This window comes from Lichenostomus cassidix, chromosome 12, assembly GCF_008360975.1.
Source record: "Lichenostomus cassidix isolate B80296 chromosome 12, HeHo_3.0, whole genome shotgun sequence".
NCBI lineage: Eukaryota > Metazoa > Chordata > Aves > Passeriformes > Meliphagidae > Lichenostomus > Lichenostomus cassidix.
Window position 1 is genome coordinate 15821223 of NC_139493.1, and position 143468 is coordinate 15964690.

The 143468-nt window shown below is 41.7% G+C and overlaps 3 protein-coding genes across 16 annotated transcripts in view; 2 read left to right on the top strand and 1 right to left on the bottom strand.

Annotated features, from left to right (window-relative positions):
• Positions 1-3737, bottom strand: part of CISH (cytokine inducible SH2 containing protein) — a 9170-nt gene extending 5433 nt beyond the window's left edge. The window contains exon 1 of the mRNA XM_085072918.1: positions 2838-3737. Coding sequence (XP_084929044.1) covers positions 2838-2884 — 47 coding nt within the window. The 5' untranslated portion in view covers positions 2885-3737. The remainder of the gene's footprint in view (positions 1-2837) is intronic.
• A 7019-nt stretch (positions 3738-10756) lies between these two features.
• Positions 10757-62114, top strand: MAPKAPK3 (MAPK activated protein kinase 3). Of its 5 annotated transcripts, XR_014854781.1 has the most exons (12): positions 10757-10901; positions 11661-12010; positions 44156-44295; positions 45129-45193; positions 47296-47375; positions 48556-48679; positions 50133-50208; positions 50377-50501; positions 52353-52438; positions 55088-55168; positions 56591-57623; positions 59099-62114. XR_014854781.1 is itself a non-coding variant. In XM_085072919.1 (11 exons), exons 2-11 carry the CDS (start codon positions 11786-11788, stop codon positions 56747-56749), a joined length of 1161 nt encoding a protein of 386 aa, XP_084929045.1. In that variant the 5' UTR covers positions 10757-10901; positions 11661-11785; the 3' UTR covers positions 56750-58511. The 5 variants fall into 5 exon arrangements, 4 of the variants coding, with proteins under 4 accessions (XP_084929045.1, XP_084929047.1, XP_084929046.1 ...); XM_085072919.1 differs by lacking the exon at positions 59099-62114 and having other exon boundaries at positions 56591-58511; XM_085072921.1 differs by lacking the exon at positions 59099-62114 and having other exon boundaries at positions 10804-10897; positions 56591-58511.
• A 41839-nt stretch (positions 62115-103953) lies between these two features.
• DOCK3 (dedicator of cytokinesis 3) overlaps positions 103954-143468 on the top strand; it is a 184152-nt gene continuing 144637 nt past the window's right edge. For 6 of the 10 annotated variants that reach the window (XM_085072932.1, XM_085072929.1, XM_085072930.1 and 3 more), the window contains exons 1-5: positions 103954-104190; positions 123513-123596; positions 131728-131768; positions 133609-133664; positions 135921-136017. In XM_085072932.1, the coding sequence (XP_084929058.1) occupies positions 104154-104190; positions 123513-123596; positions 131728-131768; positions 133609-133664; positions 135921-136017 (315 nt within the window). In that variant the 5' untranslated portion in view covers positions 103954-104153. The remainder of the gene's footprint in view (positions 104191-123512; positions 123597-131727; positions 131769-133608; positions 133665-135920; positions 136018-143468) is intronic. The other 4 variants (XM_085072923.1, XM_085072924.1, XM_085072928.1 and 1 more) reach the window with 2 other exon arrangements.

The following is a 143468-nucleotide window of genomic DNA, read 5'->3' on the forward strand; positions in this document are numbered from 1 at the left end:
AGTTCTCTTTTAAATCCTCCCTGCGATACATTTATAGGTGTTGAGAGCTGCATTTTTCAAGATACTTGGATGTCCCCCTCTTAATGTCACAGCCTCCACAAATGCCCAGCTACCTGTCTTCTTGTGGAAAGGAGATTCCCAATTCTCCACTACACCCCCCCTCCCCCCTTTTTGCACAGGGAAGACCATAAACCAGCTCAGTTGCTTGGAGCATGGTGCAAATAACACCAAGGTCATGGATTTGATCTCCACACGGGTCGTTCAGAATTGGACTCGATCATCCTTGTGGGTCCCTTTCAGCTCAGAATATTCGGTGATTGTAATCCTTCCCTGTGCTGAGCCTAATTAACAACTGGTGCTGTGCAAACAGGATGTCCCAGGCCTACTGGCAGAGCACTGTCTCTCTTATACTGACTGTTGCCTGAGCTGAAATGACCGTGACTTGATATTAAAGCAAGTCAGTCTTGTACCATTCACTGCCCATTCACTCCCCGGAACTCAAATACTGCACTCCAAATGCCAAAACTCTCTGAACTTATTTTCTCCTAGAAAATTTTTCTGGCCTACCTTCAGGAAAGGTTTGGAACATGAAGAAAATTTTTCATGGCATAGAACTTTTCTCTTTTTATATATACTAACTTCGGAGAGGAAATTAGGAATTGGCTGAGAGACAGGGAAGGAAAGGAGAGACAGCAAAGCTACACAGGGAAATGTCTGCCACGAACTGGGAGAAAAGTTGTTACTTTCAAGGGCTCAACCAGTTCACAGTTTGGTCCTCCAAAAACCACATCAACCGTGTGAACTTGTCAGTAGGTTTGTTTTACAGAGCCCATGTGCTTGAGATGAGGTTTCCCACTGTAATCTTGCTCTGCTGCCTTACACTTTGTGCCACATGAGGCTGGAGGAGCCCAAACCCTGTGCAGGCACTGTGGGGTTCCATCCACTGCAGCCGGAGAAGGGCTGGGCTCACACATTTCCAATTTTCCTTCTATACATCAGCCTTATGCCACTCTCTGTCCCTACAAAACCACCCACTGCCACTGTAGACTCAAAGGAGCAGGGTGGAAGAGAGAATGATTAGAAATCCTGACAGACTGGGAGATGCTTGTGTCCTAAACAACTTTGTATATAGGTTGAAGAAAGAAGAGCTGCTGCTGGGAGCAAACAGAACAGCTCCAAGCACAGGAAAGGGAGAGCAGAGGGATCAGCAGGGAACATTTGCAAGAGGGTTAAGAAGAGTTTGCTGGGGTAAGGATGGGTTGAAAAAGGTTTGCTGACATGAAAAGGTCAGCCCTTTGGTGAGGCAAAGAAAGGATTTGCAAATAGTGTGTGTAAAAAAGAAAGTAGAGATGTGGAGGATCAGGACTGAATAGAGCAAAGTGTTGGTGCAACAGTTGTGGGGAGGAAACAAACAACCATATGAAATTTGGCATGTCTAGCTGGTAGTCTGGGTACACCCTCAAGAGAAACAGCAAATTAACTTCCCTGTGCTTTGGCAATTAGTGTTTCAGAAAGCCTTGGAATGACAAGAAGGTTCAGGAGAATCAGATGTGTCTGATACCATATAGTGTTGGCTTTGTAGTTACTGTGCTGAGTAGCTAAACTTTGTAATATCGTATGAACACTATAAAGAAAAGGTGTGCAGCTACTCTCCTTTCCATCAGCCACATCCCAACACTCCAGTGGGAACTTGGTCTGAATAGGAAGGAGAGTATGGAGTCCAGGATATGTGAAATCCTAAAGGACAATGAAAACCGGGCAAGAAATGGTCTTAAAAACAGACATTAAAACACATCGGGCTCCATAACAAGTTGTTGGCGGGTAAGGGAAGCAGTAGCTCTGGTATGTTGACCCTGGAGAAAAGCTTCAGATAAGAGTTTCCCAAAGGCCAAGCTGAAAACTGAATACCCTTTGCCATGGCTATAGGAACTGCAGCTGTAGAAAATAAGAGTGAAAACAAATGCCCTTGCATAGTAGGAAATTACTGGTAAGCACAAGCTCTCCTTGTCTGTGGAACAGATTTTGGGGGGGAAATGGCAGAAAAATCCCCATGCTTCAGTCATTGCAAGCAGACAAGGAAGACTTTCCTCAGAGGAAAATCCACTGAACACCAGAGTGATAGGAAATACTGACGTGATGGCTCAAGCTGAAACAAATGCTCACAATTTCCAAGTATGCAACATGTGTAAAAATACCAGGTGATTCCTGCACACCAGGTATTTTCTCAGTTGATGAACTGAGCTGGTCACAGGGACACTGAAGTGCCAACACATCAGTCTGATGCCAGAGAAGGCACTTGGATGTTACCTGTTCTCCTGTACTCTCATTCTACAGAATGCTGTGTATATGTACATACAATTAAACTTGCACAAAATTTAAATTTATTTAGCATAAATATCTCCTTAGAAATAGACCAAAGCACCTAGACTCCAGGGAAGTTTTTCCCTGTAAGCAGTTCGTTTTCACGAGGACTTTAGAGAACACCTATGGTGTTGGGTTGCTGTCCCTGCTGGTGCTACAATCCACCACACGGAACAACACACTCCAGGTTATTTTTATTCTCCCAAAGACCTCGAATACCGTGTAGTTTTCAGCAATAGAATGCACGGAAATCTGGAACACTTAAGAAATGGTTCCATGATTTTGGCCTTGCAATCTAAAACCCAGACGCATAGGACATACACACAGAGCTCAGCACTCGGCCAGCTGAAGTCATTCCCATTCCATTACAGTCACACATGGCATAACACACGAGCTGAAAAACTGTCCCAGAGAACCTTCCTAATTACAATTATGAAAACACAAAGCTTTTCACAGAAGACTGCGAAGTATCTTACCCCTGAACACAGAGGATCATGTCACTCCCGGACCAAGGGAAAAGCATTAAGTCTTCAAGAAGGTGGGAAATGCTTTCTCCTCTTCTTGCCTTCTTTGCTTCCCCGAAGCAGCGAGTTCAGCCTCTGGTTGGGCTTCACGATGAGAAGGCTGGCGAGTCGCAGCAAACCCCTTCTGCAGGTTGTTTCAGACGCAGGAAAAGCCAACCAGAAGGCGACCTGTCTGACGAAGACTTCAGCAACTTTGGTCAGGAAAATGTGAGCACTCTCAGTGCTGTAAAAAATATAATCTATTTTTGTTCTGCTTTTCAGAAAACAGCAGCAAAAAAAAAAAAGTTGAAAAAATAACCAGAGAAAAAGGAAATTACATATATTTAAAGAGGAACTAATCTTCCTTCAGAGCACTCTGAAATAGTAATAAATAGGTACCAATAAATAAGATCTCCCCGAGTGCTGCGGGAAGAACCGGAGCAGCGACCTGTCTTAGCGCTGGCTCCGGAGAAATGAAACTCCGTGGAAGAAAAAAAAAAAAGCAAACCTCCTTAGTAATCTTTTGTGTGTCCCTTTTAATCTGTTCCAGGAAGTGAGGGATTCCTGGAATCGTATTGTATTCGCATCAGTCTTCCTATATCAGCCACGAGGGGAGGGGGAGAAAAAAAAAAGCGAAGGTATAAATAGCTGTGCCCAGCGCGGCCGCGTCCATGCTGCCATGGCCGGGCTAGGGAGGGAAGGGAAGGGGAGCGGAGCGGAGCCCTCCCGGCGGGCAGGCAGGGGAGGGGAGGAGAAGGGAGGGGAGGGGAGCGGTGCGGGGCCGCCGCCGCGCGTGTTCGCGGAAACGCCTTTGATCCATTTCCAAGAACTTTCCAGGAACGCGGGGCTGGCGCGCCCGGCGCTGCCAATGGGCGCCGCCGCCGCATGCGCGGGACCCGCCCGGGGCGGGGCGGCAGCGCCCACCGCCTGCTGCCCGGGCTTGTGCGCAGCTCCCCGCCGTGCCCTGCTGTTCGCCACGGCTCCGTTTGATTTATTCGCAGTTATGAGCCATTTTCCTTCCAATTATTTTTATGCGTTTGTCGTTTTTCGCTCATTTTATGCGCGCACACACGCACGGCGGTTCAGCATCCTTCCCGAGCCGGCGGCGCCTCTCCGGGTCGCTTGAGCACCGGTGCAGCGGGTGCTCGGGGAGGGGCGAAGCCGTGGGGCTGGACGGGCAAACAGGGAATGGGGCAATTTCCAATGAAACCTGGGGAGTAGGAGGAGGGTGGTATGCTGCAGGGTCTGCTGCTCTGGGCAGCGATCGTGTGCCTGTCTTAAAAGGGTTGTCTTGGTCACCTGGGAATCCCCTGTGAATCAGGATCGCAACTCAGCAAAGTCTCCTGAAAAAGGCTATACCACTACGGTTTTGTCTTGCATTTAGAGATTATTGTCAAGTTAAAATTTGGCAACCCAGGAGGAAATATTTCGGTTTCTTTTAGGGTAATTGAACCTTTTATTTTTGAACATTTTTATAACAAAAGGTCGTTCTTTTCCTGCCACGACTTTCCACCTCTTCACATACCAGAGATAAGAGAGAATGAGAGTGGTCTGTCTGCCACCTCCATTAGAGTAGATTGAATACTTAAAAATATTAGTAATCATTGTGCCATTCAGATGTGGAAGGGGCCAGGAGCAGAGGGGAAGGCAGGATGCTGACAAGGGTGAGGTTAGAAGGGTGTTCCTGTGGGCATGAGCTTGAGAGCAAGCAGGCTGTGTTCGGCTCCTGACTCAGCCCTTCGCTCTCAGTTTCATTTGGCAGCTGCTCAGTCTCCTGCACACTTCCATCCGTTTTCTGTCCTGAATCAGGGGCAGTGCAGTAGTGAGTGCTGCTAATAATACCCAGCTATGCGAAAAGAGAGGTGCTGAGGGCCATCTCAGTATCCTGAGTGTCCATCCGTCTAATTGGTTGAGGGCCATGTAAAGGGGGTGGGAATGGCACCCTGCAGGCATTACTTGACCACTTTGCTTTTGAGCGTAAGACACACTTCAGCTCACACTTTCTCTGAATATGTGTAAATTCACAGGCGAGGGAAGGGGCTGACAGAGGAATTTCAATCCTCACCATTCCTGTGCACAGCAAGCACAACATTCAGACGACCATTCAGAGGCCCCTTTGTAGTCCTGGCTCAGGGTTGCAGAGGACACCTGCGTGCCTGTGCCCCTTCACATCTAAATCCGAGGTTGTTTCACCGTTCTGTCGGTGATGCAGCAGGAAGCAGCTCTTGTCTCCTGCTAACCACGGTGACCCTGCATATTTAATTTGTCGTCAGCCTCGGAGGGGATGCTGCCATCCCAGGAGCCCTGCAGCCCAGCGCTGGCAGTGAGGAGCTCTCTGCATCTTTGTTTCACTTAGAATTGGGCTCCATCTAGTGATCCTCGCCTGGAGGAGGCTTTTTGTGCAGGCTCTGTGCTGGGGGCTGAGCAGCCATTAGTGTCTCCGGTGCCGGGAAGCAAAGCTAAGACCTGTGTGAGAGGACATCCCCCGCAGAATCGCGGTCTGCGCTGGCACCTCTGTGCTGGGGAGGCAGCGGCCGCTCCCAGTTCACGTCCCGCTCTCCCGCAGTGGTTTTCCAGCCGCAGTCACCGGATCCGAGCCGCTCTTCTCACGGGTCCTGCAGGAGCCGGAGAGATGAGCATGGACTCGAAGTAGCTGATGTGTGTGAGCGTCAGTGAAAGGATCTGGCGTTTGCATTGGGAACTTCTTTAGGGGACCACCTCAGAAAATATTCAGGCTAATGCCTGGGCTGTTTTATCCACAAAATCAGTGATGGGTTTGAAGCCGGGAGCACTCAGCAGTGCTTCATCACTGTACATGAATGTTGTGCTCATTGGCACTCCTCGGATACACTGCAATGCCCCAAGAGGGTAACAGCACAGTGTGCCCGATGTGCCAGTGTCCCAGGCCTTGCACAGCCAATATAAATTGCTGCCATTCAGACAAATTAGTTGTTTAAACTCAATTTGTATTCATATAAATGGCTCTCCAGAGTTCAGTCTTGAAGAATTAGGACATTACAGAGGCAGTAGCAAGAAATATTGTTGAGTGGTATCATGGAGTGCTAGGCTTTAGCTATGAAGGGTATCAAAGAAAGCTCAAAGCTCGCAATAGAGTCATGGAAGTAAGAAAATACAGAAATCGTGAGGCAGTTAGTCCATCAGTAAAGTTCACCGACACAACAGCACCATCTGCTGCTAAATGTGTGCTTGGGAAGACCTGTGGCCGGAGTCCCTTAGCACTGCGGGTGTCACACAGCTTCTGCTGTGCATTTGGACATTCCTGTAATCTTGTAGAGCTGGTGTAAATGAAAAGTGACATCGAGAATCGTAACTCATGAGAGGGGTCTGTGTGCCTGGGGACTGGATTTACTTTCACCAGTAGCTTGAAGGACTGAAACTGAGTCACACCTTTGGCTACTGCCTGGCTCTTACCCTGTGTGTACTGTAAGGAATCGCATGGAGTGACCCAAGGTTAACAATGACATGAAGCTGTCCCTTGTTTAGAGGGGCCAGCTTGTTATTTGGGTAGGACACACCAGTTTCTGTAGTCAACAACAGGTAGTGAACTTACTGTTGTGGTTTTGGCTTCCCAACCTCGTGAAGAGCAATGGAAGAGTCTCCAGGGTGTGGGTGAGCTGTACCATGGATACAGGGATGTGTGAGCTGACTCCATGAGAAGCAGGATGCACAGAGAGGAATAGATTTCATTTCAAGCTGTGAAAAATACCCGGGGTTATTATAAGCAACTCAGCATATTTGTTATCCCAAGGCTTGCTGGCTTTTGGTCACCTAGAAGGTGATTGCAGTGTGGCATCTGTTAGGAGTTTTGCTGCTTGATTTGAATGCTGTGTCTCTGCAAAAATTGTATTCATGAGTGTCCTGGAAGGCCACCCCAGGACTACCAGGCAATGCTGTCATACCCATTAGTTGCAGGATGTTTCAATGAAAGAGATTAATTTCTTCTGCTCCACTGCAGCATAAAATGAAGCACTGTCTCCTGTAGATAGATTAGAAGGTTTTTTGTGCTTTTGATTTATGATTCTTCTGTGAAAAAATGTATCTTTTTTCTCCTCTCTGCTGAAATGGAAATGTCCAACTGGTATCTTTCTGACTCCCCCATCAATAAGCTGTGGAGGAACATCGATGGAGCCTCCCAAAACCTTCTCAATGACCAAGACAAGGTACCTGTAATAGGGTGCCTGAGGCCAGGTGAATAAAAGCAGCTTTTAAATCCTCATGTGTATTTCTGTAGGAAAATACCTGCTATGTGCTAATGTGGAGGAATTAATCTTGAGGAATGAAGTCAGGTATTAGGACAAGCTCTCCAGATGGTGAGAGTGGTGTTCTTGAAACCTCCCTTCCCTTAACTAGAAGCTGCTTCATAGCCAGGATTTTAATTCCTCCTGGAAACCATGTTATAATCCCACGTCAGGACAGAGAGTATTGAGGATAAAAGAGAAGTTGTTCTAGCAACAAAGCATCAGTAAAGATCATTGCCTATGAAAGAACTTTATAAACCTGGTTTTGTGTCAGCTGTGAGAGAAAAGAGCCAGGCTGTTTGCTGATGAGCTTTTTCAGTTTAATTTTTTTTTTCATTCCTTTTTGATAAGTCTGAGACAGACACCTCCAGAGCAGAGCCCAAATACAGGCAAAAACCCCATGCATATAGTTTGTATTTCAGACCCCTGTGTACATGACAGACTAAACTAAAGATCCTACAAGAGGCTGCTTTTGTTCTCCCTCATATCAAAATACTACTCTATAGAGCTGCCCTTTCTTTCTTTCAGTATCACAGATGCAGTTTCTGAAAAACTTCCTGGGGAATTTAATAAGGTTGTTGCAACCGCCCAACCAGACAAAGCCATGTCCTCACTTCAACCTGACAATACTGAGGATTTTCTCTTTGGTGACATCTATATAATGCATACCAGAGTGTGGATTTCTCATAACAGGAATAAAAAAAAATAGAGAGCAGAGGACACAGAGTTTCAGAAAAACAAGTCACTAGTTTTCAGCTAATAATTTCTTTATCATAGCTGATGGAATTTCCATGAGACATTGCTATCAAAGGGCTGACCTCCACACAAATCACTTTTGTATATCATTAAACTAAGATCCCCATAGCATTCAGGTATCACTCCTCAAAATATGCCATCCCTCAGAGAACATTTGATGATGACAGCTTTCCTAGCTCTCCAGATGACAGCAAACTCAGTTATTTAATTTCATTTTTATTAAGAAATGAGACATTTGAAAGGCTGAAATGTCTTTGATCCCAGTTATTTAATTGTTACAGCATGGCAAAGAGGCAGTGAAAATACCCAGTGGAATAGCCAAAATTGCCGTTCTCTGTTTAAACAGAGTAATGCTGTCTGTCTGTAAAGCAGGTATCTGTGATATCCAAGACATGTTAAAATCAGGGAGAATATATTCAAACTGTGTGCTGGCTAAAATAAGAAGCTTCACCAGGTTAAAACACTGATTAGAGGAAAGGGTCTGCTACCCCAGAGCTTACTGCAAGAACAGGGCCTTAGTATTTGCTGCTTTCTCCTAAAAGCTGTTTTTTATTTTGGGACAAAGCAGGCATAGCTGAATTACCAAATTCTCTTTTGAAATTTAAGTTGTTTTGTGCTGTTGCTGTTGGGGACTGCTGGTAAAAATAGGATTAATGTTTAATTTACAGTTTTAGGGATTTTTGTGAAGATGAAAGAACTTTTGCTGTAGTGGGCTCTTAGACTGTAATAGTACTGTTTTGGGGAGTTTTCTTAACTTCAAAAAGCTAACATCAATGAATAAATAAAAACATCTGTTTGAATGAAAAATGTCCCCCGGCTCAACAAACTGTAAGGGGCCTGTCAGTGTATTCTCCATCAGCATCTCCAGAGGATGCTAATGCAGCTCCACCTGCCACAAGCACAAAGAGAAGCTTCAGGAGCCATTTTATATTTTGGGGTCATCCTTTGTAGAGTGAGGCTGCTTGATACTTGGGCTGGTGCTGGAAAGGCTCTTTTAGGAGTTTATGGGAGTAAAAATTAGCAGTGGGTTGATGTAAGGCCTTATTAACCATGATTCACACTGGGTTTTAAAGGTGTTTGCCCTGTTTATTACAGGCTGCTGGTAAAATGATGAACTTTGCCAAGAGCATATCCAGACAATATCAGGTGGTGAACCCAAACAAGCTTTTCATCCCAGTGAGATGCCCAGTGACTTGAAAAATGTGTTTTGTATCCTCTCAATTTAACTTTTCTCAACAGGAGACTGTTCATAACTGAGACACGTAGAACCAACCGATTTCACACATCCGGTCTTATTCCCTCATTTTTCCTCCTTGCTTTCCATGCACAGCTTATTTTTTTAGAAACTCATTCTTGTAATAGTTAGAAAGAGTCATAGTTTCTTAATGAAATTCCTTACTTCTGACACACTGTAAAAAATAGCACCCCCTTAAGTAGACATCTGCTTGGAATTTTTGCACTGTTTAATATTTCCTAGAATAGAGTCATAAATCGCCTTCTGCCAGCTTCAATGTGCTAGTCAGTGTAACTCTTGCTTGCTTTGGGCAGCCATAGGCTTTAGGGTGAGAGTTACATGGAAAGATCCAAAGTGGGGCCAGGAATGGGAGCTACAGATGGGTGTAAGCAAGTATGTTTTTCAAATTAAAAAATTAAAAAAAGAGAGGGGAAAGATTTCTGAAGGGTCTGGCCCCCAGTGACTGAGCACTGAGGACCTATTGCAAAGAGAACGAAATTACCATAATTACCATCCAGGACAAACAGAACAGCAAATACAGGCAGAAGCCATGGGAAGGAAAATCAGAGCAAGTTGCTGACTGCAGAAACATGTTACTGGAGGTTTGCAACCTGGGAGCTCACAGTTACACATTTCTCTGAGACTACCACAGTGGGAGGTGATGCAAAGATTAAGAAGGCTGGCAGCTAAACCTGAAAACGTTGGAAATAGCTGTTTTCCTCAGGGATTTGATTAGCCCAGAATAGGTGAACTGAATCAGGGTTGTCGACAAGCCCCTCCAGCAGCTGAACTGCTGAAAGCCTGGAAGGGAAACCTGAGGCAGAATAGCTGTAGAGTCACATCACATGGTGATGTACTGCAGACCAGCATCCTGCTTAGTTGAACTACTTTTTATTCCTTGGAGAAAGGGCTCATTAGCCCTTTTAATTATTTTCCTAACCGCTAGAACTCCAGATGCCATTATGTTACGTAAAATGACAAATGTATTTTTAACTTGTAAAGCATGTGAACTTTAAGCTCCTTCCAGTGATAGGAATACAGCTCCATTTCGATGCATGACTCATCTTCACATGTAGGAAAAAAACCTCAGCATTTCACATCCCTGGAACCACACCGTGTGCACCAGTGATGAGCGGCAGTTGCTGTGGGAACCATCACTTTTAATATCCTGATTGTGCATCCGAAAGTGCCGAGAAGCACTGACCGTGGCTTTGGTCCCATTTAGTGACTGCGTGTAGTGAGAGCGCCCTTTGGCTAGCCGAGCGCCCGAAGGATCATTGCCCGCTATGGAGGCTCATCGCAGTAGCCTGTTCAGCTGAGGGTTCGGAGAGCCCGTGGCGATCCTTGCCCTGGCCAGAGCAGCCATCGGGGAAAGGCCGCTGGTGCCACCGCGCGGGCGCGCTGCGCTCCAGCCCGGAGCCAGAGCCGCCGCTGCAGCCTCATTTCCCGCCGCTATCAGGGCCCTTTACCCCAATAAATTAATATCGCGCTTAAGATCACCGCCCTGAATCACCTTACAATCACCGCGGGGGTTCTTCCCCACCAGGGTTGTTGAGGGGAAGCCGAGCAGTGGACCCTGCACGCGAGGCAGCCTCGCTGCCCGCTGGGCCCGGCGCAGTCCCGGCCGGCCGGCAGGGCTCGGGTCGCTCCCGCCGCCGGCAGCCCCGCGCGGCTCGGGGCGGGAAGGCGGCGCGCACCTGCCCGGGGCGGCGGGGCGGACCCAGGCAGAGCCCGCCTTCCCCGAGCCGCTCCGGGAAGCCTCGGCTGGGGCCGCGCCGCCACAGGCAGGTAATCGAGCTCCGGCGCGGAGCTGCCCCCGCCCGCCTCCCGCCGCCGCCACCCCCCGCTCTCCCGGCTTCGCCTCAGGGCTTTCCCGCCTTCCGCCGCCGCCTCAGCGCGGGGGGCTGCGGAGCGGAGCCTCTGCTCGTGCTAGCGGGGCTGCTGGCAGCGGGACCCGCCCCGGGGAGTCCCCTCAAGTCCGCAGCGGGACCCGCTCGGCTTCGGGAGCCACGCCATGACGTCTCCACGTACTGCAGTTTTTGGGGGGCTCGGTGGTCCCTGCCCCTCGCTTGTGGGCCGAGACAATTAAAGCTCTGTCCCGGGGTTCGGTGCCTGCTCAGGCTGGGCCGCCCTGGGGTTCAATCCAGGTATTCGTGGTTCTCTTGCGTAATTTGGGAGTGTCGGGATGAGGCAGGGGACCATTGTGAGGATTTCTACATGAAACATTGAGGCAACAAGTGGTTGATGCTGGTTTATAAGCTTGAACCTCTGTTCTGTGGTACAGAGTTTAGCTGCGGTGTTATTCCAAGGCTTAGCAGTTACTCAGTTACCTTTTGTTGCAGTAAAAGCAGTGATTTATACCGGCAGCCCGAGAGCTGTGTGTGCTGGAACTTGGGTCGGTAAGCCAAAGTGTGCTTACCTGAGGTGACCCTCCTCTTTTGTTCCCTTTGGCACCTGGTCATCTTGTTAAAAACACCAGAAAAGCGGTGAGGTGGGAGAACAGTTAATTGGCTTCAATTACTAACACTTGTTTACATTTTTACTCAGGACTTAATGGCGAGCAAATGGACTGTTTGAAGCACTGGGTTTGATTGCTTAAGAGAAGGGACTCTGCTGAGGATACCCCACAGGAACCTGTCGGGTATCTCTGTCATCCCACACTCTTCCCTGATATGGAACAAAGTGAAGGTGAACAGGAATCCCAGGCAGAGAGTCAAGTGGAGAGCAAGAGCAGCGTGAAATCCTTGCCTGGGGGAACGGCCCATGTCAAACTAGAGATAAAAAAACATGCAGTTACAGATGACTACAAACTCTCCAAACGGGTGCTAGGGTTAGGAATCAATGGCAAAGTACTGGAGTGTTTCAACAAGGAGACAGGCCAGAAATGTGCTTTGAAGGTATGTGCATTTTGTCTTCTTTTTCCTTGTTTATGGTTTGGAGGCTAGAGTTCACTCCCAGAACCCTGTAAAAGCTACTTGTTCTGTTGCTTACCTTTCACAAAGAGTGATGCATGAACAATCTGAGTATGTGGAAACGTTTGCCATTGCAACACTGGAGGCCTAGCTTGAGCCTTTTCCAGAATATTCTGTGCAGTTTCCAGAATAATGTGATCAGCTCTGAAATTCTCGTGTTCATATTTAAAAGACAAAAAAGCGGGGGAGAGAACCATGTCTTGGTGTGTTCTGGGAGAAAACTTGCTAGATTTTGAATGAATATATTATGCAATACTCATGAAGGAAACTATTTTGGATCTTGTGCAATGAATAGGCCTAAGCTGTGAAATACTTAAATGTTCATTGATCTTCAGTCTTTCCTCCATTTGAAGACTTTTCTTAAGGACCATTTCTAGTTGTTAATTTATTTTCCTACTTTATTTTTGCAATCCATTTACTGAAGGATATTTCCTGGGAAAGCACTGATTACACCAGTATGGCAAGTGAGTTTAGTAGATATTTATGGTGATAAGTACCACTTAAATAAATGGAGCAATAACCATTCATTAGAGAACGTAAAGCTTACTTGCCTTTTGTTCTGCAGCTTTTAGACTTGAAAATTTCCTTGATGCTCTTAAATCTCATCATTAGGAAAAAAAAAGCAGCCTAAATGAGAACCAGGATAGTTCAGTATGAGAAAACTAAAGCCAGCTGAAGTCGTTGTTATGAGAATTACTTAAGGATGTTACAGATTCCTTGCTGGTGTTAATCTGATTGGTTGGGATGTCCAGGAGGCTCTCAGGTATCCTTCCTTTTCTTAAACAGTCTCCATGTGTGCTGGGAGCAGAGTGCATCAGCCACTGGTCACCTGGAGGCTCTGCCAAGATCTGGAGATGGTCTCTACCAAACACAACTGCTGTCCCCACCAAAGTCTTTGCATTTTGATAGACCAGGCTGGAAATACCTGGCAGCCTTGGCTATTGAAAAAAAATTATAATAGAGGAACTAGAAAAGCTTATAATACACTAATATGCTGTTTAATTCTCATGTTTCCAACACTCTTCTGTACTTTATCACATACAATACTCTTGTATTAGCGTCACGTAGCTGACTCACAGAAGGTTATCATGGGGAAGCTGGAGGTTTTGACAAACAGACTGCAGGTACTGGGGTTTTGTACCCACTTAGGGGAGCGTCAAGTTTTTGCAACTATGAGGTGATCCATTAATCAGGTCCTTCTGGAGTGCTGGCAACATCAATTTCTAAACTTAACATACTGTGATGAAGATTAATAGTTAATGCTGAAGCTGATGTACTCTTTCTGAAGAGTTCAGTGGCTTTGTTGCTGGTTAGAGATCATTCATACTTCAAAGGGTTTGCAGTCATAAGGGCTGGAAGCATTTTAAAACAGAAGTTGCCATTCCAGAGGAAAATCCAGTGGCACCAAGTATGTTCCAGAGCAAATTTTGTAGCTCTGGAACCAAGTAGGAAATACATTCCAATGGTTGTTAGCATCTGGAAATTTTTTTATTGTAGCTCTCAGAGTTGGGTAGAGGGAGAAGAGAATGGAAATTGCTGTGCCCTGATAGAACGTATTCTGCTTGAGGGGTTGGAGGAATCTATGGTGGAGTCTCTAATGCCTGCTTCTGTTTAGCACTGATTGAGTTGGCTGACTTTTTTGGGAACTTTTAATACTTATTAAGGACCAAAGTTCCATGTCCCCTTCCCCAGTCGTGACAGGTTAGCAATGGCCAGTGTATCTCTGAACTTACCCTGTACATGTGTTTGTCATCCCCTTTCCCATCCAGCTCTGGAATTTGTGCACTTTCTTTCTGAAAGGGATACAATTATGGCAGCAATATTAAGATGTTTATGAGTTCTCTAGGGAGTTTGAATGGCAGATAATAGTTTGCTGCTTGCATGTGTGTATTTCTCATCGTTATGGGTTTAAGTGCTGAATAAAAAGTTAAACATGCAATTAAGTAAAACTGCCAGCAGCCCAGAGAGAATCCACTGCTCTCTGCAAAGATGGTCTGGTGAGAAGATTGCCCAACAAGGAGGGATAAAAACTCTGCTTGGTTAATTGGCAAGAATACAAAGATCTTTTTCCAGCCCTGAAGATATTTGCAAGGATGAAAATATACAGAGGAAGTTTTTCCTTTGTTTCTTGTGAAACCTGAACTGGGCCACACAAGTCCCAAACCTGCTCCAGATGACACTTCAGAGCAAATCATCCAGTCACAGCAGTTATGTAAAAGGGACAAGAAGCTTGGGAAAAAATATTCAGGAATATTTCAGCTTCAGAGCAGAATTCTCTGTGTAGGGACAACAGGGCCTTGCCACTGCTTGTTCTTCTCAGGTATGATGGCAGGGTTATCATTCACTTACAGGAATAGAAAGTGGAGGCTGATGAAGCTGTCACAGAACAAACCCAACTGGTATGACAGATAAAGAGAAATGGAAAGACTGAATTGCAAGTTGAACATGAAAAAAGGGATGCTGGGTGGATTTTTTTTTTTCTGGAGGTTGCTTGCACATATCCATTGAGATTTATGTGTATTTGTGGACAAATACTTCAGGCATGAGAGTGCTTGCTGTAACCTGCTCCTGGGAAAGGAAGAACATCACTCCTGCTGCTGAAAATAAAGTGTAATAGGCTGTTCCCCTTCACATCAAACTTGCCCATTAAAGCAGCTCCTGACTGGGCAGATGGCACTGCTTTCTGCCTCGGGTTTTCTTTTAAATGGGAACAGAGCCAGCACAGCCAGGATCCGGACAGAAATTACTCAATGGAAGGAATTTTAACAGAGGTACTCAAGGAGAAAGGGCTTGAACAGGCAAAAATATTCATCCCCAGAGCCATATGTCAGTCAAGCACTACATGCTGTAACTGGGAGGTCCCTGTTGTTGTTAGTCCATGTCCATAATTGGAACTGGTTAGAATTTCACTAATCATTTTAGAGTGGGAAAACACAGGATATCCTTTTGGAGGTACTGCAGGGCTTTGGTTATTTTCCTAAAATACTGTGTGGCTTAGTTTACTCTGCTTGGCATTGTGATTTGCTGCCCAGTTTTACAATGTGCTGTCAGCTTTGTTTCTTTTAAATTGAAATGCCACACGCATTGCTGTCCTGCTCCAGAAAATCTCATCTGGTTTCTCACTTAGACACATAATGACATTTTGGCTGAACAGCACTGTTTCCAAATAGTGAGAACACGGGGATTTAGAAAAGTAGAAGTATAAACAAAACTGCTGTGCAGGACTGTGGCCTTCTAGAAGGCAACTATGTTTTGGTCTCTGTCTCCCTTACAAATAGAAAGCCTTCTCAGATCTCTCTCCATAGTTGATCCAGAAATAGCTGTCAAGTGAAGTCTAGTCACTCTTCTATTTTTATCTCCTTTCTGCCAGCCTGCCCCCTTCTGTTTGCTTTACCTTTTGGGGCTAAAATTTAGCCTCCACTTCTTTGACACCAGCCTGAGTGTTCTCTACTGGTGTTTGCACTCCTCACTGTTTTTGGGGAGAGGAGGAGACTAAAATAGCTGATTACCTGTGAGGATAGATGTGAACTCCTGGGACTTGCCTTCCATTAAAAAAAACACCCCAACCTACAGTTCCTTGTTCTTTCTTTCCTTTTCCCTCACTTCTTCTTTGGCATAAATTCCTGCTAAGTGGTGTCAAAATAATACTTCAGTGTATTTGATGATCTTCTTTATTTTTGGGGAAGATGGTAGGAAGGGCTCAGAGTTGGGATTAAGAAGTAGTAAGAACAGAGAGAACAGTGGTAGAGAGCATTCTGGAGGATATTGGGGCTTCTCTGCGTCTGCAGCTTCAGGATTTTGGAGGATGTTTCAGGATGTTAGAACAGTGTTACATGCCATTGCCATACCATTTATCTTCACTAAACAGATGGTGCTTCTTTACTGAAGGAAAGGAAGGACAATTCAGGCATAGCCACAAAACAAAGACCCTTGGAACTTCAGGAAAGCCAAGTACATTGTTTATAAGTGCATTGGTACTTTTGAGATGAATAACTCCTGAGTAGCACTGAGCACGTGCCCTGTGTACTGCAGGTGCCTCCAGCCACCCAAGACTTCCAAGTCAAGGTGGAGTGTGTATGAATGGACCTATTACTTCATGGAATTGTTTAGGTTGGAAAAGACCTTAAAAATCATCAAGTCCAACCAATAACCCAGCACTGCCAAGTCCACCACTGAACTGTGTCTCCAAGTGCCACATTTACACGTGAACCTTATCCTCTAGGATAAAATAGTGAGTTAAGCACTAAGTAACCTGCCTCATGGCAAATGTGTTGTGCTGCTAAGTGCCAACAGAAAAGTGACTGTAACTTGCTGATTTGAGGACAAATAGGCAAAGCCCAAATGGTAAATAAAGCAAAAAGCAAACACAAGTTTGAGCACACTCCTTGCCTTTTAGGTTTAAAGAATGTTTAGTGAATGATAGAAATGATAATTGTAGAGTAGGAGTCTCTGCTGTTACGCATAAGAGTATTAGCACAACTTTCTTCTCAGAAGGAAAGAAAACTGGTAATGGAGAAAGAAATTTTTGCAACAAAAAAAAGTCCTTCCTAAAATGATTCTTGGGACCCACACATAGGACTATCTAGAGAATGTTGTTCTGCTTTTCCCTAGGTGAGTTGCTGTGGACAAAGCCGGGCATTCTGCCTCAATTTCATTTAGTCTTGAGCTATGTTTCTGCTTCTCACTCAGCTTTAATGTTTCTGATTACATTAAATAATCCTACATGACAAAAGCTAATAGTGGGATATTCTGTTTTCAGTTCATTTACCCTGAAGCCAGGTCATGCTTGCTCACAAACAGGAGACTGTACAGTCCAAAGTATTTGTTTTGCAAATTACCTAAATAGCTGGTGCTTGTAAAATACCCTGCTTGCTGCCTGAAATAAGATGATGACCAAGGAAAATGATGCAGGAGTGGAGAAAGCACTGCATACAGAGAAAGTGAAGGTTATTTTAGGCTGATGATTGCCTGTAGAATAGGAAATGGTAACAATCTTCTTAGATGCTGCAGGTTGCATTTTTAGGAGAGAATTGTGTCAGATTAGGAATGAAACATTTCAATATTTTTGCCATAAGGAAGAATAATGTTGTGCTAAGCTTAGAACTGTGATGAGAATTTGGGGAGCCAAGTGTAAAGGTTGAATAGGTTTTATCCAGGGTGAAGCAGCTCTTCTGGAATGATTGTGTTTCTGGAGGAAATTAACACTTTCTAGTGAAGTATTTTCTAGTTCCCTCTTACCTACCATGCTTCCTGCAGCCTATTTATCCTGGTTCACCTCCTGCTACAGTAAATTCGGTGTCAGTAACACAGCTTAGTCTGAGTAACAAAGTCCGGGAGCTGCGTTGTAGATCAAAGCTGGATGCAGTGTAGAATGAATATGAGTTCAGAAGAGTTCTAGTTAAATGGCAGCCCTGTCTACAGAGGAGTACCTAAAATATGGATAGCATCAGACTGGTCCTTGAATTTTATCCTTCAGTGCCAATCTTGGTGACTATTACGTAAATATGCATAAAATACCTAAAATAACTTCAGTCGATTAAAAAGTGGGTCGTTTCTACTGCTACAAGAATTGTTTTTAAACCAGTGAGTCATTCAAGACCAGAGACTTTGAGCACTTTGTATTTATTGGGGGCAGACTGGCACCTTTCAAAGTGTCAGTTGGACTAGTTAATTTTAAAAAAGGAGGGCTTATCAATTTACTTAGAAGATCTGACATTCTTGACTGGTCTTCTCTTTATTTGAAATACAGCAAATAGTTTTAAAAAAATATGAGCTTGGTCTGAAATAATGAAACTACCTGTAATAATTTTTTACTTTTTTCAATGGCAGCTCATTAAGCCAAAAAAGTATAAACAGAAAGGCAAATATATAAACCATCAAGTCATCTTGAAAAAGCAAAATTGCAGTTGATGCTACTTTGCACCTCCTGCGTTCTCCCTGAGTCTCTCGGCAAGCTGGCACAAGTTATACCCTGACTTGAGTGGTAACAGAGCTCGGCAAGATCAAGGCGTGTTGCCCCGCCTTGCCAGGTTCAAAGAGCTGATAACTGTTTCAGATAAATGTCTTATTGCAGCTGCGGGGAAGGTGCTGAAAGCAGAGCACGTGTGTGCCTCGGTCAGACGCCACTGATCGCCTGACACTCTCCTCGGACTAGAAGGCTCTTCTCTGTGTCTCCCCCTCTTCCCGTTAGACTACAAATCCTCCTGTTCCATTTAACCAAAGGAAAACCTCGCTGATTTGTGCTAGTGGGAGTCTCGTTACAGGTAACTGGATTTTGCAAATCAGCTTAAGTGCAAAGAAGCAATATGCAAGAATTCTGATTTACAACACAGGTGTACTTCAGCTGAATTTACTTATGGACATATCATATAGAGAGATGCCCAGATTGGAAGAACCTGGTAACATTTGGGAAGAATCAGGGCCACACCTGGATGTCACTGCTCACACACATCCCTGTTTCCTGAGTGTATTTATCTATTTTCCTTAGTCTATTTTTCTGTTTTCCTCTGTCTGTAGTTGCACCCTGTGTAAGAGTGACCAGGCCTGAGAATAAATGTCTTCTTGTTGACGTTTGTGCCAGTTCAGTTTCAGCAGAAAACACAGATTATGTTCATGCTGTGATAAATTCACAGGAAGCATAGGGAAGGGAGATGTCATCCTTACTGGGAGCAAGAGTCAATGTGAATTTGAGAAAGTTAATAGATTCATCTCTTGCCTATGAAGACTGTTCTGTTCTAATCCCTTCACTGCATACAGTGATTTCTCTTTTTCTTTAAAAAAAATGATACAATCATTGATTTATTTACACCATCATGCAGCATTTTGTATCCCTAAATGTTTTTGCAGTTGCTGTTTGCTTGACCCTGAAGAAGTTTCCATTTCCCATATGACGTGCATATGTTTGCCTGGTTTGGAGGTTTCCCATGATAAACGTGTCTTTAGAGCAGCAGACTTTAGGATGGTGTGTAATATGCTAGTAGCAGCAATATAGCTGTCTGTAGAACTGTCTTTTATGTCTTTGGGTCCAGCAGACTTGTGTGAATTCCGTGTGGCTCTTGCACTCTCAGAAGACACAGCAACACTGATGAGAAGTGGGCACGGCTGTGGCCAGTGCTGGAGATGGAAAGTAGAGGACCTGCTTAATTAATTGGAAAACTGTGAGAATGTCTCTCCATCATCATCAGTGAAAGCTGGTGGTGTGGTCTATGTGGATTAGGGTGTATAAACTGCAGGGATTGTGGTATTTTACACAGACTTCCTAAGTACTTAAGATGATTCAAAGCTCCGTAAATGAGATTAAGCTGTAACGCTGCAGCATTTTAATACCTCGGGAGTGAAGGGGGAGAGGACTCTTGCTCAGCATGTAAATCACGAGTGGCCTCCAAGTTCCTGAATCTTTGTGATACCTGGCATTTTGCACTGGAGCATTCATGGCCTGTATTAAAAGAAAACCCAAATATTAAACTTGTGTAAAAATCTCATTTTCCTCCAGAGAAGTTTGCTTGCTGAATTTATTTGAAAAAAGCCCCAAAACCAAACAAACCACCATGAGTGTGCCATCCTTATGAGTAATTTCAGATGATCTGGATAAGGAACCAGTCTTATTAAAGTTGCACTGTGCACAGATCTTAAGTCTTGCCAGTTCAAACTCTGGCTCTCCTCCACGGGCTTTTTCCCAGGATTTTTTTTCTTGAATACTTTCTTAAGGATGCTGGCATTCTAGGTAACAGGTCCTAACGAAGTTCCTAAGGTGTGAGTCAGGGAGGGCTGAGGACAGATTTATTAAGCCCGTTGTAAGGGGAGAAATCAGAAAAAAATGAATAATTTATGGTTTTTTTGGATAGCATTTCTGAGATATATAAACTATTTGAGAATGGCAGGGCGTGGAGCGCCTCGTGATCTCCATGGCCAGGACTTTGTTGTGTGCTGAGGTTTTGGCTGGGTGAGTGTTTTGCCCAGGTGTGAGTCAGGCTGGGCCTTGGGAAAGCCCTGCAGTGTTGATTTGTACTAGCCTTGGCTTCTATTGTACTGTGGGGTGGGGTTGGGTGTACTTTTGTTTTCAAAGGAGAGCAGTTAAAAACTGGATAGGGAGCAGCTGCCTCACACACCTGTGTTCTGTGTTGGGCTCCTGTGTAGTCTGTAGGCCTGAATCTACCATATATTTCAGGATAAAGCATCCTTAAAATCCATTTGCAGCACCACAAGGCCTGGCGTTTGCCAGTGTTCCCCTTGCCTGTTCTAACAGTGAGAAATACTCTCCATTACTTCCTTAATTTTTAATCAAAATTGTATTAATTTTTCGTGTAAAGGATTAATTTCTCTCAGGGCCTTATTCCATTTTCCCACATGTTGCTTTTAGTCAATGTGGCTTTGTCAGAAGCAGTCTGGTTTCCACAGCAACGAGTTGTTAGCACCAAAGATGTCAGAGCTCCAAGGTAGGGAGGGGAGGGGGCTGCATTTTCTGGCTCAGCTGCTGTGCCACCGTACCAGCCTTGCTGCAGCCACGCTACAGCACAACGTCCCCATTGTCTTCGTGAAGAGTAAAAGCCTTTCATTTTGTTCTACTCTTCCCCTTCCAATCAATTTACAGGCAAAATTTGACGGTTGGGAGGTAGATGGGGCTTGATGGTTCCTTGATGCTTTGAAGCTTCCTGTTCTTTCAGGCCCTCTCTCTGTTCTAAGGGCACTGCTGTGTCCTCTGCTTTTTAAAGAGTTTTTCTGTGGACAAAATAGCACTTTTGCATACATACAAACCCTGTTACAGTAAGTTTGTGATAAAGGAGAGCAGAGCACTATTCTTTCTGACCCATGTTCAATGTCTGCCTGTGAATGATAACACGAAAAATTGTCAGTCCTTTCACCTTGCCCAGTAATGTTAAACCTGCTCCAATTAAACTCGCTTGGTTGGGTTTTCCGAGGCACCCATTTCCTTAGGGTGGGAACTGAGCCTCACTGCTATTGACCTTGGAAAATTGCATTATTTAAAAGGATTTTCTGAAACACAGTTAACCTGTGTAATTCTTTGCCCCAGGAGCTGAGAGGTTGTGATGCTGTGAAGATCTTGAAAGAAAAAAGAGCTTCTCTGAGTATTTCAAATGTGATGAAACCCCCCTGTAGTTTTAATATACGGTACAAATTTGGCTGTGATCTTCTAGATCCTGTTGTTACAAATGATAAATACAAAACTGTCAGGATAAATAATGAAACTTTGAACTTCAGAAGGCATATTACTGCTTCTCTTGTGTTAAGTGTACTGGTGCTGCAGGGGTAAAATACCCTCCTGTCTAAGGAGAGGGAAGTGGAGCTTTGGCCTGAGCTCTGCTGATGGCTGTGCCTCTGGGTAATATCCATCCCTTGCACAATAGTTTCATCTAAGGGTGTGTCTTCCTGGGCAAGTTGTACTTGTCTAAACCTGGGTGTAAACGTAAGGTGAAATAGGTTTTTTTTGTGCATCAGCTATTCATATTTAGATACTTTTATTTTTCCTCTTGTGAAGGGTAGGGCAGGATGGCACTTTATGAGACTTGGTCCATGGAAATGAAAACTGTGAAATGTCATTGAAACTTCTTTCCACCTTTAATATGAACTAGGGTAAAACCCAAATGCTAAAGACAGTTAAAACCAGAAGCTGAAACTTTAGAGACATGGGTAGTTAATACTTAAAAGTGGCTTACATATACGATGAAATCATCCCCAATGCAGATATGGTTTTAATTCAATTTTTGGATGTTTGCTATTGAGTTTTAAAGGCTAAGCTTTATATCTGGAACTTGGAAAAGAATTGCAAGCCACTTTGGTAGCTGGTTGTATTCTTACTCTTTATTTCACTCACTTTCTTAACAAGTATCTGGCTCTGCATCGGAGTTCGTGGTGCACAAGTCGTGCTTACAAAGGGCAAAATATCTGCATAGCTGCCTTGTGTACTGGAATGAGGTAGTTTTCCAGATTCATCATGTTTAATTGGGTGGGTTCTCAGTTGATTTTTTTTTTTTTTTAATGTATGAAAACCTACAAAGTAGCATCTCCCAAGATTGCTGGCACCAGAGTTCAGGGAAGCAGCCTGCCAAAGAGAGAGTGGTGCATGAGGAAAGGTCAATTAATTTAGAAACAGTTCTAGGTCTGGTGGATTGGTATCAAGTGGAATTTTTCTCCAGTCTCTCAGCCCTGTAATAACTTTTTCCTGGTGCTGAGATGCTGTGGTTGAAGGCTTCTTGAAGGTGAAGGGAGAGAGAGTGACTTTAATGTCCAGCTGGATTTCAGAATCCCTGCTTTCCAGGGTGTCTCTGTTGTGGCAGGTGTAACTGCCTTGGCTTGGGCTGGGCCTCTGTGTCTGTTACTGTTGAAAAATGGGACAAGATGCTCAAGATCTGTAAAAATTGACCTCTTGCTGCATTAGGGAGGAGGAGAAAATAGCCGTGTACCTTATTGATAAAACACTTTACACAAGAGCTATTAGTTCTGTGTCTTCCCCACCTCTTTGCTGTCTGAATCACTGCTGTGGAGGTGTCAGGGAGGGTGAATGACTGCTGTGTTGTGTGTTTGTATAAGGAAAAAGTTCTCAAAACTGTTGGTTCAATAAAACATCTGATACAGTAATAATAATTTATTGTTAAATGGGTCTTGGTATTTGTGACAGTCATCATTTTTGGCAATATGAGCTAACTGTAAAACTGCTTGGGTTTAAAATCAAAGCAGGAGTTTGCCTCCATGGTACAAGACGGGAGCACATTGCACAGGAGGGCGGTTGTGGAGAAGGAGAATGGCTCGAGCCTGGGCAGTCAGTGAGAGAAAGGGCTGGGGGACAATGCTGTGGGTAGGGTGGAAAGCATCCATATCACTGCTCAGTGGGGAGCTCCTCACGTCTCCCTTCCCATCTATCCAAGCATCAAAGCTCAAGAGGAGATGGATGTTCTCAGGTGTTGTTTATATAAACCTTCTAAACTCGAACACCTGAGGCCACTCAGAGTGCTGTGACTGTATTGTGTGCTCAACAGCTGTTTGCTAACACAGTCATGTAAGTTCCAGATATTTCTTTATTTCTGCTTCTTGAGGATGCTGTGACTGGGCAGACTAAAATGGAAATTTTTCTTTTTTAAACTTGGTCTTCTGAATGGCATTTGAGCAAGTTAAAATAGGGATGGCTTGGTAGGGGAAGGTGTTATTAATATCACTAATTTCTCATGTGCACACCACTTACATCACCAAGCATTGCTCTGTTTTATATTAAAAATTAATAACATTAATGTGTCCCATCTTCCCTTGTTTTCCTGCTGCGCAGAGGATTACCAGGAGATTACTGCTTGTCATTGCCCCTGTATGTGCAAAAGAGCATTAAATGCTCTTTGGCTGAGATTAATGCTGTTAATATATTATTAATATAAATTAAGGTTCTGGTTTATGTTGCTTCTTACTACCCAAATGCTGCTCACCTTCTCTGAAGATCAGTATCCTTCAAAGGTCCTAAGTCTACCGGGGTTTTTTTCTTTGTTTGTTTGTGGGATTTTTTTGTTTTGTTTTGGGTTTTTTTTGTTGTTGATGTTTGGTTTTTTTGGGGTTTTTTTTGGCAAAAGAGCTCACCAGGATAGAACTCCCTCAGTTCCAACTTCTTAACTTGAAACTATTCAAAGGAGGAACAACTTTTCTAATGCAGTGACCCTACTGAGAAATTAGGCTGCACTGAGTTGTCTGTTCAAGCCTTCAAATGATACTTAAACTTTAATTAAAAAATAAATTAACTTTAATAAGATAATTTACACTTTCATACCACATTTAATCTAAATCTGCAAGTTATTCATCCAAATACCTTCTACCTGTGGACTGCAGCAATCTTTAGTTTCCTGTGCACATTTTGTTGCATGATAATACAGAAATCTTGACTGGTGCTTTGTATTTACACAGGGCACTCGGTGTCCCTGCTTCTAAACTTGTGGGGATTTTCAATTTTCTGTTTACTTTAAAAAAATGGGTAAATTATATTTATAAAGCACTTTCCTAACCAAATAAATAGAATGCTGTGCACGTTGTGAGCTGTTAGTGTGTGTTGGTCACTGATTGCTACAGCTGAGACATGAGGAGTGATGATCTCTCCCACTTTGGTGTGACCATTAATGGTCCAGAGCTGACAGCTTGTTTTGTAGGGAGTATTTCTAGGGAGCCCAAAATCAATATTCCTGGGACCTCTGACATTCTCCTCCTTGTTTGGGAGAACTTCATCTGCAAATACTCGTGGTTTTGGGCTTTCATTCAGTTTATTCCGTGCTTTTAACTTTTTTCTTCTGTGTAATCAGAGCAGAAGTTTATTCCCTTCTCTTCCACCCCCACCTTTTTCTGCTATTTATTCTCTGGAAGGATTACATTTTAACTACTAAATGTCAGTAAATGTCAACTTTTGCTTCCACCCCAAAACTTCAGGTTTTTTATTAAAAATTATATGAGGGGAAAATAATCTGAGACATCACTCTTCACATTTTTTCCCTTTTTCTTCCCTCGAATTAATTTAGCATTCAATAAATAGAAACTTCTTCTGGAGTATGATTAAATTTGCTGTTAATTTTTCCAACCTACTAAATTGGGTGTTTTCAGTATGTAATTTTTTAATAAGGCAGTGAAGAGGAGCAAAAGTAAAATTGCTTTAAAAGTAAAACAAGAATTGGCATTTAAACGTTTTCTGAGGCAAGGTAGTATCTCTGCTTTTTCTTTACAGTTGATATGCTCCCCATCTAGTGAGGTTTTTTCCCTAATTTTATTTTTACTAGTTATACAGAAACATGAGCTCTGGTGTATTATTTGCATGTTTCTTGTTTTCTAAAATCATGGAGCTTGTTAGCTCAAATAAAATACCTTGGTTTGCCCTTTTTTTCGTGTTTGTAGATACCTTTGTGTGAGAACATGAGAGCCAAAATTTGTATTATTTAAAGAAAGGGGAACAACTAAGCATTAATTACTGGGAAATGTAGCCCACTAGAGGCTTGTTAGTAACTGCAAATATACAACAAACCCAAACTTGTGGGATGAGTAACTGTTAGATGTCTTTCTGCCTTTTTCCTGAAAAGTCTGTTGGAGTTTGGTTTGAATTGGGAGTTCAGTTTTGAAGCTCTATTTGTTTGCTCACTGACTGTGAAAGTAGAAGTCAGTAAGCATTGCTATTTTCAGGGAATACTTCTGTACATTCTGTAAATCCAGGATATAGGAAAGGGTAGTCCCAAAGCAGATGGTGCTGCTGCCATTCAACCTAACTGTGCAGTCTTTGTGCATCTGACCCTCCAGTAACCCAACTTTCTCTCATTTCATACTGTCCCCTTGAGGTCTGTATTCCAACTTCAACATTTACATTTTCCCGTCTATCCACACAGGATTATATTTTACACCTTAAAATTTGCCAAACGTGAGTAGGAAAATTTGGATATATGAGGATTTTACTCAGCAGAATATGCCAAAGTTTACCTCGTTATTTTGTTCAAGTGCTCCCATGGAAGACTTGGAGGAGCTCTGAGGCATCTTTAGTCATTCTGCTGTTTGGCCAAAGTACTTTTTACATGCAGTTGTTACTTTTCTGTGCAGTTTCAGAAGGCTTGGGGAGCTGTGGGAAATGTTGCTGTGCTGTTTCCCTCTAGACTGTGCTGTGAGTTGTGTTGCTCTGGGCAGTGGCTGCTGCCTATGGAGCTGTTCTGGGGAAAGACCACAATCACTGCCCCACAACGACTCCATGCAAAGGACAGGCTTTGATCACATGATGAGAAGGAGTATTCTGTGTATCTGTTCCCCCAGTGCACGTGCTCTCCACTCAGGTCAGTCTTGCAGGATGGCACCTCCAGTACCACCTCCCAAATGGCTTCTCTGCTGAGGTGAGCCAGGTACAAGGCTGAGAGCAGCTGAGTTGATCAGGGTGATCTAGATGATGAAGATGTGCCCCAATCAGTCCCTCAGTGTGTTCCTTATCACGAGCAGCTGAGGACACTTGGTTTGTTAGCCTGGAGGAGACTGAGGTGAGACCACACTGGGGCCTTCAACATCCTCCTGAGGAGCAGCAGAGGGGAGGGTGCCAATCTGTGCTCTCTGTGACCAGGGACAGGACTGAAGGGAGCAACATGAAGGCAAGGGAGGTTTAGGCTGGATATAAAGAAAAGGTTCTTCCCCCAGAGAGTGATCAGGCACTGAACAGGCTCCCCAGGACTATGCTCATGGCTCCAAGGCTGCCAGAGCTCCAGGAGTGTTTGGACAACACTCTCAGGGATGCACGTTGTTGGGGTGTCTGTGCAGGGCCAGGTCAGTCTGTGCACACTCAGTGTCTCTTTTGGGTCCCTTCCCACTCAGGATACTCTATGATTCTATGAGGGCTGTAAACCAACATTGAATACAAGTGTTAGACTGCAGTCTGTAAAGTGAACTTACACCATCTCATTTAGTGAAGGCAGCAAGGAATTGTGTCTGCAGCTGGCTGATGGCTGATCCAGCTGTTAGCACTGCATGGCTCACAGGAGGTTTGGCTGCTCTGAGAGCTTCTTCTATGCACTGTGCATCATCTGCTTCCCCTTCCCTGACATTGCTGTTGAACTGGGGTCTCTACTGGAGCAAGAGACATAAGTATTATAAAAGCCATAGAATTGGCCAACTAGACTTCTTTAGTTTTATAACATTTATTAAAAATTCTCTTCTTAAAATATGATGTATTATTCATTGCCCCACAAGTCAGAAAGTGTGAAATAAATATCTTCCAACTTCACGTTAGAATAACACGTATTTTTAAAATATTAAAATAACACATATTTTACTGAGAGTTTGAAATGGGAGAAAGAGGCAGCAAAATACTTACCTATGGAGACTTTGTAAGACAAAAAAAGGTAAGGTACAAACCTGATCTGATATAACCCTGTAGAACTGAGGAAAATAAAACCAACTAATAAGTGTAGTGGGGCTGAAAGACATGGAGGTAATGACCCTTACTGAAAGAAGAGAGCAATCAGATAAATGAATCTGAGAAGTATTGATTTTATGATTTCAGTTAAAATAAAACAAAATCAGAGTGGTAGAAAATTACATGTTTTTTTAAAGGCTGAGTAGTGGCACAATTTTGTGTAATATAATGCTGAAATGGAGATAATTCCTAGTTTTGATTAATGGCTCAATCAGGCATTAATAAAGGTAGCAAGTCTTTTATTCAACTCTTTGGTTCTTTACTACACCAGGAAAGTTAGGCTTTATTTGAGCAAAGCAAATGAAGAAGTTGCAGTAAAAGATGCTGAGGGTTGTATTAAGTCATTGATTCCTCTGCTTTTGTAAATGATTTTCAAGCAGAAGTATGAGATGCAGATTAATACCAGTAAAGTCATCAATACAATATTAAAAAATTGAAACAAAGTGGAAGACGTGTGCTTCTCCAGAAGATGTGAGAAACAGGCAGAAGTAAAATGTTGAGCCTAATGCATGCAGATACTTGAGTTTATCCCTTGTGGGGATTAATTAATGACAGCACAGTGGCATTAAAGAAGTTAAAGAACTTTCTATGGAGACCTTCAGTTATATTTGGTGCATCAGGGTTGATCTGATTTGCTGCAATAGTGCTGGAACCACTTAATGTGTGGATGGAACTGCCATTTGCAGCCTGCAAATCTCAGCTTCAAGTGACAGATACTGCCTATCAAGGAAACATCAACCATCTGAATTGTTCCAAGCACAGATTATTCTGGATAAGGGCTGTTTGAAGGGAGAGCAGTGATGAAAGCTAAATAGATGTGGTTTGAAGACAGCATCAGGAAATGGCATCTCAGAATACTGATTACTTTCCTGATGTAATTAGCCTCTAGGGCAGTATCAGAGTTCATTGTGGAAAGAAACAAAAATAACCACCAAAGTCATTGTCCTTGCCCAGGCAAAATATCTGTAAGTTGAGAGTGGTTTATCTTGGTGAAGACATCAGATCTGTGGCTAATGTGATAAATCTTGTGTGAAAAGAAAAAAATAGATGTCAGGAGAAATTATGCCATTGTGAGGTCAGTGCTGTGAGTGCTCTTTCCAGGGAACTCCACTGTGCCTCTGGAAAGAGGCAGAATTGGGCTGGACAAAGCACTTTGCCTTCTGGTGGGGTTGCTTTGGTCTGCATGGCCTCTTGCATTTTAATATTCTGACAGACTTGAAGGATGGTTTTTCCTGTGCTGAACAGAAATAGTTTTGCAAGAGTTGTTTGGGCAGAAATTTTTCAACCTTTTCCAGTAATAAGACTAGAGGGAAAAGTTGTTTTGGCTGCGTAAAATACAAATCTAGTGTCCAGTGATTTGCCTGTTACTTGGATTTGAGGTTTATTGAGGGGTGAACTTTGTTCCAGGCGTGTCCTGACCTGTCACCCTTAAAATCATCCCAAGTTCAGCCAAGTTGCAAATCTATAATGATCAGTCTGCTCTCACATACACAAAGCTCCCTCATAAATAGCAGGTTTGGGTTGGTAAACTGAGCATTCAGATGTAGGAGATGTCAGGATCCATGCTGTGTTTATACTTCTATCTTGCTCTCAGTATTTTCTATCCCGTTGAAGGCTTTTTGAGTACACAGACAAAAATATTAGAGTGGTAAATTACTTATTTCAATAGCTGGTTTCGTTGTCATTTTTCAGTGTATGGATTTCTTTATTTCAGGTTAGCTTAGACATTAGCTACTATGAAAACAGGGTTTGAGTTTGTTTTTTCATTCCTTCCTGGTTGTGGTTTGAGGAGTTTTCACTCTAGTAGCTGCATCACTGTTATTTTCACACCGTGGCTTTAAGTTTGCATTGTCTCTACCTTGTGAATGTGGAGCAGACTAACAGGTTAAACTTGTAAAATTCCACTGAATTTTGTGAGCTCCATATGGAATATCTCGGATGAGGATGGCTTGTTTTTGGTTCCCCCCACAGTTACAGATTGCAGTTGAACTCAAGTCAAGCTTTTTAGACCCAAGCTGTGTCCCAGCTGGGAGTGCCCTGGCAAGTCAGACTGCAATCCAGGCTCTGAGAAATGAGGAATAGGCAATTAGATACTACCTGTGTGGTTCAGCTGACTTCCTGAGCATTGCATGAGACATCAGGAAGAGCAAGAGGAGAATCCGGATTTTTGAGAGTAGCGTTCAGCTGTGGTTAAACCACAAGACACTTCTTTCTTATCCTGCACTTTCCAGTGTCTGTGAAATGCAGAGGAGATGGGAGAGGATTCAGATGGCAGTTCCTGTCACTCTGCATCCCAGCTTGCATCCTGACTGCGTTCAGGCTGTACTCTGGTGTAAGGATGAGGTTACAGGGGGAGGAATAGTGTGTAATAATATGTTTAATACATACAAATGGAGTCGTATTCAAGTTACTCAAGCACCTGAATCCTGAACTCCACTAATGTTAGGCAATTTTAATCATATTATAAAATCAGTATTTTGCTTTTGGTAATTATCACAGAGGCCTGTTGTTACCAAGTAGAAGATAGACTAATGGTTCTTCTTTTTTCTGCAACGTTTTATTTATTATGTATTTATTGAAAGGGTATTAAATGGTTCAGAGAAAACAATTTAGAGAAACAGCAGAACTGATGGAATTGCTCAGTTCTGCTGTGTGCACAGAATTTATATTATTAGGATTTATTACAGTTTCTGTCATCTCTGTTGAAGATTGCCAAATAATTTATGCCAAAGCACCCCACTGCAGTAAAACGTGAGAAAGTGACATCCAGAGACAGTTTTTGTCCCAAAAGAAGTCTGTGACCCAGAAAAAGATCTGAGATTCTGAGTCCAGTCTCTTAATGGCAAGAACTTAGGCTCTTGACCATGCCATAGCAGTCCCTGGATTGCTTGTATGTAAACACATTATTCTGTCAGAAAAAGCCATGGTGAAATCTTGCTGGCAATTCCAGGGCCGTGAGCTGCAGGAAACTTGGAGTCAATGCCATGTGTAGAGAGTGTATCACCCAACAGCCTCCAAGGAGCACTGCTCACAAGTTCAGTGTTGCTCAGGTTATTGCTGATGCTGCCATCAGTCACTTCCAAAAAAGCCTCACTGTTCTTTTGTTTATCTGAAGCCTTTCCTGTGAAACCTGCAATCTGGGCCTTGTCTGCTTTACTGTTACTTCATTTATTTTTTTTAGTCAGGAACATGCAAAGGAGATGATTCAGTTTTTATTTTTCTTCATTTTTTTGTACAAAAGTTACCTCATGTGCCTAGACTGGATGAGAAGTTCAGGGTTTTGAGCTGCCAAAGCTTCTTTTACAGGTGTTTCTGTGTGTGCAGTAATCACAAGATGCACTGCAAATGACCCTGGTGGGAAAATAAAGTGTGTAGGCTGGGTTTGCCTTTCTGATTTTTATTGGCCTGGCATTAACAGCTCAACTAGGAGAAAGAATATTCATGTATCTGAAAAATTTAAACATTGCTTGAGTTTTGGAACCAGCAGCCCTGTATGCTCTGAGCAATGAAAAGGATCCTTATTTGGGGTATTGCAGAGAGATGGGAAGCTCCAGGGCTGGGACAGAGGGAGGGAGGGAGGATGTGGGATTGTGGATGTGATGCCTGATTTCTTCCATGTGTTAAATTGCTAGGGCTACCACAGTGAATTCTATACCAACTTTACCCAGATAATAAAAGCTTGGAAACAAGATGTCTGAGCTAAAGGTGCAATAAATAATAAATCCACACTGAACACAATAGATTATTGATAATGAGAAAAATCTATGGCAACAGTATTAACAGGCAAAGAGCATGGAGATGCTCCTTGAAGATAGGATGAGGAATGTGACTATTGACTGGGTGCCCTGGATTTTGGGACAGGCAAGAACAAATGTGTTTTGGAAGGTTTGCACAGTCAAAGGAGGTAATGTTATCAGATGTGGCCTAGATGAAATCTGGACTGAGAAATATTGCAAAAATGTACAACACTATAGACTATTTATAAATCTGTAATCTTTACATTTGACAGTATCTTTGCAGAATGCAACCTTTTAATTTCACCTCTAAAGAGCCAGAGAGCACTGGGATTTAAATATCTTTCTATTTTTCTCTTCTGCCAGATACTGTTTGGCTGTGTACCTTTTGCAAGGTATGTAAGACAACTGTGTGGCTGTATCCAGGCAAACAGAGTTATTGCACACATTGCAAAACAGCCAGGGGTTCAAGGCCAAGGCCTGCAGAGTTGAACAGAGCTCAAAGGTGGGGAGAATTTATTTACAAGCTTCCAAAACATGGACACTGTTCAGCTTCAAAAGTTGCAGCCAAACCTTTTTGGGGCAGAGCAGGAGGTGGGGACCATAGATTGTGATGAATGTTACGATTTCAAGTTTCCAGGTATGTCTAAAGGAGGATGGCAGGCTCTGTGGCTCACTTCAGTTGATTCACGTCCTTGGATTGGTTCATGTTTCATTTATAGCTTCTCTAAATAATTGCTTAATTTGGTTATGAAACTTTATAAGATTATTTTTTTGGTTTGTGGGTTTGGTGCTATTCTGGGGTAGCCAGAATTTGGGTCATGAAAAATAGGCACTTAGTCATTTGAGTTGAGCATCCAGACTTCAGTCCTATTCCTGCAGCCAAAACTTATTCCATCTTTCTCAACAGGCAAGATAATTTTTCTTTCTGATTCAGAGGCTGAATCACCCTTTATTAGAAATTGCCTTGGTAAGCATGTTACAGAGTTCTGAAGAGGCTTCGCTTTCACATTCCTATCCCAAGTTCCTGTGGTCTTTTCGCCGAAGGTTCCCTGGGATTCATGAGTGAAACAGGTATTTCTGTAACAGTCCTTTGGGAAATAGCAGTAGTATTTTTTCCAGTAGTTCTATAATCTAGAAATTAAATGCAGCTCTGGCCTGGCATCCCCCAAGACCCTGTGAGAGTCCTGTGTGCAGCTCTTTGGTTCTGCCACTCTCATGAAACTGTCGTAGGAGTGTCTTCTTCTATCAGGCTCTCTCCCCTGTAATGAATCCATGTATCCCTGAGGAGGTTTTCTTGCTAAGGCTCACCTTTTCTTTTGTTGTGTGATAATTGGTTTTGGAAATACCTCCCTTAAAACTGAGCAGGAAAGGGTATTGTGACTGGATGAAAACTTTATCAAATACAACAATTTATATTCCCCACACTTAGAAACACCCAGGAATTTTTAGAACTCCTCACGGAAAATGAGAATAGCCATACTCTTCCCAGAATAGACAGTGGTTGCCCCTCAAGGGGCTCTGAGGAATTCAGAGCTATGTCTCTGTTTTGCCAGCTTGTGTTTCAGGGGTGAAAACTGGGAGACACTGCACACTGCAGGCTTGCAAAGAGTTAGTTCTCTGTAAGAGCTGGAAGGAATCAGGTAGTGAAGACTGTGATCTAATTCAGGCAGAGCAAGGATCTAGAAGTAGACTTCTGCAGCCAGACTTCATAGGAATTAGGGTGTTGGTTATCTGATCTGTAGATCCAGGGTCTCTTGGAGTTTTCCATAGTAGTTTTGTCCTGGACCTATGAGTGCTTTTCTACCAATCTGCTGTATTTTTTCATGTGGAAACTTCTAGTTTTGACTAAAATAGTTCTAATCTTGCAGTTGGAAATACAGATAGTGATAGATAATTATGAGTTCTGGCAGAGCATCCCCCCCTCCATGTTCAAAATATCACAGCCTCTTAGTTTAGAATAGTCACTGCTAAGAAGAAACTGAGACTTCAGGAGTTTTGAGGTTTAATGCATTAAGGTTTGAAAAATGTCTCCAGATCCTGCAGTAGTTGGTATCATCATTTAGTATTAAGAAGTGTTTTGAAAGGGATCTCTTTTGATGACCTGGTTGAGCTCTCACTGCGTAGTTGTATGATGAGAACAATGTATCACTGTCCCGATGTTCTTTCCCTGGACCTTCAGGGATTCTCCTCCCTCACCCAAAACAGAGCACTTGCGAGTCAAGAAGCCTGTGGTGGCAGAGATGCTGGGATGCTCTTTGGAGCTGATCTCCTGCTGGCTGTGAGCAGCCCTTGTAACTCCCATTAGTGACTAATGGGGGGCAGGAGGTCAAAAGTGTGTCTGTGAATTTACAAATAACCCCCTCCCTTGGTTATCAAATGGTGAAGATGGATCAAGAGATGGTTTCTAAAGGTTTTCAAAGCAGCCCCTGCTTGGGAAAGTGCTATATGACTGGGTAAAAATAAAGCACTTTTGGTGATAGGAGGAGGATTAGCCCATGGGAGTTGAAATTACCACCACCTGACAGGGCTTGGAAAAAGTCCTGCATATTAAGCAGGTATCACCCAGATCTTCTAGGGTGTGGCATGATGTTCAAAATCTGCAAATTCGCCTTACCCTTCTGGTCTTCACCTGGGGATCTGTCTTTCCAACCAGAGGGAAGAGCGTGATGGCTGAGAGCCTTCTCCCCCTGCCACTGCCTGCTGGGAAGTGTTGGAGCCGCTCTGTGGAGGGACCAGCAGCTGCATGCTTGGCCAATCTGTTTCCCTGTTAACATGGCTTTAGTGCAGGGATGTTTTCCTGTTTCCCTGGTGTGTCACATCCAGGAGAATGATACTGGATGAACAGACATTGCTTCTGTGAAATCATCACCTCAGGAGTTCTCTCATGGGGCAGCTGTTTCCAGGGTGCTGTTAGTAATTGGACTCAAGCAGGTGGCTTCTGAGTCCGTTTTCTTGTTGCCCCAGCTTCCTCCCTCCCTCCTTCCCCTGCCTCAGCCCAGACTCTCTCAGACATGCAGACTTGTGGAAGTGAGCCAACATTGCAGTGTACCACAGGCAGCTACTGCTGCAGGGAGAGAAGGGGAGGGACAGTGCCTTGAGAAAGGGAAACGGATATGCTTCAGCTTGGAAAGATGAAAAGGATTTAATTCCTGGAATGATTTTTGTTTTTCATCAGTGCTTTTGCTACATCTCATTTTCCTGACCCCTGTGCAGTCATCTCAGCATGGTGCTGCTTTAGACGAGACATCAAAACATTAGACTTCCAAATATTCCCGAGATCGTCCTCTTCTTCCTTTTTCATGTACAGTCATGAGGCAGCCAACACAAGGCAGGGGGAGAGAGGAAATTATTCAGGAATGCTCTTGATTTTGGAAAAAAAAACCACCCTTCTATTTAAGCTGCTCTGTTCTACCTTTGTGGTATCTGACTGCTTCCTGTCAGCTGGTGGCAGGGAATGTGAGCCATTCCTCTCTAATCTCTGTCCAAAAAATGGAACATGGATTTTGGGGAGGGAGAGCCCTCTCCTCACACCTCTCACTCCACAGCATATCATGGTACAGAGAAGATCTTTAGAGTGAGGCAAGGTGGCTAAAAACTGAAATAAAGTGAACAGCAAAATGGAAAGAGGTTCCCTGCCCTCGGGATCACTGGGTAAATAAAGTTTGCTTGCCTGGAGTAGCTGGGAGCTGTGACTCACCAGGAGCAGTTCTCAACTGTTAAAGGAGTCTCCAGGGCTTGGGTGCTTGGACAGGCAGGGTAGGAGCCTGGATGGGCTGGGCAGATGCCAGATTTGGGTGAAGAAAGGTACCTGTGGTCAGGAGAGTGTGAAGGGGGTAGAAGGTAAATACCCCATACTAGAAGGATGGGATATTTACCTGGTATGGGGATCTTAATTAAAGATGGCTGTTGGGGTGTTTAAGGTTTCTGAAAGGAGCTGGGAAGGAGTGCGTAGCTGTTATGAACTGGCAGATCCCAGCTGCGTTCAAAGTGTTTTCCAGTGCTGGAGATATTAAAGAGCACTTAAGCAAGTAATGAGTTCTGTAAGGCATTAGCTACTCCAGGAGTTTGCTGTGGGTCTTGGGAGGAAAGTGGTGCTTCTGGTTGCTGGATTCTGCTGCTGTTGGGGCAAAGCAGAGCTGTAACCCAGGGTGGCTGAGCCACTGCACCCAGCAAAAGCTATCAATGAGAATTGTAACATAAATAACAGTTTTACTGCACTGTCACTTGCTTGTGTTGATTCCATCTGTTGAATTCCCCCTCCCCCCAGAGTATTTTTCTTTCCTTTCCTTGCCTTTCCTGTGTAATGGTTTACTTAGCTTTAGGACATACATTCAGACAAAATAAGGACAAGAAGTCTTGGGAGAACAATCTACTTTTTCTCTTAATGGCTTCCTTTGCATTTCTAGCTCTGCTGAACGCCGCATAGTTTTGTTTCTGTTCACAGTCACACTATTCTCTGTCATGTCTCTGCTGTACACAATAAGCAGTTCCAGGGATCTTTGTGCCTGGAGGACCATTAAGCTTCCATCCACAGAGCTATCTACTGAGTTGTGACTTAGAAACAGATACAGATCTTTGCTCGAAAATGCCAGCAGCAGAGCTTGCACAGACACGAGTGTGAAAACATATAGCAGTGATTTGAAGCACTAGAGAAATCTTAGAGATGTCCTTGCTGAAGGCTTTAGGGCTTTTGTTTTATTTTGCAGACAAGTCAAGTTGCCACAGGTGACAGCTTTTAGGGTTGAATGTTCCATGTTGCTCTGGCCAGAGTCACTCCAGTCAGACTCCCAAGAACTGGGTCAAATCTCAGTATCTCTGCTGTGAGAGATGTGAGGTAGAGTTGCTGTCAGTGCCACTGATGTTAGGGATTTAGCAAGTCTCCCCTTAAGGTATTGCTTAAACAAATTAGATGAGCCCCATGGAATGGGAGAAGGAAGATTTGAAAGTTCTTTGTTCTGGGTTCTTTGAATGATTCAGGAATGCTTGAGACAGGCGATGCAGCAGGAGAGAGACGCTGCTTGGTCATGCGACAGAATGCACAAATGTGGGTGTAGAGGAAAGAGATGTCAAGGAAGAACAGCTCTGTCTGAGAAAGAACTGGCCTGGGGTGGCACATTGCCAAGCTTTGCATGCATGGATGGCAACCTGAAATTCATCTGGAAGGGGATAGAAGTCAGCTAAAAGGGAGTTCAGGTGTGTGGGCAGTGGTATGACAGGAGAGTATCTTCGTTCTAAATTCTGCCAAGTGGTGGGGATGGGAAGAACAGGGCTGCAGGTATGGGGGGAAGCTCCTTAAGGTATCAACTGTCCAAAAACGGGGCTGGTGAAAAGAGAAAGGTGAAATGACAGACTCATGGCAAATGCCCACAGCAGGAATCCAGCAGGCACCCCGAAGAGCCTCTGTCAAAGCCTTCCTGGGGGCTCTTGAGTGATTTCATCTTCATGACTGTAGTCACATATGCAAGAAATACAGATAAAGGTTGGGGGATTGCTTGAGTTTCTCTTGGAGCTGCTGTTATCTGTGGTTAATGAGATTAAACATGTTCCTAGTTTCTGCATCTACCTTGTTTAGTATTATCACATCTGTGTTAATTTTGGTACTGTTGATTAGTGTGAAGGCTAGGAAAGAGAACATCAGACTTCGATCTTCTCTGTGCCTTCTGCCACATCCTGCTCCAGCAAAGCTGTGCCATAGCTTGCTAACCTTGATATCATTGTCCTGCTGTCCCACACAGCTGTAGAGTGATTTTCATGGCAGTTAGCACTGAAATGGTCATTGGAGCACTCAGAATAACATCTGCATTTGCTCTTTCCCCTTCTTGCTGTGGAAAATGTGTGTATAATGTAATGGCTGTTACTACTAGCTAGGTATGCTGTTGAGGAGTTTTGGTTTTTTGAAAGACAAAATTGTAGCAAAATATAACAAAAATGACATTATTGGGAGGAGGGGGGATTAGGGATGGTTAAAGTGTAACCTAGGAACTGTGACAGTCCATATTGGGAAGCGTGTCAGAGGGTCACATCTGGCAGACACACTTCCATCCCATTTCATTGCCATGAAAAGTGCTGGTATGTTTTTTGGAGGTATTTCTGCATCACAGTCATTGCACAAAAGAGCATCAGAGGTGAGGAAATACAACTGGCACTCCAGAAAATAGAGTTTTTGTGATGGTCACAGTTCTTGTGCAAATCTGTGTCTCAGTCTCAGACCTGCCCCAAGACAACTCTGACTCCTGGATGGGCAAGGACTCCATAGTCCTCACTGTGGGAAATGTCACTGTGGCAGGGTAGCAAAACTGTAGGCCATAGTGTACATCCCAAAGTTTTAAGTGAGCTTTAATTTGCATTGATTCAAAGCAGTAAGGTGTTGGACACCTAGAAGATCAAGATAGTAGTCCTGAATTTATTTTAGTGTTCTGTGAATAGCTAATGGGAAAACAAAGGGAAAGTTTGATGGGCTGGCGATGTGAGAAGTGCCATGGTATTTTGTACTGCTGGAATTTTCTTACACAGCAAGGTTTCACAAGCAGCATCCATTCATTTTGCTCAGCCAAGGATTGAGTTGTATAAATTACTGAAGCCAAGTCAGCTGACTCCTTTTTATCAGAATTTATGAACTCATGGCTGCCAGGAGTGAAGTTTGTGTTAAGGGCTTTTTTTTTTTTCTTTTTTTCTCCTTTTTTCTTTTCCCTTTCAAAGGCAAACCTCATATCAGACACTTGAGTGAAATTAGCAGGTAAGAAGTGTAATAATTTTCAGCTGTGATTTGAGATTTCCTTCTCTTCATTTTGGAAATTTAGGAAGGGTAAAAATAGTGGCAGAGCTAGAGATTATTTTATTTTATTTTAATCACAGATTAGAGTGTCTGGGTTTTGGAAAGGGCTTTATAGAAGGTCTCCCCAGCTGCTGAATGTTGAATGCAGGTGTTGAATGCAGTTGTCAGTGCTGGCTAAACAACATTCTATAGTAGAAATTATCATGAGGAGAAGGTAGAGAGAGGAGCTTATTTCTAGGCCTTCTTGTATAAACAAGTGTTTGAGGATGTTCTTGTCTGGTAGCAGCATGTTAGTAGCTGCTGGTGATTTATTTTCCTTTAAAATCCATTTGCAGTGTTTTGAATACAACAGAAGCCACATGCAGCTGTTTTGTAGTCTGTCACAGCTGAGAATAGCTGGAATCTTACAGTGCCAGTAGGAATTATTTTTTATCCACATAGCAGAACAAGCGCCATATTAAAATACAAAGTAATACTATGGTTTTAGCAAAATACATAGCATGTTTTTTTAAAATACATATACCCCATGGTATTGAATGTACAGTTGCATATGTTTGGCACTGCAGTTCAAATACTTTCATGTAAGATTATCAGAGTATCAGGAAAGTCACTTTTCGTTGTGGACATTTTTTGCTCATTTTTGTGCTTCCTTTTATGCCAACTTCACGTGTGCAGGGGGATACCTTCGAAATGTATCCTGGCCCCCAGCTTTGCCATTTCAGTTGCATTCACTGTATCTCCACTAACATTTATGAGCAAAGACAGCTGACCTTTGCAGAGTGAATGGCTAGTTGCATGTGTAATTAGAGCATTAACAGTGCTATGTCTCATTTATTTACCTCAGGTTGTAGAGTCATAGCAAGTGCCTGGTGGTGACTTGAGTACTGCTACAATAAATAAAATTCAGAAACCAGATCAAAGTTATTTTTGAGAGACCTGGTTGATTCACTGCAGGAGAGAGGCTTGGAGCAAAATATTATTTATGTGCTGTATGCTCTCTAGGGATAGAGAAGCAGGAGTGAGTGAAGTTCTTCAGCAGATTTGCTGTATGTCCAGTGCTCAAACTCTTAGAAAAAAAGTACATCTCTGTCTTAACCTGTTCTTTTTATCTTTGTTTGTTCTACTCTTTTTCCTGTTTTCCCTTTAAAACATGTGCTTAAGGAATTTGAAGCCATGTGTGTCAGCAGGAAGTTGGTTTCAGCATGGCTCTGACTCCACGTGCAGAGAATCCTCCCCGAGTCTTTTGCACTGTCACTTTGGCAAGGTCCCAAAGACCTGCTGTAGCTTTTGCCATTTCCAGGGATTAGCTGAGTAGAGACTGGAGGAGTGGAGGGCAGAGGTGGAAAGGGAAGGGTCTTTGGGTGCAGGCAGTACAACGCTGACACTCGGCAGGGTGAGCGAAAGGATTCCATACTACCTGCTGGAGTCTTGGAAAACTGTGCTACTCTACTGCTGTTCCTAGTACCAGCTTGGGGAAGCCCACCTTTGGACTGGCTGTCTGTCTGAGCTCCCATAGGGAGGCCAGGGAATGCCAGCTGTGGCAGCAGCTTGGACAGCTCTGCAGGAATCAAGATGAGAGTTTGTTTCAATGAAGCCTTCAAGCAGGTTTAATTTCAAACAGCCTAAGCTGGATTTGAAATAACAGCAGAAAAGTGAAAGGTTTACACATGACCCTCTACCAGTGCCTGCCCTGGTTTTATCCCTTAGCTGTAGACTGATGCTTTAGCACTAAATAATTCAAGCAGAAGTGCGTTGTGTTGTTTTCATTTTAAGAACAAAATCAGTGCTTTCTTGATTTGCAGGAGTGGATTCCCCACTTGCTGGGCTGCCATTGCAGACACACGTGTGGTTTGTGCTGCAGCTCGACTGACTGGCAGTGCTGATGCATGAGGAAGGAAAGAAACCTTGATCATTTCAATTCCTTGCGTGTTCTAACACAAAGGATGGCTTTATCCCTTATGAAGAGACCTGGAAACAGATAAAGATTGTTAACATTGAATTAATAGATGTAGTGGAAATAATCAGGATGTCATAAAAGACAAAATGTCCAAAGCCATACTGATAGCTCTTTTTTCGGTTTTTTTTTTTCCCTTTTCTTTTAGTAGCATAGGGGAGGGAGGGGATGAAAGAAACATTATCCAAGCCTCTTTTTGCCATCAACCCTCTTGAATAAAGAGCAACTGGAGGAACTGCTCTGCTGCAAATGGTGTCAGGTTCTGTGCATCAGCGTGAATTCAGTTCCCAAGGCTGATTTGTAGGATTCAGCATTTTTGCAACAGCCACACACAAAGAGGAAAGAAAGCAAAAGAAGCCACATTTAGCCCCTTAGACCTTTTATTTCCCAGCTAGAAACATAAATAAAGCTAGATATAAGTGCCTATATGTTAGTCTGGCATGCTGAGGACCCCTAGGACTGAAAGTTTCTGCAGGTTCCATTTCTGTTTTAATAATGGGAAGCCTTCCTGTGAGGAAAATTGCATAGAGATTATAAAACTGATTGTCTAGTGAAGCAGAGTTCAGATCCTGGAATTGGTGCAAGTAAGAAAGAGATGGTTGCAGTGTCAGATGCTGCTTTATTGTAGCACATGGAATAGATGAGAACTAAGCTTGTAACACCTCTAATCCAAGCACAGCACCTGTTTGGAACTAGGAAGAACTGCTGAAGTTTAAAATAAATAAAAAAGCATATGTGGAGGTCTTAATCTCCTATATAGGGAGCAGATAGCAAGTTTGACAGGAATCTGTGTAATCTGGCAGTGCATATTAAAGACAAAGTCACTGAGAAGTGGTTGTTTCCTGTCCTCAGCCTCTTCCCTACCCATGCCCATGGATATCTTCCCTCTCCATTGTTACAGTTTCAGAGTGCAGCAGATCACTTGCCACTCCCTGGAGTCCTGAGGTTATTTCCTGTATAGATCAGGCCATTAAGGTATGAGGGTTCCTGCTGTCCTTCCTTGTGTACACAGCACTGAATCGATGGAAAAGCTATTAGAAGATACTGTGACACTTTTTAGCTTTTTTTTCTCCTCTTTTTTTTTTTCTATCAAGAAATTCTGCACAGGGAGAAATTCCTCAGAACCAGCCTTACAAGCTGCAGTTTAGAATTTTTTTGGCAGGTACTCCCCAACCCCAGAGAGGCCAATGCCCCAGAATAAGAGTTCAAGACTCCCTGCACTGCCCAGGCCCTGAACTGGCAGCACATCCTGGAGTGTCTGCTGACATGTGCCCTGTTGTTGTCCAGGAACAGGCTGAGTACTCCCACTGTGCTGCTCTTTTCCCTCTTCAGCTTTTTCAGATATTGAGGAGAATTGTGTGAATCACATCCTGTACTTTCTTGCCTTCCATCACCCCTGGTTTTGGTGACCTCCCTGTTTCATCTGCTGCTTTTAGGCAGTGATTCAGTGATGCTGAGCTCCAGCAAAACTCCAGTTTTGTACTGTGCAGCTTCTGGTGCAAACTGTGTTGTCTGAGCACACACACACACAGGGATCCCCTCCCAGCTGTGCAAAGGCTGCTGTGCTTTGTGTCATCTGGTGTCAGGAGAAATGGGGAGATGGAGCAAGTCTCTTGGGGTTTGTGGAGTTTTCAAATTGGGGTGGTTCATGATCCTGCCCACTGATCTGAGCTGTGACTCAGCTGACCCCTGTGGGAACTTTAGGGCAACTTCTGTTCCCAAAGCTACTCTTCCCTCAAACTAGCAGCACTGGAAAACTAATTTGAAATTCTGGGTTTGTTCACAATTGCCTCTGGACTTTTCTACAGTATCAGGGAACCTGGTTGAAGTCTTATCAAAGCTATTGCAGCAACAGAAGCACAGTCACTCTTCGGGCTCAGGAAGATGGTGAAGTGTCCATTCTTTGCAAGTCTGTGAAATTTAACCATAAGTCTAAAATTTTAGTCTGCATTTCTAAATCATCACCTAAATTTTGCAGAAATTGGTGCTTTCAGCCCTGCTTGGCTTTCATTTTGCAAGTGTCTGTGTCTCTAAGATGTCTTAAAAGGTATAGTTCTGCCTTCCAGTTTTAGACATAAAAAGAAGATTTAATTTATTTTTGAAGTTCAGAAGGAGAAATCCAAAGGTTAACAGTTGGTTGGTATATCAGATGTTACTTGGTATGTGTATCTGCTCCTTATTTTTGAATTTCCTTTTCTCTGCTCCTCCAGGTGTCATCTTGACATGAGTACATTCAATCTTGGCACTAAGGAGTGTACTAAACTTACTTGAAGGGTGGAGAAAAGAAACTGCAGCATCCTTGTGTGCATTAGAATGCCTTGTAAAAGCTCTTCAGAGAGGGAGAATTCAGTTCTCTGAAACAATTTTCATAAGCACTTGGTACAAACATGAAAAGCAGCATCTCTGTGTGCACCATGCAAGCACAAGAGACTCAGATGATACTGCAGTTCCACTAGCAAAGAGGAATTTCTGATCAGTAGCACAGGATAGAGGAGAAGCTCTTTGAAGTGTCCTGCTCAGAAGTGGCATTAATCCAGCAATATCCAAGCAATAAACTCTGTAGGCCTGGTTAGTCCTGAGGGTGTTTGGGCTTTATTGTGGCACGTGTAATTTAATGAACTTCTGACGAGACCTCTAGGCAGCAGCCCAAACTTAGAAGAGCAGAGGGGAAAATGCTGATGGACAGTCCTACTGAGCTAGAACACAGAGGCTGTGAAGGAAAGGCTGCTGAATGGGCTGATGGCTGAAAGAAGTAAAGCAACCGCACTTGGACTCACTAGTGGGCTCTTTGTCCAAGTTGGAGCCATCTCTTTCTTTAGGAAGTTCTTTGTGTTGGGAATCAGGCCATAGGCAGACTGCAGCAGGAAGGAAGAGGCGGCCAGTGATCTCCCAGGGCTGTGCTCTGGGTGCAGAATGACAGCCGTGCAAGAAGTAGGTTGGCTGCGAGGGCAATGAACTTGGCCAGAAAGCTCCTCCAGCCCCTTGCTCTGCTGGAATCTGGTGCCCTGCTGGAGCTTTGGAGCCAAGCTGGGGGGCCTGCAGTGGTCACAGTGTGGGGCTCCTGCACACTGAGCTACAGAGCCAGCTGTCTTCCTCCAGCCCCACTTGGCCCCTCCTGCAGCCTCCCTGTGCTTCACAGAAAAACAAAAATGTGCACTCAGCAGAGGAGTAGTTGTCACCCTTTTCCCGTTCCCAGCTTGGAAGTGAAGCCATTTACTTTCTCTCCAGTTGTTCCTGAGCACTTCCCCAGGATTTTATGAAGTGCTACAGACCTTTCCTGCCACGTTACTCTGTCTGCTCTGCTGAAAGGGATGTTGAAGCAGCAAAGAGGTGTAAGATTTTCTTCCCGGTGATGGAAATTGCCTGTATTGAAGTCAATGCAGAAAACAGAATTTGCGCCTTCCTTCCTGTGACCTTTAAAAAATGTGTTTGCCTGTATCAAGGGTGCCTGTGACACCATTTGTGACTTAACTTGCCTGTTGGATGGAGACAATTTCATTTTCCTGCTCTGATTCATAGGTCCCTAATGACAGGTTACATGTTAATTCTTGTTTTCAGCAATTATGCAGTTGTGTTTTCACTGAGACCTGATAGCAAACATGATTGGAAAGAGCTTCAGGCTAAGGCCTAATAATGCAGCAATGATACTTTTTATTTGCCTGTCTGAAAACAGGTCCCCCACAGTTGTTGTAGGCCTCTTCTAATACAAATATATCAGAGGTGGTTGTTCTTTGCTTGTTTTTTATTCTGTTTCACTAGATTTAACAATGCTTTATATAGCACCAGTTTTGTTGCTGCTCCATCATCACCATGATTATTACTATAGGGCATAAAGTATCAAACTTGGATCACAGCTGTATTGTGCAGGAGCTGTATAAATGTGCAGTAAAGAGAGTCTCTGTCACAAAGTGTTAGTGGTGTCTGGAGAGACGAGGCAGAGAGGAGCAGGCACAATTCAGCAATGTGCCCCTACTGCACAAAAGCTCAGTTGTGGTGTCGGGTACAGAGCAGTGCTTCAGACAGGAAGGGACACACATCTCATGTAGAGGTTGCAGGATCAGGAAGGATGAGCTCTTACTGCCCTTCTAGAGGATCAGTGCCTTTAAAATAAATTGGCCTTGCATGTGATAGAGAAAAAAGTTCAAGTATCTAGATAGCTAAAGGTCCCCTTCTTACCCTGGTGGGCTCAGAAATGTGTGTAGCATTTAAGAATCACATTCAGAGTCACTGTAAAAGTCCATTGTTTCAAATCTCACTGAACTTAAAGGATTTGTACTGTACCCACCTTCTCCCAGCAGCTGGGGGCAGGTGGGACGGTTATTATCCTTAGCAGGGGAATTCTCATCTGTTTGAAAGTATTGCAAACAAGTAAGAAAAATTTGCTGTGTCCCATCCAGAAGTGGGTAAGATAAACCTGTCTCCATCTCACATTCAAAATCTCTCCTCAGTGCCACTCAAGGCCCTTCCAGTTCCAAGGGACTAATTGTTTCTCTATTCCTCAATCCAACAAGTTGGACAGCCCAGAGCAGGTGAAAATGTTGTGATGGATTGTCATCCTTTGGCTGGAGAAGGTGCTGAGAGTCACTTTCAATCATCTGGAGCTCATCTTTGAGCCCCAGTGCATGCTGGTGCCAGTTCAGAGCAGGACAATGGTGCCTCGCTGACTTTGCTCTCTCCTCTTTCTCCTCAGCTCCTGTATGACACTCCCAAAGCCCGGCAGGAAGTCGAGTACCACTGGCGAGCCTCGGGGTGTCCTCACATTGTCCACGTCCTGGATGTGTATGAGAACATCCATCATGGAAAGAGGTGCCTCCTCATCGTCATGGAATGGTAAGGAGCAGCAGCAGCCCCTCAGCAGGCACTGCCTCTTGAGGGGTGGAGGGAGTGGGAGAATGTTGGCTCAGGTGGCACTTGGGGGATTCCTCAGCAGCGCAGTTTTGGTTCGTACAGGAAATCTTTTGTTCCCGTTATGGAATGGCTAAGGAAATGTGCAGCTGCTCCAGCCATCTTGTGTGATGGAAGAATGAGGAACCTTAAACAGAAAATAAATTTTCAGTGTGGTCCATAACAATTGTCCTCATTAAAGTATTGACTGATTAATACACCCTTGCAAGATGTCTTTACAAATATGTTCTGCTGTGGTTGTGATTGGCTTCCAACTTCAGATGTAAATCCAATGATCCAATGTGATCTGTATTGTTGTAAATGTTTTGACTCCAGCTTTGCCTGTTCTCTCCCTGGTCTCCAATACCACAGTTACTGCCTTCTTCACTGAGGACAAATTAATGATTCTTTTAGGTGTCTTTGCTTCTTTATTTTTCTTCCTCTCCACCCCTTACATAAAACAAGATTATTGTCAGCCTCCCAGTGCCAGCATATCTGACTTCCAGCTTTGTGTGTTGTGTTCCCTGTGACAGGCTACATTAAATTGGAAGCCTCAAAACTCTCTGGTCTTATTTTGTTTTCTATTTATGCCATACCAGAATGGCTTTCTGTGTTGATGCAAGTTAGTGTGATGTTTAGGGAACATTGGCATAGGAGGCAGCCTGTAATCTTTATCTGCTCCTGCTGTGGTTCCATGTGATTATATGGATGCACAGTCAGGTGTTAATTTTATCCTTTCTGCTAATAAAAGGTGGGGGGTTTTGTGTTCTTTGTTTCAGCATGGAGGGAGGAGAGCTGTTTAGCAGGATCCAGGAGAGAGGAGACCAAGCTTTCACTGAGAGAGGTGACACATCCCAAATATAATTTTTAAGTTTGTGAAAGATTTTTTCTTTCTTTTCCATTTCTCTGTCCCTTTGCTTAGTTTCCTTTTAGGAATTATTCTTTGGTTTTATTTATGGTGGCTGCTGTTGTTGTTATTATTATTATTTATTCCACTATGTGGTAAGAGTGATTTTGAAAAGTTCCTGAGAATCAGGAATTATGAGAGTTGGCCAAGTTCAGGCAGAATGTGAAAGGTTTAGAGAAAAATCTTCCTACAAATCTGCTCAGCTTCTTCATTTCTGTAGCACAAGAGCCTCTATTCCTCTAATCCCTGGTCTCGTGCCAGACCACCTCTGACATGATCCATGCAGCTCCTGCTGTGATCTCTCTTTTTCTGTCCCTCAAGCAGCATCACTGCACAGCTCTACTGTTGGGTCATGAGTGTAATGAGCAAATCACATCTGATGAAACATCTCCTATTCAAGGGTTTTAAAGCACTACTTGAAAGGAAGTGTTATTAGCCGCACTGCAAACAAACCTGTGTGTCTGTAGGAGGGACTGAGCAGGTGTAAAGCCTTGCCATGAGGCAGGGATAGAGCTTGCACTAAACTAGTCTTGCCATTTTTATTGTCTTTGCTATTTATTTTTACAGAGTTTGTACTTGACCATGGTTCTCCTTGCCCCCTCACAGCAAACAAGAGTTTGTTTATGCTCAGAGTAAAAATATTAGTGTTTGTAAGGGGACAGTGTTTGTAACTATTGGCCTTACAAAATTATTAGAAGAAAAATACACACCTGAGCTTGTAAATTACTGTGACTTATTTTGCAAGTGTGGTGTTGAGGCCAATCTGTTTTCTGATCCTATGTTTCCTTAGCCTGGGAGGAATCCTTTTTAGTCCTACAAGAGACTTGTGCAGAGAAAATGAGCATTTTTAGAAACTTTATTTGTTCTTCCCTAAAGTACAAATTCCAGGGAGAAAGCTGGTTCCATGAACATTAGCAACTGCACTCTACTAAATGCATTATTTTTCTACGTTATATAGCATTGTATAACATTATAAATACTTACTCAGAAATCACCTGGGAGTGTTAAACAAAAAACCACTTCATTCTTTCCTGAAATAAATGAGCCCTGTGCCACTGGATTCCCCAGGTTCCCTGCCTGTTTATAGAGCCACAGCTTCCCATTAGGACCAGGAAGGGGAGGAGGTTGCGCAAGGTTTTCCCCAAAGAACAAGAGTGTTTCTGCATTCTGACTGTCCTTGCCTGAGATTGTATAGTTTCAATCTCAAGCCATGTGAAGGAGGATTCCAGTTACAGTACAAGGTCTGCCTATGCAGAACCCAGAGGATCAGGTTGAAGTTTCTATTGTTTGCCTGTCAATGGAGATGTGATATAATGCTCACATGGGAATGTCATTCCTCCTTGCTCTGAAACCTCTCCCTGTGTAACTGAGCCCTTCCAGACTCCCTGAGCACTGCTGTTGCAAGGCAGCTCTCCACCGCTAGAATTTCCCACTGGGACAATGTTAAATTTTAGAAACGCATTATTTCAAAGGTGGCAGTTTGAGCTTTCCTGAACAGAACTGTTGATTTTGTTTCTCCTGATGAAAAACTTCTGAAGACAGTGAGGAATGAAGATGCGACCTATCCTAAAATTACTATATTGTTATGTTGCTCTATTTTTAGAAAATATATGAGATCCTCTTCCTACCCCTAAACTAGAAGCTGAAAGTTAAATTTCTGTCTCAAAACAACCAAGGAAATGTCCTGGACGCAGAGATGTGTTCTGCTTGGGGCTCCTTTATTAACAGTTGCTGCTTGTGTACCTGCTCTGCTCTTGCTGCTTTTATTGGTGAGCAAATCAAAGCACGAATTTCCAAGCTCCTGAGGAGTCTGAGCTGTTGAGCTGCAGCTCAGGAGGAGAGCTGAGCAGCCGGGCAGTCGGGGGCTTGGTGCCTGCAAACCCAAAACACAGCTGTTTGGGCTAATTTTAGGATTTCTCTGGTCTTGATGCTTGCCCTGTACTCCAGCAAGCTGTTTGTAAGCCATAAGCGTTCCCAAGCATGTCCCTGAATTACAGTGGGAATGTTAATGTGACCTTTCTCTAAAATTGTATTTATAGAGGCCTCTGAAATAATGAGAGACATCGGGACAGCCATCCAGTACCTGCACTCAATGAACATTGCTCACAGAGATGTCAAGGTGAGGCCCAAGGTGTGTGGGCAGGGGGAAAAGAACTTATGGCAGGAAAAAAACTGGGCAGCAGTGATTTAAACAGAACTGGGAGTGTAGTCAGATGGTCAAAGTGTTCCTCTTCCTCTGCCAGTGTGAGAAAGGATTTGCTCACTAGTTTGCAACTAGTCCAAGGTTGGAATATTCATGTGTGTTAATGCTTTCCAGTTGTGTGCGGAATGCAGAAAAACCTCCTGATAGTCAGATGCTTAGTTAAAGAGGTACTGCCCACTTGCAATCCATTAATTAGCAAGAAAATAACCCTGCTTCAAGTGAACCTATACTAGATGCCTCTGTGTAGAGTTTTTGCCGCTTATTAGTTGTTTTCAGCATCATACTTGCATTAGAAAAACCCAAACGAAAAAAGCCCCCAAAAACCCAAAACAGCAAAACCCACTTCAGAAAAAGGAGAAACTTCTGGAAGAAATAACACCAATTCCATGCATCCAACCCACTTCAATAAGTGTGTGAATATTTGGAAAAGTAGGGAGAACTGTTACTGCCAGTGTTTAATCAGGTAAAATCTGAACCCTGATATCATTGTTGAGGTTTGACAGAGTTTGCAGTGTTGTATTTTGTGTTCATGCTGTGAACTGGACAGCACTAGCAGAGTTCCTGTTCTTGGGCACAAGAGCTTGTATTTCCCTCTGTGCCACTTGTGCCTATATGGAGTGTGGAGCAAGAGTGGAATTAACTCAGGTTTCAGGAGATAGAGGAGGGGAGAGCAGGAAAGCAACTGTGTCTGTACCAGTTAATTTTGATGGAGTTGTGTCAGTTGGTCATGGGGGCTTTGGCTGAGGATTTCCCTTGTCCTGCACTTTGGTTGCTTGAGGCTCAGCACGGTGACAGATCAGCTGCTGTCATCCCCTAGATCAGTCCCAGGAAGTGCAGAGAACTGGGAGAGGTTCAAGAAACCAGACTGAATGCCCACTGGACAAGATCTTGTGGTTTGCTCTCCCAAGTACTGTGCTAAGAAGGATGTTGATACTTAGTGTGAGGAAAATGCTGCGTGTTGGGAGAGAGCTTTCTGTGTGTTTGGTGGGGATGTGATGGAAGTAAGACCTAAATATTGGTGGTGGGTTTGACCTGTCAGCTCATTAGAGACATCTCTTAATTGTCCCATTAATCCTCTCTCCTGGTGGCCTTCCAGCCTGAAAACTTGCTTTACACATCTAAAGACAAGGATACTGTGCTGAAACTTACAGACTTCGGCTTTGCCAAAGAAACCACTGTAAATGCACTTCAGACCCCCTGTTACACTCCTTATTATGTGGGTGAGTTATCCAAGACACATTTCTTCTGTGTTTCAGTCTGTCATCCCTTCCCTTAGAGTGGGTGGGTAGTCCTCTCTTGTGGATGTAATGCGAAGTGTTAGCCTGCAGGATTTAAACTGGGATCCAACCCAAACCTAGTCTGGTTCCAGTACAGTTCAGTGCTCTTGCTTTCTGCCTTGGCTGCAGAGGAAACAGTCTTCACAGGAGATACAAATAAGGATATACAAGGAGAGAGAGAGAGAATTCTTTCAGATTACACTTGAAGTAATCCTGATGTTTCCTCTGAAGGATGCAATATAAGCCATAATTTGAATTGAGCTTCGTGATATTTGGGTGTTGCCTTGCAAAACTTTCCTTAGCTCAAACTAATACAGTAAGGAGAGAAGAGTATTGCCTCAGCTGTAAAACTTCTTTAAGCTGGCAAATTGAGGAATTAGTAATAAAAGACCAACGTGACTTAATCACAGCAGAATTTTTCCTTCATTTTGTCCAAAGCTGAAGCACTGTGTAATGAATGCCACAGCAGACTGTCCTTTATGCATTCATTTTAATCTTGAATTAATAGTCATTTATTATATGGTATGACTGGGGCACTCCATGCTTGGAATTTCTTTGCTGGAAAAAGGACTTAATTTGTTCAGACATTACTTCTCTGATTAAGGTTTTTTTAGGGTTTTTTTGCATTGAAAGATACTGTTATTCACTGGTAGCAGATAATCACATTTGCAATACTCTTTTTCTGATGCTTTCTATATTTTTGTAAGCTGGGTTTAGGGATGAAGTGTTAAGGAGTTTACACACGTATGTTTTTATGCCTTTATATTTGTGTATAAACAAGCTGACATTTCTCTTCTCAACACCTTTTTATAAACCAGCATGATTGCTCATATGTTTAAAGAATAATTTTCCTTACAAAATCAAGCTCCCTGCCAGTTTACCTGCCCCAGGGGACAAAAAAATCCCCTCTAAATGTATCTCTGTCTAATTTTGTTACTTAGTGGAAAAAAATATAATACTCTAGAGGCCAGAGAAAAATACAGTGCCCTGTAGCTGCTGGAGCTAAACACACCACCTAGGTATCGTTCAAAATTTTATCACAGCTCAAGTAGGGCCTTTCTATTCTGATTGCTGGAACATATGCTCCTGCCTCTTTCAGTACAGTGTCTCCCTGTACACATTTAGCTGGAGCTCCTTCTGCTTTTTGGTAATCTTAGTACTCTCTTGAGCAGAGAGACACCAAGGTGAAGAGTAGGGCATTTTTCCAGCTCTGTTCCTCCTTTTTAGAGCTACTTTAGATATTTTGAGGAAATTGACCATTGAAAATGCTACCCAGTTCCTGCAGTGAGTTACATTTAATGCCTCTGATACCTATTGTTGAAATGTGCTGCTAATCACAAGGTGCTGGAGATAAATATCTGGTGCTCTGTTAATTTGTGGTTATTTTGTTCCCCAGCCCCAGAAGTCCTTGGTCCTGAGAAGTATGACAAATCATGTGATATGTGGTCATTGGGTGTCATCACATATATTCTGTAAGTATTTGGGAAGAGACTTGGTGAACAGAAAGAGAACACATCTTGTTAAATCTGCACTTACAAGTGGGATCATGCAGCCTGCAGTAGCATATAAGCTTGAATAAAACTTTTTAAGAGGTGAAAGGACTTTCCTAGTTATAAAAATTCTTCTGTTCGCTGTTACAGCCTGTGTGGGTTCCCTCCATTCTACTCAAACACTGGTCAAGCCATTTCTCCAGGGATGAAAAGAAGAATTCGGATGGGGCAATATGGGTTTCCAAATCCAGAGTGGGCTGAAGTATCAGAAGAAGGTAAAAATGCTCCTTGGTGCTGATGAGTGTGTGCATGGGGCTGTGCAGTGCTGCAGTGCTTACAAATAGACTATAAAAACCTGTCTGAGCTTTTGTTTCCTTTTCTTTTACAATTTAAATCCATTTTCTGTAAGGTGATGCAGAGAATGACTTGGAACTCAGATAGCAGCCAGCAACCTCGGTACTACAAAAAGTAAATGACTACTGAAAACCTTCTTTCAAAGTCCAGCTAGTGCCAGTGAATGCTGAGATTAAACTCTCTGGAAACAGAAGTCTCTAATCCTGAGGAAGTAGACAGCCAGGACAGCTCCAATGCAAGCTGAGCTGGAAGAAAGGCAAACTGTCTTAAGAACTCATTCAGTCTTTGCCCTCCTTGGTGATCTAGCCAGCGAGTATGGCAAGTTTTCATGTTAGCTTTTTGGGATGTGGGAATTTGCCAGCCACCACTTCAGTCAAGGTCAACAATTTATTTTGTATAAATCATTGATCAAAAGCTGCTGGGCTCAAACCAGTGTCCTGAAAATGGGTATTTTTGATTCCCTCTTATCCTGGCAGTCTCATAAGCTGGAAGTCTCACTTCCCTGTCATATTAAAGAGAAAGGTCAGCAATGTCTGGGCTTATCTGTTTTTCTTACAAGCCCTTTATATTGCTGTGATCCTGTTTCTGTCTGCTGTTTAGCAGTAACAAATTATCCTTGGGTACTGCTGTGCTCTGTGGCACCTTCACCCCTCACTGGATCTCCTGGCTGTGTTTGCAGCACAACTTGCTGGGCATTGTTGAGGGAGATGTTTTAGTTATGGGTTTCTGGCTAAATATTTTCTCTGCTTTGGGTATTGTTCCTATGCCAGCAGTTATTAACATGCTAGAGGATCTTGGTGAGAGAACATGCACTAGTACAGTGTGTAGGGTTTCTGTATGCTTGCATCAATGAAGATAGGGGCTGTCTACCTTTGATCCTATTAGGATCATCTCATTTGTGAGTGTTCTAAAGGCTGATGAGGCACCTTCCAGCAGGCTGCTGCTTTTTTCCCTGCTTTGGGCTGTTCTTGTCCTTTGCAGCCTCTCTCAACAAACTAAACTTGTACCTCTGGCTACTTCTTAAAAACATTTGGTCATCTTGCATGTGATGTTCCTAAAAGAGAGCTCTTATTTAGAAGTTTTTCTAGGTTCCCTGAGGAAGTTTCATGCAAGTCCTTCTAAATAACTTCCTTTGGATGCAGTGTTTCCAGTCTGTCCACCCACGTTAATGAAACTTCTGTCTAGACTCTCACCATCTCATGTCTCAGTTATTAGTACTCTTGCTTTGGCAGATCCCATGTTCACAGAAAGCTGTTGTGAAGCCTGTTTGTGCAATCCATTTCTTTGACTTTTTTGTCTTTTTGGTGGCCTCCCAGTTGTCAAAGTTCATTGTCCATTTTTTCCACAGCCTGTGCTAGTTGTTGTCTTCCATTATTTCTCAAAACATGACCTTATGTATTTATTCAGCCCATAATGCCCAGTTTGTTGCCATCTTTCAGGCAGGCAGCTTAGCAGCTTTCTGTTCCTGTGCTTCTCCTTTCTGCCACTTGTTGCTCTCAAAACATTTGGTTTGGTGATGTAGAGGGCATAGCTGTAATCTCGAGTTCTTTTCTTTCCTTCTTGCCTGTTGTTTTGGATGTTTTCCTGTTTTGCCCCTCTAAGCACAGTAACCTGGCACGCTGTACAAGGCTTCTTAACACGGTCACAGCAACAGGGAGGTGTTTTCAGTTCTGCAGAATTGTGTTTCATCATTCAGCAGGTCCTTGTGTTCCCAAAGTTATTTAGGAATGCAGTCCTAGACTACATCATGCCCTGTTGGTTCTGTTTTTCAGCCAAACAACTGATTCGCCATTTACTGAAGACTGATCCAACAGAGAGGATGACAGTCTCTCAGTTTATGAATCACCCTTGGATTAATGTGAGTCTGATATCTCTTTTTATACCATGAATTGATTCTTACATGCAGGACTTAGCTCCACACGGCACAGCAAGAGAAGGACTGGTTTTACTGTTGACACCTTAATTAACCTCCTGTGCCCTCCACAGAGGGTCACCTGCCCCTAAAACCACAATTCTTCTTGGTGTTACCAGAGGACACACAAGGAGAGACACCCACAGTCGTGTCCTTGGAAGCAACAGCCGAATATGTCTCTATATTCTGTGAGCAGGCAGTCACTGTTGACTCTGCAGCATATGCATGTGTTACTCCCTTTAAAAATATAAAAATAAACTCTATGTGCTTACTTCATCGGTGCAGGATTTAAAGAGCTATTATTAGTGATCTCAGGCACCATTGTGCATAGCTGTGTTAGTGGGAATATGCTCCTGTGCTCAGTGGGAATTCTCATCCTTGCCAGGGTTTGGAAATGCATGGGGGAGGAGCAAGGGTCTCCTATTGCCCTGTGAGAGATTGCCAGGTAGGGTGGTACACAAAGCTATTAATGGTCCCAGTTCATGTTTCATTCTATGACTTGGTTGTATTTGCTTTTCCTAAAAATAATTCTTTTGGAGAAAAAATAAAAAAATACTTTATTAATACAAATATTGACTATTTCAAATAAGAGACAAGAATCCCAGAAGTTATGAGATTGAGTTTCATGATACCATCTCTGCTCTGTGGGTGTCCCTCAAAATAGTAGGCTGTACTTCTCACATTTGTGTCTAAAAAGACACCAGTCTTGTTCTTGGCTGCCCAAAAAATCATCAACCTGGAACAGAATCACTTTTACTGTAGAATGCCCTTTGTTCCCATAGTGCTGCCGTGTCTGTGCTGATCCTTAAAGGATGGGGTAGAAGCAGAGGTGTGGCTGATAGCTCCCATTCCTACAATCCCTGCTGCAGGATCTTAAAGCCCTTGGAAACCTGTATGACATCCTGTAGCTGTAGGACATCCTGATGAAGTAGAAAGGTGTTGTCATTCAGAGTTGTCAAAGCTGAGAAACTCAGGTTGTAAAGACTCTGTAGGACAGACCCCAGACAATATTTCTGAGTCTTTTTTAACCAAATAAAAATGTAATCACTGTTCAGAGTGAATAACTCCAGTTCTAAGTGTTCCAAGTCCCAAGAAAGTGTTTCAGAAGTCAGCAGGTGAGGAATTCCATGGAGTGAGTGCCTAATAGCTAAGGAAGCTGCTACCTACAGCGACACTTGTTACTTGGAATATGCACAAAGCCAATTAATGAGGGGGAGATTAGAGACAAGGTCTGCAGACTGCTGCACCAGAGCCCTGCTCCAATACCCTTCCTGGAAGAAAGCTGCAGATTGGTTTTTTTCTGCTGAACCTATTGCTCACAGAGGCAGAGGGAGGGAGAGGGAAAGACCAATATAGTGAATGTCTGTGTTCTCCCTTTTCCTAAATCCCAAAGTGGAAACATGTCTGGGGAGTTGCACAAGCAGTGGAGGAGGGTGCTTGTGTCTCCTCTTTTTTTTTTTTCTTTCCTTGTTTTTTTTTAATTGGATGGCAGAAGTATTTTAATGTGAACTAGGCAAAAATTGTCAGTTTAGGTGGAGCACAGGATCCTCTAGTTCCTTGTGTATAAGACTCTTTTTAACAAGCAGCAGCTCACAGCAGAAAGGAGAGCACCTTCCACAGAAGCCATTCTGCATGTTTTCCATTTCTTGTGTCCCAGCTGTATTTGATAAAACACTGCCCTGGCCAGCTGAGGTCCTTTTCCAGAGGTTGCAAGAGTCAGGATTTCTGCTTCACTTCTATGCCTGCTGCATTGCTGCTCTGAGCTCAGGGGAGCATAAGGACTGCTTCCAGTGTAGAGTTTCTTTTACAGGGATGTACTGGGATCTCCTTAGACTTTGTTGACATGCAGCTGTGTCTGGTATAAGATACCACAGCAGCAGACAGCAAGTTTGGGTACAAAGCATAAGGAAAATAGAGTATCCAAATGAAATTATCGTTTGGGTTATGGACTGGCAAGAATTACCATGATTCTTGCTGAGTTTAGCTAGGGAACTGTGCTTTGCGCTGTAGAAATTGTCCCTTATTCTAATGTAAAGTATGTCTTGATCTTTCATGGCAGGTGAGCATAGATCTCAGTTTCATGTGGATGCACTGTCATCTGAGCTGTGCCTTGCTCAGAAGAATTGTGTCATTTCCTCTTTAGGGCTCACTTACTCTGATAAAGTGGTAATCTCAGTTAATGCATACCTACAAGAAAATGTCTCCTACAACAAATCCTAGGAGATAAAAGGCAAATTAACCACTTCAAGGCATTGACTAATGAATAGTGAAATGACAGTTAAAATCTAAAATGTGCATAAAAGATTGTCCAACACTGGGTTATTGGTTGGACTGGAAGGGAGCAGACTGAAAGAAGCTCAGCACTGATTTCTCTCTCTCCTTTTGTTCTTTAAAGACACTACTGTGTGGGGACTGTTGTCCTTTTCTACTGCACACATGAGTTCCCTTGTAAAGTGATTGGAAGCAGGAATAATGAGAGCCATTGGAGGATGTTAGATCGAGTTTTATGCTCTTCACACACATAGAAGAGCAAGAAAGCACTTCCCAAATGCTGTTTTTCAGAATTTCTTTTTGGTTTTCTTCCTCTTTTCTCAGAGATCAATGTCAGTGCCACCAACTCCTCTTCACACTGCACGGGTTCTGCAAGAGGATAAAGACCACTGGGATGAAGTTAAAGTGAGTCAATCCAAGTTCAGATTTCTTTAAGTGAAGTCTGATAGGAGATGAAATGTGCTGCCTTCTCTGTGGATGTGCATTTCCTTGGAGACTGTGGCTATTTTGAATACAATCATGTCAAACGAGGGAGGCATAAACAGTCTTGGTTAGAACAGTAGTGTATATGATAACTATTTTAAAAAGGAAGGAATGCTGTTTGAGCTCTTCATCTGGCAGCCTTACAGCTGCACCAGATATCAACAAATATGGTGTTTATGATCAAAGGCATTAATGATGCTCCTTCTGAGCCCCTGCCTGTAACCAGGGAGGAGAAGGACAGTGTTGAGACAGTTTGAACTTCATTACAGTGAAGAATGCAATGAAAATGTAGGGGGACTGAGGTGGATAAATGGTGGGAGAGCTGAGCTGCATTCTGATTTTCTGCAGTGCTCTTGAATTGTGAAACAACATGGAATAACCTTAGCCTTGTCTTGTAACATTTGGTGGGGGGAAGAAGAGAGAATAAAAAAGTTGTCTGTCTTTTCCTTAACCCAAGCAGGTGCCTCACCTACTGTTTGTACTAATGACTGTTGAATGCTTCCTGCAAAGTGAAACTGTAGGGCAGACTAAAAGTCCTAACTCTTTCCTGCTGGCCTTTAACAGGTTGGCATGTTTTTACAATTAGTTCTGGATTTTCTGCACTTCAAATTCTTAGGGTTTTGACAATTGCAACATTCCTGTAGTGTATGTTATTGATTTCTGATTTTATTTAAATCACTGATATGTAGTCTCAGCTGCTGAGCTGTGTAATGGTAAAATTTTCTAGGACCTAGGCAACATTTGCCTTCTGAGTCAGAGATCAAGCAGATATTTTCACTTAGCTGCCTTTTTTTCCATGTTTCTGAGAATTTGTTATGGTTGTGCTTTTGTATAGGTCCCAGAGGTATTCCCTCGAGCTACCAACATTCCCATGATATTGAATTGTTTTTCCTTACCTGAGCCAAATGCCTAGACATTCATTTACTTAAACAGATTTTTTTTTTTACAACCTTATTAAAAAGTTTAAAATGTGCCTGCACTTCAGCATTAATTCAAACTAAGGAGGTGTGTGAATTTGAAGCACATACTTTGAAAGACCTTTGTGTGGAGGCACAGAGCCAGCCCAGGGAGAATTATTGGGCGCAGGGACATGGTGGAATCTAGGCCAGCAGAGCATAGTCCTGTGTGCTCCCATGTGAGCTGCTGTGTGAGCAGCTCCTGCTGCCTGAGCCCACGGTGGAAGGAAGCCTTTGGTCCCAGTCCAGTGCAGCACAAGGGGCTCAGCTCTCGGTGGCTGTGGGGTGACAGAGGGTTCCTTGTGTCCCTTCCTGTGCCGGCTGTAGTGTGGGGTGGCTGGGCTCGTGCTGCCTCAGGGCCTTCAATGCATTGCTTGCTTGGTTTCAGGAGGAGATGACCAGTGCTTTGGCTACCATGAGGGTGGACTATGATCAGGTGAAAATCAAAGACTTGAAAACATCCAACAACCGCCTCCTGAACAAGCGCCGCAAGAAGCAGAAGCAGGCAGGCGCCTCCTCTGCAGCCCCAGGCTGCAACAACCAGTGAGGGCAGAAGCCAAGGACCTGTGGGTGGAGAGTAAAAGTTAAACAGAGCAATTTAAAATCTTATGATCACCTCAGTCCACACCACAAAGGCAACAAGATCGTGAAGATGCTGTCCTGCAAAGAGGGAACAGTGTGATAAGGTTTTGTTAACTTGAATCAGGGCTTTGCTTTTAAAGACTGATGGACCTGACATGATTCTGTTGCATATTGCAAGGGAAGGTACAGTAATGCCAGAAATGTTACAGGTTTTTGGTGTGGCTTTGACTGTGTAGGACAAGCAGAGAGAACAGGAGGCAGTCTCAGCATACTAATGCACTGAGGCTTTAACAGCCATCTACAAGAGTAACTTCTGCTGCTGTTTTAAACTGGGGAATAGCAAAGTTCTGCTAAGAGTGTTTTAATAGTTTAGTAGAATTGGTAATAGTCTATATTTCCAAACTTACCTCCTGTGATTACAGAGTATCACCTAAACTGTAAACAGTTATTCTTGTTACAGGAAAAAGCCTCTATACATTTTCATTTCCATAAAGTCTTCATGTAGTCTCGTGAAGATTTGAGTTTGTCATGGATTCACATTTGACAATATGTAAGTTTTCTGAGCTGTAGCCACTGTGTTGTGTCTTTGCCACTGTCAGACCCCTCTCTTGTAATGTTTTGAATTTAACTGGTACGTTATGTGAAGAGTTTCAGTAAGAATTTAAGTAATTGAAAGTATCCTGCAGAGAATATTGCTGTTACTCTTGCATCCACAACCTCCAGGGCATGCAGCTGGACATGCAGGGGACTGCTTTAGAAGAGAGACTTCTGAAATTCAGGAAGGAGTGGCAAATGCATGTTCTCTGAATGGACCCTGGTGTCTGCCAGCATCCCTTCTGGTAATTATCTCCAGATCCTGTGCCTAAGATGAGCTGATCACAGCAAATTGTGGGGTGTTGGGGTTGGTTTGTTTCCTGGGGTCAGGATGGGGGAGGATGCTACTATATTTGGGGTGACTTGGTGGTGTTTCAGGATCCAAAGATTTTCACCGCTTCAGGAAGATTGCTTTAAAGTATATCCACCCATTGTTTTTTTCCTATTTTAATTCTTTTTGTTTCATGGGAACCTGGCCTTGGTTTGCTGCTATGTTTTGTGATTAGAATATTTTCTCTCACTGTATTTTGGGGTTTGGCTTTTTGTTTTTTTTTTTTAGTTTGAGTGAGGCAAATATTTGTGAAAGTGTTATCAGAGTCTGGGATGAAAATGATGTGCTTCCAGTGATGCAGGCAAATACAACTTTGTGGTAGGCACACAGAATACTGGTGGGTTAATAGGCCTGGAAGACTGTAAAAAGAAGGAAAACAGGGCTCCAGAGTGAATCTGAATTGTCAGCTTGGAGTGATACACAGCAAAGCTCAGCTCAAGGCTTTGGACCTCATCTGGGGAGCCCAGTTCCCATCTTCAGAGTGTTGAATGAGACCTCAGTTCTCCTTTGTGAACTGGTCCTAGGGTTTTGTAACATGATTTATTAAAATCAGTTTCTAACATTCTTTCTTCCTGTCATCCCTGCTTTTGTTGAGTTGTTGCAGAGCTTCCATTGCTTTGCAAGATACAACTGTGTTGAAAGGGGAGAAGGAAAGTGTTCCATGATATCCACATTGACAGGCTGCCCAACTCTGAACATTTTATAACATCACAAGGTTTTGGTTTTAAATACCAATCTCTGTAAAACTGTATTTTTAAATTATTTCATGTTTCAGGTATCTATGATTACAGTATGTCCTGTGTGTATTTGTTTTGCCATATTATTCTAATGAATTATGCAAATATTATTCACTAGCTGCAAATGAGTACTACAAATGAAGAGTTGTGTAATGTTCAGGGTGCAACAGTTGAAATTAGAGCCAGGTCCGAGTTTCTGTCCCTTTATCCAAATTTTTTGAGGGAGATATGTACATCATTTCTGCCTTCCCACCTGTCCCACATCAGTTTGATGAATGTTCCCAGGGCAAGCTGTGTATAATGTGATGTCCTGGCTGCCTTGGGGACAGTGCCATTGAAACTTTTCCAACCCAGCTTTTTGCCTCTGCCTTGGCCCAGGTTTGAGCAGGAGCTCTCAGTTCCCACCTGGTGCCTCCTGGCTTGTCAGTTCAGTCTGGAGCTCAAAGACATGTCTGTTCCTGGGTAGTTTTTCATGGGGAACTGTAGAACACACCTGGGCCTGATTCCTTCCTGTGGGGTTCCAGCCTTTACTTCGGGTCAGAAGCTGGAACTGAGGCACCTGGCAGAGCACCTTCAGCCTTCTGTCCCTCTGTGGCAGGACAATCCCATCTCATTGAACTCAGACTAATGGTTCTCACCTTCTACCCTGCAGCAACAGCACCCAGGAATACTGTAAAGCCCTGCAGGAACCAGAGGAGAGCCTCCAAATGGCACACATGGAAGTGTATGCAAGTATTGAACAGAAGGGTTTGTGTTTATGGTGCTGAGGGAAGGAGGACACTCCCTGGGAGCTGGGAAGCAGCTGCCCTGTGCTGTTTGGACCCTCAAACTGCTGCTCTACTCCAGGCACTGCTGCCTTCTGCAGCACAGTGGAGCAGGACAGCTCCTGTTTTACCTGGCTCTGTCACCTGCAGCTGGGCAGGGCTGCCAGCGACCAGGTTTGGGGTGCAGGCATTCCCCCAGCAGGGTCAGCGTGCTGTAGGGAGGTGTGGGCATGTGTGGAGCATCTGATGGACTTGGCTACACCCGGCCCTGCTGCACCACCTTCCCCTGCCCTGCTGGCACAGAGAGCTCTCCAAAACCCAACCTGCCATCAGCTGACACAAATCTGAACCTGCCATCAGCTCCCCAAACGCTGCAGCATCTCAGGCCCTGTGCTGGGATGTGCCTGTGGCTCTGCAGAAGGTGTTGCCCCTCTCTCTGGCTGCCAGCTCAGCCCTGGGGAAAACCCTCCTCTTCCCTGCATTCACACAAATTATAAAGAGCTCTGGTGAGCTGGTGATGGTGTTTGGGTCTTGCCTCTTCCCTCAGCTATGTCACATAATAGGCTTTTTAGAACCTGCTGCTTGGGATCCAAATTTATAGCCTGTTTTTAGAAAGCATAGGCTATTACAGAACTGATTATGCATTTGCATATTCATCAGGCATATAGAGGAGGTAAAGAGCTGGGAAGGGAAAGAAGAAATGAATGGTCAATAGAGAAGGCTTCAAGAAGAACACAGATTAAAAGGTCTATTTGTTTTTTACAGCAGAAGCTAGAAAAGAACTGTGCACAATTCCCCACCCCCATCCCTTTTCACAGCGATTGCTCATGGGCTGCTGCCTCCCCTTGTGTTTCTCTGCACTGTGCTCCTCACACACGTGGGTCATGTGCTCTCAGCAGTGCACTTGCTCTGATCCTCACACAGATGTGTGCACAGGCATGCAGGAAATTCCCTCCCTCACTTTTTACACACTTTCATCCCTCTGACCACATGTGCCACTTGGTGAACCTGGTTTTGACATGGTACAATTAAAAACTCACGTTAATGATAAGCTCTTGGCCTAATTCTGTGTTTTTCTATTTGTCAAAACCCAGCATGCAGTCCTGGGATTGCTTTTCTGTCTTAACACTTCACTGCCTAGAGTCTGGAGGCCCAATTACATAAGTGCTTCTGACTTGTCTGACATGAGGGATAATGAGAATGCTACATACTCAGTTTGATCTAATTTCCCTGTCCTCTTTTCAATTCACACTTTATTTGGCCCATGTTTAGACAAAGGTGCTTTTGAGAGAAGGAAGCTTTAGTTAGGAGGAGAGAGCCAAAGGTTTTAATTATTTGCATGGAATCATGAGCACTTGTACTGTTTTTAAACCTGTGGTCCAGGTGGGGAGGAGGTGTTAATGTGTGCCCAGCTGCTCTGATGTGTTCTGCTTAGCCTAAGGATGCAGCCAGCTCAGCTAACAAACCTCGGGGACAAAGGGAGGGAAGGCAAGCAGGGAATGACTTTACATGCAGGAGAACTCCTTCTTTCTAAGAGAAAATGTTTTGGGGAGGTTTTTTGGTGGAAATTTAAGAATTTTCTTTTTCCTCCCTTCACCCAGCAGTTCTCAGTGGAGCTGGCATAGCTGGGAACGGACATAGTTAATTCTCTTTTAGAGAGCCTAAAAAGGATAGAGACAATGAAGCAAACTTGAGAAACAGAGAACACACACTCCAAACCTCAAACCAAAAATAATCTTATTAAAAATTCTTACAAGCTAACAGGCAAGTTTTCAGGTCCATACTTAAATGTATCTCACATGTGGAAAATTGAGGTTAGAGCAAGCCTAGCTAGTAACATTTGCTGAAGAAATATTTCCCTGAAATCTTTGCACCAGGTAAGAAAATTCTTTTTGAGAATTAAGTCCAGCTTTAAAATAGGATTTTTTTTCAGTCTGTGTGGTTAGAGGAATTTAATGGAGCAAAGGGAGCAGAAATGGGGGATGTTATGTTGAAGAATAAGATAAGAAATATCTACTGTTGTATTCTACTCCAACTTATTTTTTTACTGCAAGTGCTACCTCTGCACAGACATAGCAAGATAGATTCAACTCTTTATTAGTCTTTTTTAGCACTGGAGAAGGAGGATGTTGCTGCACTCTAGGGAAATGTGGAAGATAACCCTGTGACTGTAGATGAATATCTATTCTGGTAAATCTGTAAATGATGCCTAGCATTAAATTTATTTAAAAATTTCCTGCCTCATGAATCTGCCAGATGCCAGAGTCTCACAGGTCTGTTCGAACTGCATGAAGGCACAGAGGCATCACTGTCAGTTGTTTTCCTCCTGCTATTTGGGACCAGAGAAAGAAGCTGTTGCTGAAATATACTGCAGTGGTTTTAGTTTCCAGGAGCCAAAAGAGGAAGAAGGCATCTTTCAAATAGCTGGAGATGACAGAAAGAGCCAGGCTGTCTTTTACCTGGGGAGGGGTAGTTGAAGGTATCTTGACCTTTCTGTATTTCAGCTCCCAGAGCTGCTAATAACAAAGGTGTTTCAGCTCTGTGGGGCTGCAGGCACAAGTCACTGGTGAGATCTCTGCTGCTCTGACACTGTGCTAAGGCCTTTCCCTGTGTGAGCCAGGGACATGCACTTACTGGGGCCATGGTTGCAAACCATTGAGCATTCTTGGTCCTGCGGCTAAAGTGAAGCTGAATAATGCAAAAAAGGAGGAGCTGCATTGTTTGCTTCCACGTTAGGCTTCTAAATGTATCTGTTGAATTTTCCTGCCTTCAAGGTCCATGTGGGTACTGCCAGTGTAGCAGCTGTTTCTTCATTTGTTAAGAGGGAGCACAAATGCTGCTTTTGGGGACTGCATTTCTTTGTCTGAATTTCAAAGCTGGAATAAAACTCTTAAACAGCATCGTTATTTTGCCTAATATGTTCTCCCCAAACTTCCAGGCTAATCCATTTGGGAAACATGGAAGATGTTCCCAAGAGACTTCTTATTGCTTAGCTACTGAAACACCTGCTAAAACTGATCTCTTTTAAAAACTGAAAATTATTTAAATGTGAAAAAGAGTGGGTTGATCTGGAAAAGAAACTTCTCAAAAGACTAAAATTAGAATGGAATGTGTTAGAAGAGAAATACTGGTGGGGGAGGAGGACTAAGGATTTTTTTAAAATAAAAATGCTACTGCTTGAGTAATGATCAAGGAAATTCTGGTTAGGATATTAGCTGCTGCTCCAACCCAGAGCAGTTCCTGCATTCAGAAATAATTATGTTTTCCTAAAGATAGATCTACAATACAGACTCCAGGGTTTTTTTTTCTGAGTTAGTCTAAAGGAAGGATCAGCTTGATGTTTATAAATGAGACTTTTAAGTAAATGCTGTTAGTGAACCAAATAAACAGCTCATCTTTTTTTTAGAGCAACTAATAATTGAATAAATAAGCTATGCAGATTAACTTCTGCTCTCTTAAGGTTTCCTGAGTGAGCTCCCTTTCTGCGTGCAGAAACCTTGTAAGGTGAAGTTACCTTTCATTTTTGCTTCTGGAATTTTGCATTTCTATCTTGCACTTTACCACTGTGTGTTTGACTTCTGTTTTGAGTAAAAATCTAATTAGGTGTCCCAAGGCTAGCATTCCATGATGCAATGTTTTTTTCTCTTTTCTTGGCTCAGTTGCAGTTGTACCACTTCTTTTATTTCTGAACTGCTTGTGGTGTAAAGTATTGGAAGAGTTTCAAGGAATCTCACTACCTGCCAGGAAGCAAGGAACTACATTGTCTGTAAAAGGGTGAGGAGGAAAGTTCCAAGCAATGGCTGATAGTAAGAAAGATACCCTTCAGAGGAAAAGAGAAGGTCTCTACAAAAAAGGCACCTAGCTACAAGGAGTAAAATGAGGTGGTCTGGTTATCTTTCTTTTAAATCCTTTGATTTTCTTTTCCTCCTAGATTTCCTTAGTTTGATGTATTTTATACTGCTTGGAAGTCATGAGTACTTCCTTTAGAGAGACTTGACTGCAGTATTTCAGTTTCTTCCCTAAACATAGAAAAAAATATCCTATAGAAGTTCTATGCTGTAGGATATTTTAAATCTGAGGAGTAGGAAGGAATTGAATTTCCTGAATTTAAGTGACTCAGCTCGGTCTGCCTCCTTGTTTCATAATAGATTCTCTGCATCCAGCTCAAACCTTGGCTGGCACTTGGTAGAGCTATCAGATGTTTTCTCCAATGATTTGTCATTGCTGCACAAAGTCAGTTTTTGAGCTGTTCCTTGAGGATCCTGGAACAACCATCTAGTAAGCAATGATTAGCTCAGAAGGTGCATGCCTGTGTCACAAGGCATCTGCTGCTATCCCTTGGAGCTTCCGTCAGCTCCCGCTGGACAGTGACGTGCCTGGCTGACAGCAACTCAGGAATCATCAGTCATTGCTTTAATTGCATTATTTGCTTTATAGTATCTGCAGCCACTCACACACACATCAAACCTTCTTTCATTACCACAGTCTGATATGACGTGTTACTTTTATTTCTGTGTGAAACCTTCATGGTGGTCATGTTCTCTGCTAAGTAAATTAATTGCAAAGCATTTTCTTTTAAGCCTGATACTTTTGTTTGTAGGATTCCTGAGATTTTATGTTTTCCTTTGGAGCAAATATTGTTCCCACCTTGGGAGAATTATTTCCTGTGAGAATTTGAAAGGAAAGTTCATATTTGTTAAAAAGAAAGTTGCTATTTGTATGCCATGTATGGATGCATATGACGAAGTAATAATGTGGAAGAATCTAATTAGTACTATCCAGGCAACGGAAGACCTTGAGCTTGCTTGATTAGAATTAACTGCTGCATACATGAAAGGAGAAATGTAATTCAAATTTCTATTAATCAGAAATACCATCCTGCCAAAGTGATTAAAAAAAAAAAAAGCCATGCTGATTTTCTGTTTGGATGATGATCATGTCCATGTCAAGAGTGATTTTGTGTTGCTTTCATCTTTGAGGTTATATATCCTGAAGTACACACAGAAGTATTTCAGGTTTTGTGGCCCAAATGCTTTCAGTTCAGCAGTACAAATATATATTTATGTACATAGAAATAGGTACTCTGGCACAAAGCCTCCAAAAATTTCCTGTTTGTCCTTTCCCACAGCATCACACAGGTGAGGTTCTCACTGCCGGTCAATGTTTTTGTGGTTCAGTGTCTGTTTTCTCTTTCCCCTCTGCCACTGGACATGGCTTGGTCCAAGGAAGAGGAGGAGAGCAGCAGAGGGGAAGAGCCCTGGCTGGAATTGCCTGTTGTTCACCTGCCAGGTGAGGCCTGGCAGGACAGGGAGTTAGTGGTGGGTCTGTAAATGTTGCTCAGTATCTATCTGCACCTTGGCTCTGTAGGAAACTGCAGTCTCGTGAAAAGCTGCCTGGCAGATCATGACCACTTTTATGTCATATTTGGGGTTTCTTCTGGTTTTTTCTGCAACAATTGGATGATAAGAAAACTATGTTCTGTTGGCATAGCCTTACAGAGAGTTAGGGAAAGGTTGTTTGACTTGCTGAATGCCAGCTTTGTGTTGGTTTGTGTGTCACAAGCTGCAGGGACTGATGAAATAGAGACTCTGGATCTGAAATGCTGCCAGCCACAAAGATGTCAGTGTCCTGTCTCAGCTTTGGAGGCCCTCTGTCCATCTGTGTAAGTCTTGAGACATCCAGGTGACCCAACTCAATGTGTTGTGGCAGTGTCACACACCAGGAATTTATTTTAGGCAGGTTCCTCTGTTTGTGTGTAACTGGGACAAAACTTTACATGTGACCAATTGTCACAAAAATGGAAATACACCACTCACATGAAGAGTCATGTACAAGCTGCTGTCCTGATATGCAGTGGGAGCAGGAAAAGAAATCATCAGGGAATGGCCAAATGTTGAATTTCATGTTCTGTTGGATTGTGTGTTTAGCTGAGGGGTTGAGCATCAGCCTCCTTGATATAAAAATTAATAGATTCTCTTTGAAAGTGGATCAGAGCAGGGTATGTTCAACTGTGCATCAAAGTGCAGAAATATAAATGTTATACTAAATTCCAAAATCTTAAGCACATGTAGCAACAAAGGGGAAAGAGTGTGTAAAGTGCACAAACAAACTTACCTTCATGGCTTATTTTGAAAATAATTCATAGTAATCTGCATGTTACTTTGAGTGCCACCTCTGGGCATCAAATACTTGTTTTATGAAGGAACTGTGCCATATTCCTATCCTTGAAAGTTAAAAGGGACTTACTAAACACCTTGCAGTGTTTGAAATAATGGTCCTAAGGTTTAGCTCTGTCTATGCTTGTGAGGGAGGCTTGTTGATTCTGTTGCATCCCAAATGAGCTGGGATGGAGTGTGGGCTGCACTGAGCATCAGTTCATCTCTATCTGCAGCTGCAGGACTGCAAGGGACAGTCAAACCCAGGCTGCCATGATGGCAGATAGACCTCGAAGTCCTGTAATTTGGAGGGCAAAACTGAGGCTACACTAATTTGTTTCTCATTTAGTCCTTGATCTTCTGTCTTTATTCATGTCACTGGAGATAGGATCTCTGTGACAGCTCTGGAGGGGGGAGCAGGACATTTCAGGTGGCTGTCAGCCATATCCATGATAAATGGAGAGCCCTGTCCATGTGCACAGAGCCAACTGCAGGACTCAGAGCATGGGCTGAGTGCCAGCCTGGTTCACATGAGATCTGACCTTGTGCTGCTGCAGGCAAGCTCCTGTGTCTGGCATCACAGCTGTTTGTGATTTTCACACTTATTTTTAATTTTTTTTAATTGGGAAAGATAAAAGATTCCTGTGCTCTTGATTTTGACTTGCGTTATGTTCCTTTCCACTCTTTCTCAGGATCAAGGTCCCTTCCAACCCAAACTGTTCTGTGACTGCTCTATGATTTACACTGTCATTGCACTCACTGTGTGAGTTATAGGGAGGAACATGCAGAGATCATCCTCTGGTCCTGCAGTGTAGTGGCTGGCTGAGCCAGGCACCAGCCATTGACAAAGAGGAGATAATGTCCCTTTGAATGTCCCCAGTTAGGATAATTCTGCTTTTTAGCTGTTCATTCATTAGTAGAGAAGTAAACAGTGCAGCAGAAGGTTGTGAAGCAGGGTGTTTATTCACTTGTTTTCTGGCCTTCTCTCTGGATTAATGAAATGACTCATGGACAGTAATAACATGCTTGGAGAGGGGAAAAAAGAAAAAAGGAATAGAAATATCTGGTGATGGGATATATAAGGCCAAATCTTTCTGTCAGGATACCCACAACTCCCCTTACATATGTGATCTGATTGTTAAATGTAAAGAATTGATCACAGCCAAAACCCCAGGGCAAAAGAATCAAATGGGCATCTAAAATGTGCAGATTGGTTTAGATCTGCATGAAAGAAAAGGCTGGTGAGAATGTGAGGTTCTGCAATTGCTTGTAAATACTGCTGTGCACTTGGCTTTTCTTCATACCATGTTCCCCTCTGACCTAGAGGAGGGACAGTGTGTGTGATGTCCCACAACACAACTGACCTGTTCTGGCTCTGGCTCTGGGCTGCCACTCAGCCTCTCTCTGCTTCTAAAGTCCAAACCCTTACCAGTCTCACAAAATGGTGAAAGGGGAATAGTGAGACTGCTCTGATTTCAGAGATACTCAAGGACTCAGTGTCCTTGGAGAATTTGGAGCTGAAAGACTTGGAAAGGTTACGTGAATTTTGGGCAGAGAAGGAAACCAAACACAAAACCAAATATCACAGATGCACTTGGAACACCCAGACATCTCAGTCCTCTTTACTAGAGCTTCCCAAAGAGCACTTAGACCCATCTTTGTGAAGGTGATATGTCTGCTTTTCAATTATTTACTAATAAAAATCTAAAATTTTCCATATTAAAAGCTGTGAGAGCAATGAAGCACAAGTATCTTTTAGTTTAACAGCAGAATTTTTCAGCAAGGTTCAACAAACTGAAAGCAGGACAAGGGAAGAATAATAATTATGGAATCCTGAGAAGAATTAATTTATAGCATATACTACCAGGCAATTCTGATGTTGGAAAAAATAAACTGAGATGTGCCTATGTGATACTTTCAAATACAGAAAATGCTGCTCAGTGTTGGTGTTAGAAATTATCAATTCAGAATCCTTGTCATCTAAGGGAATTGATATGTGAAATGCTGTCCTAAAGACCTCTTTGGTTATGGCTTTTGCTCCATGGGAGTACCTAGCACATGGAAACCTAAACCCCTCAGCCAGCTCTTCCTCTGAAAACTGCTTAATTTATAAATCCCCCAAAAATTGATTCATAGCCAAGATGTTCTGCTATTTATTGTTTATTGAAAACTGTTTCTTGCTAGTTTCTATGTTGTTTCATTTTGAGAGAAGCCACTATATTTAGGGTGGAGATTTAAGCCACACAAGGTGAAAAACAAAGATGAAGCTGGAGAAGGAAGAGGAACTTGTCAAAGTCTGTAGAGAAGAAGTGAGGATAATTAATCAGACAAATGGAGATAGAGAGCAGGTGTGCAGAGGGAATAGTCTGATGGAACAAAAAGGCAGTGAAATGAAAATGAATGTCAGAAGAGGTGAGTCTCTATTTTATGCGTTATAAGCTGTAACAAGAAAAGTTTTCCTTAACAGGCTGAATTTTTGTTTTTCAAAAAATAGCCTTTACAAACACTAATCAAAGCAGCAGCATTTTAAATGGTTTGGGTTTTTTTTAATTGCAAATTGTTTATTTAATATAAATAAAATGACTCAGTGCTTTCTACCTTAACAGTGAATATGGAGTCCCCTCACAGGCCTATGAATGCTAACAAATGACTAAAATACATTATGTGAAAAACAAGTTTGCATAGTTTGGGTAAGGGATATATTTTAGAGATACTAAACTGGGAAGAGAAAGGGAAATGTAGGGTAAGGGCGAAATCAGTTTTCCCTTGATGTGTTTGTAAACCAAACATTTAGCAGTATTTAGGTCAGTACAGGAGGCAAGAGCACAGTAATAAACTGCACTCAGAGGGAGCAGTTGAGGTTCACTCTCGAGCAGGCAGGGTGAGGTCAAGTCCCCTGTTTCTCTGAGCAACAGAGCAGAGTCACCTCCTTCTCCAGGGAGCAGGATGTGGCTGACAGCCCAGAGTCCATCAGGAATGGAAATTCATTCACTGCTTTTGCAAAGAGAAGCAACTGGTGTCACTTACTGCTTGGAAAGGGAAGGGAAATTCTCCCTGGTTCCATGTTTTCTTTGCAGTTCCCACAAAGGTGCCTCTTGCTGGGTTACAGATTTTTGGGTCCTGGCTGCACTTTTTTCCTTCTCAGGGCAGCACTGCAGTGTTCTGTTGTTCCCTGGAGGGCAGAAGGCTGGGAAGGGATGAGCACACCCACAAGGGTTGTCTGTCTCAGTTGATCAGAAAGGAAAATCTGGAGGAGTAATTTTAAATGAATAAAAAGAAGCAGGAAGGAAGGAAACTTGAGGTGTCCAGAGACCATAACCCTACAGATTTGCAAATGGGATCATCTCAGGTGATAACAGACCTGAGCTGATTATCTGTGGTTGGGCTGCCCAGACTGATGTTCTGATTCAGATCATTTCTACCTATCATTTGATCCAAGTCTTGCCTTCACCATAAACTTTAAACTGACACTAAATAACAAAAAAAAAAAAATAAAAAAAAATAGATCTGGAGCCAAGTGAATGTCAGTATCTAGTAATTGCAATCTAATGGTGTGATTTCTGTGCCTACAGAGATGATGGCAGAGACCCAAGGTGGTTCTCTAGGTGTCCCCTGCCTTGCATAGAATTTTTATTTGTAAAAATACTTTGCTTACCAGATCATCAGAGTGTCCCAATAATCATAAGCCAGCTTTTTGCATGAGCAATCAAAGGCTGTGTTCGAGGTATGTAGGAAGGAAACTTACAGAATTTTTCTGTTTAAGCTGTGGAGGAAGCAAACTACCAGAGTTAGTGCAATTATCAGCCTTTTCTTTTTCTTTTTTTTCTTTTTTTTTTTTTTTTTTTTAGGAGTATTTTTTAACACTGTTTAAAATTATTGTTTTAATTTAGAGGAAATACTAGCAGAGACTGGTCTGGAGTGAAAACTGAAGAAGTTATTCTCTATGCAAGCTTAGCAAGGCAAACTGTTTCATACTTTCCTCTGTCCCTGTGCATCTGATCAGGATGCAATTGACAGATCCTTATTTCAGGAATGACTTCCTTTGCCCTGAGGTTCCCAGCATCTCAGGAATCAGTGTTGGGGGAGCAAGACAGAACTATCAGACAAGGTTTAATGTGGCTTTGGCAGTGTTAGGTTTACAGTTGGACTTGGTGACCTTAAAGGTCTTTTCCAACCTAATGACTCTGTTTCTGTGTTTAGATCCAGGTTTAAGGTAACAAAAAAAAAAAAAAAGAGAAGAGATAAGTGGGAACACAACTGTGATATTTGCAGCAGTTTGCCTTTCCTCAGAAGTTCACTGAGAGTTCTGCCTGGAGATGGCAAAAGGTAAAATCACCATTTCTCAGTATTAAAATAGACTGGCCAACACAACTTTTCCAAAGTCATCACTGTTCTCAGACTTTGCAACTTTTCTGCACATGGTTGAATTTTGTACTCCCCATTAGCTGGTAACCATATACAGTGCATTAAAACCAAACCAAATTCTTCCAGGCTTTGCGTCCCTTTCATGGCAGATGCTTTCTTAACCTCTACCATATCTAATTGTGAATTTAAACTATGCCAATGAACTTTCTGAGATTAGGGAATTTTTTAACTGTGTTTATTCCTGGAGTTCTTAAAAATATTCAGCCTGTGCATGCTGTGCTAACAGATACACAGCCTTGCAAAGGGTTTCCTCAGTTCCCTGTAATGGCAAAGTCCAGGAACATTTTTCCTGTATTAAAAATAAATTTGAAAAATAAGTTAAACCATGTGAACTTAGTACTTGTGAAAGAAGCAGACTTGGCAGCATCAGTGAGATGTCCTTTGCTTGGCTATAAGGCAGAGCTGTTGCAAATAGCTTCCTTCTGTCTGCATCAGCCTTACCTGAGATTTTCATAATACCCTTAAAAACTCACTCCTGGTGTAAAATACATCTGAACTCCACATCCCACCTTGGCATCTGTAGTTGTGGCATCCACGGTGCAGGACCTGTGCCAGGAGCTCACTGTGGTCTGTATTTAAAAATCCTTTGTTGGGAGGGTGACAGCTCCCTTGTGATAGGGAATGCACTTCCATTCTAAATATCTGCTCCCTTTATCCATAGGCAGACCTATACATGGAGTTTGCCATCCAGTTCCCCTTAAGAAGTAAATGGTGTTAGTAGGTTGCAGATTAGCACTTTTCTGTTTACTTTATTATCAGTAACTACATACTTGGTAAGTTATTTAAAAATTTGTCTGGATAATTATTTGTGATTTACATGTAGGACATTCCCCAAAACCAAAACATAGTATAAAACCCTTAAGGCCTCCATGTAGATACTGGTGGATGATCTTTTTTTCTGATTTCCCAAAAGGAAGCTATAAATCCTTGGTTTTGATCCAGTAAGTTAATACTGCAAATGTTGAAAGCAGTCACAAATGATTAATTTGAGTTACCAGGAGCCCACAGATATATCAGAATAAGTTTGTGAGAAAAACGACTCCCATAGAGAAGTCTGTTGTCTGTCTCTTTTCATATATGGTCCTTACCCTAATCCAAGGTGAATTTCTTTTCATTCTTTAGAGATTGAAAAACCAAGAGTCATCTTTTATCTGCTTGCTAAAGATAAAACTGTGCCTAGAATAGTTTAGGGCTGCTGTGTGCCACAGAGTCCCTGTTGTGCTGTGCTCATGGCTCACCAGGGCTGTTCTGTTATGGCTTCAGGTTTTTGAGAGTCCACCTTATTTTTAGAATGAGTTTGTCCTCTGCTGCAGGGCCCCAAGTTGGATGGATATGCAGATGGAAGAAGATTGCTACCATAAATCAACCTTAAAAGAAAGAGATCACAAAAGTAGGACAAGATACCATCTTCAGATATTAGAGAAAAAAATAAAAAAGAGGGGAGATTTGAATTAATCCTAAAGTGAGTGTCTAGGTGGTCATTTGGCTGAAGTACCACTGTGACTTTAGTTCATCTCTGGGTAATGCATTTCCATGGTGTGCATCAGGAGCAATAAAGAGGTCAGTGTTTAATGATGAGCACTGACCTTGGTAGCATAACAAACCCAGCCAACACTTCAGGGATCATCTCTGGCAAGGTGTGCAGAGCAGTTCCTGGCAGGGAGCTCTCACCTCGAGCACAGCAGATCCTGGTGTGGTGTGTGACACGTGCAGCAGCAGACTGACCTTGCCAGGGAAAGGGAGACAGCTCCATGCTCCTCAGGTAATGGATTAGGGACATGCTGGAGGTGGAGGGAAATGGGGGATGATGACCCAGTAGTAAAAGACTGGAGAGAAGCACCAGGTACATGTCAGTGATGGTGACAACAACTGACTGCTACCTGCAAGGAGAAACTCCTATGACAGTCACTTGTTTTGATTCACACACATGCTTTGGTACTCTTAGAGTTGTATTCAAGCTCAAAATTACCTTTTTTTAGTGATTTTATTTATTGTGTTTTTCATTTTGTTTTGGTTTCAGGTTTCATTTGATTTGGGGGTAGAATTACTCATGGAAGTAATATTTTAAAGTTAGTTCTTACACCACAGCTTAAAATCCATGAGTCTGTCATGCCTCTGTTGTTTTCTCTGATGAGAATGGCTTTTCTCCCCTGGTTGGCTGATGGGCTGGAGTTCTGTGTTACAGGCAATGCAGTGACCAGATGAGTATAAAACATCACAGCACAGGCAGTAACAGCACACAAATCTTGTAAATAATGTCCAATAAATCTGAGGGAGCAAACAAGGTTTGCTGAGTTTGTCTTTTTGACAGGTGAATTTGGGAGGCTCCTCCATGCCTGGTTCACTCTCTCCCTGCTGTGTCAGGGGGAGATTTATCTGTATGCTGAGGTACCCTGAGCAGTGATCTTACAGCATCACCTAGAAACAGGAGGGGTTGCCAATTCCTCTCTCTCCACCTTGGCTAACCAATGAATCAAATGGAGAGTTGTGTTCCATGCTGGTAGATTGTGTTCCTGCTCACAGGAAAGAAAAGTTGTGCTGATTAATGAGAGTTATGCTGTGAGCAGTAGAAAAATAAGATCCCGGCTCCTCTAAATTCTCTAGAACTTGCACTATTTCTTAAAAACAAACCAAAAATTTTTAAAAGCTAGGCAGTAATGAGGGGCAGCTGATGATACTTGAACAAATGCGCTCCTGGTGTTGGACCAAGAGGCACAATGCCTGTTGCCAACAGGTGCATTGATTTGGATATTAGCCAGTATATTTTTGTTTTCCACAGATTTTGGGTTGTTGTGCTTTAGTCAAACTCTCTATTTCACACCCATCTACATTATTCCTGATGAACTGTTACTGGTGCACACAGGTATTTCTTTGTGTAATGTGAGCAGTATTGTTCCTCTTAACATCTCTCACGTTTTAACTTCCTCTGACACAAGGTAAAATTGCCAAGTTACTCATTTTGTTTTATGGTTTATATTTTAATTCTCTATGAATTTAGGGTTTGTGTTATATTTTTCTCAGTTAAATGCAAGAAACTGTGTGTTTGTATGTCTGTGTGCACACATATGTACACATAAAAACCCTGGAGACTTGAATTCTTGCTGTACCTGTATAAGAGCTGGCAGGAATGAAGAGCTTTAGGAGCAGCCACAGCATGGGAGTGTCTTGTGTTTGATGTTCAGCAAAGGCAGGTGACTTCTAGGACCTAAGAAAATTTGAAAACTAGCCATAAAACACAGCATATCTTAATTTGGGGATCCAGCTACTGGGAGCTCAGCAAGTCTGGCTCTTTTAGCTTAATTCTCTCTAAGTAAATTAAATTCCCCTGAAATAAGTGTGTGTAGGAACAGTTCTGCTTAAAATTCATGCAGTATTTTAATCTGATTTAACTTGCTAGATAGACAACCAATAATTTTCCCCTTATCTTGATTAATTCTGTATGTGGGTAACACTGTAGGGTGAAATAAATAAGATTACTTTTTTAATTTGGCTGGGTTCATTTTAGGATAAAAAAACCCAATTGTTATGAAAATACAGCATGCTAGCACCTTTCTGTGTTAGCTTTCTGCATATTCCTCATCCACAGTATTGAAAGGAAATTATTATGGTTCCTCATCCACAGTATTGAAAGGAAATTATTATGGTTCCTTTTCTGCTCCTCTTTCAGTGATTATTTAGAGCTAGGAGATTATTCAGCCTGATAGTGATCCCTTCTTGTTAATCTGCTGTGCTTGAAAATGAATTAGGATTAGGATAGTAACCCTTTATCATGAATAACAAAGACTCAAAGGTCACCAGGAGGTTACCTACAAACCTCTCTGTGGTCAGTCTTGTAGACAGCTTGGGCTGGAAGGATTTTGCTAATACATTTTTCTGAATCCTTTTGATTCAGCTTTTCTCTTATTGCTGCACTGTAACACAAATCATCCGAAAATCCTTTCCATGTTATTCTAATTATTCTTCTAAGTTTCTCTTCTCTTGCTCTTTTCTGTCTTCCTTCAGTATAACTCACTCTCATCTTTATTAATAGCCTCCTGTAGCTTCAGAGTACTTTGAGGAGCAGGAAGTTGTTTGTAGAGTGCAAATTGTGCACCAATGAGGCAAATGAAATTAGAAGAATTAAGTGATTTTCCTTGGGGGATGTTTGGTGTGCAGACCAGGATTAGAAATCTGTTCCTAACTTTCCATTTTGTGATTCAAGTGTCTCTTTCCTCTCTTTTTGCTGCCTTCTCATCTTTATTTCTCTGACCTGCATTCTCTTTCCTTTCCTCTCTACATAAATCTCTCCTGCATTCATTCAGAAAGCAGCACCTCCAAGCAGGACCTTTGCCAGATGCTTTACACACCAAACACAAGGCTGCTCTGGGAGTGCTGATTCAGCACAGGATGACCCAGCTCTGGCAGGGACAATACTGAGTGGAAATGTTGGGAAATGTGCTGGAGCTGGACAGAGCCACGAATCTTAACCAGCTGTGAGCCTTTCTGGGAGCTCAGGTTGATGGGGACATTGCCCTCACACAGGGATGTTTCCTGCAGCTGCAGCCTGGGATGATCCCAGAGCCTGCAGCACTGCCCCTGTTCCTGGCCCTGCTGCTCTGGGAAACAGCATCCTAAAGGATAAAACCCCCATTAGGGAGGGCTTCAGCTCAGAGTTCGCTCCTGTGGCTGCTGCCAAACTTCTAGGCCTTTCTCTGCCCACTGTGCTCCACACAGGACAGCCAGGTTTTGGATTTTTAACTTCAACAGGTAACATTTTAACTTAAAAATGAACAATTCTGTACTTACCAAAATAGGCTGATAGTGTGTCTGCTCATCCTTTCTTTCCCATAAGAAATTAAGATTATGGTTGGAGAGGTCCCCTTTAGAGTATTTGCTCATGAAATCTTAAGTGGTTTTGACTTAGGTCAGGGAAAATAAGGTTTTGAGGCATTCAGAATTTCCTTTATTCATGTTGGTTTCATTGCACCTTAACAAATTTTAAAGAAGTTCTGGGTGAAACTTAGTTTCTCCAAAATAGTTCTTGGAAAATAGTATAAGCTCCCTTCTAGTTAAATAGCATAAAAAGAGAAAAAAAAATCAAGTATGATTGAAATTTATCTGTTTTTCTTCTACATTTAGGCATACAGTTCCATTCCTGCAAATTGGAGAGGGAAAACTTCTAAACACATTTTATGGTCCAGATTCTGTGTTATTAACTGAAGTCCATAGGGCAAGAAGAAAACCACCCAAGTATTAAGTCCCACATGTTTTATCTCCCCTACTGTAAGGAAAAAAAGGATGGACATTTGTGTATGAATGTGGAGCTGACCCTACAGCTTTGCAGCTAGAGCTGATGGGTCTCAACTCTTGGAGACCCAGGGAGCACAGTGGGATGATTTAAGAAAGGAATTGCAATTGAGACAAGAACTGTGGAAATTAGAAATCCAGGGTTGCATGACTTGAGAGAGTGGTGGAACCAAATCCAGCTTTTAAAGTGCAGTGAAAACCACTGGAAGAGCTGCATAAGAACAGACATCAGAAAAATGGCTCAGTGGAACATGAACCCATCTTGTTTGTATTTCTTCTGTTCACACAGAATGTTTTAAGTAAGAAAATTCCTTATTTGATAGTAAATTTAAAAACAGTATTTGCACTTAGCCTTCTGTTCAGAGCACACTAAAAGATGAATATAGTGGCCAGTTTAAGAGTTCTGTGGTGGTACAGCAACAAAGCAACTCTTCACTGTTAAAATCCATGGGTGAATGGAAGGGCTCTGTGAGAAGGAAGGGAATAATTTGTAATCCTTTTCAGTCCCCAGGTCTCCAGCCTGAGGTTTCTAGAGACAGAGACTATATTTTCTGACTCAGAGCAGTTAGCATTTTGTGATCTAGGGATTTCCAGGGCCTTTAAGGACTGTTTCTAAGGACACTGTTAAAAGAACAGTTATAGGCTATTGTAGATCTAAATTCAGAGTTGTTTTTGCATTGTAAAATATTTCTGTAGCAGGGTGCAGGGCAGTGTTGTTGAAGGTATGTGCATGTTCAGGGAGAAACAGGACTTCCATCATAAAGTAACTGGGAAGTACTCATGGGGCACTTGGTTCCTGACCACTGGAAAGAACAGCTTTTCCCTTTCCTCTGGCTAAGCTCCTTTAGCTGGAACCTGGGGGTGGTTTGCTGCTCTGAGCAAGGCGATGTTGCACAGGGCAGAATTGGTTGCACAGGGCAGAATTGGCTTCAAGGGCTTCATAGGAGCAGGGAGAGGGAAAGAAACCTTTTCTTCCTTCTTCCAGAAGTACTATTTAATTGGTAAATTGGATTCTTTGGGCACTTCTTGTGGCATATATGAATGTGGTTTTGCACTCTGCAATGTGTAAATTTGTACCTGTACTTCTTCCCTAAAGCAAACTTGAATCTCCCGTGAAATCTGCCCCAATTCCATGGATGTTTAGAAGATGGCACTGAGTATTCTTTGAGCTCTAAGGCAAGAACATTGCATAGAACAACTTCAGAAAGTTAATGTGAACACAAGAGAGTGCTTCCTCTGTAAACTGCTGTTTCCTTTTTGGAAGCTGGGAAAAGCAAGTCATATAACTTATTCTAAAATACAGTTTTTACTGATCCCCTGGTTTTCTGCGTGGCATGTTCAGAATGTCAATGCATATAAAAACCAGATACTTTCCTGCGTTCCTGAAAAACCGCTGCTTACAAAAGGACAGGAGAAGAGCAAGGGGATTGTAATTGTGTTGACCTCTCACTTTGTGAGACAGCTCCATGAAATTCAAAATAATTGCCCAGTGCCCTGGTACGTATTTGGCTCCCTTTGGGATCAATAAACCCAGGGGTCTTTGGCCTCCAAGGCAGCTGACTTTTGTGGGACACACAGACACCATCAGGATCAGCATGAAGAAGGACCAAAGCTGAGAGGGAGAGCAGTGGTGGTCAGTGCCCCACATGGCACTGAGGGATCTTGGTCCTTTGTCTCTTTTGGTCTCTGTGGACTTCAAACCTTTGCCACTCCTTTGCCAGGGAAGTGCTCTTACTGTGAGATTACAAATTTGCCAGTTGCTAGAAGAAAAACAAATCAAGGAGGCTAGAGAGAATGAATGCGAGGGAGAAAACCTTCATAGAGTGCTGGAGAGGCCATCCATGCAAGGTTTGAGTTTCACTTCAGTGTTGGTGATATTTGGTGCTTTCTTAGAGGGATATAATGCATAACGACTTTTCCACCAATAAAGCTGATTAGTGTTTGTGCAACTCTTGGCTGTTTTCAGTTCCAGCACTAACTCACCTCTTCACTCTGTGGGCTTCTGGGCAGTGCAGATTTATCCTTAGTCCAGACATCTCAGCTTTGAAATGTCTTTGCAAGTGGGTGTGTTAGACTGGGGGTGATTTGATTTTTAAGGCAAACTCTTCAGTCTCTGCTGTTAGTTGGCTGAAGTGTTGCATCACTCTCCATATTCTCTGGCATCACACCTGCTTTTAGGGGCCTGACTTTTCTGGGTGAACTGTGCAGAAAGTTGTTTCCCAGCTGTAAGCTGTGTGATTCCAAGTGGGAGCAGGTGTGATGACCCTCCTTATCCTACACAGAGCTCTTCTCACCTGGGTTCAGCCTCCTAGATACTTTTATCAGCATCTCTCCTGCTGGTAGAGTAAAATCAGTAAGTTGTTTCTGCAGGAATTAAATTAGGGCTGCACTGTATATCACACAGCGAGGTGTGGGGTTTTGCAATTGTCTAAAAATATATTTAAACACAATATTTTCCTGAAAAGCTAATTTATCCTGAGACATGACAAGAGGTAGTTCTGTGAGCTCTGATATTAATAAAAATATTATCTTCTAATTCATGTCTCACTTAAGTGACCCCGGTATCTAATGTAGTGCAGGTTCAAAACAATTTTTTCTTTTCCATGTGGTGTTTATTTATCAGGACTCACTGTTGCTCTGAGAAGGTGTGTTACGTCAGTGTTTTCCCTTCAAACTGCCTATTTTGTGAATTTATAGGATCTGGATGAGTTCTCAAATCAGTCAAGAGGTTGTGGGTAGAACAAAAAGAAAGGACAAAAGATAGGAGTAGTGTTTCAAGAAAAAACTGTTTTGTGGTTCATTCTTTTGATGGGAACTGACTAAAATTGCCTGTTCATTATGTTTCTATAACTTGAGATTTGAATGGAGTTTGGGCTTTGGCTTTCTTTGTGTTTGTTTCTCTGTTTCAATAAGAACACAGAGAGGCAATTTTGTTGTTTTCATGCTTAGGAGGCTCTGAATTTTGGATGAGTAGACTTTTTATTCTTTCCAAAACCTTCATCCGAAATTGTGTTTTTCAAGCTCAAAAATATGTTTTTATCTTTGTAATGGCATTGCTAATCACATGACTTCTTTTTCTCCCCATGAAATTCTTTTATTAGCTGAATGAATGTGAATATACACCACCAGTGAAATTTCTAAACTGCAGATAAAGTGGCTTTGTTTTGTTTGGGGTTTTGTTGCCCATTAATGTACCTTGCTGAGGGTTGTACAGCAGAAGGGTTTGTTTACTGTGGGCTGTTTTCAAGCACAGACATCTATGACAACAAGAGTTTAGCAAGTCCAATTCTCTTCCATAAATTCCTTTCTTTCAGAAGATGCATGCCGTTTATTTTTCTTAGAGTAGCCATGAAAAGTCAACTTTTCAACTTTTTGATTAATTATTGAGGACTCGTAACCTTGTAAGATCCTTGACACCAAAATGCAGAAAGATTACTTGATTCACCAGAGAAAATGCAAGTGGCACATAACTCCTACTTTGCATCCCATATCAAGCTGTACTAATCTTATGACAGATCACACTTTACACAGCTTTTATCTGAAGAACCCCAGAGAGTTTGCCAGCTAAAATACTCACCTGTAAGGTGAATTGATGTTTATCAGCTCAGTGTCTTACATTAGGAAGACACCTTGACCAATACTGTGTTTGCATAAAACTGTTAGTGAATCTAATGAGCTAGAATGTAACCTTGCTAACCACTGCTTAAAGGGAAACCAAAATGCCAGAAATTCTGCACTGGATTTACCACCTAACTGGTATTCAATTAATCTGAGGATTAAAATTAAAGAACTCTGAGGAGGCAGTCATTTAAGATATTACTTCTGACAAACCTCAAATGGATTTTAAAAAATTGCAGCCTGACTTTTGAAAGGAGTTTAGGAGCCCTCTAAAATGGCAGTGTATAATTGAAATTCCAGCCATGTGTCATCAGATTTGAAGTAGCACATTGTCTTCTGTCTGATAACATGCAGTGATACCGAGCCAGCCCTGAGGAAATCCACTCTCTGTTAAAGCTCCAAGGAAGTAAAGAGAAGAGGCACTGTTGGGTCAAGAGTCCAAGCCATTCCTATCATGAGCAATCATATCAGTAGAAATCCCTTTTGGCAAGTGGATTAGGCTTACTCTCAGAAATCTAAATTGCCCTGAAGCTCTTCTTGGAGGACTGTAACAGAATCTTATTCCAGCTTTCATTTTGCTTCAGCCAGTTTCTGCCATTAATTTGTGATGCAGACATTTTAGCCTTTCCTCCTCACTTGTCTGAGTATTTGTCCTTCTAAAGTGTTTAAAACAAACAATAATTCTCCTTCACTTTTGTTTAGACAAGCTGGCTGTTCTACTCTCCTTAAAAAAGACAGGCTTTCAGTTCCTCATCTTGTTACAGTGGTCCCTCAAACAGGTATTAGTGAGGAAATTACTCCTTGTAAAACCCCACTCCCTGAGTTCTAGAGGAGGTCAATATTTCTCTGCCTCCTCCTGACCTTTCTCTCCAAGTCGAGCTGTTCCCTGCCATGGAACACAGGGGACTTGGGATCAGCTTCAGATTTCCTAATAAAGAGAAAGGTTTTTCCTCTGTCACTGGCCACAGGCAAGGCTAAGGCTCATGGTAACCTTTTTCTTTTATTATGAGTAGCTGTGTATTATTAAAGTTTTATCCTTCTTGTTTATTCTCTCAGACAAGATCCTCCACAAATAAAATTCCTGTGTATAATGTAGCCTCAGCATATGCTGACTGTGCCTCTCTCAGTCATCAGGAATTCCCACAAGTGCTCTCCTACTTTTTGAACCAACACTATTAATTAAAATACTAAATAAACACAGTCCCAGTTGCAAAGCTGAGGAACACCAGTAGTGATCATCTTCATGCACAGCATTTTCCTATTCAGAACAGTTGTAAGGTTTTTAGCCTTTTCTTTTCTTTAAAAAAAACAAACAACACCTTACAGTTTTTACGCTGGTCCCTACTCCATTTTCATCATTCCATTATTTCTCATCTGGTTCTACATTGTCTATTTTTCACAGGCATGGACTGTGGCATTCAGGTCATAGCTCCCTTTAGATATAAATGAATTTTACATTATAAGCAAAGCCAAGTGCCTTAGAGATTTCTTATCTGCGGTTGTCTATGCCAATATATTCATAGCCCATCATATAACCTAGGAAATTTAATGTTTTCCATGCTTTTAATAGTTTTTATTGGAAGCAGAATAAGAATAAATTAAGTTGCTGAAAGATGAAAAATGCAGTAACTAAACTGATTCAGCTTAGACTGAAACAATAAAATAATTCAAGTGAGTGTATCTACAAATAATTCCATCAGTTATAAAGGCAAAGTATAAAGCTGGTGTTAGGATATTTTAGTCTCATTTAATAAGACACTGTCTAATCTGAAGGGCACAGAACAAGCAGATACATTGGGGTCAGGTGCCCCAAGCACTGCTCAGTCTGAAGTCCAAGGACGGAGCTGTTGATAGGCATAGAGCAGGAGTTCCCTCAGCATGTGTTTGGTGGGTACTAAACCCTCTCAGAGAGGAACTGTTAACTCCAGTGGGAAAGACTGGTTTGGATTGTTTTATGGCAACTTTAACTTGTGTAGCATTGCTTTTGTTATCTGCAATCAGGCAGTGGAGGCTTAGTTCGGTTTCATGAAGCTTGGACTGCTCAGCCTGGCTGTAGCAGTGCCTCAGGTATTTCACCTCTTCCTCCTGGATGGCCAACGGAGAGAACAAAGGAATCTGTGAAGCCTTCAGAATTGTTCATTGGTCATTTGAGATGCATTTTGCCTTCATACAACCTTTGCATTTTTTAAGCCTCATTTGCTTTAGGAACTATTCCATGACTTCAAGATCTCCTGGAGCCCATCTGGTCTGTTCCCAGAGAGCAAAATCCTCAGGGTGAATCAGAAAAGATTCAATTCCAGAAATGCGAAGAGCAGGATATGTGAGTGGTTACTGCTGGGAATGTTACACCACCAGGCTGCTGACAGAGGTGCTGAGAACACCCATGATTAGTAACTAATCAGTATCTGATTTCTTAAAGTTGTCTAATGATCTCATCATGTTTTCTCCATGCACATGTTCTTGTCATTGCAGTTATTTCCTGTGCTCTCCTTTTTTCTCTTTTAAGCAGTTCCCTCAGACCCCTTGCTAAACAGAAATCTGGGAACCACCAGATCTCAATGCACAAACTCTTTTTACTTTTTATGCAAAAGATATGGAAAGAATATGCAGAATAATTTATGTACAAAGAGACTATGCATATGTGATTAAAGGTTTCAAAGGGCCAACTTGGATCAAACTTTGTGATTTTCATCTGCAGAATCCCTTTTACCATGGCTTGAGTCCTGATCTTTGAATTTCTGTCTTTGATTGATTGGCCTGACATGGTCACCTCTGTGAGAACTGACAGGACCTCAGGCAAGATAATGGACTTCTCTGCTGTCATTACCCATCCTTTCTGTGAATATTCTATACAGGTTTACATTTGCCTAAATGTTAATCAATGGATTAATTTTCTGTAATGCAATAACAATTTTGTTACTATGAAGAGCAGTGGCTTCAAAGAATCAGCCAGCTCTAGTAACTCTGAAACCTGCATGCTTGAAGAACTTATTCTATCCTTAAGCATAGGCCATCTCTATGAAATTCTTTTACCTGGGAGAAAACGGAGTCTGTGCTTCCCTCAGTGTGTGTACGCAGCTCCTGTCAGCACTAATTGCAAAATTCATAAAGAAAGTAGACCCTGAACTATTGTTTTCAGAGGCAGCAGCACAGCGGATCCTACAGCTGTGTATTTGTAATTGTGCCATGGTGAAACAAGCCCTGGAGCACGCAGAGAGACTTGGAGATTTCCCACCTCCCTGACAGCTTTTCTGACTAATTCAGCTGTGCTGGCAAGTCCTGCCAGTTACCACATGCTATTTTCAGAATAAAGTGGATCCAGCACCAGGCAAGAGGCTCCAGTAGTGACGTTTCTCCTTTGTTTCAGAGAGGTGTATTTAACCCTTCTGCCATCTCTAATGGCCGTTATGTGGGTGTGATGTGACATAAAAGATCCTTTTGAATATTAACGAAACTTTGGCTTCTCTCTGCACAATTGTTCTCTCCTTAAATTCTGACTCCGGGAGTTTAAAATACAAATACCTAAAGGCCTGTTCTGTAGGAGTTCTTCCCTTTTTGTAAGCATGTCTGAGAATCTTGCTGGCCTGGGAAAATGGCCTGGTTTGATGTTTAATTACCAGTTCTGTCTTCCTTGGGGGATCTCACTGCAGCTCCACCCCATCACCCCATCTGCCCTCACTCTGCCTTGGGGCCAAGGTTCTTCTCCACTGGGGTTTCCTCCAGCTCTGACTCTGCACAGTCAGCAACTGGGCAGGGCAAACTTCCCTGTTCCTCTTGTGATGTCCCAGTGAATATCTGTCTGGCTCCAGTGGCACCTTCCAGCCCTGTCCCGGGTTGAGTGCTTGGGACTTCCCTTCTTTTGACAAGGCTCCAGAGGAGCTCATGCTTTCTGCTCATTCCCACTTGAAATGTGATTAGAGTTGAATTTTATTGTGAAGGAAATACAAGAATAACATAAAGAAAGAGTAAAGAATACCTGCAGGATTGTTTGGTTTGGTTTTGCTTAAGATATGGAGTAAACAAAGAAGGCTCCTTCCAATAGGAAATTCATTTATTCTATCAAAAAGAAATGAAAATATTCCTGCAGAAAAGTGCCATAGCGGTAATATTTTATGCATAAAGACTTCTGGATTAACTTGGGTGACCAGTCTTCTGTTTTATGCAAAGCTTTTATGCATAAAAATTAATGCAGGTAAGAGCAATTACTCAAGTGTCAAGCCATTTTGACTGTGAGAGCATTCCTTTATATTTGCTCTGGAGTCTCTGTATTCTTCTAAAACAGGCAAGGATTTTAACTTATTCCTTTGGAGCCCACTGAAGGCTTGTCTGGTGTTCTGCAGTTCTCTTGAGACTGCTCTCTAAATGTGTGCCAAGGTGGTCACTGGCTTCTTTAAAGCAGAGCAGTGTGAGAGCTTCAGGATAAGATGGAGTTAGGAAGTGGATGGGCTTGGAATGTGCATTTCATAGCAGCATGGCCATTGCCTAGCACTGAAAGTTTGGTGAAAATTGAGTTGATTGCTTTTCAAAAGTTGCCAGAATTTATTTTGTATATTAGCAAAACAATTTTCCATTCTCTGGCTTTGTTGTTACAACCACCTAAACCATCTGTCTGCAAAGGAAGAAAACAAATTACCCTCCAGGTGATATTCAGCATCAGAATGATCAGACTAAATGAGTCAAGTTTGGCAAAATTATAACTAACTAAAAACTGCATCTCCTGATGTCAAGTGTCAGAAGAGTTTTAGTGAATAGTATTTTTCTGCTTTAGTACGTTTATGGCAGAATCTTCAGTGAGTCCTAGAAGGAAATAAACGCTGTTTAATGTCTGTGAAAGTGAAAACAGAGGTGTTTTTCTTGTACTGTTTAAATGTCTCCTTGTGTTAGTATTACACTACTCAGCATAAAAGTCTAAATGAATTTCCTCAGCTAACAAAGTGAAATAGTCCATAATATCCCCCAGCTCCTGCAGCACAAGTGCCAGATCGTGCCATTAGAAGGATGATAACTTACAGGAATAACTGTAATTCAGTCAAACTTGAAATAAAAACTGTGGAAAATATGTTGCTTTGGGGGAGATGAAAATATACCAGCAATATTGATCTTAGTACCATATGATGTTCTTGCTGCATTCCAATGTGACAGGACAAAACAGATAAAAATGAAGAGCTGGCTGCCTGTCACATGACTCAGCAGCCTTTTGGAAGCAGGGATGTTGCTTTGTGTCTCCTCCCAGTTCCTCTCCCTTCTTTCTGGTTACAAAGAGGTACAAAAGCAGAGCCTCCTGGGTTTCTGGCTGTTTGCTTTGCTAAGGGAAGTTTTGGGTTTGTTTGTTTTGAATAAAAAGCTGTTCCTTGAGGCTAGGACATGAAAGAAGTTTGGCAGTGAAAGAGCTTGTTATTCAGAGTGGGTAATTCTTCTCTAAAACTGTAATTCTTTTGAAAGGTTTGTAGGACCCTCTCCTTCTCTCTCCCCTAAATTTTTGCTTTCCCTTTTTTCTTTAGGAACTGCAACATTTTCATTCTTATATGTCAAGAATGAGGCTTAGACCCAATATAACCATATGGACTGTATCAAAAAGTGATGAAGCCTTAAGGATAGCTATATCTGAACATTCTTGTTTACTTGGGGAGAAATAGATAATCTGTAAACATTCATCTATTGATGGAGGTTGAATTCATCTAACTAACAAGCATATTCCTAAACATCATTCTCTGATTTTATTTACAAGCCTTGGGCAGAATTTTACCAAAAAACCAACCAAACAACCAAAACTTATTCTCTGTCTTGGCTAAAAACAAGCTTAATACTTGCTTTCAATGCAGAAGCTGTCACTGAAGGTGATTAAGCATGGTCTAATTTATTGTAGTTTACAAGCCAATAGCAAAAAATACATATATATGTCGTACAAATCCATATGGTGCTATGGAAGCACTCCTCTCCAGCATGTTTAGAAAATGTCTGTCTGTGCCAGTGCTTGAAGCATTTTCAGAGTAAGCTTTTGACTGGTGCCATAAAGATCTTCTGTTGTTCTCAGTTAAAAAATCCTGGAAACAGCTGCAGACCTGGAGCTATGTCTGTGTCTTCAAGATCATTTCTAGGGCAGAGGCCCAGGTTCCTTGGTTTGGTTAGGCAGAAATATCAGTGCTTCTTGCAGTTGTTTGCAGTGCAGTTCTTGTATTTATTTCAGCAGCCAGAGGAGCTGTACCTGCCTCTGATCACAGCCAGACCTCCTAGCCAGGACTGACTGCATGCAGTGGGCCTTGCCTGGTGTGAAGCTGCTGCTTCTCCCATTCACCCTGGAGCTGGAAAATAGGACAACACTGTAGAGGCAGCACAATGCTGAAAGGAATGCACAAGTTCAAGTATTTTCTCCCTTTTGTCATGTTTTGATAAATTTTTAAGCTCTTGTAGCTCCTTTAGGAGTGGCAGGGATTTCTCCTCTCATACCTGCTGTAGCTGCGCGACACTCCAAACTGCACAGCAATTCTTTATCATGTTCATATTGCTACCTGAATTTCGCATGTCAGGTTTTCCATTGGAGAGGATTAGAAACCCTGAGATTTATCTTTCCCCATTACTAGGGTAGGGTTGTGTGTATATCTTTCACAGTTCTGGCTACCAAGCTGTCGTCATCTCCCTCAGTCGTGTTTGTGTCTGAGGACGTGCTGCTGGCACCATTTTGGTTGAGCTGTGCTGTGCCTCTTCTCCTTCTGTTCTCATGCTGATCCAAGTCCCAGTTCTTTCCTTAACAGGAAAGTGCATGTTATGTTTCTGTCATTGCAAATTCTCATTTTAGTTGAATAATCCTGTTTTTAACTCTCCAATCCATCACAAGGTAGCCAAGCAGGACTTTGTTGTGAATGCCATGCATGACGATCTGTGTCTCTCTTGACAACGTGTGCAGCCTCAGAAACCCACTGCCTGCAGATTCCAAGTGGGACACTTCCAAGGATATGAGGAAGGGTGGCACCTGGGTCAGGGGCAGGAGTGCAGGATGCTGATGCTCATATTTTTGGTTTATTTTTGGATAAGAAAAAGTATCTGGACAAATTGTTGGGAATGATAGGAGGTGTGGTATGCAAGAAGATTTCAGTGCAGGCAGGTGGCTGTACTTAGCAGATACTGCCAGCAATAAGATTTTAATCTATATTTAAATTGCCTTAATGAACAGACTGGTTTGTATTCAAAACTGTTTTCACAGTACACAAAAATGGCAGAAGAAATATTGCTTTGAGAAAAATTCAGTAATATCTGGTGAAAGACAGAAGTTTCATCTGTTTATTCAGTGTGGATTAATTATTTTCCATTTTCCAAGCTTTTGCCTATACATAGTCTTTTGAGCAAAATAATAATGTACTTTTCTAACAATTCTAAAACTGTGATCTGCCATTTTTGTCCCCCTTTTCATCCCTTCAGTTCTGCAACAAAACAGAATGTTATTCCCCATATGTCACATGAAGTCTTCAGTAAGTTTTTAATTTACTGTACAGAAAGGGAAGTTTGGATGTTTATGTCTTCTTTTTTTTTTTTCTTTTTTGGGGGAGTAGAGGAATTTAGGATGGGATTCTTTGATAAAAATGTCTCATGAGACTCTTATCTTGTTCTGTAGAATGTGCAGATAAATTATAGCTTTGAAGAAATTAGTCTGGTAGAAGACAATTTATCTACTGAATGTATTAGGCCATATCCTCTGCTGGTAATTATTTGTATGGAGCTAAACAGATTTACACCAAAAATGTGTGTGTGTGTGTTGCTGCTGTGTGAAGGATATGAGTTGCAGGAAATGTGCTGAGATGTTGGGAGAACCAGAATTGGGTGTGCTTAAGAAGTCTAGTTTAGAAATGCAATTATATTTTTACATATAGTCTTAGAGGAGTTTCTAAATGTAGAGAAAAAACTACCAGTGAGTTACTGAAAGTGTTAGCAACTAAACATGGTGCATGCAGAGTGTGGTTACCTGGGGAAATTTAGGGAGTTTTAATCCTCAGCTTGGAAATCAAAGCATTAGCCCATTACCAGGGAAAGATGATGGACCTTTTGTTTCCAAACACTGTACAGAGCTCAGGCTTTCTGGCAATGTCCCTGGGATTATATTCATTCCTTCTGAAGCTGCAAATTGATTAAATTACATCAGTGAAAGGCCACTAATGACATGTTTTAGCTTGCTTTTTATTGCAGCAGCATGTTAATCTTACATTTGGAATTTGAATAACATGGTGGCTGCTGTTCCAAGGAGCTATTGGTCACACACAATCCCCTGCAGCCTCTAACCCACAGCTCTTAGAAAACAAAGGAGGGAAATCCTGCAGTCCTGCTTCATAGCCACATTGATACTGATGGAATGAGACTGCTTTGTTTCAATCCTTTTTCACACTTATGTGGAATTTTAACAGAGCTCTCTAGGTGTGGTGCTAGAACGTCTTTTCCCAAAAATTGTTTTGTTTCTTCTGGAAGTTTCAAAACCACCCTGTCTGTTTGGACTCTGGGTTTGTGCAGGTTGAAGTGTTAATACCCATCAGTGAAACCACAGATTATCTTTTTTCTTCTCCCCATATACAAAAACCCAAGCACACAGGGATGGATTGCTCTGGCTCACTGGGGACTCCTGTCAAGAGCTCTCAGTAGAATCTTATCTGGTTTTATGCCTTGAGTTCTCTGCAGCTAAACTTTATATCATAGTAGCTCTATGTGCTCCTTTCCTACCCTAGTGAGACTTTTTGACACCTCAGAAGAACTCTCTGTATCTTGCATCCTGTCCTTTCCCCATGTCCCTCTGCCATCACACTGCTTCTAATTATAGCTCCACACTGGTGTCTCTTTCTCCTGGGTGGCAGCAGCAACCCCTGTGGCTCAAATAAATGTATTCCTTATGGTACCTTCGACTCCAGGGACCTGAAGTATAAACTGTATAATTAGTGTATTGTTAAAATGCATGTATGAAATATTTCAGATAATCTGATCTGAATTATGGAGTTAATGACAAAATATTTAAACAGCTCCATATTCATATAATTCCCTTGACTTTAAATGAGATCTAGGCATTACTTAAAGCTGTACCTTTTTATCTCTAAAACTTGTATAATCAGGCCTAACTAAGGATTGTACCTAAATTAGTATAATTTACATTTTTGTCTTCCCATCTCAATATAAACCACGATCATTTAGGTTCCCATTTAGATAATCCCTAAAATGTGATTCACATCTCCTTTATGCACTGCTATTGCCATTTGATTAAATTAATTCTTACAGCAGCCTCAGGTAACAGCACAGTTATGCCTCAGTTCTGAGCACCCTTCACTGATTTGATCAGGTTTCTCTAGTCCCAGACCGGGTTTTCTGCAAAGCTTGTTTGCTGTGCAAGCACCATCAGTGCTCATTTCCCATAGTGGGATTCCACAGGGTTGCGAAGCATTTGGGAAAATCTGGCTGTAGCTGCTGGTGTGGAGCCATGCAGTCAGTTCCAGGAGTTTATTTCCTCAAGTTCTCTCAAAGTTAGGGGATGAGGAGTCCCTTTGGAATATGTAACTAAGATAGTCCTGAAGTGAATACTTCTGAAAATCTTTGTTGGGGTTATGTCTTGCCAATGTGGATCACAAGCAATGGCAAAGCTAGAATTGGAACAACAAGAGAAACATAGAAATTGCCTTTGAAACAAATTTGAGATTAAATTACAAAAAATGGGCTTCTTTAAAGCTGTTGAGGTTAAGTATCAGATCATTTTGCTAGTCAACTGTGTACTTGTGTATGTCATTTGAAATGCAATTATACAAGTTCAGAATTTGATATCGGTTTTTTTAACATCAGTTTTCACAGCAGGGGTAAAATTGAAAGCGATGAACCACAGCCCCTGAAAATTGGCTTCTCATAGGAACTTCAGACTGCAATTTCTCCTGTTATTGGCTAGTCTGGGAACACAGTCATCCCTAAATAAACTGCACTTCTTTTTAGCCATGTGAGTGATTGTCCTGGTAGTAGTAAAGCTGTGATTTATTTCCTTGAGGAATTTCATTGTATCTGTTGCTTTCCATGAGGTTCTTGAAGGACATTTTTCACATAAACCAGCTTTACTCTGTCAAGCAACAGAGTCACTGGGAACCAAGGCTCCAGAAATCCTGTAGGATCCTCCCACTCAGCATTGCCTGGCAAGCCAATTAGCTTGGTATTTTTATCTCTAAACTGATTTGGAACTAATTGTAAATTACTATTTTATCATTCTGTTTTCCGTGATAAATGCCCTACTCAATTATTATTAGATCTGCTCCTAGGACAGCTGAATCTTCTTCTATCTATGCCATACCTTGTGGCTTTGCAATCTAAGGAGGATACAGAAGCAGCCTCATGCTACTTCAGGGATTCTTGATTTTGGCCCAGAGCACAGGGGAATGTGTTCCCTCTTTGAGACAGGCAGGATTTTCTAGCACATCCTTGACTATGGTAAAAGTACCTTTCTGTGTGAAGGTTCGAGTCAGTTGTTTAATATCTGTCAAGTTGCCTCCAAAGCAAAGCCCAGTTCTCTACGCTAAATTAAGAAAGTTTGAGCTGCTTCACATTTCATTCCAAAACAGTGTTCTCTGCTTTTTTATTTGATTTTTATTTTTAATCTCAGGGTCTACCATGAGGTAACATTCATTATAAAGCTTGAAATGCAGGTTTTACCAGAGAGTGCATCTACCTTCAATGCAATTTTGAAGTAAAACTCTCAGTCTTTCCCATTTACTGCACTTTGCCTCACATCACTGAGTGGTGTCTCAGAGCACACAGATTCAATTCCTTCTGGTTAAAACTAACCCAGGAACACCTGTGGATGTCCATTAAGCAGCTGGAGAATGTTGGTTCCTGGGTCCACAGCAGAGCTTAACCAAGGTGACATTGCAGAGCCTGTGCCCTCAGCACCAAGGGTTTTGCTGTGCAGGTGTTCCCCTGCCTCACTTCTCAGTGCACAAACACTGAGGTGTCAGGGAGACGTGACTTTTGGACAGAAAAGAGTGCTGAGGTTGGAGAGGCTCCTGCTTGTCCCAGTTTTGGGAAGTTCATTGGTGGAGCAGGATCAGAGAGGCAAATAGCTCAGCTCATTACTGTCTGCCCTCTTCCCCATTTCTGTTCCTGCTGTGTGCTCAGGAACTGAAGCTCTTGCCAGCTGTTCCAGCTGAGCTGAGTGAGAGTTGTGCTCCCGTGGCCTGGCTGAGATCAGTCACTGCATCTGAAGCCCCAGAGTACGGGGCATGGATGGAAGAGGCACCAGAGCAGTTTGCAGTCTGACTCTGCAGTGTGTGCCAAGCTGAAGCATCTCTCTAGTTAAAGCTCCCAGCAATCATTAGACTCACACTCAACCGGAAGGACCCCCGAGGAATCATGAGTACATTGGAACCACAGGTACTTCCCAAAGCTGCTGCTTCCCTACAAGTCTTGGCTACCTTATTCCATATAACTACTGACAGAAAATGCAGGACTCATCTACCCAGATTTAATCCTCTGCATCTGAGCTTTTCTCACTCCACAGCAATGACAAGCAATTCTTTTCCACAGGCAGCTGAGCTCATGGAGTCGTGTATTGAAAAGTCTCACGCAAAAGTGAACTTGGTGCTCCAAATCCCTGAGATAAGGCCTTTTCCTTTAGCATTTTAATCAAGGCCTTTGCTACAGCAAATGTTAAGCACTGTAAGTAATTGATAGAGACTGCTGACATGATAAAACTTTGGTAGGTTCAGACTAATCTGAAAAAAATCCCTGAAAACATTAGCTGCATGAGCTGACCCAGTGAATCATCAGAAAACAAAAGCCTAATCCAAGTGTTGTGCACAGCAAGTAGAAATATACCTGGCATGTTTCAGAAGGACAACACTGAGAAGAAACAGAACTGGCTGCTCAAAGTGGAGCATTGTCCATGTTTTCCATGGGAGTGGTTCCACAGAGACCCCCTTGGTCTGACTGTGAATATCCCTTTGGCAACTGCGACCAGTATGCAGGTGGCAAAATACCATGGCTACTTTTGGCATCACAAAGTCATTTTTGCATTGAAAATGTACAAAGTCATGATCTTATTGGAAAAATTCTGAACATCTGAGTCAGAGCCACTTGGTAATTGACTCAAGGCTTGTATGATTCAAGAGCTGTACGTGGTTAGAAAAGTTGTTAGAGATTCTAGTGTTAGAAGTCCTTTTCTTTAAGCAAAGACAAGCGTGAGGAGACTGGGGACTGATGAGAGTCAGGAAAGTTTGTGGACAGCCAGATAACAAAACAAATGTAAGTAATATAATGTAGATATAATTTGATTTGTGTGTTTTAAAAACTACCAATATCTGTAAATTCCAGTGCTCAGCATTGACCATCTGACTGACACCGTGTTTGCCAAGTCATCATTCCAAATCTCTGAGCAGATTCAATCAGCTGCATTTCTTAATGAACAGCTAAAGCTGTAGGTCTCTCTTTAATAACAAGTGTAGATGGCACTGCCCAGTGAGACCAAGTGATATCCCAGTGAGAGTTGTCATGCCTGTAGCATCTTTTGGTTTATTAAGCCTTGAAGGAAGTTTTGAACTACAAAAATAAGAGAAGTGACAGGATCCTAACACCCAGGCAGCCATGTTTGTGGTGATCTTTTCTATCTCTAGGCTGTTTCAGGCAATATACAATAAGGCTTCTCTTGACTCATGCACAAATGGAATTCTTTATGGAAAAGGATGCCAAAATGTTTTTTGATTTCTAGAAATGTCTGTTTTATGACATAACATTCATAGAAAACTCCACATGTAGCCTCTAGTGATGTAATTTTAAAATAATACCTATATGTGCTAGTATATTCATATAAATATACTTTTATTTTCAGTAATTAAAATAAATTTTAGTTAGGATCACCTGCTTAATAATTAGTTCTATAGACAGTGGTTGCAGTAACCTACATGGAAAAACATGAGTCCAGGGATTTCACCTAAGAATTACTTCAAGGTTGACCTTCATGTTGAGCTAATGGGTGTTTCTCCCAGTGGCAGCCAACCTAGAGTAAAAAGATGAAGCAATAAAGAAGCTTTTACATCTTCTGATAAGTTGTGCTAGCTTATTCCCATGATTAACAAACTGCACCTCTTCCGGTCTGAACAGTTCATCAGCCTTGAGCCTTTTTGTCTTCAATGCCTTTGCCAGACCTGAAGAGCAATCAAAAAACTCCTTGTGTATGTGCTTAAAGACATGATCATATCAGACCATACACTTCTCTTTGACAGAGCTAAAGAGATTGATCTCTTTAAACCTCTGTATTAGGAGGTTGGGTTTTGTTCCCCAGATCTCAAATTATTGTTTTGGCTCTTTTTCCTGAACCTTTCTGTTTTCTTTATGGGGAAGGGTGGATGTCAGAAGCTGGCACAGTATGTTGCAACATGAGAGGGATGCAAAACTTTGTGGTGAGATTAGGTTCATGCAAATCAGAGGGAATTGTTTTCCTTTTCATCAGAATCCATCGGAGCTCCGTGATGCTCTCACTGACACTTGGAACACTGTGAGGTTTGTTGTGCTCAGTTATGCTGATTGCTTCATTCAAGTTGTCTGGACTGAGCTGTTGGTAGTAACAGGAGTGAAATCTCCAGAGTGTTGTATTAATCTTTATTAGATCAGTAGTGCCCAAGATACACATCAATGGGATTGTAGCAATGACAATTACCATGATGTTTTTCAATGTTGTAATACTTCTGTCTCAAAAGCACTTTAGCTAACACATTTAGATGACATTTAGTGGGAAGCCTCCTATGATTCATATTTGTTGTAAACATAATTTTTTTTTAATATTTCAGCAAATAATCCTAGAGAAATTAGACATCTGTGGATTGTAAAGGTCTGAATTAGTGGAAATAATTTTCTGGAGTATCAGATGTCTCACAGCTTTGGAATGCAAAGTTCCCTGTGTAGGATTCATCACTGTTTTATAGCTTGCTTGAGTGAATCACATAGCCTTGATTGGCCTCTGAATCAAGTGGCTGCAATTCCCATAAACATGTATTTAGAATAAAACAGAAAAATGGGACTTCTTCATTTCAGGTAGTCCACCCTGTCTGTAAGCAGCCTCACTTGTACAGATTTCTTGTAGTTCACTCTCATTTTATAGGATCAATTGTATTGTAATATTTGTAATATTAAGAAAAATTCACAACTGCTCTTGGCTATGATCAGATAATGGCTTATGGGCTTCAGAATTATTTCCTAATATTGTGCTGAATTTCTCCAAAGGTGTCCATAAGAGGGTATTGTTTGCATCAGTCATGTTCTGTGTTTGGAAAGAACAAGTCAGCTCCCATACAAGTCACTCAATATTCATTCTGGGTGCATGTTTTGGCTCCTGGGCCTAATCTCTGTCTGGTTACAGCAGCAAAAAGGCAGGTTATACTACTACTTGTCTGCTTTTATCAGGGTTACATGATATGTAATTTTTCCTCCCTCCAAAAGAAAATGGTGATAAATATATTTAGTGAAAAAATAGGAGGAGATGCTCTGAATAAAACATTTATTTTATTATGGTAGCAATCCAATACAAGGCAGAGTTTTTACAGCAAAACAAGATCTTTTTATTGGACATTGGACTGGTAATGATCTACCAGCAACTGTGTCTTCCCTTTGGTTTTTTTGGCTGGGCAAGTGAGATTTCCTGTCTTCCTCTCCTCTCATGTGGCAGATCTTCCATGTCCTGTACTGTCCTAATAACCTTGTTCTGCACTCCCATCAATCTTGCTGGAAGATGGGGGATATGAATACATAAAGGGCTCCCAAGATTTTACCCACAGCTTTTGGCCAGGCTCAGTAGGTTGTGTGTTTCCAGTGAAGAGATTTGCCCTGTTCCATCCTAATTTGTGCTTCCTTTCCCCCCCTTGGCTGCAGCACCAGTCAGGCTCTGTGCTCAGCCACACCTGGGCTTTTCCTCCTCACTCATTCCCAGCCAGTGAACCTTACAGCAGATGTGGTAGCTGAGAGTGAATTGTACTGTTAGCATTTATCCCACCCTGATTGCTCCATAAATTAGCCATTTCTTCCCAGGATACTCTGATCTACTGATCTTCTCCTTTTTAATGCAGTCATTTTGTATTAATACAGTATCTGGGTTTTGTGAAAGTGCTGTTAATGTAAATGCTATGTGAAAATATGATCTCAGAGAGAGCCCTGGGACTCCATGCCTGCTGGCATCTCTGAACTGCTCAGCTCCCACACTGAGATCTCCTCTACCTTGTGTATTGCTTAGTCTCCTGGGATCCTAGGTAGATTACCTCTAAATTATCTCATATATATATACATATATGTATGTGTGTATATATATGTACATATATATATAATTTATCTAGAAAAATAGTTATTTTCATTGAAATAAAGCTTGGTGTTTTGTCATGCTTTCTGTTTTCCTTTTAGTGTTTCATGCTATACTCTTGAGAACTTTACATTCTATAAATGGGGAAATACTTGCTTGGATCACTTCTTCTTCCTTTTAAATGCAATTAGTGAATCTGTCTCATTTTAAGACTGGAATCTGAAGGTGATATATATTACAGGTTTCTGATTTCAGAACAGGGCACTAAGATATCAAGATATTTTTAGCATTTGGAGCCATAGAGTGGCTGATCCCAGTTGGGTTGTGTTGAACTCTTCAACCTTTGCCTCCTCCCCACAGTTCTTTTCATGTGTACACCAAAAGGTGTTAATTTGCCATCCAGCACATGAGCCTGCCACACACCCTACAGAAAACTGAAAAGGAAGGGGATTTAATTTTCTAGATTACTTTTAAGCTCTGTCTTACTCTCCTTATAATGTTCTCCCCCTTTTTGCCTTTAAAAAAAGTCAGGTCTGAAAAATCATTTCATTTTATTGTTCTTTCCTTGATATAGTTCAGATTGATTTCTGGAAGTTCTGACTTTCTCCCTTCACAATTCACATGTGTAAGTTGTACCTGCCTCTCTCCAATTTATACTTTTTAAAAGCCCTTTTAGGATTTTCATTTGCATTATTAACCTCCTTTTGGGTGGTTATTCCTTTGGAGCCCAGTTTTGCTGAAATCTCTTTGTTTGGTATTCCCATCTTAGAAATAGTAATCTATTTACAAATTAAATATATTCTAAACCTTCATGTTCAATTTCAAAAGTTTTTCAGTCCAATTATTTTCACTAAACTGTTACCATAGTTACTCAAAGATTCTTTTAAAGTCAAGATTGAGCCCAATGTTTGTTCACCATTCCGTTTAATTTAAATTGAATCACCTGATGTGTATTTGCTCCAAGGTTGTTTGGTCAGCTCTTCTTGTAATGTCTTTGTTGCAAATCCAAATCACAGTGATATCACTTCATGAGACCTGGCTAAATGTTTTGGAAAGAAATGTGGCAGCTCTCGCACTAATGACTGTGTGAATGCTCCCAGGAACAGGAACATTTCCCCTCTCTGTCCTGAGAGTGAATTCCTATACTTACACAATTTCTAGAAGCAATAAAATTGAAATCTTTCTTATTAATCCAATCCTAGAATGCTCTTGAAAATTTTGAGCAAACTCATTTGTTTGCTCATCATTCCCCAAAATTATTTCATCTCAGACAAATTCTGTTTTGTCCATGCTACCCACATCTATTGTCTTTTTGTTTCATAACACAAGTATGTCTATGTTTCTGTGCTTTATTTCAGTAATTTATTTTTATCACTTTTCATTATCATTTTCCTTAGATGTTTTCATCAGGTTCTTATAATGATGTATTAGACAGGCAGGTTAATTATTAGCTATTCAGACAGCAATCTCACACACAACAGTAAAATATTTCACTTACATCATCTTGCTGTTTATTATTTATTTTTCCTTTTATTAGTTATATTTTTTGTACTCTTCAGGGAAAAGCTGTATTGCATAATTCCAACTATAAAATGTTATATTTGTGTAATAAATTCCAGTCTTTGCCTGTTTATGTGCACTGGTAGTGATTTTAATAACATTATTTCTTCAGTGGCTTTTGCACCCAAAAATGTGTCCATTTTTTCCCTCAAAGGTACCTGAGTTGATCTAATAAAAAGTACTTACATTTTTTCATTATTTGTGGTGGAATCAGCAGTTTGCAAGCTGCAACAATTAATATGAATTCCAAACTAACTTGGAAGGAATAGTGAATTTCTTTCAGTGGGTGAACAGCAGATATTCACCAGGTTGCAATAGAATTAGTATTAATGGAAGATTACCTGGATTCTGGAAATCCTGCGCTCACCTCCTCCAGACAGCAGCTTGAAATCTTAACTCTCTGCTGAGTGCCTCCTGTCTGGAGGGTGACAGGGAGCAGCTGTCCTGCTTCAGCTCAGGCTGACATGGCCAAGCACCCTGAGAACAAGCCAGCATTTTGAACTGCAGCAGGGAATGAGAGGGGCACCAGAGGCCAAAAATTTCATATTAATAGGAAAAAGTAAAAGTTGCATCTGAATTTGTGCTCTTCTGATTCTAAACAGTAACACATTTGTAGCAGTGTATGCTGAGTGTAAACTCTTGGAGACCCTTCTCTGTTACCAATAGGGAGAAAAAAATGAATTATTAAAAATTGTCTGAATTTTATCTTCGTAATCTGAGCAGGTTCAATTAGTTGTGAGATCTGTTTGCTGTCTATGTTTGCACTTGGCTTGCCAGGCATGTTATTTTTGTATTGGTTGCTGGGTTTAGCACTACTAAATAAATATGTAAGGTTGTTCACTCTCTATAGGACACTTGCAGTGGCCATAGTCAATCCAAACCCTGGTGGTCTTCCACCTGATGGTGGATAATTTATGAATCATATGCAAAAAATACATTTCTAACTGAATGCATCCTTTAATCTGTGTCATGTGTTGTAGGTAAAAGTGTGCCTGAAAAAAAATAGCTTTTGCAGACTCTTCCCCAGGTCTTCCCTTCCCTTTAAAGGTATTAATGGATTTAATATCATCTGCAAACATCTATTTTTGTGGCTGAAACACCACCTAGGTCATAGCTTGTTCCTGAGTGATCATTTTAAACTCCTTTCTGTTGTTTTTTTTTTCCCTGTATGTGAGATCTTGTGCCTGTCATTGACTGCCTTATAATGTGGGTGTACTTCCCTCTTTCAGTGGCCTCTCCTCAGAGGGAATGTTTCTGGGAGAGCTTTTGGGGAGAGCTCTGCATTCCTGCTCCTGGCAGCTATGTTGGTTTGTGTTGCTATTATTTACTATGTTAACAGAACATAAAGAATTGCAGTTTGATTGCACAGCTTTATAGGAGACAGAGGACACATTCCTTGCCTTTACACACAGCAGTCTTAGATGGCAATTTTTCCCCATGTGGATACCACCTGTCTAATTTAGGCTCATGCTCCTGCTGACTGATTGAATCACCTGATTTAGTCACTTCAAGACATCAGGCCATTCCTTCCTGGTTTTCAGCAAGGTGCCTCACAGGGCTGAGCTGTTTGTGTGTCTGCACCAGCCAGACAGCATCTTTACTGCTTGTGTGTACCTGGGGGCTCTTCACAGGGCTGGGCTGGGGGTGACCTGAATCCAGATCCTTTCTGCATGGGGAGCATCTCTCCCAACTGTACTTATTGTGGTGCTAAAGTGTCAAGAAGGCTGTTAAGGAAAAGTGAATATTCAACACCATTGAGGTGTGTGGGTGACATTCCTCTGCTCCTTAGCAGAAGATACCACTTGGGTGTATTGAGGAGCTCTTGGCCAGTTGTGCTGTAGTGCGTTATGGCAGGAGAGTGAGTTTGTGTGATTATTGATTACTTCTGTGTGGGGACAGCTGAGGTGTTTGGGCTTTTGTTATTTAGATGAATCAGCTGCTGGTCACTGATTTGTGCTGATTCACTCCCAGAGCTGGATGTGACTATTTGGATGGATTTATAGTAACTTCATCCTTTTTACTCTGGGACATGCCAGTCTGCAGAATTGTTACAACTGACTCATTGTTCTGCTGTGTCAGGTAACAAAATATTCTGCTTTCTTTTATTCTGCTGAAGAAGATTTGGTTTCATTACATAGGTAAGAGCTCTTAAAATAAATTCCTGTCAGATTTTTTCCCCCCAGCTAACCTAAGTGACACATGTGAGTGTCTTTGGATGTCATTGTATTGAGGCATGCATGACACAAAATTTCCAGTCTGCTTTATAGAACACTGAAGTAGTTTTGGCAAGCTGGGAACACATGCAGAATGTATCTCTTAAACATAGGAATATAGTAATGCCTTTCACAAGGATATATTTCAAATTAATTTTGGAATGTGAAGCTTATATGAACACTTAACTGTCAACTACTTGTCACTCTGGGCACATGAAACTAGGAGTTAGAAACCTGATTTGGCTCTCTGCCAAACTAATGACAATTCAACTGTCCCTGTCTTAAAAGACCTAAATTTTTAAAGATTTGTAGTATTTATGTACTATAAAAATACACTATTTATTTTACTATAAGAATGCACTGTTTTAACAGTACATTTATGCAGTACTGAATTTATCTAGCTAAAAGTAATCAAAATAATTTTACTGATAAACACATAGGATGTTTACTTTTCAAATTAAAATAATTGATTAGTATGGACAATAAAATAGCAGGATATGTTAAACAGTGTTTCTTGGGTATTGAGCACCTTGCCACCATGCCTGTAGATTTCTGTACTCATTAGCTGAGCTGGGGGGTGTGAGAGCACAGCTCCACTGTGTGCTCTGGCATTCCCATCAGGAAAAATGGGAACCACATAGGTCCAGCATGACTTCAAATTATCCATCTCCGTAGTTCCAAATTCCAGTTTTTCCACTAGTTTCTGTTAGTGCCGGTTTTATTTCCAGATAAGAGCATTCCGTGCACAGGGCCCGGCCGGAGCCAAGGCTGCTCCTTGTGCTGGGGCTGGCGGGGCTGGCAGGGCTGGCGCTCCCTGCAAGGTGCCGAGCTGTGCGAACAGGAGCTTCTCGTGCTCTGCCCGGAGCGCTGCTGGAGCTCGGCTGGAAGCTCTGCCGTGCCGGGGGAAGGCTTTGAGCTCCGCAGGCAGCGGGGCTCGGCCGGCAGCGGCTCCAGCACCAGGGACAGCGGGCGGGGAGCCGGCAGCAGCGGGGACGGGAGAGGCTCCTGCGGCGGCACCGGGGCGTTAAACGTGCCCGTCAGGCTGCTGGGGCTGGCGTGGGACAGAGCGGCCGGGAGGGAAGGGGAAGCACGGGAAGGACGAGATTCCTGCCCTGCCCTTCAGCCAGTCCGGGATCAATCCATCTGTCACTCTTCCTTTTCACACACAGCGCATGCAAATAACAGGGCAGAACTCCGTAATCTTCAGCCGCTGTTCCCTGGAGGTGTGTTAGAGTGTTGTGTACAAACCAGGGTTCTGTTGTCCCTGAAACAAAGCCATAACATCCGAGAGAGCACTTAAAAATCCCCAACCAAACCCTGCCCTCCCTCGTAGAGCTTTGGCTGAGGGCTGATTGTGTGATAGCTCAAATCACTTAATCAGCTTCTGCAGTAGCAACATGCTCATTTCCATGAGCAATGAAACCACTTCTCTGATGTTGTCTTTCAATAGTATAAATTTCTTACCATGAAAGAGATCTCTTTCACAGCCATAAATAAATAAATTATAAGAAATGCATGAGGTCAGAAATGGAAGGAAAAAAAAAGACCAGGAAAAATGTGCTCACAAGGAGAGTTCACAAATGCTTCTGAACTCTCATTTCACGAAATAAGACAGGAGTTAATTATTACTTGTGATAGGGTTTCTTATATCCTGGACATTAAAAGAAATTAATAGGAAAAGGTATAAATTTGTCACAACCACGCTAATTAACGTTCCATGATTTCTCACTCCTTTAATAAGTAATTTGCTGCAGTGAGTGAATTAAGCATAAGTGAGAATGAAGCTGCAATAGTGTTTTCCTCAAATTTTTTAATTATTCATGAAACAAGAAGTTTTAAATTAATCTTTTCCTTTTTTACTAATTGAAGAGCAAAACACTCTGTTTCTTTAGTACCAGGAAAACATTTGTTCAGCACGATCTGTGATATTTTTTCTATAAAGGTCCATCTGAATAAATAGTTACCACCTGCACTGTAAATTTTTGGTAGTTGGGCTTGACATATTGGGATTAAAGCATTAGTCAGTCCATTCACTACCTTTGTGCTGAGAAAGCAAACTTGCTTATAAGGAAATCGGAGTAAAATTTTTGAAAAGAGAGTCTTAAGATAAGGGTCTTTAACATCCTCTCCCAATCCTGAGCACTAATCAGAAATCATCCCAATTAAACAATAATCAGGTGTGTGAACTTGTGGGACACAAACACCTTGGGGAGAAAATCTGGCATCACTTGCTGCATTTAGATTCCTATTTTGATGATTTGGTCCCTCATATGGAAAAAATCCGGAGCTGGCCCTGTGCAGTAGGACAAAAAATAGAATTTGGGTCTGTACATCAAAAACTGAGACCACCTACTTAAAACTTTCAGAGGATGACTTCATCAAAGGAAGAATAGCTCAGTTCTTGGGACACATGAATCCCTATTTTGAGGCACAAAGTAGAAACACCTGCTGCTTCAAGAGCACCTGTGAGGTCATCACAGCTGACCATAGAGAGGCTTTTCTTTGCCTCTATTTCTCTGTGCAAGGTGAGAAATTTATAATTTAATGGGTAAGTCAAGTTGTTCAGTGGTTTAATTCATCTTAACAACAGGGAAAGAATAAGAACTTTTAAGAAACAAACATGCAAAGTCAGAACCTCAAGTATAGAAAAGGAGGGAATTTAATAAAATAAGTTGTCTGTCACAGGGAATTGAAATTCATCCCTGATTTTTTTTTTTTTTCTGATGGCAGGGATCCTGGGCAATATTACTATAGCAGAGGCTTGAAGTAATAATGGAAGTAGAAGTTACCAGCAACTATAGGCCTGAGAATGGGAAGAAAGGGTAAAGTATAGGGCTGCACTTGCCTGAAAAGGAGGGCAGGAGGGTGATACGTTCTGTGGTACCGTAAGGCTGGCAGAACTGAGAAAAATCTGCTTGCAGGGAGGTGTAAGAATCTCTCTCTGCTTTCTGCACTCTGACCTTCCATTGTCCCTTGCAGAGCATCTGAAAGGATTGTGCAGTTCCCTTGATCTATTTAAGAGAAAGAAACTGTGTCAAATCTCACCAATCCCAAGCCAGCTGTCTTTCAGATCACATCTATATTATGGCAAGACAGGACAATATAGGATGAACTCTCTAACGTATTTTAATTAATACTCTGTTAAACATTGCTGCCTGTTCTGTTTGGATAAGGACAACTGTGTTTGCAGTAATACAACCATAAGCAACTCCCAATACTTCTGACATAACAGCTCCTGAACGCAGTGGTCGTGAAGTAACTTTTGACAGTGTTATTCAGGGATAAGTACTTTCCTGCTGACTTGACTTGTTCATTTAAATAAGGTCTTGAAGTCTGTATTTGCCTTTATTTCAATACAGTGCAACACAGGAGTTTAGTTTCAGTCTCAGAACAGCACCTCAAAGACTTCTGCAAGGGGAGGCACCTTCTCTCTGAAAATCATTAATTTTTGGGATCCATGACACCCACCAACAGAAGCTCTTCTAGTTGGACTCTGACATTTACATCAGATTTTAAAATTTAGTTTGATTGCTGATGTGAATTTTAAAAATTTCTTAACAAAATCTTAATTAGAAGTAGGCTTTGGATTCCAGTTTTGTATTTTTTCAGTGTGCAAATTTTATGATAAGGGAAAACAAAAACAGCTCCAGAAAAAAAAAGAAAAGAAAATAAAAAGAAAACCCTGGGGCATATAATGCTGAGAATTTCATGTTTCTGCTTGCTACAGTACTACTCCGCTTTTCCTGTGCTTTGCACAGTAGTATGAATATTGAAGTTGGCAGGAGTGAGCTCTGTTAAGAGGAGAACAGAGAGCAGAAACAGTTGTTCTGCAGCAGTCGCTGTTTGCTTTGGTCTCTCCTTTGCACGTGGGTAATCCTGAATTCCAGCTCGGTGCCTGGGAGATTTGTGCCTCTGCCTCCGTGTGAGGATGAGATGTTTGTTCCTTGCTACACTTAAGCGAAGAGTGTTTACTAAAGCAATCAGTATTTCTGTAGAGGTGATAGGAGCCTCATTAAAGGGGTGAATGCAGAGATCAGAGGAACAGGTGTAAATAAATTTGGTAACTTTAACTTATGCAAAGTTGCATTCCACTGACTCTACAGTTAAGTACATCGACTTTTTTTCTTTCTGAAGTCATGTGGGTCATATAGCCATCTACTGACTCACTGAAAATAGGTGTCACCAGCAGCAGTGCAGAAAAAAAGTCAGAAATAAACATGCAATAATAGTGCTGGATTTCAAATACAGATAATCTGCCATCAGTATGAGTGGCCCTGTTAATTCATTCATATGTCCATGATCAAGACATACAGATGGCCCTTAAATAAAGTGTTTTCTGTGTGCTATTAGCTCCTTGCAGGTCCCATTCTGTCCAACTACATTGGTGTCCTTCTCAGAGTTTATCTCACCTTAAAAGGTTCTCACTTGCCTTCCCAAGTTCACCTTCATTCTGAGTTTACTTTAAGGGAAGAGTCAACTCAGACATGGTTGTAGTTTGGAAAAAAAATCTGCTGTGTTTTGTCTTCAGCAGGAAAAGTATCAGTTTAAGTACTGGTCAGCTTGGCAGCAAGAAGAATCCTTGAAGGGTTGAGGCTATAGAATGAAGAGCCCAGAAGAATTAACCATCTCCTGTCACTGCAGAAGTTTTCTGCTTCCAAAGTACTAGGAAGAGATGAAAAGGTATTTATACATATACAGAGATAAAAAAACAAAGCCACTTTCTCAAACCCTGGAGCAGCCTATCTCCAACAGATGTAACTCAGTGACTTTGTCATGCTTTGTCCCTTCAAAAAGCTATTTCTGCATGCTGTAGGAGTGCCTCAGGAAGGGAAGGAATGGAGCTATTGTAAATACAAATGCCTAAATGTGAATATGAATTAAGGTAGGATAGAATAAGTTGTTTTTTCTAAATGAATAATGTACAAGCACACTTAGTTCTTGGCTACTTGCTGTTTGCACTCCACACAGGAAAACAAAGCCTGACATCCCAAAACCAAACCAAAACCCAAACAGAAACCTGGCCCTGCTCGGTGGGGAAACAGTAGTTGCACGTGTTAAAAAAATAAATAATTAAGGTTTCCACAGCAACCCAAGTTCTGTAGTGCAAATTGATGACTTTCATTCTGTTTTATTATATAATCACAGAACAGATATTCTATTAAAAGTGTTGGATACATCTGAAGTTATATTGTTAAGAAGTTTAGTGCAATCCTAAAACTTCCCTTCAAGCATTTTGTTTGCAAAGGTTTTTGAAAAGGCTCTATGGAAAGTGTTTTCTTCCCCAAGCTTTGGGGAAGCTCTGACTGGGACAAGGACACTGGTCTGTCAGAATGTTGCACGAAAACTTTTGTATAACTTGTTTCAGCTTTGCCTTTGCTGTGAAGAATCCAAATCGAGTTTTTATGGAAGGAAGTGAACACCAAACTTAGAGATGAAATTTAAAGACCGTTTCCCATTCTGGGTACGCATTCATTGCGGAAACCGTGCGAACTTTGCCAGCTCTTTAGAAGCTCTGGAGATTAATAATAACAAGAGAATTCCATCCCGGTATCAGCCAAGTTTGGAGCGCAGCTGGTGCTGTGCGGGGTTGGCGCTGCCGGCGCTGCCAGCGGTGCCTGAGCGCGGCGAGCTGGGCAATGGCGGGCAGAGGCCGGGCTGTGGCAGGGGCTGCCCGCCTCGGGGGTCGGGCTGGCCCCGGGGCTGACAGGCACGGCCGGGCTCGGTGCTGCACTGCGGGCCTGCCACCCGGGAGCCGCTGGGGCGGGCAGGTGCGGTGGGAAGGGGCCGGGGATGGGATGGGGACAGGGATGGGGACAGGGATGGGGACAGGGACGGACGATGTCCCGGGGCTGGCCGCTCCCCTTCCCCCCCCGCCAAGGCCACGCGCCGCCGCCCCCGCGCCTCGCGCCCGCGCGCGCCTCGTGCGGCCGCGCGGGGCGGGGGGGGCGGTGCGAGCCGCGCGTGCGCCTCAGGTCCGTCGGGAGCGCGGGGGGGGCGCGGCAGCCCCGAGTCCTTCAGGCGGCGGCGGCTCGGGAGGAGGAGGAGACCGACAAGGAGGGGGCCCCGGGCCGCCGAGCTCCGCGGGGCTGCCGCGTCGGCAGGGCCGGAGCCCGCGGGGGCCGAGCGAGGAGAGGCGCCGGGCCGGCGGCGAGCGGCCGCCGAGGAGAGCGGCGCGGCGGACGGCGCTGCTCGGGCGGGCGGGGGGCGACCTCCCCCCGCCCCCCGGCAGCGGCGAAGCGGCCCCCGAGCGCGGCCCCGGCCGGAGCGTGAGGCGGGGGCTGCCGGCGCGGCGCCCCCGCTGAGCGCGGGGGGAGGAGAAGCCGCCCCCGCTCGATGAGCGGCGCCCGCCCGACCGCCGCGCTCTGCCCGGGGACCGGCGGCCGCGGCCGAGCCATCCGGCAGCATGTGGAGTCCCACCGAGGAGGAGAAATACGGCGTGGGTAGGTGCTGCCGCATCCCTCCCTCGCCCCGCGCACCCCCTCCTCTCTCCGCCGGACCCGGGGGCTGGGCTGTGCGGGTGGGGGGGCGGCCGTTCCCTTCCCCCGGGGCCGGCGGTGGTCGCGGCGCTGCCCCTCAGGTGGAGCCGGGGGCGGGATGAGGGCAGCGCTGCCCGCGGGGGCTTCCCGGCGGTGCCTCCCCTGTCCTGTCCGCACCGCTAATGTAGTCTGCGTGTGCTTCGGTTCGCCTTATTCCCCCGAGCGCCGCCGCGGCCAAGCGAGAGACGAGCGGAGTTTGGGGGCCGCGCCGGGGTCGGGATCGCACAAATAATCAGAAAACGAGTCGCTGAGCCCTTAATCTACTTATGCGCGCGGTTCCCTTTTCCCTGCGTTTCCATCTGCGGAGCGCGGCGATGTGTGCGGGAGTTGGGAAGGGGCCGGCGGCGCCGCCGTGTCTTTAGGGGGCGTCGGCGCTGCACCTGCCGGCCGGGGCTGAGGGGCTGAGGGGCTGCGGCGGGCCGGGAGCGGCGCCTCGGCAGCCCGGGGCCTCCGGGCACGCCGACTGCGCTGCTTTTGCCTTGTTTTGGGAAATCAGATTTTACAGTCGTCTGGCATCGTGGTTGCTCTAATCCGAGGCATCACCGTTGGCGGCTTTGGTTTGTTATTTTAGCGTGTAAATCCCTGATAAGAGCAGAAATATTCCATCTAATGAAATGGAAGATAGAGAATTTCTTTCACTTCGCTTTTGCTCATTTCGATTTAATTTTTTTTAAACTGTTGTCTTTTATTATAATAATAAAAGACACTAATGCTGCCCTGATTAGATACCTAAACACCTCATTAAATTTATAGTTATCCGTTGTGCATATTGATTTTTAAGTTCCACAGTGTGTAGTGATGATTGATTTCTACAAATATTTTTTTAAAATATCAACTAATGTGCTACATGATCTGTTAACCGGAACTGTTAAAGTGGTGTTTTGGCAATAAACTCGTGAGCAATTAGAAGCCATAATGCTTCTTTGTTGAAAAGCTTTTTGTTAATTTAATAACTAAGAAATACTTTTTGTTAATTTTTCATCTTGTGCAGTAAATATTTTGCTTAGTACATCCCACATATCTTCATAGTGAAGAGAGGAAGGAAAAAGAGATGAAGGAAAGCACTTTTGTTTTAAAAAAATAAAACCAAATGCAGCATCAGATGAGAGGCTGTGAGTGCAGGGTAATATAAACAGGTGGCAGAAAAGAACACCTGGAAGTCATTGCTTCCAATCCTGTTGTTGTGGCTGTTGGTCACTGGGAGTATATAAAGTTAACAAGCCCTGTTACAGCCCAGCTGGATGCGCCTGGAATATGAAGTATCCAGACTTGTTCACACCTCATCTGCTGGTCAAAGGCTACCTGTGTTATCTTAGGATCAAACTCACTGCTGTAATTGTGATGGTTGCTTGAGAAAAAATTCTTCCAAATCTTGTTGTTTTTCTTCTGTTTATGTAGGTGTTTTTCTTTGCCGTGTTGCAGGGTTTGATGTTCAGTGTTGTGTGTGTTTGTGTTTGGCCCATGTGCTCAAATAAGAAAACACTTGTTTTACCTTGATTCAAAAAATGGGTGAACTAATTTTTTTTTTTTTACGCAGACATTTGAAGGGAAAAGCTGGGAAATCTCCATTCACGTTGTAAACAAGTCTGGAAGAGGCATGTGGAAGGGAGGGCAGTGAATGAAAACAAATGTTATTTCAATGAGTGTTCCCTAGGCTGAAGATTATTCCTGTAAGGATGGGGATTTTTCTTTTGCACACAGCACACCTGTAGGTAGGGCTGAGGTAACAGCTGAGTCCTGCAAGTTTTGGTGATCTCTAGGCAAGTTTTTTTTGTTCTTGGGTAGCTTTAATTACTTTTCCTGTAATTGAGATTTGTTGGTAATCCTCCAGAGAAGGAAAATATGTGAAAAATACTGCTTATATCTGGAGTTTAGTTACTACAAGTGAGCAGTGGCATACCAGTTTTTCAAAAGAAGATCTATCATTGCTGGCTGGAGGGGTCATTTTTGTGCATTTTGAAGAAAATAATCTGCAGAAAGTGTAAGACCTGAGGGTTTGCTGCTGGGAAGTGCACTGGCAAAAAAAAAAAAAAAAAAAAGGTTTGGGGGGAATAGCAGTGTAAATTATCCTGATTCCACAAATAATATGTGCAAAAATAATCTTCTTGGCATGAGTCACTGTTATGAGCTTATGCCTCTGGGCTTTAGTCGTTTGGGTTTGGTTAGAACAGTCTCTGTCCAAAAAACCACTGTATGTTTTCTCTCTGCTCCTGTTAAACTGTGCAAAGTTTTAAGATTTACCTTTGGGGATTAAGGCAATAAACTTTCTCTCCCTCTTGATGTAAGCTGGGTGGGAGAAAAATCAGTTATTTCTCCAACTGGAATACCACGAAGAGGTTTCTGGTGGAATAGAAAGGAGTGTCTGGGCATCCAGGCCCTAGACATAGCTGCTCTTGTGTACCGAGGAAAGGGAAATAGTAGTTAATTCTGATGCTGTTGTCTTTGTTGTGAGTCAGTTGTGATCTGTTGCCTTACCTGGGTAGCTGGCTCAGAGGTGATAATTCACAGAAACTGTTCCTTCAGAAAGACACAACATTCCCCCTCTCAACACGTGGGTATAGAAGGGCTTTGTGTTCCGCATTGGCTTCCAAGGAGCAGCAGACAAAGGCATTTCTTCTGTGCTTGCTGGAGCCCCTCAGCAGATACTCCTTTGCAGCCACAGGCTCTTGGCTGCAGGAGAACATGTTCCATTTCCTGATGGGAGCGTCCGTGCCCTTTGGGCAGTTCTGAAGTTCTCTGTGTTTGTCTGCAATTAAAAGAAGTTTTCCATGCTTGCAGTTGTAGAACACTGTTGTATTGCCCAGTTCTCATACAAATCATTGCATACATCTGCAGCAAAGATATTAAAAGGTTGCTCAGGGTATTTCTAAAAAAATTAAACACTCTCCTAACAACCTTGAAATTCTTCCTGTATTTTATTTCTCAGCTGCTATAGCAACTACCTGGTAGCTGTTGTGAGTAATTCCCCTCTATTTAGAAATACTTCTGTTCAGTGCCTCTAATCCTAACTCTGCTTTTAAAACTTGAGACTTGATGGTGCAAAACAGACAGGTCTTCCACAGGTGCTTGAGATGGCCAGTTATGAACACAATTAGCAAGACTTCTGAACTGATTGTTGAAGATAACTCTCTCTCTAGCCCTCTAGTGTTTTAATATTTTTAAAGCAATCTCTAAGAAATTTGTTAAAGTGATCTGATTAATTACTTCAGTATTGTAAACAAATATTAAATAATAATGTGTTAAAAGAAGAAGCTAAATAGAACTCTTTAGTAAATAACATTTGGCAACTGTGTGAGAGCTGATTATTTCGTTGGGCTGTCAGTTTTTGCTGTTTTATTTTTGTGCAAGGAGCACATTTAGGTTGGTCTCAGACAAGTTTTTTTTGTTGTTTTGTTGGTTTTTTTAAATGTAGTTGATGCTGTACTTAGTATGGCTGAACATAATAAATACGTGTATATTAAGTCACAGAAGAGAAGGAGAACCTGCCTGCATCAACAGCATCTGTTCTTAGTTTATTTAAAGAACTAGTGTTAAATTCTCTTGTTTTATTTAAAAAATGCAATTTTTAAATCTTTATTTCCACTGTGTAATTGGTAACAATGAAAAATAAATCCATAAACCCAAATACATACAACTAAACTTTCCCTTGTCCTTGCCAAGACAGGATGGAACATCACAATGTCCTAGTTACAGTTTTGTACTGCAGCTTTTTGATCAGTGTCTTGGTTGTTGTTTTATTTTTCCCTGTCACGAAACCTTGGCTTGCATGCTTCCAGTTCATATTTATGCTTGGAAAAACAGGACTGCAGAAGTTAGAAAAGTCTTCCTTCCCTCCCCAAGGCTCTTGGCATATGATCCTGCCTTACCTGTTCACACAGGAGGCAGCTGCTGAAGGGGGCAGTGAGTGGCACTGTAGTTTCACTAGGTCACTGGAGTAGTTTGTTACAGGTTTAAAAATGAAAAGTTTCAGACAGGTAGAGAAAAGTCCCTCTTCCAAATTAGGAAAATGTCCATTGTTAATCTGGAAAGGAGTATCAAACCCTGCATCAGGCCCTGTGTTAAGGACATAGGTTATATTTCATTTTCTCTCTTGTGCCCCAGTGCCAGGAGATGTAATTGTCTGGCAGCAGGAGGGAGGTGACTAAGGATATTCTTCAGTGACCTGTCTTGGAACCAAAGCTAGGTGAAGGAATGCACTTTGAAACCTTCTCTGCTCCACTGCTTTGGAAAGTGGTGCTGGTACCTGGGGACTTGGTCATCAGTCAGGAAAACAGGATGATCCAGGGACTGGAGTAATTTCTGTTCAGTATTTTGCTCTGAAGGGCCTTTTTTTTTCACCTGTAAGCCTTAGGAGTGAGCAAAGGAATTTGTCAGTCAGCAATCATAAAGGAAATGTATATGTGTTATTTAACTGGATAGGAAATGATTCACACCTTGAAATGTCTCTGGAAAAGAGCAGCTCCCAAGATGCATCCGATGGGATCCTTTTGGTATAGATAGGAGAGTTTAGTGGGATGTTGTTAAATGTAGTGGGCAACTTCAGTTCCAGTCTAGGGTAAATCTGTAATTCTGCTGTTGTTGATAGAACTTGGAGACTAAATGCTCTGTTTTGTGGCAAGAGATTAATGCATTTTGGTACATCTATCCTAGAAAAGACTAAGCCAAAGACATTGGGGTTAGACCAGCTCTTGTGCTGGTTTGCAGCACTCGATGAGAATTAACCTGTAAGATATCACTACTTGGAGATTATCTAAATATCAGTTATATATTATCTAAATATCTAAATATTTAAATATTATATAAACATTATCTAAATGCATTTGTGGTAGAAATTAACCAAAACTTTCTAAATACAGGAGGAATGAAGTTGAGAAGCAAGTTGCTCCCAAAGGCAAGAATGAGATGTGTATGTTTAGCAGTTCATTGCAGGGTTTGTATGGGAATGTGGGTGTGATCCTGGAGTAAGATGTGACAGTTGTGCAATATGGGGTTTCACTTTGGATGATTTGATGGGTTTTAGAGCAGTTTTCTCCATTTATTTATCATTGTGCAGAATTAGGTATTCAGGACCTGCAGGACTTCAGTCACTGGCCAGTAGGGTGGGGGCAAAAGTGATTTCTCCCTGATCTTCTCCCAAGTGCTGAAAGGATTTTGTTTTTAGAATTATTTTCTAAGTGTGGAAATATTTTGGTGTTCAGGCTTTCTGTCCTTAGCTAACCATACATCCAGTAACGAGACATTTTGTGATGCGAGTTGGCAGTCTTGGACAACTTTTCCTGCATATTTAATGAAAATAGGGCTGGGTGGGGAAGAAAGAACTTAAAACTGGAATTTCTGTGCATAGTAGTCCAGATAAGAAGCTACTGACTTGCTGGTTATAAAAAAGGTTATTCAGGTTCTATCAGGTGTTTCTTTTTTGTGTGCTTTGGTTTTAAATTAATTGTCGAACCTGTAAGACAGGAAGGGAGATTGTTCAGAGTGAAATTAGTGAGGAAATTTAAATTTCTTTTTAGAACTATTTAAGGGATAGGAACTTGGTGTGTCAGTATGGGGTGACAGTGCAGATTGTGGTTTGCAGTTGTGTGTGGGAAGAGAGAACTTGTTTATTAATTCTTCTGTAGGCAACTTTCTTAGGGTACAGTCAGTGGCATAGCTCAGCTGGACTTGAGTGTCACTACCCTTGCAAAGCCTTTATTGCAGCAATTCTGCCCTTAACAAGTCAGACTCCAATGTAGACATGAGGGAAACACGTAAGAACTATTACCAGAACTTGTAACCTATAAAATCCTCTACCATGTATTTGCTGGCATTTCAAAACCCACAAAAGGGGGATAACTGGGAATGAGGAAATGTTCTGTGTTCATATGCATAGTGATGTGTGGATAGATGTGCTTTTCTGATTAACACATTGAACAGTTATTTGGAAGTGGCTCTAATACAGAAGAGCTGTAACTTGCCTGATGGGTCCAACAACTGGTCTTATTGGTGGCCATATGTATTCCATAGATTTGTTCTCTTGAGAAATGGGACCATTTTTCAGATGTGGGTGTGAAAACACTCACCAAAGAATGGGAAGTCTGTGGAAAATTATTTAGCTCTTGAAGAGAGCTCTCTGCTCCAGAGAATTTTTTTTTTAATTTGTGTAGTTAAGTTCATTTTGTTCTTCTCTCAGCTGTGATATGCACTGAGGAAGAGGCTATAGGAAGCATACAGTGGGATCTTGGTCCAAAACCAGTTGAGACTGACAGTGGTCTTTCCACTGATAGTTTTTAAGTTAGGAACCAAACTTAATGTCACTAAATTTCTCACTTTGTTCTGTTTCAAAATCTGTCTGCTCACTGAACCTCAAGGCAAAAATGAAATACCTCACTCAAGTGACTGATGTTAAAATCAAACCTCTGTTCCAAAATTTTTCCATGTCAAAGTGAACTTCATGATGTCTTCTGACATCCTGAAAAGCATGTCCAAAGCTTTTTTGGCTGGTTTCCTTTCTCTTAGACATGTTTTAGTGTTTGTTCAAGCAATAAGTCCTCAGTCCAGACTTAGGGAATATATTAGGAAGGCAGAGAGCTGAGGCTTTGAGCAGTCTGAGTGCTTTCCAGTACAGTTGTGAGGTGATTACTTATTCTAAGGATAAGACTTCCTTTTGTCCCTCTTCAGCTTTTAACTACTTTTGCTTTTCTTGAGTCTTTCTGGATATTAAGCCTTAAGAAAAGCTTATGACAAGTGGTGCCAGCTAACTCTTGGTGATTAAAAGCAGGTCTTTGTGCATTCAGAGGTAAGCTGGTGTTCTCTGAAACATCTAGACAAACCTTTATTTTTGTTTCAGCCCAAGGAAGCCTAGGCACTAAATTCTTTTAGTATTTGCAGTAGGCACTTGATGGAATGGTGAATTATTTTATTTTCTTTCTGTTGAATGTAAGTCTCTGAGCCACCCAAGGTGCCAGAGTGTAGCATAGAGTGCTTTGTCAGGTGCCTTGCTGTTCTGGAAACCTCTTGTGGCTGTGTTTTTGAGCAGCAGGGCCTCTTTTCCCTCTCAAAGTGATTGTGAATGAGATATTTCTGTGTACCTGCACTTTTAGTCTTCTGAACCTGATAAAGGCTTCGAAGCCTTGTATCCATGTCAGGAAAACGCAGAACTGTTAAATGGAAGACAGTTGCAAGCAATATAGGACTTTTTAGAGGCCTGTTTGGGAGTCTGTGCTCATAATCCTTTGCCTGGCTGGGGTTGGGTGCTGGGTGGGCTGCCCAAACAAGTGGGGAAGAGAACAGAAAGACTTTTGAAGGAGAATGTTACAGACAGTGCTGGATATTCCCTGTATGGAGCAATGTCTGTTTCCAGTAACTGAGTCAGGTTGTGGGGATAGGAGGAGGTGTTTCTGTTTCACCCATCTCTTCCGTTGTGGAGAAACAATGCCTGTGGAAATATCTGAGTGAAGCTGCCCAATTCACCTAGGCACCATTTTGTGCATGTATGGCTGTGTTACATACATGGACAGAGAGTGTAGGCTCAGGTAAGAAAGTGTCAGCCAGACACTTTCTGAGTGGGACAAATAATCCAAAAATATATGAATTACTGGAAAAGAAGGTTTCTGAAAACTGTTGTTTGAACTTTGGTGCATTGCTGTGTTTTGTTTCTCTCTAAATGCTCATGATCTGAATGATTGGTGACTTGAATTTTGATAAACCAAAGAGACAACTGTGTAGTTCCACTGGACCTGTTAGAGCAGGATCAACATTTTTGAGGTAATCTTGCCCTGACATCTGCTCTTGCTGTACAACATGGAGCTGGACACTATCTGTGGGCCTGGCCTGGCGTGGTGGGAGAGGAGGGGAATCCTCTCCATGCCCGTGCCTCTGTTTAAGGGTGATACTGTGAGGGAATTCCTCCAGCAGGGACTGTTGGAGTGGGGAGAGCTGTCCTGGGGCGTGGGAAGGCCCTGTGGCTGCTGAGCTTTGCCCTGCTGTGTGTGCAGAGCACCCGCTGGGAGCAGCCTGTGCCCGCTGGGGGAGCTCCCCCCGCGCTCTGGCAGTGCACGGGGATTTGCAGCCCTCCATCCTCATCCTCCTGCCCGCTGTGCCAGCTCAGCCCTTCCCAGTGTGCTGCTCTGAGCGCAGTTGGGAACAAAGTCCCTCTGCTGTGGGGGTTTCTTTGTTTTTCTTTTTTTTTTTTTCAAACTGCAAAGTGTGTGGTGATCTCTGTGGTCCGAGGGGTTTATGCCAAGGAAGATTGTTTGAAGCGCTGGTCTTGCAGAAACAGTTTTTCTTTTGACTCTGGGCCAGAGGAGGTAGAAAACAGGTTTCTCTCTCTTTCTTCATCGCAGTAAGGCCCCAAACTGCAGCTGCTGATCTTGTTGAGCTTTTTTGTTTGATTTTGTTTTTTTCTCCCCCACTTCTGGAGTGACTGTATTTCTGGCACAAGACCATATTCTCCTTTTAACAGGAAAAAGTTTAATAAATGAAAGTAAATAATAATGAAATAAATAGTAATAATAATAACAATGAAATAAACAGGGGTGGAGGATGCAAAAAGAGAAAAAGAGGATCTCCTCTATATCTCAGATGATGTTGATAGAATTAAATAATGCCCATTTGCTTAAGTCAAGATTGGACGAGTTACAAATCACAAAAAAAAGCATTTTCAATTTTTGTCAGTAAAATACTTCTTTTCTTTTTTTGTATTTTAGTAACAAATCAAAAAAGTCAAAGTTCTTACGGGTGGATTGATAGGTTTCATAGCTGTCTTCAGCACAGAAAGTTCTTGTGTGGCAGCCAGTATTGGCTAAAATAGAGTTTTCAGCTAAAATGCAGGAGCTGCATGCTGATAAATACACTTTTATAAATCTACCCTATTCTTCCCTTCCTGCTCCTCATTGGAAGTGTTCAAACTGACCATAAATGCCAAGGTAGATTTAATGTGTTAAGAACTTAATTAACAGATAGATGGGAGGTCTGAAAGTCTCACGCTGTAGCCTCGGTAAAATGGAACAGGGTGGAAGGTGCTGTGGGATGATCCCTGAGGTTTTGCATGTGTGAACATGAGCCAGTGGTGTTCTCCTGTAGGCAGCCATGCCCCAGGCTGTGTTCCTCTGCACCAGGATGGTGATGGAAATTATCTTTTCCTCCTTAAGTGACTCTTGGGGCTGCATCTTGCAGTATGAGGGGTGAGGTGAGGAGGTGGCAACACACGGGGAGAGAGGAGGGTCTGCGAGATCCAGGGTGGCACAACCTGGGAAAAGGAGCATAGGAAAGGGTTCTGGCTCATGGATAGCTGCTTTCTAGGGAGTTACAGAGAACACAGAGCCAGGCACTCCTCAGAGTTGCAGGGTGAAAGGAGGAGCCACGGTGGCAAATTCCAGTCAGAGACTGTGATTCCCACAGTGCATGTGGGAAAGCCCTGGAGCAGGTTGCCTGGAGAGGTGGCATGATCTGTCCTCCAGGAGAGTCAAAACTTGACTGGTTCCTTACTTTGTTTCCTGCTGTTGAACTCCAAAGCATGGCCATTTCTGACTCAGATTTGCAGCCTGTGGAATGCAGCAGTGCAGAACAGATCCACACTCCTCTGGGCAGAGTGTGGTCAGCGTTCTCCTCTTTGCCAGTTAGGTATTGGAAAGAGGGAACAAGGTTTCAGAAATGGAAACAGCCTTTACCCCTTGTTTAAAGGGAGAAAAAAACTGCTGCATTCGCTTCCTGCATAGAGAGGGAATGATGTATGGGTGAAGGACTTGAATGAACTGATGGAATAGATGTACAGAGAGAGGATGAAGTTGCTAGGATAGGTTCTTGCAAAGCTGGTAGTTCAGGACCAGTTCCTTAACATAGCTAAGGCAGTGGACAGCACTGTGGGCTTCTGGTCTGCTTTTTCTCTTCCACCTCCTGCCACCAGGATGTGCAAAACTATTTTAAACAGCTCGTGATTTTTGAGCCCAATCTCTATTTTTATCTTGGAGGGCAGGGGAAGGATGCTCGCAATCCTTTGCTCTGCTACTGAATGATCACCTTTCTTCTCAGGCATCTGTTTCTTTTTTTGCAGGAATATTTTCCTGGTGCTGGTATGACTCAGTAGAAAGAGGCGGTGTTGCTAGGCAGCGGGTGAGCACTTTGCAGATGCCATGTGATGGCAGTAAGCTGCCTTGGAATAATCCATTGGTGGCAGTATTCCTGGCTGAGGTTCTGTACTGCACAAAGAAAGAAGCATCTCTGACAGGAGCAGATGCTGCCTAGCAACTGCCACTGCTCCCCGAGCAGCCTGAAATACCTTCACTTAATTGTACTGTAATTTTGGCAATACACAGAACCCAAGTGTAATGCCTTGCTTTCAATTCTGAAGTATACTTTTCTTCCTCAAGATTTTGCATAAACGTTTGTAAAGACCACTAATAGGGTCAAAAAAATTTTAGCCCTCTTCTAAATCATGTCTTTTGTTTAATCCCTACTCTTCGATTGTAATGTTTGGATGGCTTTTAATCAGCTTTTGATAATCTTTTTTGTGTGTGTGTGTGTGTATTACATTAGTGCCTGGCAATTCCAATCGGATTAGAGCCCTGTTCTGTGTCGTGTGTACCAGTACACTCTGCAAGAAATGCCCCTTGCTGCAAAAACTTGATGTTTTATTTGGGGTTTTTAGGGTGTAATTGGATATGCCCTCTCTTTCATACCTGAATTATTTGTGTTGTCCATCTTGCTTGACCAGTAGAATGTTTTGGAAGTGCTGGACCTGGGGTCTGTTCCCTGTATTCTTTGTGTACATACTTGCTGAATGAGGCCTGAATTTGCAAATAAATCTGCAGGTCTTGGATTCATTTCTGGCAAATAATTGAAACCCTCACCCACTATTAATCATTTAAGTACTTGGAAGGTATATTGTGAAGGTGAAAACATGATTGTAGGTATTTGTAGAATAAAATGGAAATGTTTTTCTTTTTATTTCCTCATGGTTCTGCTCCCTTGTCAAATATTATCAGACTCTAACTGTGCAATCTATGAAGCTGCCAGGTTTAATCAAGCAGTTCCACAAAAAAAGTAATCATATTGGCCTTTAATTTTGTTATAAAAATATGAAGTTTTGTTTTCATGATAAACTACATATTGTTCTTTTATATTATTAAACCCACAATTTTCTGTTTTCAAGAACTACTCCTTTTTGCTGGGGTTCTGTGAGAGGCTCAGACTGGAAGGTACAGGGAGGTTTGGGAAGTATTAATTCTGTGCTGCCTGTGGGTGTGATTGTGCAACACAGTTGCCTCACAGAAAGGTGAAGTTAAATCTCTCCTCTCTCTTGTCCTCTGTGGGATCATTTGTATCAGCGCTGGTTTTCCTGCCCAGTCATCCTGCCCTGGCTTGGACACTGTTCCCCCTGCCATCCCTAAATGCAAAGAATTTGCATCTGTCACCCTTCTTGGAAAACACATTACTAAGCAAAGGTAGCTTAGAAATTCTCAAACTGCAAATACCATGGAGTGGAAGAATAAAAATTGTTTGTTTGCTCATGTTTTGATACAATTCCTGGGAGTTTTGGTGATGCAGGAGCTGAACAAGTGAACCCCCTTTCTGTGTGATGCAAGAGTCACGTGTGGTGTTCTGGGCTGAGGTGGCTGTTAAAAGTGAATATGGTTCCACAGCATTTGGGTGGCTCCACAGAAGAAAAGATACAGAAAATGCTACTAAATACATGGATAAAATTAATACAAATAGAAACCTTCTACTTTAGGAAGACCCAGTCCACAGATGACTCAAATTTGGGGAAGCCACATCTTTGCCCCATTCTAACACCCTTCCTTTCCCTCCTTGTTTTAGCCTCTGCTAAGGAAAAGACATTTGATTTATAGCCATCTTTGATCTCACCTGGTGATCTTAGGTTATGGGGAGCCTTTATTTTCATGTGGGTATTACAGGGAAGAAAACAGTATTTATCTTATTCACCTGTTAAAACTGCAATATATTGTTTCATCCTAGACATTTCTAATAGGTGGATTAATATGAGAAATTATTTTATGGTAAGATACATGCTCGTCATAATATTAGTTTATCAGTTTGGAGTAATTACATTATTTTCTTAAATATCAGATTATTTAATATTGATCTAATATTGAATTCACTATTTAATGCTAATCACTTAAATCAGTCGTAAGCTTGGGGACTGACTTGTGTTCCATGTTAACTGGTGACAATGAGTAGTAGTTAAATACAAAATGCTGTATAAGGACTGTGAAATTTCAGAGTTTGTGTTTACCCGAAGTAAACACATACTCCAAATTCTTAGCTTGTGTGATAGAGGTGTGAGTTTAAAACATGGTTATGTGTTATAAAGCATAAATTACACCGTCAGAGAACTTGAGAACTTTGACATTTGTAGCACAGAACACAATTCAGTGTCTGCTCAGTGTGATTATACCTTGTCAAGGTATTTTGGGTATGGAGCAACACAACTGCAGCTGTTCCTCTCCTGTGTGTTCTCCCTGCTGTTCCTCCTGAAATGGGTTTGTTGAAGATATACTGAGGGATGATCAGTGCATAACCTGAATAACTGCAAGCTGAGTGTAGTACAGAGCTTTTATAAAAATTAAATTACATACTTTACCCTGAAACACTTGTTCTGCAAGTGTCATCTAAAAATATTGCAAGCTACCAGAATTTTAATAAGACAGATAATAATATTAACAATGAGTTGAGAACTGGAAAAAAACTGTCACAAAAGCCAAGAAGATTTATCCTTTATAAATGGAGATATGCTGAAAATTCACAAAATTACAATTTCTCCACCCAAATTAGCCCATAGAGTTCATTAAATCATGGCCTCACCAGTATTTTATGATACAGAAAAATCAAAATGGGGTTTAGCATATTGGATCTGTTTCAGTAGCGATGATTTCTGTTGTGGAAGTGAACATGTGAGAAAACTAAATTTTTAAAAGCCCAATTTAGTGGTTAAGAGATGTAGTTTAGATTCGGAGAAGGAAAAAGAAACAATGTAAACATGGATAGCTCTTGAACTGATTTTGTTTCTCAGCCCTCATTTAAATAACTACTGATTTTCTTTGGTTCATCTTGGAAGGTGGGGATGGAAAGGGCAGGAAAAGGGCTCTGTTCCTTTATAAAAACAAGCAAATTACTCATGAGCTGAACTGATATTGCATAGTGGAAATAGAACATAATGCAAGATCAAAATATTTTGGTAGGCTTCACTGAAATGTGTAGAAATAGGTTAAAAAAATAAGAAAGTACTTGAGATGGCATATAGCCCTGCCAGTTCATGGGATAACTTTGTGTAAACATTAAGAAAAAAAATGATGTTTCAAGGGAATGAGTATCTGGATGTATTGTGCTGGTTAGTTCTCTGGTGTTTTCCTGTTGCTGTCCTGGTTTTTCCCACTGTTCATGTGACAGATGTGACATTTTTCTGTTACTGTGGTTATCAGGGCATTGACATCCATTTGAGAAGGAAAATTATCTGTGGTACCATTGCAGCCCAGGTGAGACTGGCTGGGGAAGCTGGGACACAAGAACCTGAATTGGAAAGAATAATAATAATAATAAGATAAATTTTAAATTATATCCCAGCAAAATGAAACCACCTCTGTGGTTGGCAGCAGAAAGTACCAATGACACAGGTGAAATCTGATTCAGCATTTCTCTGTGAGCTGTGTTCTCCTTTTCGCCATGCTGGTCAGAGGAGGTCCCAGCTCAGTCCATAGCACGGTACAGCAGAAGCTCAGGCGGTGACTCCTTGGTAAAGGTGAAGGAGTTCCCAGCACTCCTGCCCTGCCCGTGCCTGCAGTCAGGTGTGGAGCTTTCCCAAAGCTCCAGTGCTGCCCGGGACAAGGCCTTGCAGGGCCCAGGGTGGGACACAGCCAGTAATTTGTCCTGTTGGCTTTGCAACTTGAGTGATTACTTAACTTCTGTCACCCACGGTATGTCATGAGGAGTTTCACAGTTTATGCACACTGCAAAAAAAAGTACTTTAATAAAGTCCTGAGCTCTGCTGCTTCGACACTGCTCTGCTTTTTGAACTGCAAGAGGTGAATATCAACAGTGTCCTGTGCACCTTCTACCAGTTATCCCAGGAAGTTTCAGCCTTCCTGGTACAGGAATCCCATCTTGCTTAACAATCAGTCATATAAAAGCCCTTATTCAGTCTTTGCTATGTCCTTGCTCTCTCCTTTCTACCTTCTCTTATGCTGTTCAGTCCTTTTTGGCAAATCATTTGTTTTTGACAAGGGGGAAAACTGGCACATGGGAGTTCATTGGCAATTTTATGCAGTACTGTGGGTAATGGTGTCTTCCCTTTTTCCCCAAGACAATGTTGTGTGTGATGTGGGGTGGTCCCTGGCAGTGGCTGAGCACTGAGTTTATGGTAAGAACTCTTTACATACCAGAGTTCCACTCATGACCCTAACATGGGAGGATATGATGATTTTGTATGAGAGGTGAGGATTGTTCATCCCTCATGGAGCACCACGCAGGTGAGCTAAACACTGCTCATCTGCTATTTCTGCTTACGGAGCTTGGGGCCATCTGTAATTTTTTATTACTCTGAATAGCCTGAGTGGCCTCATAAACTTTGTTGCTTCTCTAAATGATGAGCTTTTTTGGATCATTTAGGAATACTTGAAACAGAAAAGACTCCATCAGAGATCACTTCAGAGCTTGCTGGTCAATATGTCCTCAGTAAGGGAAATGGCTCTTTTATTTCACATCACTTGGCTGATTATTTATCTGTGCAAACGCCTTCCCTCTTTATCACAGCCAAGTGTAGTTTCTTCAAGAGCTATTGACAGGGGCTCTTTGAGAACATATTTTCTAAGACCTCCTGAATTGTATCAGCTGCATCTTCTTTGTTCATATAGCAAGGAGCTGCTTTAGGTGGAACACAGGAGGAGTCAAAGCTGTGCAAAGATGCATTGGCTTAACACATCCTGTTTATCTTCTTTCTCTTACTGCTGGTGACTTGCAGTGCAGCTGCTTATACTCTGTCAGGCCATATCCATGGGCAAGGAAAAATCTGTTCTCCTCTGGATCTTTGTCTTTTGAAACTGTTATTCCAATGCCATCTGTTCTTATATGTTATACCCCACAATTCCTTTGTATTTTCTAGCACAACATTAGAGTCACTGCCTATGTGAACTGGTTGGTGTCTTTCTTACTGGTAAATTCCAGAGGTGAAGAGGGAAGGATTTCTTTCACTGTGGTCCAGTTTAAGTACCACAGATAAGGGACTTCTGTCTTGGAGATAATTCCCAAATCACATCGCATGCGGTGCTTTTTCAAAGCATTCCTCTTTGGCAGAATGTTGGCTTTAACTGCTGGCTGAAATTACTTTGTGAGGGGAACTACGACCTCCTTATAGACCTCAACAATGGTAAGGGGCTTAATATCTGAAAATTGATGTTAAATATTTCAGCAGTGTGTCCTGGAGTCACACGACCGAGGGATCAGTCAGGTCTGTTAACTGGTGGGTAAAAAAGCTTTACTTTATGCCTGTTTTGCTGATGTGTTTGTTACTTGTGTATTCTGATGACTGAGGACATGAATCCTCTAAAAAATGATGGAGGCTTACAGATTGATGGACAGTTTGTAGATGATCATGTAGGGTAAAGAATTTATCAGTGGAAAGGACAGAAATCAGTTGTCAAGAGTCCTGTCTGTAAATTATTTTCTCCAGAACAGTTAAATTACTCTGTATTTCTCATTTATATTTGTGATCGTATTTTTCAAATAATACTGCCAGGAAGAACTGTGTACCTAAAAGGGACTTTATAAATAAGATTGTCTTGCATAATACATTTTTAGTTTAACAAATGAGTAACATCTATAACTTTTTGGAAGTAACCTTTGGAATAATAAATCAGACTATAAAAGAGCCTTAAATTTCTGTGATTCTGTCATAATCAGGAGTTATTTTTACCATTCTTATTTATTTCAGAAATGTTTATTTTTTCTTACACAGTTTAGCAAGACAGTTTGGTCTATTGGGTCAATTTATTTGGATTGTTGAATTTTTCCTGACTTTGGTTTAGTGTGGCTGGAAAACCATTTACTCTTGAGATTTGGCTTTCACTATTTTGGTAATATCTATTGCTGTTCACTGATTCCATGGATTGATTATAAAAATTGTCAAACAGAAGAGGCTCCTATAATTTATTGATGACTAAAAAAGGAATTAGATTCCGTACTTTGTATTGAGGATGAAGGGAGATGTTGCTTTTGTATGAGAACTAATTTTCCAATTGAATATGATCATCAAGATTCTATGTAGAGCTGATGGGATCAGTTCATTTCTGTTTTGTGACTTTTGCTTTTTTTTTTTTTTTTTGAGTGAGGTAGATCTAAGAAAAGAGCTTTGTCTATGTTATTAATAGGGTGCTCTGAATTCCAGAGAGCTGATTACATATTGTAGAGTCCTTGATTCAGATGTTCTCTGTGTGACCAGTAGAATCCTTTTAAAAACGGACAGTTTAGATCTGTAAACTAACAGATCTATCAGAATTACTTCCTGTAAGACTAAATATAATCAAGTCACCATTCCTGACCATATTTTAAAATAATTATTCTATCAGCAATTGAAAAAACCCCAGTACTGTCTTTTCCCAGTACCTTTCCTGTAGCTTTTATTCCAGTCTCACCTGTATTATTACATAATAGACAGGAATTTGATGGCCAAAGAACTTGCAGTTGCATCAAATCCAGTTTCTTTCCCAGCTGCATCCCTGATGCAGTAGTTTTAATATAGTAAATAATTGTCATAGGAAGTCAGCTGCTCTTTGCTAATTCAGAGCATCTAATGCAGTGTTGAAATGCAATACTTTTCAGAGTAACTGTTTCTTGTTGGGCTTGGCTGAGTGAGACCAGTCGAGTTGTTTTTCTTTCCATGATTTAACTTTTTTGTTGTCTACAACCTCTGATACCAACATGTCCCATGACTGGTGTCTCTGTCATGATATCCATGGCATGTTCAGAAAAGTTGAAAATGGTCTGAAAATTGGCTTTTAATATTATCATGCCTATATTAATTTCTTTAATTAATAAGGTATCTAAAATTACTCTCAAATTATTATCTTATTACTTTATTAACAATTCTACATTTTGTTTTCTGGTGTTTTCAAAGATAGCTTTTTACCCAAGGTATTTGAAATTTCCCTTCTTGATACATACGTGAACTTTTTAGTGGTTTTGTTGATTTGAACTAAAAAATCATGTTTTAATACGGGACTTTGCAGTATTTTGCAAATCAACTTGTGTTTTCTTGTTCTGGTAAAATTGCCAATTAGAAAAAAGGAAATGTTTTCTGTATTTAAAGGATCCAGCTATCTAAAATACTGAAAGGGCAAGGAAAAGCCACTGGAGGTTTGATTATGTCCTGCCAGTTCATCATTTCAGTTGTCAATGTTCCTGCACTTTGGGAGAGGCTTTAAATAGTTTTTCTTTGGTTGAAATCCATATTTATGATTTCTTCATGGGTGAAGAATGAATCCAGAATGCTGATGAGCTTCGTTTTTGTAGGATTATGCTGTCTGCATTATTCCAGTCTGGAGCCAGTTGTTGTGTTTCTCCTGCCTCTGATGTAAACAAGAATTTGAAGCCTCATTTAACTGACGGTGACTTCTGCTGGGCCATAAGAGCTGAGAGAGCAGTTTAGGTTTGTTGATGAAATTCTGAGCTCTTAACTCTTGTGATTAAACCCTGCACTGAGCCTCACAGTGGAAGTGCAAATGTTTGATGCCATTTGGCTCCCTGTGGATTTTTTTTCACTCTTTCTTGTATTGGCTTCATCTGTATGGGTGTTTGCCTGGTGTGTGGACTTTGTTCTTTCTTGCCCTTGCCCGTTATGAAGTCTGTGTATAGGGTTTAAATGCAGTTTTGTTTTGGTGGAAGTTTTGTCTATGCTTTTCTCATTATTTCTGAGAAATTCAAGCTTCAAGAAAGCTACCTCGTGGTACTTGGTGCAGGTGGGAATCTTGGGTTCCATGGTGTTCTTCTCCTGGACTCCAGCCTGTCTGCTTACTATGCAGTTGTAAGGGACTTGTGGTCTTGACATGAAAAAAGGTTTAGGGAGGAGATGAATTCAGTTGAAGCATGGTGCTGATAACTCCAAGGTTGTGGGTTTGATCCCTGTATGGGCCATTCACTTGAGTTGGACTCAGTCCTCATGGGTCCCTTCCAACTCAGAATATTCTGTAAAATGTGGCTCCATCACTTGGGAACATCTTGACCATAGCTGGAGTGTTTGCATTCCAAGGGGTGTGTTCTCTTAATTGGAGAAAAGGGTGGTGCCCACTGGAGGTCACTATTTCAACTCATGGAATTCCACTTGCAGTGCTCCAGGGTGTGTTGGTGATGTACAAGGGGGCTCTCCTGTGTGTGTTTACCTGGAACAAGGTACTGGAGTGATTGTGTTAAATCTGTGCCTGGGGGAGTTTTTAAAAGCTGAGACTGGGGAGAGGGTGGTCCTTACCTGCGATTCACCCTTTCTCTGATATGTCATGTTTGAGGGAATTACCCATGTCCATGTCCCTGTTGTATTTTTATAAATATAGCTGAATAATGTATCATTATACACTGTGATATTTTTAAATTTATTTTTTAAATTAGGTTTCATTTAGTATTTTTATTTATTGTATTATTTTTTTCTGAAGCATTAGGAATGGTTTTTATTTTCCCTGGTTAATGAAAACTAAAGGTACCTGGAATAGTAAGATGTGTATCATATTAGTTTTTATGAAAAGTACAGATTTTTATGTATTCTTTCATATGTCTGCTTAAATGTAATGTATTGTATTGTAGGATTTTTGCAGTCTATTAGTTGCACAGATGGAATTTGAACTAGTTTCAGCTTGGAGAAAAGTAATTCCTGGAGTTCCTGTTGCAATCCCTGCAGTTAGGGCAGCCTGTTCCATTGATGGGTTGTGGAGCAGAGTAAAAATTGTGAGACAAGGAAATCCTTGTATGCCATATGAATCAGAGGTTGCTGATTAAAGTGATTACTAGCCTTGCTTAATTTAAAAATCTTTTTAAAAGCTTGGGTTTTATGTTGTTGTTGAGCCTAATTTCTGGTAAGGGCCGGAATAAAGATAACGGATCAGGACAAGTTGGCTGACAGGTTTTCTGGGCAGCTATGTAAGAGCTATTTTTATGCAGGGAGTGAGCTAAAGGGCTATGCTTAGAAGAAAATTCACACAAAGATCCAAGCCTCATATGTCTCTCTCTCTCTCTTTTTCCCCACCCTCTAGTGATATGCAGCTTCCGAGGAACTGTTCCGCAAGGCTTGGTCCTGGAACTAGGTGAAACTGTCCAGATCCTGGAGAAATGTGAAGGTAAGTGTGATGTCCAAGAAGGAACCCCATTTTCTGTGTAAGAATATACATATGTCTTAATCTAGCAGATTTTAATAAGTTGTTTGGAAATCATGATGCATCAAATCAAAGCACTTGAATAAAATCTACTCTGACCCACTTTCTGTAGGAAAGGCTGAGTGCTCCTGGCACTAATCCAGTCTGATAGGGGGTCAGTGTGTTTGAAGTTAACCATCTGTCCAGAAAATCTTGAACCCTGACTTGATTGTTGTGTTGCAATTGGGTCTTACACTGAATTTTCAGCATGTAAAGTATAGAATCAGTATCTTTTTTTACAGTATTTTCTCAGTGTTACTGTTATGCATTTCTATTAAGTGTGTCAGTTTTATTACTTAGAAACATTTGAACAGGTGGAAAATATTAGTTAATATATATATTAGCAATACTAGAAAAAATGTAAAGAGTATGGGTTTAGGGGGAATTGTTTTACATTTATCTTGATGTGTGTTTTTGTACCTAAAGCAAAATGCCATTGTAAATTTTATAGTTCTTATGTGGCTGGAGATGTCTGTTTGTGAATAAATTGAATGTCCTGCTCTATTCACATGAAGAGTGTGATTGAAGTTGTGTGTAAAAGGAGAATTATTCTTATCCTAATGTTCAAGCAAGGGTTGTAAAACGTGTCTGGTGAGAAGTAGGTTGACAAGATATAGTATGAGAACATGTTTCACTATAGTCTGAGCTGGAATAATGTAACCTTAATCCTGGAAGTGTTAAACAGATTGAAAACCCAGATCCACAAATTTGAATTCCAAATTAACATTCCACAGAGTCGTAGATGGGTTTTTTGTTTGTTCAGTTTAAAGTTATTTTTTGTCTCCAGTGTTAATGTTGCTTCCTAGACCTTTTGCAGCAGACTCTGCTTTGCCTCGCTCATGCCTAGAACTGTCGTTTGCTCTTGATGCTTTTTCTTCTACTCAGGTGTTTGTTTGTTTTCCCAGTGACTTAACTCTTCACAAAAATGTCATCTTTTTCATGCTAATTTTTCTAGTAAAGTAGTAGCTTCTTCACCTACATTTGTAAAAATTTTCTGTTGAATGAGAGCTTTGCAGTGCAATGGGGAAAATTAGCCACAAAGAAATTTGCTGTAAACAATACCACGCTTTTTAAAAAAACCACAAGTGGTGTGATGGGCTAAGCTGTACTCAAGCACAGAGGGCTAATTGTAGTTATTCCAACAGGTCTTGTGAATTAGAACATAATGCAAGCTCAGAAAAAGCGTATCCCTTTGCTTAGGATAGGATAACTCCAAGGTAATTAAACGCTGTATGTTATTGAAAGCAGTCATGGTATTTTCCAGCCATTTCTGGGAAATTTTCAAAACTGGGAAATAAAAGCATGATCTCCAAGGAGCAGGTTGCTTATAGAAAAGGAAAGGGAAAATCCAATGTTTCTTTACAGTGGTATAATAATTAGGCTTTGGATATTTCCTTTGCTGGTTGTTTTGAGGATGATTCCTCAAAAGCAATTCATGCCAGTCTTCACATTGCTGAGAAAGGAGGTCCTCAGCCAGGGTTTTCCTGGATGGAAGAAGGTTTGTACAGAATTTTTTGGTTTTGTTTTTTAAGCTGTCTATCCTGTCAGTTTGGTTGAGATGCCTTTATCATGGACTTTGTGTATAAAAAGATACATTAATTTTGATAATAACATCTGGAACTCCATGCTATGAAACTCATCTGAATATTCAGATGGTCTGTGCTGCAGCTCTTCCATGTGTGAATTATGCAAAAAAGCACACTAAATGTGCAAAGTAGGCTCTTAAAAGGAAGAAAAAAAAAAGCAGTTGCTTTTTAAGCATTCTTGTCTAAGTGGTTGTTTAACAGCATCTTCTACTTCTGCATTATTTGCTGGGGATTCTTTTGTTTAGACAGACTGGATAAAATAATGTTAACCCACATGAAATAAGGGTCACTGCTGTGATAGTCACAGAAGTTCCATTGCTGTTTCAGCTTCACTTCTTGGAATAGTTTATGCATAATTGTCTGCAGCAGGGATTTTGCTGTCTGAAAAGATTCACATACACAAAAACTTTTAGTGATGTGAAGTATGATTCTGGAGACTCACTGAAGAAGGCTGACAAAGTTTCAGATAGTAGCTGTACTTCTGAATGTGCTTATTTTAATCATAATAACTTACTGAATAGCTGTATTTGTATTACAAAAGAACAAGTGCTCTTCTGTAGTGACTGGTGTAAGAAGCAGCCCCTGCTTTTAGAGCAATTGAATGAAAGGAGGGAATTTCCTATTTCAAGATTTTGTGTATCACTGCAGCTACGTTTTATAGATACTTGCAGAGGAAAGAAACAAATGTAGGTGCATACACACACACAGACACACATATTTGTCTCTAAGGTTAATAAATATGAATACCAATTGATAATACATGTAAAAATATCATGGTTGTCTATGCATTTTTAAATGAAATGCAGTGAAATACAGTTGTCTTTGTTAATATGGATCTCGTTCCCATGCTTGAAATTGGAACTTTTGGATTTTCACAGATTTCTGTGCCTGCTCCTGTGTGTGCCTTCATACCAGACCACACATATCTAAATCACTGTTTTTTAATCCTGCCTAAGTCTGACAAAGGCCTCCCACTGCCCACTATCCCAGTGATTCAAACCCTTGGACTTGGCGCCTGCCTTTCCTCTGAAGCTACCAAAGGCTCCACCCGTGTTTCCACCAAACATGAACCATCTGTCAAGCTTGTGGTGTTGTTACCAGGGTGGGTCTGTAGTTGCTGCTTGCACAAAGGACTCCCAGATCCTTGACTGGTCTCACTCTTGTTCATCAGGACACCAGTTGGACCTGTGCTTGTCATTCTCAGCTTTCCCCCCCTCTGAGCCCTTCCACTTAGGATCTTAGCAGTGAGGGAGAACTGAAACACCAAGTGGAGTTCTCTGCTCTGCCTGCTATGCCTTGAGCAGCATGGCAATAGTGTGGCACTGAAAGATGGAGTTTTCTTTTGTCAAGTGGCAAAGCGTGAGCACACTTCTGGTTTGAAATACACATTTGCACTGTGCATTCTAAAGAGCCCTGTTGTTGAAGTCACATGGCTATTGCCCTGCCACAGGCAGTAGCTGTCAGTAACTGGTGGCATTCAGAGTAAATTGAAAATGTCTGTTTTGTCCATTTGTTTTTATTGCTAGAGGGCCATTTTCTTTAGATTGAAAATGCTGTAACTTCAGTAACTGTAATTATTACCTTGAGGATTTTGTATATTCAGTGAAGAATGGAAACACTCGCTGATGCCTGAAGCACCAGTTAAAAGAATATTATCTTACCCGTGCAAATTCTGCTGTACACACAAGTATTTATCTACACCATTTTCACGCGTGTACGTTAATAACTGTGTTCTAAAACCATGCCTAATATATATTTAAAGTTTTCCACTGTTATTCCAGCAGGGATGGCATGGTCAAAATAAGTGTTTCTGGTATTCGGGACACTTAAGCAGCAGATAAAACTTGCAATTGGGTTTTTTTAAATTCTTCATTAATTCAATGTGCTTGAGAAGCGGTGCCTTTGCCACACTTCCAAGTTGTGCCATACAGATGAGGGAGGAATCCCACTTCAGGCTGTCAGTGCTGTGGGAGCCCTGCAGGTTTCTTTCCACCTGAGTCAGGAGCTGCGTGGGTTAAAATGACTCCTTCCCAGTAGTTTGTGTTTGTCCTGAGGAGGATGTCTCCACTGAGATATCCCCTTTTCTGTTTGCTTTTTCCCCTCTCTTCATCCTTTTTTTCCTTCTTTGCCTTTTGTGGAATTTGCCTATGGAATTGAAGCCTCTTGGACCCACACCTCTGCTGCGGCAGATCTTGCCCATTACTGAAAGTCATCTTTCCGAGCACAGGAGTGCCTTCTTGACAGCCCTCTGGCTAATGCCAAGACAAAACCCATCCCATCTCTCTTTGCCTTTTGTTGTGGCATCTCTGGCAGCGTTATCAGCATATTCCTGTGGCTGTGCTGGCACGAGGCTGCTCCCTGACGTGGTGCTGGAAGGCTGGGCCAGGGTTTATCTGCCGCTCCTCCTGCCCGGCACTCCGGAGCAGCAAGCTCAGGACAGAATGCTCTTGGCATTGGGAAGCTTTTGCTGAGCACTGCTCCTGTCCCTCTCCTGGGTCACTCTGGGTGCCTTAGCTCTGCACAGCAGGTCACATGCAGATTACAAGGTAAAAGCAATTGTTAGTTGGTTTGTATATGCAAAAGACAGCTTTGCTCCAGGTTTGAGGGTTACTCATGTTACTGCCAAGTACACTTATTTTTGTAGGACAAGGAATGCTCAACTTCTGTAGCAGATTCTACTGGCAGTACTTTATTTAAAAATGAACTTTACCTTTAGGATTTACCATAAGTACTTACGTAATTTGTTTACAGAACTTTGTTTACCAAGAAATTATATGCGGAATTTATTTTTTCCTGCAGTCTGCAGCTCATGATTCTTTATTTAACCCTGATACTTGATCTTTATTTTTCTCAAAAAGAGATCAATATCTTTCAATTTTGCTTTTCTGTCAGGGAGTCCTCTAAAGGGGTGAGCTTTTTCCATGTGGCAGACCTCCTGTGGATTAAATGGAAATCTGAAAAAGCTTATGAGATGACTTTTAGAAAGAATGTCCTGTTTTGTTCAAGACCCTTTCAAGTAAAGATCAAAAAATCATCGGTAGCTCTTCTATTCACTGAAATGAAGAGACTGAGATGTGCAGGACTGCCCCAGAGCTCCTTCTGCAATTTAAGTAGGGCTGCACTATTGCTGAGACTCGTGAGTGTGACACGCTTTTGCAAAGATAGATTTTCAGTCTTTGTCCAACAGTTTGCAGATTCTCTAATGTGACTTCAAGTTTCCCCCACTGTGGATTTCCGTAGGTACAGGTAGTTTTGGAATGGCACTTCAGATAAACTAACTTTCGGTTTTCTTATAGCAAATGATGTGGACTATCCCTTTGGCTGATTCAGGTCAGCTATCCAAGCTCCCAACATCATTGAAGGCATGATCGATCATTGTTTCACATTAATTTATTCACAAAATTCTTGTCACTTCATAGCTGTGTTTTTCCGCTTCTTGATTTTAAATCCCATCTTTTTCACCATTTCTGTGAAGTCAATACGCTCTAAAGGCCATATGTCAGTTATAAATGGATGCCATAACTCTGAAATATTAGCACTTATTATTTGCAGTGCAATGACATCTAAACCTGTTGGTCGGGTTGTGTCTAACCAGGGGGTGCTTGTTGGGATCACAGTTAGCTGAAGTACCTGCCTGCATTTAATGACTCCTGTCATTAAATCCTCCAAAACAAATGCTCTTTAAAATAAATGATTACATCAATATTAATGTATTTAAGACTAATTCCAGAATGCAGGTTTAGGTCATTTTAGGGAATAATGCAATGCAGATGCAATTTTCTAAATGTGCCTTTAAAAAAAAAAAGCATAGTACCTTTTCTCATAGCTTTTACTTTGAGATACAGAATTAGTTGTGCATTTTACAATGTAGGGCTTTCAGGTTCTGCTGAGCTCTTTGGCTGTCTCTGAGGTTCTTTGGCTGTCTCTTGCTTGCACGGAGTTGGAGGAAACTGAAAATAGAGGAAGGTGACTTAACCATATTAAAAAAGAAAAATTAAAAGAAAGAACAACTAAGATCTGGAGAGCACAGTTTATAAGATTAAAGGGAAATAGAACTACTTTTCAAATATATGAAGGTAACTACAAAAAGGAAGTCAACAACAAGTTCTCCATAATGTCCAAAAGAAAAGAATCAATAATTCAAATAGCATCAAAGAAAGTTCAGGTTATGAAGTGTATGTATGTTGTCTGAACCACTGAAATAGATTGTCCAGTGAGGATTTGCCATCTCCACTTGACATAAATATGCCAGATTTTCAAGTATTATACCACAATTTCAGTGTTACATGCAGTTTTGCTGGCCAGTGTTGATCTGTGGAAGAAATTTCTTCTAAAAAGGTGCCAGTGCAACACCACTGCTTTCAAACTGGTCTGTGGGGAGTAGCAGAAATACAGTTTCCTTGGGATTTGGTGCAGAAATACCTTGGAATCTAGGTTTACAGAAGAGATCATTTTCCACAGACAAGGAATGCTGTTATTCAGTCCTGATAATAAATTGTTGGACACTGTTTAAACCAGACTAAATGTGAGGAGACATTTAGAGACAAAGCTTGGATGAGCTGGGTGATTTCTCAGGGTCCTTCCCTGCCTGTTTCACTACTCTGTAAACACACAGCTTGTAAGCTTTGAGAATTTGTTTTGAAATGAAGAAAAAAACCCTCAGAAATGAGATAGTTTTTGGAAATATATTTCATTTACTACCCTGCAGATTTAAGTTATTGATGGTTACCCTCTTTACTGGGTTTTGTTCTTTTACAGGTCTATTCACAAACTTGGATAAAACCCCTTTTTTTCCCCATTTACCAAGAAGTTTGTTATTCTGTTTGTCTTAGAGCTTAAATGTCTGGTTGTTTCTGAGGTACAGACTGTATTTAATATTAGTAACAGTGAATCACAGGATAAATGCATTTATTTTTTTCTGTGACCTTAAAAATATGCAGCATCTGTTGCTCAAAAGCAGGTGTGGGCACAGTTGTGTGGAGTTCTAGAAACCACTCCTTAAGGATCTGTCTGTGTTGTTTGTGCACATTTGTTTATATTTATATGATTGCACTGAAGTTTGATCAACTAAAATAGACTCAAAACAACAGTAATTTTTAAAAGATAATCAACTATTTCACAGGAAAACAAATCTTTGTGTTATATCCTATGTTCATGAGAAATTTGTGTGATGAAGTAGATGGATTTTAATTTTTTCCATAATAAGGTTTGCAGTTGTCTTGAATTTGTCAGTTATTTTATTTTATATTGTCTGATATGCCTTTTTTAAAACAAAATAAAAATTCAAGACTATCAGGCTGTCTTTAAAACAAATTCAAGGCCTTCTTCCCTACATCTGAGCCTCTCAATGAGGCTCTTGTCATAATTCAGCCAAATCTGAAGTCCTTTTTCTGAGAGAGACAAAATACCCAGTTACCTTGTTCTCGTCTTCTCTATTTCCCATAGCTAATTACTGACAGGTTTTGCTGGTGCAATTTTAAGTAAGGAGGGGGAATAAGTAGGAAGTTTCTGGGAAAATGAGAGAACTTTTTATGGCAAGTGGATTTAGCTGATGTGGAAGTGTTGGCTTTTGGCCATGCCTGTCTGACACTGGCTGCAGCTGATAATGACCCTTGAAGGCTGAACCTGGGTTGGAGCTGGGCCTGGCCAGGTTTGCTCAGGAATTTTGGATGGCCAGGCCCCCTTCCCAGAAGTGGCACTCACCATCCCCCCATACTGCTGGGGCTGTTCCAGCTCCAGGGTGCTCCTTTTCCGCTCCTCAGCTGCGGGAGGTTTTCGGCTGCTTTTTTCCAGGTTGAATCCTGCAGTGAGGATGCAATCACTGCCACCTGTATGAAGTAGCAGGAACTAGGTTCTTCTGTTTAACTTGCAGCCCTAGCAGCTTTGTGTTTTACTCCTCATTTATTGTCCTGTCTGGAGCTGTTTCCTGATGGGGGAATACAAGAATAATAATGGGGTTTGTAAATTAGATCCTGAAGCCTGTTCTCTAGTCAGACATACGTAAGACCAGACACATGCAAAGAATTTATATTTGTTTAAACCACATTAGAAATGTATGATAATGGCTTTTACAGGTTTCTGAAGTCTGGAGATTTTGTCAAGATAAACACTGCAACAAAACTCATGAGCCAGCCTGGAAGAGAAGTGTTCAGTGCAGACTTTTCCCTGAGTGCTGAATGAATTTTTGCCACACTGACTAATGTTTGTTAGTACAGGAACTAACTAAGCTGCTTTTATTCCTGGTGGGAAGAAACAAGAGCATTCCAGGTTAAGTGTTTCTCATCATTGCAAAGCAAAATAAAAACAATTTTAAAAAGAACCCTAACAAAAAAGTCTTTTAAAAATGTGACCTGTGTGAGGCACAGCTGGTTTTTGAGATGATCTCAGCAGCTGCATAGTTTTAGTCAGTTTGCTTCTGTGTAAAGACAGCAGTTCCACACATAATAATAATGTGTTTTATCTGGTTTCAGGTTGGTACAGAGGTGTTTCCATTAAGAAGCCCAATGTCAAGGTAAGTGTGAATACATTTTTTAATCTAGTGGGAGATTAAATCTATTTTGCTGTTGCAACCCAGTAAACTTTTCATTTTCCTTCTCTAACTTCCTGTGGGAGGATTGGGTTTCTTTATAAATTGAGTGATACTCGTTAATCACTCAAAGGATCAGAAACCTTCCTGACATATAACATTTTTTCAACATTTATAAATCTCATCCAATTTGATCCTCTCCACCTTCCTTCCCTAAGAAAAGCATAGGTGGGTGATATTGCATTGCTTTAATGCAGCATTTTTAAAGAACACATGAAGTTGAATTATTAATCTAAGCCAACTTTGAAAAAGATATGTTGAAAAAGGATTTTGTAAGTTGGGTTTTGGGGTTTTTTCAGATTTTTACAGTTTAGCCATAGTATTTGGTTATTTTCCATTTTTTCCTGTCATATTTGCTCTTTGGGAACTTTTTTGACTGTTCTGGTGTGATTGTTTTTTTTTTTTTTGTGAGTGCTTCTAAGTTTTTGCAAATGTTTGTATCCAAACATGCCAATAGGTGCTTCTATGTGAGCTTCACTTCATTATATGTTGGTTTAAATATTGCTTATATTTAAAGAGAGAAGAGTACCAAATTCCTCATGTTTACCTGTATTATGGAACATAACATTACCTGTATTACATTGTCATGACTATAATACTCTTTTAATGAAACATGTGCAGTCACTGTATGTGTTGGTGCCTCTACTTGTGTACATGGTCAGTTTTGATAGGAGAGCCCTTCAAACCTTCCCTGCTTTCTTAGATACCAGAAATAAGCAGCATTAACTGGAAGTGAACCAAACAAGAAACTGAAATATCATTTCTTCCTTTCCTGGGTTTTCATGTGGCTGAAAGCAAACACATTTACGGTTTTCCTGATGAAGCCATTCCTCTTAGATTTAGCTTTTCTCCTTCTGTAATTTTAATCTTGCCTGTGAAAAAGAAGGAATTTATCTTAGTATTTGGAATCCTCTTTACGTAGTGTTCTTTCAGCCCTGCCCACCACCCTCCAAATTTTTCTTCCTAAATTGTATAGTTTTAAAGCTCTAAAAATTGAAAACCCACACTCGGTTTCTGACATTTTGTCACAGGCTGTCAGCTGGTTTTTAATCCAAAGATTTCCAATGCTGCTTTTGTATTTCCCACTGAAGTGCAGGTTGCAGTTCTTACCCACTGACAGACTTTCTTGTGAGCATTCAAGGCCATGTGCTTTACGGAGATTGTGGAACACTGGGAAAAGGTTGGATTAAATTACTTCTTTTCCCCATGTCTCAACACACAAAAGCACACTGGCACAGGCAAGGTCAGAGTCCAGCCCTCATGGGAACAGTAAAAGGCAAATAACCAGAAGTATCCCAAGTGGGTTTGAACAGCTTTTACTTGGAAGGAGGGAGGAAAACATAGCTCCAGGGAATGCAAGTAATAGAATACTTCTGTCCATAGTGAGCTCAATGCAAATTTGATGGTGGGCTTTTAGTCTTTGTTTAATTTGTCTTTTTAAACCTCTGTCTGTGTCACCCCTAATGCAGCATCCTGACACAGGCCTGCTCTGGGAGCTGCTGGTGCTGTGCTGCAAACTGCAAAATAGCTGCTTTTCTGATCTTTCCAAGTGGAGGTTTGGTCCAGTGTGGTGTCCTGGTCTAAGACAGACTGCAACAGTCAATAGTTACTGATTTGAATGTTGAGTTTGGATGGGCAGCTTTGACACAGTGGTTGTTTGGGGGTTTTGTAATAGATGTGTTGGCAGTTACTTATTGTGGTTTAGGTTACCAATGCTAATAAATGCTAATGTATTTTTCTAACAACAGATTTTTTTCTCTTGCAGGGGATATTTCCTGCAAATTATATTCACTTGAAAAAGGCAATTGTCAGTAACAGAGGGTGAGTATTTTTCCTTCTTTCTAAGAAGCCACAGTTGTTCTGAAGGGAAACAAACAATTATTGAAACTTACAGAGACATTTTAGTTCATTGTATTTTTTTTGTGTATGAGTGTTTGAAAATGAAATGTAATTCTACAGAATTTGGTGAGGGGGGGTTGTTTGTTTTTAATATGGCAAGAATCAGGTCTGGTTACCCTTGTTTGCTTTTGCTCATAAAATTGCAACTTCAGAGGTATCATCTGAAACACAATCATTTAAAGAACTCTACTTACATTCTTACATTTCTGCTTGTTCTCTCACTGGAAAAATTCTGTATTTTCCTGATTGTTATGTTACCAGTCAGCAGAGTGCTCATTTAGCTACAGATTTTCAGAGTCATAGCTGACAGGTAGTTGTGTCACCTTGAACCTTTTCAAAGGGATCCAGCCCTCCCCACCTCACCCAAAGAGTGACTGAAGTTCACTGCTGAAAACTTCTGCCCTTCTCTTTGTTTGTAGCTCACATGTTGCTGGTGGTAGATTTATTTCAGTTCATGTGAGCAGCACTGCTGGCAGTGACATGGCAGAGAAGTTACTGAGTGGGGCCTCTGGAACTTCCAAAGTTTCTTCTGAGATTGACTGAGACTCCTGACATCATTATCTTGTGTATTCATGGCTGCTTTTACTTGCATGTTCTAGATAAAGCTGCTGTAGGGAGATTTATAAGTGCAGCATTTCAGATAGTGACCCGAGGCAACAAATTAAATGTGGAAGATAAAATGTATTAAATGGCACTTAGTGAAGTACCTGCAGAAAACCAAGTGACTTCTGATAGTCTTGAATTGTGTTTGTTCCCAAAAGGCCTCAGTAAAGGTTTTAAGGGCAGCTGGAATACTGATGCTTCATAATTTTGCGGTGTAATAAAATGACATATATCGCATAGGATAACCAGTCCTAATGTGTATTCTCTTTAGGGGAAGGAGCAGTTTCCTGTGATCTGTAGTTAATAAGTACTTGATGTTAGTTTAGGGTTGTGAAGGGCAACCAGTTCAGGATATTTAGGTACTTACTAGGAAAAATGATGTACTGTTTAAGTATTAAAGCCTAGTAAACCATTGATGCGACAGAATGAAATGCAGCTCTGAACCAGAGGGTCATGGTTATTTCATGTTTTGGTAAAAAATTCTGTATTTAAGAATACTCCAAGTGTCACTATAAGCATTTGCAAAATAAGAGAGCATGTGTTTAACCTGGCAGGTGGCTGAACATCCCACAGCCACCTGCTTGCTGCCACCTGCCCTTCCCAAACATCCCTAGAGACATACAGAGACTGTCCATGGGGCTGGAGCTCCTCCCATGTGAGGACAGGCTGGGAGAGATGGGGTTGTTCAGCTTGGAGGGGAGAGAAAGTTCTGGGCAGAGCTGTCTGTGGCCTTTCAGTATCTAAAGGGGGCTTGTAAGATGATGGGGACAGGCCTTTTGGCAGGGTCTGTAGGAACTGGACGAGGGGTGATGGTTTCAGATTTAAGGAAGACATGTTTTATGCTGAGGGTAGTGAAACATTGGCACAGTTTGCCCAGGGAGGACGTGGCTGCTCCATCCCCGGAAGTGTCCAAGGGCAGGTTGGATGGGGTTTGGAGCAATCTGGGATAGTGGAAGGTGTCTCTGGCTATGGCAGGAGGGTGGAATGAGATGAGCTTTAAGGTCCCTTACAATCCAAATCAGCCTTGTGGTTCTCCTTTAATGCTTTTGGGAAATGTTGGCCAGAAAGGGCCAAATTCTTTTGATTAAAAGACGGATCACTCAGGTTTCATCTGCAATGTTGAAAAGGCCTTCTGGATAGGACAGTTTAGTAGATAGCAGGTATTTTGGGTAGTTTTGGTATTGGCCAACATTATTGGAGGGGGAAAAAAGGATTGGACTGTCTTAGAGAAGGGACCCAAATTGTGAAGCACCCCACTTTACAGGCAAGTTTATTTATCATGTTGTAATAATGAAAACTTTTCATTGACCTTGATTAGAATGGAATTATGTATTTTAAATAGGTAACTAGGAAATGCTTCACATAAGCTTAATCTGCGGAATGTAATGGAGAAACAGTTGCTGTGACTCTGAAGTTGCTTCAGTCTTAGAACAGACGAAGTGATCCTCTTAAGATATTATCCCTTATATTGAATAAATTCAAGTTCTAGCATTTTACAAATTACTTTGCAGACACATGTCTTTCTCTACCTTTTCCAGGTTACATTTCCTAATTTCCCCCTTCTTTTTTCTATAGGCAATATGAAACAGTTGTTCCTCTTGAAGATTCTGTGGTGACTGAAGTGACAGCGACGCTGCAGGAATGGGCCGTGCTCTGGAAACAGCTGTATGTGGTAAGAGCAGTGCTCCTCTTTGCACATCTCAAATACCCTGGGAGAAGTGTTGTCCACCCAGAAACAATCAGAATCAATATCAGAATTGCTGGATTCCTTGTATTTAATGGGGGTTCCCTAACTGCAGAATCACTGATCATGGGAGAGTCAATGGGCTATATTGGAAATTTCAGCAGTTCTGAAATTCTACCTTCAGGTCTGAAAGCTTCATTGTTATAAAAATAACCCAACAATTTTAAAGTGTTATTAAATATGTAAAAAATAATATAAGACTTCTATAAGTCCCATCAAGGATCAAAGAATTATTCAGCACAGTTTGTAAGTATTTGTTTTGGTGTCTAGAATCTGAGAGAAGAAGAACTCAAACTGTGGGAGGTTTTGTACAATTGTTCCTCCATAAATTAGAAATAAACACTAGGATAAGGGTATTGAGTTTTATACACATCTATTTTATATAATTTTCAGTTGCTGCTACATAATGTCTCCTACTTCTGCTTTCATCCTTCTTCTTGTCTTACATTTTAATAGCCAAAGCCCATGAAACATCAGATAAAAAACTTGAACATTTGAAGGTATTTTTTCCTGGTTTTTATTTTCTCTCTTTTAGCTTAGTAATTGCAAGCCTTAACTGTAGGATTAGGATCAAGAACTGTAGGTGGTCTAAGCCTGCATTTCCTTTCTCTCCTTCCTTTAGAAGCTGTAGAGCTTCCTTTAGCTCCACATAGAGTTGCAGCAGCTTTGTTTCCTCATTTAAACTCAAAGTGACAGTAGTTACATATCTAGGAAATAAACCCAGGAAAGATCCCATGCAGTGAGTCTAGTGCATCTCCAGCATAACCAAGTGTGTTCTGTGCTGCCTTCAAAAAAGCAATCAACTCTTACGAAATTAGTTTTATTTCTGTTGGTCCCAGTTCTTCTCTGGGGTCATATGTCCCTGGAAGCCTTTTCTGGGGAAGGAGCATCTGATCTAATGGAGGAGGGCAGGGGACATGGTGTGTACACTTTGTTATACCACTTTACACCCAGTACTCCTTTCTCCATTTCACATCTTACTGCTCTGGTATATGGGAATAAAGTAATCTTTTCTGTTTTATTCCTGTAAGATTTTTTTTTCCTTCTCTCCCCAGTGTCAGCTGAAAATGACAACAGTAATACTGGCAATGGTATTAAATTGGAAAAAGGGGAATCATTTTACCTACAAATGAGTTAAACTTCCTTTCTTCTAATGTATTTCTCTTTTATTGTTAACACCAGTTCCTTGAGGGGAAGGAGGGAGAAAGCTCTAGCTATAAACTTTCATTTAGTGATTTTTCTTTCTGGGACTGCTTTCTATTGTAGCTCATTATATTTCTTATAACATTGCACAAAACGTTATTGTATTCTTAAATAACAGGGGAAAGAATTTACTGTTTTCATAGAACTTTGGAAGGAGGCATCTGCTCCATGACAAGAAGAAATTGGCAGAGTTTCTGAGTAGAAAATACATTGTTTTGTGTCGTGGGCATTTATTTCCAAAAATAAAAATATTAAAATGTTCTAATATAGAAATAATCACAGAATTGTTTAGTTTGGAAGGGACTTCTTGAGATCATCAGCTGCCTTTTCAAGCAGGGTCAGCAAGACCGGGGTGACAGGACTGCATCAGTCAGGTTTTGAGTTCCTTCTGAATGGAGACTCCCCAACTTCCCTGGGCCAAGCTGCCAGTGTTGACCACCTTCAGTGATTTCTTAAGCTACAGGCCACTGATAAAGTACCACAGCCTTCCTGACATTAGAACAAGTTACACGACGGTTAAGTGGGTAACAGACATTTGTCCCACTTACGGGCTGTGGAAGCCTGAGGAAATGCACTGAGGTGTCTGTGGCAGAGCTGGGATTTGGATTTTATCCTTGGTGTTCAGGCTGGAAGCTGTGTAAGGACATACCTTAAAATATATTGAAAGATTAAATGGAAATCCTTGTTTGTTGTTGGATCAGCACCAGCAGAAATTTTTATTATTCCCAAACTGTAAGAAGAACCATCTAAGAAATGTAATTAATGTTATTTATCATGCTGCTGTGCCTAGTCAGCTTTGTAGAAAAGCTTTGTTACTGTAGGGGAAATTCAAGTGCTGTTGTTGCACAGAAACTCTCAGTAGGTCAGTGCCTGCAAAGGGCCCTTCACTGGTCACTGGGACTGCCCTGGGACAGCTGCCAAACCATGTGGGTAGCCTCTCTGAACATCTCTAAATAGGCTCAAATGTTCATCTCATGCTTTTTGGTGAACTCCCTACTTGGATTATGGTTTGAACGACCAAGTTTGTTTCAATAAAAAATTCCCAGCTATTACCTTAGTAGTATTGTTGAGGTACATTGTAAGGTTTGAATTTGTCTCTCAGTGAAACAATAGGAGTTAGGATGTAATACCCAGGAAGCCTGCAGTGATTAAAACACTGCCTGGAGAGGGATGTTATGTTGTTCCAAGATAAGGAAGCTCTGCTGACAGAAAATTGGAGGGAAGAGGAGAAAAGTGAGAAATGGAAGGGTGAAGTAAAGTACAGCTTTGAGACAGTTGTAGAAAATTAGTTGGTGTAAAATATTGGGAATTTTCCTTGTTTTTTTCTGACCACAGAGAGTCTGTCCTAGTACTGGGAATAAACTGTGGGGAAGCTTGGATGGGTTTGAGTTACAGGAGTTGTGCAGCAATTTTAGTTTAGATGTCTGAGAAATATATATTAGAAAGATTAGGCTGAGATCATTGCACTGCACAGGGCTGTGATATTCTTGTAATTTTTGCTATCAAGGTGAAAGCCAAGTGTCAGTCTGAGGAGGAAAAGGCATTTGTCCATAATGAGTTCACACAGAAAGGGCTGTGCCTGAAATGAATTTGGAATAGAAAGATGTATGATGTGTTCTTTGCTGTCATAACACATTATGCTCTGAGTAGCTGGATTCTGATCATATAACCCTTTAAATGCTGACAAAACAGAAAGTTCTTTGAAAATGCCAGAGGATTTTCTCCAATTGGAAAGTGATACAAATAGTAGGGGGATGGAAACTATCAGAATCTGTTATTTATATTGGGTGGAGGTTTTTAGCAATAATGATACCCTTGTTAAAAATTCTATGCTTACTTAAAAATATTTTTTTATAATTGAGTAATTTGGAATGGAACTGAAATATTATTTAATAGAGAAGTAAAGATAATATTACTTTTATGGTTCTGGGGACATACTTCTTAAGTAGGGCCCATAGTGCTAGGACAAGGGGGTAATGGTTTTAAACAAAAAGAGGGGAGATTCACACTTAGTTACAAGGATGAAGAATTTTATTCTGAGGGTGGGGAGGCCCTGGCACAGGCTGCCCAGAGAAGCTATGGATGCCCCATCCCTGGAAGTGTCCAAGGCCAGGTTGGACAGGGCTTGGAGCAGCCTGGGATAGTGGAAGGTGTCCCTACCCATGGCAGGGGGCTGGAACTGGATAAGCTTTAAAGTCCCTTCCAACCCAAACCATTCTGTGGTTCTGCGAAAAGAGTAAACTTGCTCCTATTTGAATATGTAATCTGTGTGCAGACAATGCAGTGTCATGACACTGGAAAATGGAAAGCAGTTCTTTGCTTTCTGATCTGTCTGTAGCTAGGCTGTATCCTGTATTCAGGCTTCTAAGATGAGCACTGAAACAATGAGATTTAGTAGCTACTTTCTGGCAAAAAGGCGCCACTGTTCTATTTGACCTACTTGGTTTGGGTTTTCCTCCTTTCACTACCACTGTAAAAATCATTAGGAGGGAGTTCACAGTGTGAGTGTGGATCTCAGTGTTTAAAATCCATACTGTGTAGCCACTGGAGTTGCTGATAGTGTGGATAGAGTTACTGCTAACCACAACTGGCCAGATGTGTGTGTTTGTGAGTGTGTGTAACACACTCATGTGTTAGAGTTCCGTCAGTAGGTGCACAGACCCAACATCTTGTGTTATTGTTTTGCCTGGCTCTAATCCTCTGTTGTTCTTTAGATTCATTTGGACATAATAACTGTCCTTTTGTGAAAGCCTAAGAAATTTAGAAGAGGGTTTTACTTATTGTTTCCCAGTATTGCAAAGGCTATAAGCAAAAACTGCCAGTGATTCCCTACCCCAATACTGTACTTAATTTGGAGTGGAGGAGAAAGGAAAAGTGAGGTTGTTAGTGTACCACTATAAGCAGCTGAGCCTATTCCTGTGCCTACTCTGAAGGGACAAGGAAGAGGGAGCAGAAAAGCAAGAACAAACCTTGGGGAGACTTGTTTAGGCATAGAGGTGGATAAAGATGCAAAATTGCATTTGTTCCAGTGAAATGGGTGTGTACAGCTCTCAAGTAGTTGCCCAGACCAGTGTACTGACTTCTGTAGAGACAGCAAAGTGATACCAGTAAGGTTGTTAACTTTCTCTCTTACACTGTATGTGTTGATAAGATTTGTTATTTTTATACTACTTCTAAATAAAGGATCTGCAAGTTCTCTGTAAGCTTTTGTTAATTAGGTCAAACAAGACTCCTGTGAGTTGTTAAGTCAGCTAAGGAGATCACTGAAACTCACTGTTGGTGCACAGTAGCTATTTTAACTGTAAAAAAAATTCCTCAGAGTCTAAGATGTGATGTGAGGACTATTTCTGTTGAAAGAGCAGATGACTGTGGAGAGACCAAACATAATTGCCCAATTTAGAATTTGGTCAGATCAATAATATTAATTTGCTACTTTTATGCAAAGGGGAGCGGGGGATGTGTGGGGTGACTTCTTGTCTAGTTTCAGGACTAAGACCTAATGGTGTTGGGAATAGATGGAATTTTTGCCAGCTCAGTGTGAAACCAATTTCCCATTGGCTCCTTCTAAATTTCCTGAGGGATCCTATTAAGGAACAGAGTGCATAGCAGGACTTGGTGCAATTGCAGCTACGTGATTTGGGTGGTTTTGGGTGTCCTTAAATTGAAGCACTAGTTAAAACTTGTGTTGAAAAATGCCATTCACTCAATCACTAAGGTAGTTTACTCTTATGATGAGTGTTCTATGAGACATTTTTATTCAGTGAGATGTGCTTTGCTCTATATCTGATAAAACATGGAACTGCTGATGGATTTTCCAAAATATGTAGACAGAAAAGAATGTGACATGACCTAAAATGAATGTGCTGCATCTGAGGTCTGCATCAGCAGGTCTCCCTTCAAGGAACAGAATTTCTTCAAGTTGAGGCTGAGCATATTTCATACACTCTTGAGTTCAGTGCCAGCAAACTCCTAGAAAGATGAGGTACTTGTACGAAGACAGATGTACAGAAATAGCATTGCTTGTATACATGGCCCTCTTTCCCCTTTCTCATTTTCATGTAATTTTCAAGGTTACCTGCAAGTAGAAAATTCCTTTAGGCTGATTGTTCAGGTTTGTGAAAGAGGCATTTTAAAAGAATCTGAAGAGCTCATCTGGCCTCAGTTGACACTTACAGAGAGACTCTGAGTTATCACTTTACCAGACACGACTCTGGATAATAATGTTCAGCAGTGTTATGGATATTTTTATATCTTTCTATGTTTGGAGTGAAGGATGAATCTTCATGGAGTGACCAGGAGCTCAGATAGGAGTTTGAGGCAGCTGATAGTCTTGTTAAATTCTGCACAGCATATCAGGGTAACTATGAGTAAATATTTCCACTTCCAGGAGCATCTAGTTCTTCAGCTCCTCCAAGGGAGCAGTGCACTGAGAAATCATCTCATTGCTTAGCAACTGAATCTGAGGCTTTTAGCAGATTTGTTACTTGATTACTAGAAAATACTTGGAGATTTTTCTTGATTGGGTTGTGATGGATGTGTGAAGAATGATTTGGAGAATGCAGAGTGATGAACACTTCAGCACTGTATGCTAATGGTGGATATTTTTATAATTCACCATCTTTACTGAAGGAGGGGGAAGCTGGAGATAAGTCATGGAATGTCCCAGGTTGGAAGTGATCTCGAAATATCATCTGGCCCAACCTTTTGTCAGAAAGGGATCCTACATGAGATTATCTGGCACCATAAATCCAGTGAAAACTCTTAACCCAGTGAAAACTCTCCTGGTGCAGCTTGTGCCCGTTGCCCCTTGTCTTTTCCCTGTGTCTCCTTGCGGACTGAGAGCCTCCATCCTCTTTGTCAGGGAATGCTAGTACTGCAATGCTGGGATGAGATGGCCCTGAGATGTCTTTCACAGAGAGAGAGGACCCAGCTGCTTTTGTCTTTCCTCACAGTGCAGGATCTCCAGCCCTTGGATCATCTTTTTGCCCCTCCTCTGGACCTGCTCCTGTCTGTCACATCTTTCTTCAATTGTGGGGGACCAGAATAAAGACCTCAATGTAAAAGTGTCACAGTGTGATTTATATCTGCTCATTATCTTAGACAATTAGAGGGTTTTGTAGTTAAAATCAGAGTCTTTTACATTGCTTAGGTGTGTTGGAAAGTTGAGTAGAAGCCCTTCTCATGCTCTTAGAAACTGGGACTTGAATTTACATCAATTTATTAGCAATTGTCTCTTGGAGGTCTTTAGTGGATGTCATGACCTCTCTCTACATTTCTTCCTTGGAAGAGCAGTACTCGTGTAGAAATTACACTTTATATTTATTAGGTTCCTGCTATAAAATGCAATCTATTTCAGTACTTCTCCCCTTAGCACTAACTTACTGAAGTTCAGTTCAAGTGCTTCATATTTTAAGGTTATAACAGGTTCCCATAATTATTATTTTTTCCTTCCTTAATTTTAAGAAATTTAATGCAGTCAGTCTCTCATAGTGATTTGTGAAGACTCTGAGCTTTAAGGAATTAAAAGTAGGTGTAAGTTTTTAGGAGAGTAAAATAAGGTTAGTTTGTAAGCTAGTCTTTTACCATTAAAATCTGAAAAATTATTATAATTGATTTTCAAATTACTTTGCTTTGAAGACCACAGGATTTTATGGCAGTTTATTTGGTTTAAACAGCAGTATAACAAGGAGCCATATATGCAGTACCTTTCATTTACTGCCACATACAGATTTATGGTATCATTTAAGATTATTAGGATCAACTAGACAGTTTTTATGTATTTTCAAACAAACAAAAGGTTGACTGTAAAACAAAAACTGTAAACTGTCAATCAAACTGTGTGGGAGGAATATATGCTTTGAGTTACCATGGAGATGGATAGATTTTAATAGATTTTAAAAGTAAAGACAGAATTAAATGTAAGTCACCTTCTGGTGTCCTTTGCAGGTCCTACTGTGACAAACTACATGCAGGGTATTTTATAATTTCTTGCTTTGTAGGGAAATTTTATTTAGTCATTGATATGGGGGGTTATAATTTGCTCTTTTGTTTTGGTAAATAAAACAGAGTAGTTGTATTACTGATACTGACATTCATAGCAAATTATGAGAAGATTTGGAGGGGTTTTTTTAGATTAAAGTTTTCAAGTATTAGCTGGTTTGTAGTTAACAAAGAGC

Bases quoted from the DNA above. Each gene is read 5' to 3' on its own strand.
- MAPKAPK3 (XM_085072919.1), top strand. From the start codon at position 11,786: ATGGAACAAAGTGAAGGTGAACAGGAATCCCAGGCAGAGAGTCAAGTG. The intron at 50,502-52,352 runs GTAAAAATGCTC...TCTGTTTTTCAG, and splicing joins GGCTGAAGTATCAGAAGAAG to CCAAACAACTGATTCGCCAT. The intron at 52,439-55,087 runs GTGAGTCTGATA...CTCTTTTCTCAG, and splicing joins TGAATCACCCTTGGATTAAT to AGATCAATGTCAGTGCCACC.